This window comes from Podarcis muralis, chromosome 2, assembly GCF_964188315.1.
Source record: "Podarcis muralis chromosome 2, rPodMur119.hap1.1, whole genome shotgun sequence".
Classification (NCBI taxonomy): Eukaryota; Metazoa; Chordata; class Lepidosauria; order Squamata; family Lacertidae; genus Podarcis; species Podarcis muralis.
Window position 1 is genome coordinate 63084478 of NC_135656.1, and position 144179 is coordinate 63228656.

At 44.4% G+C, this 144179-nt stretch overlaps 1 protein-coding gene and 1 non-coding gene across 2 annotated transcripts; one reads left to right on the top strand and one right to left on the bottom strand.

Annotated features, from left to right (window-relative positions):
• Positions 1 to 1986: 1986 nt before the first annotated feature.
• FAT2 (FAT atypical cadherin 2) lies at positions 1987 to 109591 on the bottom strand. Its single transcript, XM_028718313.2, has 24 exons — positions 109353 to 109591; positions 71030 to 74302; positions 70319 to 70633; positions 54012 to 54073; positions 50658 to 50969; positions 49685 to 49895; positions 44839 to 44978; positions 41399 to 41674; positions 40082 to 40292; positions 34252 to 38307; positions 33300 to 33496; positions 31762 to 31915; positions 30682 to 30915; positions 28612 to 29001; positions 28015 to 28229; positions 26560 to 26697; positions 25680 to 25823; positions 25005 to 25202; positions 23334 to 24144; positions 21747 to 21892; positions 14097 to 14538; positions 10036 to 10192; positions 7268 to 7848; positions 1987 to 3896 (listed from the first exon to the last, which is right to left on the bottom strand). The coding sequence occupies exons 2-24, from the start codon at positions 74292 to 74294 to the stop codon at positions 3373 to 3375; spliced, it is 13179 nt and encodes a 4392-aa protein (XP_028574146.2). The 5' UTR covers positions 74295 to 74302; positions 109353 to 109591; the 3' UTR covers positions 1987 to 3372.
• TRNAA-UGC (transfer RNA alanine (anticodon UGC)) lies at positions 46512 to 46582 on the top strand. The gene has a single exon. It is a non-coding gene; the product is annotated as a tRNA-Ala (tRNA).
• Positions 109592 to 144179: the final 34588 nt, after the last annotated feature.

Genomic DNA, 144179 nt, shown 5'->3' on the forward strand with positions numbered 1-144179 from the left:
TGGCAACTGGTTCAATGTCACTTCTAACCCTTCTTTCTTCCCTTGGTTAACTTGAGGAATTTAGGGGATGGGGGTGGGGGGCAAAGAGGAAACCCTGCAGAGATTACAAAGCAGAAACTAGCACAGTCCAATTATTGGTTTAGAATTCTTGTCCCAGAGAGCCTCACAATTTTGGGGGGCACAGAATCCCTGTGGAGACATGACAGGCGCCCCCCACCCCTATTTTCTGGAAACATAAGAAATTTATTTTTGTTCCATCTGGATGAAAAGGTCTCTGCTCCAGGTTTTAAAACAATACAAAATAAAAGATACAAAATCCATAATCGTTGGGTTCTTCTGCTGTTTTTTAGCTGTTTTGTGGTATGTTTGTAAATTGTTTTGGGACACATGTAAAAGCAATTTATAAATATTTACCACTTTTTAATTTTTCGCTCAGAATTCTCATAGGGAAACACCAGCAGAAGCCACTTTCCACATGCTCTCATTTTTCTCTAATGGCAGCAACTTAAATGCCTTGAAAGAACACAATTGCCACATTACCTGGCGATTTCTTTTTCTGGCATCAGGCAACAACAACCCCAGTTGGACCAGTTTTTCCACACATAAGCTCATAGGAGGAGGATAGTTCCTCACTTCACTGTGATTGTCTTTTCCTAATACAAAAGAATGAATAATAAATAATCACCGCAGCAGATAGTTGGTAAGGTAAAGGTAAAGGGACCCCTGACCATTAGGTCCAGTCGTGACTGACTCTGGGGTTGTGGCGCTCATCTCGCTTTATTGGCCAAGGGAGCCGGCGTACAGCTTCCGGGTCATGTGGCCAGCAGGACTAAGCCACTTCTGGCGAACCAGAGCAGCCCACAGAAATGCCGTTTACCTTCCCACTGGAGCGGTACCTATTTATCTACTTGCACTTTGAGGTGCTTTCGAACTGCTAGGTTGGCAGGAGCAGGGACCGAGCAACGGGAGCTCACCCCGTCGTGGGGATTCGAACCGCCGACCTTCTGATCGGCAAGTCCTAGGCTCTGTGGTTTAACCCACAGCGCCACCTGCGTCCCTAGTTGGTAGGGATGCCATAAGAACAACTAGCGGTTGCTACGCTGCAATTACTTGGTTTTTCTACATGAAAAACTCGTTGTGGTTAAGACTTTGTAGTCAGCAAGCTTGCATTAGAGGTTATTTCCATGTTGGGGAAAATATAAATAATGCCTGATAAGAGATGCGGACTTCCTTTTTCTTAAGACAAGAGAAGGTGGGAGAGTTTTTCCTATAGTAAGGTCTGCTGATTGCTTACTGATAGAGAAACATTTGCCACTGCATTGTACCAATCATCAGGTGCCTTTTTAAGCTTTCAAATATCATAATAGAATAATTGGACAATGATGCATGTGCACAAGCAGTATCAATGCATTTAACCAACGTGGAGGCACAGCTACATCTCAATGTACATCTGAGCCCTACTGAATTGGATGGATGGATGCATTAATTAATTAATTAATTAATTAATTGTTGTGAACGAGGATGTGCAGTGAGATTTAGGGGCTATTAGTTGTTATGTCTGACAAACGGCCTGAAATTTGGATGTGAGAAATTCCTGGAGGATAAGCCAAACAATGGCTTTGAGCCATGATGGCTGTCTTCTACCAGCACTGGTAGAAGCAATATGTCTCTGAATACCATCTGCTGGAGATCACATGTGGGGAGAGTGCTTGTGGGCTTCCCATAGGAATCTAGATGGCTAGTGTGAGAACAGGATGCTGGACTAGATGGGCCTTTGGCCGGACCCAGCAGGGCTCCTATCTTCTTACGATTACAGTGGGGTCAAGGCCAGTGTCTTACTACTGAGCTGACTCAGTAGAGCTGAATGCTCCTGCGGTTTGTTTGGTTTGGGTAAAAATTCCATAGCCCTGTCTTTAGTGTGATCTGTGCTGATTGCTTGCTGCTGGACAGTTATCCAGTAACTCAAATTGATCTGCAAATAACACATTTAAAAAAGTCCATTTTATTGCTTTTGATAAACAAATGTCCATAATAAACTCTCACAGAGAAATATTTCATTTAACTAAAGATGCACAGTGCATTAAAGGTACAGGCCAGCCTTGTATTAAATAATCCACTCCACACCCAATTTGGGCTCTCTTTCCCCATGTTTGTCCGTCAGTAGAGTCGCACGCATTCTCACACACATCACCTTGCACAAGTATGTCCATATGTATATCTATTTATATATATATATATATATATATTTAGAGAGAGAGAGAGAGAGAGAGAGAGAGAGAGGAAATATACAGTTACATGCCCATGGTTCATGGCATGTACTAAAGCTGATGCAGATGGAGCCAGCACACTCTGTTTACTCATTTCCTAGGGCAGCAACGCAGTAACACAGGCTCTCATAAATTATGAGAATTGTAGGAAGATAGACTGATCATCGACCACCACCCTTGACTTCCTTGATCTGGTTAATATGGCGCCCTTGTGGAGGACGCCACTTACAGGTAACAGACAAGTCTTGTGGTACAAATATGGCACATTGCCTCTATGCCCTTTCCTAGTCTGCCATCTGCACTCATTACTTTCACTTGACCTCTAGTGCCAGTGACAATTTGTGGCCTAAGATAAGGAGACAATGCTTTCTGGGCAGCAACTCTTTCTCCTATAAAAATATAACTGTTCTCTTTCTTTCTTTTTCTTCCCCAGGCCCTTTTCTTTTGCAGGGCTCGAGGGTGACAGGCCAATGAATGAATGGATGTGACAGTAGAGTCCCCCTCTCTATGAAAGGAGCAAGGGGACACAGAGCTGCAGGGCAGCCCATTCTCACCCGCCTCCTTTTCTCCTCTGGGAGCTTTCTGCCTAATGTAAACCTTTGATGCCAGATCCAAAGGCAGCACTAAGAGATTTCTCACCACCACTCCAATGTTTCCCTTATATTTTACAATAAGCAATCAGTTCAGCCCTAATTACTGCTGCTTTGGCGACTGACAACCACAAGTGCCCATTGTTCTTTGGTTACAATGCATTCTAACGTGTTCTGTGTAGAACGGGTTGGAAGATGGCGTTGAAGTTCTCTGTCCACTTCTGAAGGACTCCCTATTGCTCAGAAGATGCCAGTGTTCTCTTTGGCTCTCGAGATACAATCCAGCTCAAAAAACAAACAAGCTCTATTTGAAATCCAGTCCAAAGCAGAAGTGGTTGTTGACCAGGGCTGTGGCACCAATACTAATTTTCAGTGTAATTATGTGCATGGATGAGGCTGCTTAGAATACCACAGGAAGTCGCATGTTCCGGGAAATGGATACTCCAAAGAAAGTTGCCTCTCCTTCATTGTGCAGATGAAATTGGAAGTCCTCCTCGTTTCAAACACGAGTCCCACTAAAACATCACCTCCTCGCAGCTCCCATAGTCACTCTCCACCATGTCAGAGCCCTCGTAACTGGGAGGCGGTACTGGCTGAGTTCTGATAGTGGACGTAGGCCTCACCTCGCAGTCTGCGTAGGACGGCTGGGCCACACTGAGTCGCATGCTTACTCTCTTGTACCCACTGTCTGGGTGGTAAGGTGGCCCCTCGCTCTCTACGCGCTGAGAAGGGTAGTAGCTAATGGCAGTATATTCATTCTGGCACTGGGAAGCAGGTAGCTCTCCAGGAACAGGAGGTAAGAAGTCTTCCAGATTCTGGTTGCTGTAGCGGGGTGGTATTGGGGCCCGCTTGTTGCTTTGGTCAAGCGGGAAAGGAAAGCCACCATAAAGGCCTGTTGCCTCTGAGTCTACGGAAGGAGGAGGCGGCCTACGGCATGGAGAAGGTGGAAGAGGGCCTTGAATCACTTCATACTGATGGTACTCTTGGAGATCGGCCGGCTGGTATCTTGGAGGCCAGTAGGTTGTTTCTCCTGGGTACACTAGAAGAAAATCAGAAGCATGTTAATACCTCCCAAGGAATGTGTAGGCTTTTCTAGCCATCTCTGCACTTTCTGTCTAGAATCAGTTCATCATAAGAAGTTAGAATGAGCTATTTCCAAGGGAACACAATCTTTCACACTTGATCTTAACCAAAAGGCCCAGAAGCGATTGGGGAACACAATCCTTGAAGGATGAGGAAGAATTTGGATCCTCACACAGTAAACTTCTCCCCTCCTTCTCCTGTTGGTTTATATAGCCATTTGTATGTGTGGTATTGTCAAGGTGCTCAAATTAAATCTTCAAAGTGCTAAATGACTCAGGCTCCAAATATATGAAAGACCATCTCTTTCCCTGCAGGCCCTCTTGGGTGTTAATATTAGCAGTAGGGGTCCTTTTCTTAGTTTGGCCATCCTCAGAGGTTTGTGGGCAACACACTGGGAGAGGGCATTTTCAGACACTAAACTGTGGAATTAGCTCCCAGTTGCACCTGGAGTCTTCACTGTGCAGTTTTTGTCCTATGCACCTCTATACCTTTGACACTTCAGATATATGTTTTTAGACCCACCCCATTCTTTTGATTGTAAGTTGTTTTAACCGATTTGAATATTGTATTTTTAAATTGCTGTATCCCACCCTTATGGCGAATAGTGGGTAAGAAATCTTTAGCAACAGCAGCAGCAGCATTATTCTACTCAGCCCCCTCAAGCATGGATAACCCACATGTTAAACATCTCACTAGACATCAAGGGGATGTAGCCAATGTTAGTTCTAAGAGTAAGGTAAAGGTACCCCTGACTGTTAGGTCCAGTCGCAGACGACTCTGGGGTTGCGCGTTCATCTCACTCTATAGGCCAAGGGTGCTGGCGAGCTTCCGGGTCATGTGGCCAGCATGACTAAGCCGCTTCTGGCGAACTAGAGCAGCGCATGGAAACGCCGTTTACCTTCACGCCAGAACGGTACCTATTTATCTACTTGCACTTTGACGTGCTTTCAAACTGCTAGGTTAGCAGGAGCAGGGACCGAGCAATGGGAGCTCACCCTATCGCGGGGATTCAAACCACCGACCTTCTGATCGGCAAGCCCTAGGCTCTGTGGTTTAGACCGTAGTTCCACCTGCGACCAACTGAAGAGTAGACCAAGTGAAATGAATGGTCTTAAATTAGTTATGACCATTAATTTAAATGAGTGTGCTTCGAGGACTTAACGTAGGCTACAGCCAAATGCTATTCCTTTGTACCCGTCATGTTGTTATAGCACTGAATACTGAACAATTCAGTAACAGTATGCAGTGTGAAGTTTGAGGCACCTCTTGGCAAATATTTTTGCTGTTTGAATCACATTTAGTGGTGGATGGAAGAGTGGTGCAAGCAGGTTATACAGGTGTATTCTAACATCGGACAGTGGGCTCTTGCTAACAATGCCACCCACTCCCCTTGGCTAATTCTTGTCAGTGACATGTAAGCATCATGTTGGGGCTGGGGCTGATGGGAGTTTGAGTCCAACAACATCTAGCGGGCAACCCACGGGGCTGCCTTGGGATCAGCGAGGCCTCTTGTTATGGGGCCAAACTTACCATGGAGAGGCTGTTTCTAGTAGTAGCCCCATGTTGAGTGTATTGGGCAGTTCCATTATTTCTCCATGGAAAACAGGTGGGAAGACTTCCCACCTCTTTTTTACCTAGCCTCTAGTGGTCAGAACATTAATTAACTCCCACATATTAAAAAATTCTGGGATCAAACATGCAAAATTTCTGTTCTGAATGTGACCATTCTTCATTTCTAAGCCTGTGGTCATCTCATCCTCCCTTATCCAAAATGCAATAGTGGTGGACCACGATATTTTCTCCCATTCTGATTGGTTATCTCATTCACCTTCCCTTTAATATGGCACATCCACCCATCACATTACTTTGTTACTGAAATATGTTGTTACTGGCATTTGAGACTCATAGCTGGCCTGTTTGACTGCTATGTGAGAAGTGAAAGCAAGTCAGTTTGATGGACATGATAGCCTCTGACACTGAAACTTGGCTGAAAAATCATGAAATATTTCCATCATGAACTGCATCAGAGCTCAGCTTGCCCACTATTCTGTCTATGTAATTAACTCCTTCTGCACAGTGATAAACTTGGATATATTATTGCCCCTGAATGTTGCATCAGAGTGAGTGTTGAAACTAATCAATAGAAGTTTTTGTGTGGGCTGTGGGTTAGAGTTAACAGAAACCCAGAGGTGTCATAGCAAGAAGCCATTCAATCAAGACTGAAACCTACGTTGAAATTAGCAATTCCCTGCTTAAAGATGATTTCATCTTATTTGCACACAGCTTCTGCTTGCAGGGGAAGGAACTTCAAGCTGATAAATGCCATAATATTTCCCCCCAATAAAAACTGATTGCCAAGCTGCTCTCTTTTTATAGACAGGCAAGTATAATCAAACTTTGCAGGCCCAGACAAAAGCACTGCTGCATTGAAACGGATCGTAGGCAACCCAGTCTTGTTTTTGGTGTGTGAAAATGCCCTTTCTGACAGAACATCAGGATCCACACATTTCAACAGCAGGGCATACAAGGCTGCATGAAGATTGCAGGGATCAAGAGCAAAACAATGGGGCTGGAAGGAGCAAATATTTTGCCTGCATTACTTTTGTCTCCTATCTGAGCTAGTGGCTTCTTGTTGTTTTGCTGACTGCACACTCACTCTTTTCAGATAATACAAAAGCACAGGTCAGACCATTTCCCCATCTAATGGTTGTGTGTGTGGGGTGGCGGCGGCGGTAATCTTGCTTTGGTGTGATAGTCATACAAGTGGTCACCAAATCCTTTTACTCAGAGGGAAATCTGTGCACTGGTGTGAGAGATAAGGAAAACCTACCAATCAACGATTATTATTTTTTAACAATATTTTTAAGTGTTGCATTAATGAAGGATGTGAAGGTAGCCTGGCTAGCTAGCTCACTTCTGGTTCTTTTAAGGGCAACAGTAAGTTCCCGTGCTTTAGGGGTTCAGAGTGGAAAGCTTCTCAAAAATTAAAATCAATTTCTTTTGAAAGACCACAAAATGGCGGGAGAAGCTTCTGACTACTGGCGTAATGGGCACAGCCAAAGTTACACAATACTCACATCAACCCTAGCACAACCAATGATCTATACTGGGGAGGGCAAAGTAGAAAATATGTTCCCCCAGAGACAAAATATTGTGTTTTGAAGGCAAGAAATGGAGATCCCTGTGACAGGATGGCTACTGTGAGACACAGACATCTCACACAATAACAACTGCGAGCACTAACTGCTGGGAAGGAACATCACTTGGAAGCACCCCAACACAGCAGAGGGAAGGGGGGGGGGGAGAGAGAAAGAAGGTCAAACAAACCCATCTTTTCTCCAGCCCAGGTGCTCTTGATGACGGGCTCATTTTCAGGTGAGGGCGTGGCAATTGGGAGATTGGGGGCCACACTGCACACAATGGCGCCCCGCTGTTTCTGAACATGGTTTGTGTTGAAGGTCGCAAACTCCGATGTGACAGCAGGCTTGCCTGGGTCTAGTGCATCGAGATGGTGGTGGTGACCGTCGCTGAGGATGTTTAGTTCAATGGGGGTAAGACCTTGAGTGCCAACCCCGACACTTTTGGATAATTCGCTTTTGGAGAGCAGGTCTGGGTCTTCTTTGGCCACAGGCTTGTGAGCCTTGACTTTGTGGCAGTAGAATTTGCGGATAAGTATAAATGCTGTCACCAGGATGAGGACACCTAACAGCCCAGCAGAAATCACGGCAATTTCTCCAGACCCCAAGATCCAGCTGGATGGACTAATTGTTGGCGTCACAATTTTCTGCGTGCAGAATGCTCCCTGGAAGTCGCCCGTGCAGATGCAGTGAATGGAACCATCAGAATTCACACAGCGCGCAGAGTTCAGACATGGGTTTTCCAGGCATTTCTCTGCAACTTTTTCACATCTGCGGAAGAGATGGTAGAAGGCATCATTAGACAATGTGACATCACACGTATCAGAGACTCTACCTGTGAGATCATCGGGGAGTTACAGTGCCAGAGGAACCAAGAAACTGCATTCCACTCTAGCTAAAAATGGTTGTGTCCATAGTACCATTGAAGAAACAATTAGGTATCTTAACTCATATTGCCTTCAGTGAAAGAATTACAATTAAGTGTAGCTAATTCCAGCCATCGGGATCTAATTCAGAAGAACTGATTCAAAGTGTATAGTTGTCAATATGCAAAAAAACAAACAAAAACAAAAACCAGGGTTAAAAAAACAATGTTCTGTTCAGAATGTTCATTTCATTCCTTTTTAAATGTTGTTGTTTTTCCCCTGTAAATATTGCTGGTGTGCTAACAAAACCATTTCCATTTTAATACTATAAAAGTTCATAATAGTTCAAAATTTGAAGTCATTTCTCTTCAGTGATAATCATTCTATAGGATGACCACACTTTGAAAACACTTTGGTGTATAACCTGTGTATAACATGGTATCAAAGATAAACATAGAACAAATGTTCATAGAAGGCCAGACAGTCTCATGGTAATGGCATGGGAATGCTGGTGAACAGGATGAGAGGCCATAAGCTTTATGAATGCCAGATTTTTGTTGGCCTATGTCATCCTAACAACAGCTCTAAAAGTATCCTTTTGACAGAGAGGCCCAGGGACAGTGCCAAACTTCAGATGGGTCATTGGCACAATCCAGCCAATGTCTCCCCCCCCTTGACCTCCCCGCCTCCAGTCTCCTTTTTGCTGCAGCAATTTGACCACAATTCCCTTCCCCCTGCTCCCACAGCCCCCTCTCCTATTTTTTTTTTTTTACAACCACTTCTCTGTCATCTGGGTTCTGAGAAGGAGCCAAAGGCATCCTTCTTCAGACAAAGAGATTTTAGGTAAAGTCACTGAGAAGGCCTCTGGGGCTAATGTGCATTGCTGTGCTGGAAAGTACTTTTACAACTTTTAAAGCTTAAAAAACCCACTGAGTTTAGAAAAGCCACAGTAGCGAAAGACTGCAGTGGGTGAGGCCTTTTTCTGGCCACCTCACCTACAACACCTGGCCCTGAGGATACCCTTGGACCTTTCTCAGAGCTCCCAAAAAGCAGGTGGATGGAGAGCAGCTAGCTGGATGGGAGTCAAGCTTTACTGCCAAGTGAAGTGATGCCTACACAATGCCATCTGGGCCTGGTGGTGAGTGTTGGTCAGGCTGGTGAGATGCTCTTCCTAGCCCTGAGGCTTTGGCCAGAGCCTGACTTGGGCAATTGTTGGTGCTGTGCCTTGAGCAGAGGCACCAACTTCTCAAGATGATTGAGGGGGCTCGACACGACGTCCTGATGTCACACGTGCGATGTCACGAGGAGCCAGGGGGTAGAGTTGAATGCCCCTTGAACATTGAGGGGCCCCAGCTGCCTCAAAAAAAAAAGGGGGGGTAGGCAAAAATGTCTCAGCCCCTAGGATCTGGTGTGTATAGCCTAGGGAGATCCATAATTGGGTTCCCATAACCCCAAACATCCTGCTCCTCGCCCAAACAACTGTATTTGCTATGTGTGTAAATAATTTCCCCTTTAATTAATTAATAATAGTGACATTGGTGGCAGGTAATAATAATGAAAATACGGTACATTACTCAACACTTATGTAGCCAAAGACCTACAGAATAACCTGATGTGCTTGTACAGCAGCACCATCTAGTGACGATTTGTGCATTTTCCTCACATAGGCAAGATGAGGAGAGTTATTCTCCTTTTTCATGGTTGTCCTCAAACCAAGATTATTATAAATATTAACTGGCCTTTCCTTTTCCTCTAATCACCTGAGTGAATTCAAAGACCCGCCAACACCTTTTTGTTCTGGACCTAACCACGAGATCTCACCTGACTTCATATTTAAGTAAGAGGCTGCCACTGGTTGATAGTGAAACTCTACAGGCAGTTATCATTTCGCAGTGTTTTTTAAAAAATGGAATTAGGGCATCCATTCTGAACGAGCATGTGTGAACCCATCTAGCATCTGAAACGTGTAAACCGACTCCTCTGACAGATGTTGCATTTCAGACGTGGCATGAAAACTATTGGTAGTGCTATGATTCTCTGCTTCTTGTGTCATTCAAGCATGGAGGGGGTAATGCTTAAGGGCCACACCTACCTTTCTCCCCAGTACCACTCTGGGCAATGGCAGGTATAGCCGCCTTTCTCGGAGAGGGCACAAGTCCCCCCATGCAAACAGGGCTTGCCTTCACAAAGGTTATCAGCAACTTCGCAGTGGTCTCCAGAAAACTGGATGGGGCAGATGCAAGAATAACCTAGTGACAGGTGGGGAAAAAATGGAAAAGGTTTGAAAAACAAGTGAAACCAGAATGACATTTTTTCATGTGCGGAATCAGGGAACCAGCCCGGAGGCAAAGGACAAGATAGGGCCTCCCACCCAATTCAATATAAAGAAGCTGGATGACAGTGGAATCCCACACTCTGCTGCCCAGCAATTTGATGACAGTGTTTCCCAGTGCACCTGAGGGTGGTAGAGTAGGTATGAGGGAACAGGACAGCTCTGTGGCACGTATTGCTCAGATCTGCAAAAGGGGAGAATGGCCAGGGGCTCAGGAGGAATATTAGGGCTCTTGCCCTCCAATCTACTGCCTGAGGCAATTGCCTCACTCTGCCTTATAGTACGGCCAGCCCTGTGTGGAATGCACCATTGTTACAGCCATCCATTCCTGGGAAATAACATTTACAGTGCACCGAAACAAATGTGGAGTTGCTGGGGAAATGGGAACCGTTCACTGCTCAAACTACTACAGTAATTAGCACTGCGGCTGCACTACCTCAGCTGCACCGGCGTCATGGGCACCTATTGGACAGCGCATGTGGAATCACGGCCACAAAAGACATTACTCTCCATTGCCATTTTGCTTACTATATTTTTCACCTTCCTGTTTTCTCCCAGCACAGGTGCCCAAGGGAAATGCACCTACAAAATGATCAGATGATGCTCAGATACCAATTCCGGGGCTGTTCTAGCTTATTGTTGGCATTCCAGAACACCCCAACCATGGATACTGCGTTTATGCAGGCACACACTTCGTACGGGCATCTCCCCACCATCACACGGAGACCGTCATGCATGTCCCCAAGCATGCTGTCACTGCGTGCTGCAGAAGCGCATGTAGATCTGTGAGGACATGAACTTATACGCCCTTGTCTCTCTGAAAATTGTTGTCTGACAAGTGCGCCTGAGCTGCTGATCTGACAAGACAAGAATTGTAAGCTTTTTGCTCTGAGCTGAAGGAAAGGAGGACGTGTGCTCTCCGCCTTTTGCTAACTGCTCACCTGTCAGGGCATGCAACTCGACAGCGGGCTTCAGGCAGAAATAACAAAAGGTGCACATGCCTACAGAAGGTGGTTCAAAGTGTTTCTCAGTGCGTGTCTCCCATTACCACACACTGCTATCCAAGTCACCTCCAAGCACCCATCAGTCCCACCACCACCCCAGGATAGGGAAAGGAAAAATCTCTACAAGCCAAGGAGCACCTTTGCTGGGTGCTCTCCTTGCTTATAAAATGTGTGGCTTTGTCCCATGAGCATCAGGACGGAATGCTTTCCACAGATGTGGACACTAGTGACAGAGAGTGTAAAAAGGATTCTGCTTAAAGCTCATTGCACATCATGCTTGTGCACTAGAGCTGGAGTTTATGATTTGTCTTTCCCCCCCAAGTGAAGCTCATGGGTTACCGAATGGAAATAAAACCAGTCAATCAAGTGTATGAATGTAAAGCCCCACTTAGAATGTACGTTTATACTGCTTTAAAGAGTCATAGCTTTCCCCAAAGAACCCTGGGAAGTATGGTTGATAAGGGTGCTGAGAGTTGTTAAAGGTAAAGGGACCCCTGACCATTAGGTTCAGTCATGACCAACTCTGGGGTTGCGGCGCTCATCTCGCTTTACTGGCCGAGGGAGCCGGCGTACAGCTTCTGGGTCATGTGGCCAGCATGACTAAGCCGCTTCTGGCGAACCAGAGCAGCGTACGGAAACACCATTTACCTTTCTGCCGGAGCGGTACCTATTTATCTACTTGCACTTTGACGTGCTTTCGAACTGCTAGGTTGGCAGGAGCAGGGACCGAGCAACGGGAACTCGCCCCATCGTGGGGATTCGAACCACCAACCTTCTGATTGGCAAGTCCTAAGCTCTGTGGTTTAACCCACAGCGCCACCCGAGTTGTTAGGAGACCCCTATTTCCCCCACGGTTACAATTCCTAGAGTTCCCTGGGAAGAGGGGCTGAATGGTAAACTACTCTGAGCTCTGTGAGGGGAATAGTGGTTTCCTAACAACTCTCAGCACCCTTAACAAACCCCCGTTCCCGGTATTCTTTGGTGGAAGCCATGACTGCTTAAAGTGGTATGAGGCTGCTTGAAATGTATAGTACGGATAACTTCTGGGGTCACCATTAAAGCCATTTGTTCAAGGATCAGTGTTCTCATGTGGCCATCAGACTAGAGACAGCTGAAGGCCTAAGCCCCCCTGCTCAGTAGGCACCAGAACCACACACATTTTGATATGTGTGACTTTGCTGGGGGAGAAGGACTGCTTTAAGTATGGTGCCAAACCCCTAAAAAGCCCTCATCTTTTCCTCTTCTAATGTGCTATCTTTCCACGTCTAGCTTCCCAATACACCTCCATTCTAATTGGAAATTATTACTCACTGACTTTGGGCCTGAGTACATGCATGCCTTTGTAATGAATATGCCTCTCTTTGGAGTTCCCAACCCAATTATTTAAGCCCCTTTCCCAGTGCCACTCGCTTGCCTTCCAAAATACTCACAGGCCAAAACAGGTTCCCCTGCTCCTCCCATCCTGCCAGCCTAAACATTCTTGTTATCCAAATCTTCTTTGCTGGCCACAGGCTAAAACCTTCATCCATTCCACACCCTTCCCCCTTTGCAGTAAATGCTGGCAAAGAGAAAATCCCACACTTTTCACATTCTTGTCCCTTGCACTGTTAATTTAAATGTAAAGGGGGAGAGGCTGATGTGTAGGAATTCAGCAGCTGCCATTTGTCTGGCAGCCCTGCAATAAGCTCATTGGGGGACTTGAGGCTAGTCCACCCAACCTCAGCTTAGGGTTGCTATGTGGAGAAAATGCCTTGAGCTCCTTGGAGGAAGGGCAGGATACAAATATTGGGTAGGAAGGGAAGGTACAGAGAAACCAAGTAAACCTCTACTCCTGTCTGACAGTACAAATGGATCTAAAGACCAGACTCCCAAGTGCTTAAGATATTGAAAGAAGGGAGGGGAACTGAAAATTGGAGGAAGAACTTTCTTTCTGCTGCCTTTCCCCCCAGGCATATTTGAATGAAGGCAATGAAGCAGTTTGGTCTTTCAATGATCAAATCATTTGGAATTTCCCAGTTGACCTTATCAACTCAAGAAGTTCCATCTAGTGGGAATACCTGGCAACAGCGGCCAGAGTCACACAAGCCCAGTTCACCTGTTACACTGCCAGTTCCATAAACCATGGCTTAGGAAGCCTGGGTCAAGTCTCTTGCCTCTGCCTTCCTCCTCCCCTTGTGTGCTGGCTTTGACATGAAGATCCTGGCTTGTTTAAACCAGAGTTCCTTGGTACATTCCAAACAGAGAAGTCTGGTTTAATGTTGGTTAGCCAATCAGGATATTAAGCAGATGTTAAGGAAGTGTGGGCAGGCAGTGTTATTTTTCTTAAAAAAGAGGTGATAGAATTCACCACGAACACCTCCCTCATTCTCTTAGAATGGCAATGGTGCCCACCTGAGAGGTACTGGAGCCCACCTGAGAGGTGCTGGGCCTGAGTTTCTGTGAGTTTCTCCTGAAAAAAAGCCCTGTGTGCAGGTTTTAGGCTCATTTCTGGCTTCTTAAGCCATGCTTTATGAAGAGGCAACATGACATCCTAAACAGACCAATGTCTCCAATATTGTTCATATTTTCACAGAAGCCATTTTCCTTAAATGTGACTAATCCCTGCTGTTATTTCTCTAGGCCAGCCTTCCCTAAGCTTTGTGCCCTACGGATGTTTCAGAGTACAACTCTTATCAGCCTCAGCCAGCATGGTCAATGGTCAGGGATGTTGGGAGCTGAAGACCAAAAACATCTGGAGGCTGTCAAGTTGGGGACGCTGCTCTACCCCCCCAAAAAACCTTGTACATTGCCCATTACTGTTATTAACACAGCTCTTACCTCCACCTTGTATCTCAATGCAGAGTCCGTCATTGAGGCACGGGTTGCTCCTACAGGCACCGGTGTGTGGGCAGCATTGCCGAACGCCTGCCTCTTCAACAACACCCCTGGACCTCTTTTCCTTTGGTATGGCCACCAGGTCTCTTCCATCGAGCGTCATGGCATCCAGGCACCCTCTGAACCCATCAGTGACCCTCTGAGCCTGATGGTGCTGCACAAACCCTCCAATGAGCAGATCTCTTCTGGAATGGGAAGGGTTGCAGGCCTCAGGGAGCTGCAGAGAGGCATTTCCCAAGCTGTCAACAAGCAAACGGATGGAATTGCCTTTCACTTCCAGGAAGACAGAGTGCCACTTTCCGTCACCCACAAATTGGCTGGACGAAAGGTTACCGCTGAAACCACTCCGACATCTGTACCCAAGGCGAGGCACTCCATTCGCAAGCTGCAAAACATACCAAAACAGGCAGAGGTGTTTGCTTTTTAAATAGATAGATAGATAGATAGATAGATAGATAGATAGATGATAGATGATAGATAGATAGATAGATAGATAGATAGATAGATAGATAGATGATAGATAGATGATAGATGATAGATAGATAGATAGATAGATAGATAGATAGATAGATAGATAGATAGATATAGATAGATGATAGATAGATAGATAGATAGATAGATAGATAGATAGATAGATAGATAGATAGATGATAGATAGATAGATAGTGTCCATTTTGCTTTCTTGTTCTGTTTTTAGACTCTGGGGCTGCATTCACACTATACCTTTAAGCACATTCTAATCTAAGCACATTTCCCTCCTCAATGAATTCAGGGCATGGCAGTTTTCTAAGGATGTTGGGAATTGTAACTTTGTGAAGGGTTAAGTATAGTGCCCAGAATTCTTTGACTGGGGGTAGGGATGTGCTTCAAATGTGGTTTAAAGGTACAGTGTGTTCAAAGCCTAAGCATCAAACACAATTTTACAGTGGTATTTTATTGTGGGTTCCCGCACCAAAACGATATAGATAAACCAAACAAAATGGAAACGTGAATCCAAAGAAGCTAAGAAAATACAGTACATACATTATAACCCAAACTTGCATTGTCATTAATTAAGACTGATTCTTCCTAGAATTTACAGCCATTCAAAATTCATAGTAATCATGCCTGCCATTTGGGCCTTAAGATGATTCAGAAGTAAAGAAAGAACACTGGCACTCGGGAAGACTTGACTGACGACTTGCCTACCAAATGGCTGTGCAACAACTCTGTTCTCGCCCTCTTGTTAATGCTATAGAAGTTGCTGCCTAAGCTGGAGCTGCTCTTTTGCTGGCGCCAGTAGAGGAGTGTTGGCAGAATCCAAACAGTGGAAGGCAGCTGACAGTTTTGCACTGGGGAGAGTCAGCAGAGAAAACAGAGAGGCAGAGAAAAAAACTGATTGTAATAGTCAGCAGCTTCTCAGCAAGATGGAAGCAGAGACCCGCTGCTCCAGAAGACCTATCTATTCAGCTAAGTTGTTGTGTGCACAGAACAAGGTCTCCCCCTCCATGCCTCCTAAATCTGCTGTGGAAGATTGGTGAATAATAATAATAATAATAATAATAATAATAATAATAATAATTTATTATTTGTACCCCGCCCATCTGGTTGGGTTTCTCCCGCCACTCTGGGCGGCTTCCATAGAAACCAAAAATACACTAAAATATCACACATTGAAAACTTCCCTGAACAGGGCTGCCTTAAGATGTCTTCTGTCAGGTACTTATTTATCGCTTTGACATCTGATGGGAGGGCGTTCCACAGGGAAGGTGCCACTACCGAGAAGGCCCTCTGCCTGGTTCCCTGTAGCTTTGCTTCTCGCAATGAGGGAACCGCCAGAAGGCCCTCGGTGCTGGACCTCAGCGTCCGGGCAGAACGATGGGGGTGGAGACGCTCCTTCAGGTATACTGGGCCGAGGCCGTTTAGGGCTTTAAAGGTCAACACCAGCACTTTGAATTGTGCTCGGAAACGTACAGGGTTTTTGGGGGGTGGGGGTGTCCTGCACCCCCCCCCACTTAGTGCTATGTTGAATTCCACCCTGGACATTATATTTATTTCATTCTTCTGAAACATGCTATTACTATCATCAATATTCTCAGTAACAAATAAATCATAGTGAATAGTAAGATATACATATACCCACACCAAACCTATAGCTCACAGAACACAAGATGAGCCTGCTGAATCAATGCAATGACCCATCTAGTCCAGCTAGGAATCAAAGCAGGGACCTTCTGCACGCAAGGCATGTGTTTGGGCATTGAGTTATGGTTCCTACCCTCTTATTAAGCCCATCCTGTCACTTATGTTTATGGAGGGCTGCAGAAGAGTGCTTGCCAGAATGCCCTTCCCTATGGAATTTATTCTCCGAAAAGGCCTGTCTAAGCCCAGCCTATGTTTCGCAAGTAAAAAATCTGTTGCAATTTCTGCAAATTACATTTTACTGTCTTTTTTGTTTCCTTGTTAGGGAGGGGATTCATACCTGTTTGATTGTTGGCTGTGGCTTTGTGCTATTTAACAGACCTTTATAACATTATTTTAATTTCATATGAACAGCTTTGCTCACAGAATGTGATGTAAATAGCTGTGGAGGAAAGCTGTTGGTTTGCAAGATGTTGGGAGGGTGAAAGGAAGGGCGGGGGGGGGGGAGAGAATCTATTTCAAGGAATGAATGATAGAACAACCGTAAAGATGCAATTTGACCAAAGTTAATCACTTTAAGATGCTGCTGATGTCAGCCAAGCAGACTGCTTCATTCTCCCGTTGAAATCATTAGGATTTAAATGTGCTTAGGACAGATTGTGCACTGAAGTATCAAAATGAGTAAAATAGCTGTGTGGTTTTTTTAAGCTAAACAAATGGGGCAAGGGATTCAAAGGTAATTTTAAAGTAATTTGTTTTCTCTGCTAAGTGCTGTGCTGTAGCAATGGCGAAAGATATATTAAAATTTTGGAATCAGTAAGTTACAAGCTCCTCTTTCTGCATCAAGGTGCATTAAACTCAACCAAGGACCAACAAATAAAAAGAAAACTGTATCTGGAGGGTGAAGTTCTTCCTCTGCTGCCAAGGGAGAAGCAGTGAGCACACCTTTGAATTCCATAAAGATTCTAAAAGTACAGCCAAAAAAGAAAGAAAAGGGAATGATATCAGATTAAAATGTTCCTGCTTCTGGCTAGATGTCTTGAGTGATGAAACTCATCAAGAGAAATATAAGCACATGTTGGTGCTTGACTAACTCTCTTCTTCTTTCACATGGGCTGTTCATCAAGGAGTAAGTCATGTAGGATGACCCTGAAAAAATGCCTGCCATCAATTAAAGCAGGGGTTGGCAACGTGCAGCCCATGGGCTGGATGCGGCCCACAAAGACCGTTTTACTGGCCCCTGAGCTGCCCCTGAACCGAGCCACCCACTCGCTAAACCGGCACAGTGCGGTGCGGGGACTTGCTGAGCGATGCTGGAAACCACGTCTGCGCACATGCAGATACCGGAAATCATGTCTGCGCATGTCCAGACACCAAAAACCACTTCTGTGCAGGTGCGATTTTCAGTGTCTGGGCATGTGCAGAAGTGATTTCCGGTGCCACAGACATGTGCAGATGCAATTTCTGGTGTCATGCTGCGCCAGTCTGGCCCACGGACAATCTCCGTGGGAGTGATCAGGCCCATGGCCAGTAAACCTTGCTGACCCCTGAATTAAAGCTTAGGTCAATGAAGACTTGGGTCATCACCTCTAGGTTAGATTACTGCAATGAGTTATACGTGGGGCTGTCTCTGAAGACAGTCTGATAACTTCAGCTGGTGTAGAATTCAGAGGCCAGGTTGCTCATCCGGGCAAGATGGTTTGAGCATATAATGCCAATCCTGGCCCAACTGCACTGGCTGCAAATTAGTTTCTGGGCCTAATTCAAAGGGCTGGTTTTGTCCTATAAAGCCTTAAACAGCTCAGGACCTCAATACCTCAAGGATCGCCCCTCCTCGTATGAACTGACCTGGATTCTGTCATCATAATCTGAGGCCCTTCTTCATGTGCCTTCTCCATGATAGGTTCAGAGGGTGGCAACATGAGAACAGGCCTTTTCTGCAGTGGCTCCCCATTTGTAGAATTCCCTCCCCAGGGAGGCTCGCCTGGTGCCTTCGTACTTATCTTTAGGCACCAGGTGGAAACATTTTTCTTCTCCCAGGCCTTTGGCTAATTAAACAATCTACGCAGCCTTTTAAACTGAGGAAGGGTATTGTTTTGTTTGTTGTTATATTGTGCATTTTTGTGTTTTTCTACTGTAAACAATCCTGTGATCCTCCTAAAACCACCAAGATACACCAAAACCACTAAAATACATAAAATAAATGTTATCTGTCAAATCTGAACCATTACTAATAAAAACACAAGCTATGGATCACATAAAAACAAAGATAAGAAGTTAATTAAAACTGTGGTGGAACAACTAAACGGAGACCTCAGCTTGGAGGCTGTGCCTGTGATAGCCAGCGCTAGGAAAACCTGTGGAACTGGATTTCCAAAAGTGCTAAGCATCTCTCTAATTCCACCGATTTCCGATTTCCGTATGAAAAGCCAGAGCTAGATCAGGATCGAGAAATTGGGGGGAATCTGTCTGACAATAAGTGACACTGTCTTCCAGCAAAGTGTTTCAGCCAAAAAGATAAAACTATTAGGAGATGTGCGAGAAAAACAGCAACAAGCCGCGCGAGGTGTTTTTATCTCAGACTCATTGTGTAAACAGGCTAGATCATTAAAAGCTAATGAATTATGTGTAGTAATTATTATAAACTGTCATCAGACTACCTGAATAGCTATAATTAGCTGAGCGCTTTGCCTATTCATCTTTATCCAATGGCTCTTGAGTGTTAGAAATGTAGGAGGCAATTCTGGGACTGCCGTCTCCCCTTATGAATCATCAAAGGATATTCAATATTTCTAACCACATGCCCGTTAAGCATGTTCTTTTGCATTGAATGCTGCGTAGGAGACCAGACAGCCATTTTGTTGAGCAGTCATTTCCCCCCCCCCCCCCTGCATGAAGATTAGTCAATGCTGGGTATTTAACAAGCATTCACAGCAATCTGTTTGCTGATGTTGCATCAAGGCAAGCATTCCTCACACCTGCCAGTGTCTTTTTCATTACTTTCCTTATCACAAGAAGTCTGATTTTTTTGGGGAATAGGTTTGTTGTACAACCTCTGCAGATCCACCATAATTGTGTGATCTGAATGTGCAAATTTTGTCTTGAAGATTAGCAGCTAGTCTCAACCTAATTCAGTTTAAGCAATTTTATGAGTGTTGTTTAAGAAAGTGGGTGGTGAAGGTAAAAAGCCCCCACAGACTGCATGGATAATGCCTGTCCTTCACCCCCACAGTGGGGTTAACAGTAGGTTCAGGCTGAACGGGAACACATGGGGTAGGAAGGGGTGAAGTTCCCATTCCCTCCACTGCTCTGTTGATTAAATTAGGTGCCCGATATGTAGACAATCTCCCATGGCTGCTTTAAAGGGGGGAAAGGGCCATAGCTCAGTGGTAGGCCATCTTCTTGCATGCTAGTTCAATCCTCAGCATCTCCAGGTAGGGCTGGGAATATCTTCTGCCTGAAGCATGTTTCCTCCACGTGGAGATCTGTGGCCAATCAGTGTAGACAATACTGAGGTAGATGGACCAATGATCTCACTCAGCGTAAGGTAGCTTTCTATGTTCCTATGTTAACAGGGTGAGCAGATGACAGTCTCCTGCACCACATCAGTTTTGACCCCAAATGTGAGAAGCTTATTCATTCATCCAGATCAACCACATGGGCCATGACACTATATTTCAGCACATCTCCACTTGAAAGACACAGGTATGTATTGAGATAATTGATGGCAGCCCGCTGGAATTGATGACTGCTGTTTCCTGTGTGGCCAGGATGAGAGGAACTGAACCATGAACTCAAATCATGGTGAAATGGAAGCCCTGAGGCTTCCCAAGTTCATAAGTTCATTGAATTGGCAGGTTACCCTGATACTGAAAGCTCTGCATTGATTGCCAGTTCATTACCAAGTTAAGACTGGTATAATCTGTATAAAGCCTGATGTCCCAAAGTTATCACATACAGTGGTACCCCGCAAGACGAACGCCTCGCGAGACGAAAAACTCGCAAAACGAAAGGTTTTTTCGTTTTCGAGTTGCCTCGCAAGACGAATTTCCCTATGGGCTTGCTTCGCAAAACGAAGCTTGCCCCGGGGACAGCGGGTCTTCTCTTTTGAAGCAAGGGGCGGCGGGGAGATCGCTTCTCCCCACCGCCCCTTGCTTCAAAAGAGGTCTGCCCCCGGACCTCTTTTGAAGCAAGGGGCTGCGGGGAGATCGCTTCTCCCGGTGCTCCGAAGCGGGGTGGGGGGGCGGGAACACCTGCCCCAGCCGCCGGGCTTCGTAGCGCTGCTGCGAAGCCGGGCGGGGGGCGGGAACACCTGCCCCAGCCACCCCGCTTCGGAACGCTGCTCCGAAGCGGGGTGGGGGGGCGGGAACACCTGCCCCAGCCGCCGGGCTTCGTAGCGCTGCTGCGAAGCCGGGCGGGGGGCGGGAACACCTGCCCCAGCCACCCCGCTTCGGAACGCTGCTCCGAAGCGGGGTGGGGGGGGCGGGAACACCATCTGTCCCCAGACCTGGTCTGAAGGCGGTTTCCCTAGGAACGCATTAATTGATTTTCAATGCATTCCTATGGGAAACCGTGCATCGCAAGACGAAAAAACCGCAAGACGAAGAGACTTGCGGAACTAATTAATTTCGTCTTGCGAGGCACCACTGTATTTGTTTAGCTTCTACACGAACTAAGGCCTTTAGTACAGTGGCACCAGGATTCTGGTACACTGTTCCTGCTGAAACCAGAGGGGCACCTACAATTTCAGTTATTTCATTGCCTGCTGAAAACAGGCAGTTGTAATTGGAGAATGAATTTGGTTCAGTGTTGACAGTTTTTTCCTGTATATTATGATTTTCTAATTCTATTATGTTTTAATGATTTTATTGTACACCACAATGATGTTACTTTTATAAGTTCAGTTACAGATAGGTAGCCGTGTTGGTCTGCCATAGTCAAAACAAAAAAAATTCCTTCCAGTAGCACCTTAAAGACCAACTAAGTTAGTTCTTGGTATGAGCTTTCGTGTGCATGCACTGGTATCTGAAGAAGTGTGCATGCACACGAAAGCTCATACCAAGAACTAACTTAGTTGGTCTTTAAGGTGCTACTGGAAGGAATTTTTTTTTGTTTTTATAAGTTCAGATATACTTCTTTAAATAAAGATGGAAACTTACTGACTTTTCAAGAAACCACAATGGTTGTTTTTTTTGGCCTCCCCCTACTTTTGTTGTTGTTGCAAAGTGCACCTCGACATATAGAATCAAAGAGTTGGAAGGGACCCTGAGAATCATCCAGTCCAATGCCCCGCAATGCAGGAATATGCAGGTGTCCTTTGCAAGGATCAAAGCTGTGTTATTAGCACCACACTCTAACCAACTGAGCTATATATGTAGGTGCTCCACATTTGAGATGGAGAAGGACATTGTGCCTGCTTCCTTGGGCTGCAGGGTAGTGGTAATGGAGGATGTAATGAATCACAATTCCTACCTGCAGAACGGCACTATTGGTTCCATTGGTAGTGAGCAGGACGGCATGGAGCTGATGGGTTTTCAAGTGGAACTGCATTTGCCAATCCCTTTTACCTTGGTGGTGGTACCATATGTAGCTGTGTCCACTGAACTTCAAAGCTGTACCTGGAAACGAAAGTTTAAAAAAGGCTGTTTTCAGAAACAGGACATCATACTGTACTCCTCCAGTTCTATGCATTCTTTATCCTGAACATGATCTATAGTGATACTTAATAATAATATTTCACATTTATATGACACTTTTGAGTGCGATTTGGACATGCATGACCAGATCCATGCAATAAAGGAAGCCAGTATTGCTACCCCCAGTATTGCAGGTGGGAGGACTCTCTCTCGAGTGTAGCTTGCCTAAGTCTACCTAGCAAGTCATGGCAGAGGTGAGATTTGAACTAGGGACCCCCTGATTCAGAGCTCAGCTTCTTTACCTGCAAGGCTACACCAGCTCTGCTTCCCTAAGCATCAGCATCACACAGGTTTTAATGAACACCCCTTGCAATCCACATCACAAAAGTGCATCAGACAGGGAGTGAAGTCGTCAAAATTTGCATTTCCTACTGGATGACAGTCTCAAAAATTAATTTCCAGATGCCTTCATCTGCCCCTGCTGCCATAAAACACCTCTCTCCCATACTGATCTCTACAGCCACAGCCACTCTCAAACGGTTTGACTTTGGCGCAGTCTTCCATTGCATCTTGAGACAGACAGATGCCATCAAAAGCCTATTGCAAGCACTGTGAAAACCATGAATACTGTGAAAACCACACCTAGTCGAAGCAATACTAGGTGTCGCAGCATGCCAGGTATCTGAGAGGGAGCGGGGAAAGACCAAATTCCCTGGCCCACAGCTGCCGGAGCAACAGTGCAAGGAAATGGGTGTATGGGATAGAAACTGGGGAGAACAAGGCAGGCAGGTAGATTCACAGGGATTTCACAGGAGGGCAGGGGGAAGGATTGGACCCTGTTGTGCTCCCAGTGACTACATAGGAAGCTGACTTATTTGGAGTCAGGTTTATCTAGCTCAGTTGACTGGCAACAGATGTACAGGGTTTTGGATGGGAGGAATTTCCAACCCTATCTAGGGATGCCAGGGATTGAATCTGGGACCACCTGCATGCAAGGCAAAGGCTCTACCACTGAGCTACAGGTTAGTTTGGGGGGTGGAGTAGCTATTTTCTGAGTTTTTGGAAAGACATTATTTTTGGTCTGAGCGACAAAGATGCAAGAAGGATGTGTGTGTGTGTGTGTGTGTGTGTGTGAAGAAACAAAACATGCAGGCAGCGGCGTAGCGTGGGTTGTCAGCACCCGGGGCAAGGCAAGTAATTTGCGCCCCCTAACCCGTGGATTTGCGCCCCCTAACCTGTGGATTTGCGCCCCCTAACCCGTGGATTTGCCCTAACCCCAGATGTTGCGCCCGGTGCGGCCAGCACCCCCTGCACCCCCCACGCTACGCCACTGCATGCAGGGCATTCTACAATGTTCAAAAAGGACACCAACAGAAAACCCTGAAATACTTCAAGGAGGTGATTTATCAGAAGACTTTCTCACCATTGCAAGAACACATCTGTTCCAAACTGTGCCGAGGAGTGAGAACGCTGAGTCGGGCGGTACTGTAAGTGAACACCATGCCCGGGTCAAGCTGCATTGTCTCTCTGCAGGCACGCTGAGTGGTGCAGCCCCCCTCCTGGCATGGGACATGAGTCACCTTCTTCATCTTCAGCCCTACTCGCTGGTCCATCTCTTCAGCTGACTCAGAAATCCGGCTAGCAAGGAAGCTGGGCTGAAAGAGCGGATGATGAGGCTCCCCAATGGCCAGCAGAAGGTCCACTCCATTGGTAGCACCTGAAGGCTGCAAGCTAGCCATGTGTATGTTCTGCCGCCTGGTTTCAAAGAGGCTTCCCAGAAACCTTTGCAGGTTGCGCCAGTGATCGCCTATAAACTCCTCAGGGGTGAGGTGGCGGAAGTGCAGCACCACCGCCTTATCCACAGCTTCCTGGCTGAAGGACCACACGTGGATGTGGACGCTTGTTGTGGCTGCAAAGGTCCCATCACTGACAGTGACATTCAGGGCATAGTGACCATGCGGGAGACTTTCGTCTGCAATTATCTTCCCATCTGTAGCCCCCACAGAGAAGTGTCTCTTTTCCGGCCCTTCCGACTCCAGAGTGTACAGCAGAGTGTCGTGAGGGTCTCGATCGGTGGCATGAATTTTGCCAAGAACTCCACCGCGGAATGCTCTTTCATTAGTACTGATGAAAATCTCTAGAGAGAGGGCTGAAGGTGGATATCTGCTTTGCTGCGTCACCCGGATGTTTACAAATGCAGATGAAGAGAGAGGAGGGATACCACTGTCTGTGACCTGTTGAGGGAAATTCAGCAGATGTTTACAACTTCCCACTAACACTTGTGCTCAGCGTGTTGCTAGCATGCCTCCGTCTCCTACTCGTCTCCTACTCAAGGTAAGAAATGATGTAATATACAGTTAACGACTCACACATGCATAATGAAAGGGTTAATCTGAGTTCAGGTTGCCAGTGGGAGTGGAGTTTAGCAGGCTCCCCGCAGCCTTTTGTTTCCTCTCTCTTTGAGCTTCCTGGAAGAAGGAGCCATGCATCATGGCTCCCTGCAAGTGAACTGAATCTCCCTAAATGGAGATTTTATAACCAGCATCTTTGCTAACCCAACAAAGGAAGGAAGGAAATCAAGTGCTTTTATTTTTAAGTTGTTTGGAACCATTTTTCCATCTTTATTTTACTGCCGGCAGATGGAGACATTTATGTTGTAACTTCTGAAATTCTGTGGGCAAAATATTCACTTACTTGCAAAGCTGAGTGTCTGTAATTTATTCAAGGCTAAGTATTTTGTGGGGAATGTTTGTTTAAAGGTGTGGGTTACCAAAGGGTCTTTCTGTGTGGGTTACTGTTGTAGCAGTGGCACTGGGGAAGAGGCTATTTAACCCAACCAATAGTGTGCTTTTGCAATCAAAATATTCACTTCCACGCTGCTGTTTGCTCTGTAAGGTACTTGTATCTTTCTCTCAACAGCACAAACAGCAGGCTACTTTTGATATGAGAAACGGCCCCTTAGCCAGCATTGCTGCTCTAAAGAAACTGGCAGCTCTCCAGCCCTGTGGCTCCATTTCATTTATAAAAAAATTGCTGGGAGAGCCACTCAGACTCTTCCCATGTAATGTGTGATTTGAGCCTAAGATGGATCTACCTGGACTTGCAGAAGGTATTGTTCTTTTGTTCTTCTGTTCAGGATGGATGATGTCAGCAACACTCCATCCTGATTGATCTGGAATGCCTTTCCATCATTCCCTTCAGTGATCTGGAAAGAATATGGAGGACCGTTCTCTGGGGAGTCTCTGTCACTCATGATGAACTCCAGGACACTACTGCCAACTGGAGAGTTCTCCTGAAACGTTCAGAGAAAAAAGTTAGAGAAAGACCAGTTGTCTAGCTAGTTACAGAATGGCCAAGTTGGCTTACATGTTCAAGGTTCATTTGCAGCTTTGGTCAAAGGCCATCACAAAAACAGGAACAAAAAGTGCTTAGGGTTAAGCATGTGCAAAGCACGTGAGCATAATAAAATGTCCCACTTTGTATACCTCTTTAAATGTTAAGAGATATTTTGGTAATTATGCTATAAAGAATCTTCTGAGCAAATGTGGATACTGCAACACAGTTAATATCTTCAGATCCAGTTAAACTCAAGGGCTATGTAGAAAACTGTGAAAGAATGAAATATTCCTGGAATTTCACCAGATTGGTTTTATTATTACTGTAAATCTTGAGTTGCCTCTTAGCCTATAGGAATCCCTGTGATTAACATGGCAACTCTTAGGATTATCTTTGAAAAAGACTAATTGGGTAAGGCTGATCGATACTTTACCTGAACAGTCACACTGTAATTGAGCTGAAAGAACCTGGGTGGGTTATCATTGACATCAGACACCCGAATGAGTACAGTGGTGTCATTGAAAAAAGGCACCTGTCCATTGTCAGTGGCTCGGACTTTGAGAGAATAGCTGGATATCTAGAAAATATAACGCATGCACCAAGGAGCTTGGTTATTCCAATACACATTAAACAATGATTAAGTAAAGTATCATTTATGGCCTAATATTATAAGTGCCTTCTACTTTACTAAGACTTTCAGCATTGATCAGTTCTAAGTCCATGTCAGTCAGTCAGTAGTAAATTTGGATATGCAGTAAATTAAAATATAAACAAGGAACCGCATAAAGAGGGGAAGGGGAATCAAGAATGATTGTGATTTATTTTTATTTTTGTTCTGTATATTGTAAAAGCCTGTAAATAAAATTTTAAAAATAAAAATAAATTAAGATAACTTTTGTTTAGTCGTTTACATTAACCTTATTTTATAAACAGAGATCACAACTCACAGACGGTGAAGCAAGGGTGAAGGATGTAAATGAGATTAGCTTATACACCAACTTAAGAAATCACAAATATGGGTATTCTAACCACTGAATGCTCCTGCCTTCCCATTTAAACAGCAGCTCTTACTGCACATTCAAAGTAGCCTTCATATTGATTTCTATGCCCAGTTAATGTTAAGCTACCCTTTCTTATTGACTATCACATTTTATTAGTATTATGAACATGTTCGGCAGATGCACACCATTAACTTCCATTGTCATTTTGGAAAAGTTCCCCTTTTGTCTTGTGGATGTGTTGCCAGTAGTTTAATTATTCAGTATTAAACCCTAACACATCTTAGCCTCACTCCCCCTGAATCTGTCACTCACTTCTTCTCTGTCCAGGTGCTTGGCAATATGGATTTGTCCACCTTTGGGATCAATGATGAAATGGCCCAGTGTATTCCCTACCACAATTGAGTATGTGATCTGGTTGTTCATCAACCCATCCTTGTCATCTGCTAGAACCTGTAGAGAGAAAAAGAGCTGAGTTATTACCACCAGCAACCTTTAGCAGGAAAGAAGCATTATCTCTTGGACAACTTGTGAAGGTTTCACTAAAATACAGTGGTGCCCCACAAGACGAATGCCTCGCAAGATGAAAAACTCACTAGACGAAAGGGTTTTCCGTTTTTTGAGTGGTTCCGCAAGACGAATTTCCCTATGGGCTTGCTTCGCAAGACGAAACGTCTTGCGAGTTCTTGCGAGTTTGTTTCCTTTTTCTTAAAGCCGCTAAGCCGTTAATAGCCGCTAAGCCGTTAATAGCTGCTAAGCCGCTAATAGCCGCTAAGCTGCTAAGCCGTTAATAGCCGCTAAGCCGTTAATAGCCACTAAGCCGCTAATAGCCGTGCTTCGCAAGACGAAAAAACCGCAAGACGAAGAGACTCACGGAACGGATTAATTTCGTCTTGCGAGGCACCACTGTAAGCAGAATGGGTGGGTTGGGTTGGCCTGATTGGGGGGGGGGGGAGCATGGATCAAAGCCATGGGGCAGATTGTGTGTGTGTAGCCCTAGGAAATGATAGTCCTGTTTGGAGGTATTGCCATTTCCTCTGTGTAATGCCAAAGCCCATACCAGCCTATTTAAAAGGTGCCAAAGATTGGGCTGATCACTAATATAAACTCAGTGGCCTGATTCTCACACAACCCTAAACTATGCCTTGGCTTTAGCTTTATGTGTGAGCCCTGCTCACTGGCATAACTATGGTTTGTTTACTGCCAGAAAACCTCATTCTGAAACCATGGTTTGGTGTTGGTCTGTAAACCCTGGTTTGTTTTAACTATGGCTTGGCAATGCATGAGCCCAACATTCTTCCTTAACCATGGTTTCTTTGGTCACCCAGAGACTTGACAAGCTGCAAAGTCACAAGGCAAGAGCAGCTGGAAAACAACCCCAACTTTGGAGAAGCAAGCTGTGGCTTGTTTGATAGTCTGAGGAACCACTCATGGTTTGTTAAAGATGTTAGATGCAAACCAGGCCAGTAATGGCTGCTTTTAAATGCTTTCTCTTTATGTACCATGTACCAATATGTACCAATATTGTGCCTGGTCTGATGATGATGAATGGAGATGGCTATCAGCTAATATGCCTAACAGCATCTTTTCACACTGCCTTTTCCCACTTCTCCCATTTATTGCATCCATTATTACACCAGGACAAAGGCCCATCTTCTCGTAATAATCCTGCCCACTGTGTTTTCCTCCACAGAGGCCATCAGAACACTAAACTATAGTGGCAGAGGCTGTGGCCAAAATGCAGTAGTGAAGTCCCATGCTATTTCTTACCATGATCACCATTTCACCAACAGCTGCATCTTCACGGATGTCGGCAATGTATGGGTCTTGGCTGAACATTGGCACGTGGTCATTTATGTCCGTGACGTTGATCACAACCATGGTGATGTCACTGAGAGAAGCAGAGCCCTTTCTTATACCCTCGATAGACAAGTAATATTCATGGCTAACTTCGAAATCCAGGCTTCCATTAACATATAAGATGCCTGCGTATAGACAGGGGCAAGAAATGTTTTGAACACAAGACAACCAACATACTAGCTATACAAACTAAAGGGATGGGTGGCTACCTCACAAGAAAATATAACTATTTCAGATAAAGCAACATTTCCATTCAAAAGTGACCAAAATTTACTGCTGTATTTTTGAGTGAGAACAGAACAACCACTACTTTTTCCTTTCCCCCACCCTATAAAACCATTGCTCTGCATTGTTGATAGATTTGTCGTTGGATCTGTATAGAAAGGGACCAGGGGAATTAACTACAGAGTGTAAGAGAAGCACCTGGGATAGACAGGAGAAGCCAATTTGCAGAAGAACAAAAGTATCATTGGCTTATCTTGCCTGCTGAGTAAATAGCCCACTTACCTGTGCTGGAATGGAGCCTGAATTTCCCATGATCATTTCCATTCATTATTTCATACTTGATCTCGGTGCCCTGAGCACTATCCCTTGTTAATGAAGACAGATTCAGAATCTCTGTGCCAACAGCCACATCTTCCTGTACCACAACCACGTATTCCGTATCCAGGAACACCGGCAGATATTCCTTCAGATCCACTACTGAGACGGTGACAGTAGCAAAGGAGGAGAGGGAGCGTGGAAAACCCCTGTCTGTGGCACACACGGTGAGCTCCAGCGCCATCACCTGTGATTCTTTTAGAGGCTTCTCCAGCCGGATGACACCAGTTGCCTCCTCTATTGAAAAGTGGCCATTAGCTGACTCAGGAAGAGCATAGACAACTTCTGCATTAAGACCTGGGGGGAAGGGTGGACCCACAAGAGACAGAAATATTACAGGAAAGACCATTTCATTTCCATCCTTATTTAATACATGGGAAACAAGCATACCTAGCATCTCATTTCTTGCCTTAATAATCAGAGATCCAGGCTTTAACCTGGAGTAAGTGGCAGTGCTTCCTGAAAATAGCATAAATTATAGGTTTACGTGGACGTTATAGATTGCGTTTTGTTATTATTTGATGAAGAGTGGAAGGTTACTGTGTTTAATTTTGCAAGTGCTTGCAGGTTAGGCGTATTGTCATGGCACAAAATGGGGCAAATCAGATTCTAAGATTCATGTTTCTTTGCAAGAAACAATTATGATCAAAAAGAAGTGGAATCCTTCCAGATGATATCATTTTTTAATAACTTTGGATCACCTGGGGGGTTAAATCTTCCATAATAAATGAGAAAAATGATCTGCAGCAAACTACTCTATAGGCAGCATGGGTGTTTCTGCTGAATAAAGATCAGGTTTTTCCATCTGTTTAGATTAAAAAATATATATATAAAACCATGCCGCAGATTTATAAGCTGATTGGAAACAGCAAATAACTGGTTTTGCAATGGCGTGGATAGGGAGAGCTTCTTCATCTCTGGTAGGAAAGTTTAAAAGTCAGAAAATTTTGGAAAATAGTAATTAACTTCAAAGAGACATACTTGAAATATATTATAATCCGAGAGGCTGAAGGCTTCAGGTATCTAGTTTCTGTTCAGTTTCAATTGCTCTAGTTATGACTAGGATTAATTATGTTAGGCTATATAGAAATGAGTGACTATACAGAATCTGTGAAACAATACCATTGGCATTATAAAGTTACCAGATTGATAGGGTTGCCATATTTCAAAAAGTAATATGTTGATCTTTTATTAGAAACTCACCGGGTTTCCCCTGATACTGTATTTTGCTGATGTCCTGAAAATCAGGACATGTCAGGAATTTTCCTGACATATGACAAGTCTACCAGATTAATGAAAGAGAGCTGTCTCCAACAGCCAATGGTCTGTATTAACTAGATACATAGGCTATTTCAGATCATTTACCTATGATACGACACAGCTACTCTAGATCTGGGAACTGTTTAATATATTACAATCACATATGATACACTTTTATATATTACTGTCATGCATGATACAATTTGGATCATACATTTTGTATTAGCATACAAATTTTTGCTCTTCATTATAATGTGAAAAGAGTCATCCTAAAAATGACACACCCACCCAAAGATTTTCCACTGCAGAAAGAATTTCCCATTAATCTATCTAGGCATAGCTAAACTTGAAACTCAAATTTCAGTAGCATTTGATTTCCACATCATATTTGCACAAATCTGTCAATGGTCCATCAAATAGGTGCTTGCCTATGAGATGTCTTCCTAAATATCCTGAACACTCACTCTCTCTCTCTCTCTCTCTCTCTCTCTCTCTCTCTCTCTCTCTCTTAATCATTAAATTGCTTTGGGATGCTTCATGGGAAGTGGTTCATTAACAAAATAAATAAACACATACATAAATATCTTAACAAGATTACAGAAAACACTCAAGATACTTAAAATTAAGTTACTCATGAATGATATATTTTCTTCATTTGCCAAAAATATTGATCTGTTTGTACTATAAACTTGCAATAAACACCACATTTTGTCTCACCTTCATCAGGGTCCCTTGCGGAGACAACTGCCACGGGAGTCTTTACTGTGGTGTTATCAAAGACAGCTACTGCACAATGACTGGGAAAGAACCTGGGAGCATTGTCGTTTGTATCCTCTAGGTCCACAGTTATGCCCACCTGGCAAAAACGTCCTCCTCCATCTGTTGCCTTGGCAACAAGCTGGTACTTGGGCTTCAGCTCCCGGTCAAGTAATGAAGAAGTGGTCAGCTCCCCTGGCGTGGGAATGATCAGAATGAATAAAGACATAAATACGGGACAAGTTCCATGGGATCCTGGGCTTTTAAATTGATAAAACATGCATGCTTACCCAAATATTAAAAAAAATAAATGGCTCCAGGCTTTGGAACTCATATTTATTAGCCGATAGCCTTCTCTGCTCTGCAGAGTTGCCTGAGTATGCTGTTCTCTCTTGGACTGGTGCAGAGAAATACGGACAGCATGTACCAGTCTCTTTAGAAATAGACCTTACTAGATATTATACTATTGAAAAATCACCTTCTTCAAGAGCTCATACCATGTGGGAATATTCTGAAAATAATATAAATCCAGGCCAGGGATGTCAGAAGGCAACAATTTCCATTCTGATGTGTATTCTTCACAATCAGCGCTGTTTCTATTCTGCTGCAATTCGGTTTTCAACAAATACTACATTATTTATCCCACTGTCTGCTCATTAACAAGATCAGCACAGTTATTTATATAACATCAACTGCCCTTATGTAACTTAAATTCATTGCGGTATAAAGACAACATTAAAAAGTAATTAATTAGGCATGGTTTGTGGGCTTAAAGGCGTTCCAACAAAATTGTGAATGAATACCAATTGTATTTTCTTGACAGGCTATGCCCACGTGTGGTGGATATCCCTGCATTCAAAATGCTGCTCCACAACACATGCTGACTGGGGCTGATGGGAGTTGGAGTCTAAAACATCAGAAGGGAGCCATGTTGGGGAAGGCTAGCACACAGGGACAATATTCTGATCTCTAATGTATGTGCAAAGAGTGGGAATGAGAGTCAGGGATACCCTGGAGGGTTGAGGAAGATGCCCATCTTACCTGTATGGGGGTCTAATCTGAACTCATCAGCACCAGATCCATGGAGACTATAGGTAATTTGGCCATTGCTACCAACATCAACATCTGTGGCTGACACTTTCAAAATAGAAAACCCTTGAGGCACATCTTCTGAAACTCTCTCTTTGTATGGTGTCTGGAATGAAAAGAAAGGATGTTTTCAAGTGAAAAGTCTGACTTCATTCCAAGTGAAATGCCTTGCTGAAGTGGTCCACTCCATTAGCAGATGCCGGGATTCAGAATAGTGATGAAATGCTCATTTCTTGCATTAGCAGAACCTATCTAGTTTAACCCCGATGCCTAAAGGCAAGGCTATGCATCCACAGGCATATGTATTGGCCTGGTTGACTTTGCTATAGCAAATGGTGAAGGTGAGGAAATGCGGACCCAGAGAGAAGAAGACCACTGGAATCCTAATGAAGGATGTTTCAAGCTTTCTAAAAGAAGAATGAGCTGCATATATAGGCTATAAATACAAACAGCCATAGATCAGCCTCTGCCATCCTTACCACATTGTGTGTCCTAGGCAGAGTAAGAAAAGGGAAACAGTTACAAAATTCCAAGGCGCATAGCTGCTCAGGAGTACCTAGCCTACCAGTTGTGGGGTCACTGCAAGAGGGCAGTGCAGCAGGGAGTTACGTGCTGTGCAGACGCAGTGAAAGGAGCACTGGATTGCCTATGTTTGTGCACCCATGCAGTGCCACCCTCCCAAAATGTCACCCTTCCCTCTCTTCCTCCTGGTAAGTGGTACTGGCACTGCTGCTGAAAGGCCAGGTACAGTGGTACCTCGGGTTAAGAACTTAATTCATTCTGGAGGTCCGTTCTTAACCTGAAACTGTTCTTAACCTGAAGCACCACTTTAGCTAATGGGGCCTCCCGCTGCTGCTGTGCCGCTGCCGCACAATTTCTGTTCTCATCCTGAAGCAAAGTTCTTAACCCGAGGTACTATTTCTGGGTTAGTGGAGTCTGTAACCTGAAGCGTCTGTGACCCGAGGTACCACTGTATATGATGGCACACCTCCCCACAGACCACTCCTGCAACTGTTCATTAAATAAGGCCAGTGAATGCTCATTATCTAAAACTCATAAAGGACCTAAATCAGGCATCCCCAAACTCGGCCCTCCAGATGTTTGGGGACTACAATTCCCATAATCCCTCACCATTGGTCCTGTTATGATTGGTCTATCACCATTGGTCTATCTTCTCCACCTTGAACGATATTATATTGCCTCCTCCTTCTCCCCCAATGAGGTACAAGGCAACAGAATCACAACACATGTCATAGTACTTCTAAAACAAGAGGAATGGGATGACTCAACACTGCCAACATGTAATTGCTCAAGGGGTTGTTCCACCTTACAGGGTGGCTTCTCCAGGTCAGCTTTGGTTCCAAATTGGCACACAGCTAGTGGTGTGGGGGTTTCTCTCTCTCTCTCTCTCTCTCTCTCTCTCTCTCTCTGTGTGTGTGTGTGTGTGTATGTGGACGAGGAGACACAACTTTATAGACATACACAATCACCTGCTTGCATTCAGGGCTATTATCATTGACATCAAGGACTGAAATCTCCACTTCTGTTGCTGCTTGAAACTTTCCATCAGATACCATGACTTTGAGCAGATATTTTTCTCTTTCTTCCCTGTTCAGAAGCTTCTTGGAAAAAACCTTCCATTCTCCATCAACTTCAGCAACGCTGAACTGTCCCAAGATATCTCCTTCTGATAAGGCAGAGAAGGCATCATAATTGAAGACAATACAAAGTAAAACAAAAATAAAAAAAACTAAGAGTTTAAGGGGAAGAGGTAAAGAAAGGAGACAAGCACCCTGACATTGCCATCCTATGCATGCATACTCAGAAGTAAGCCCCATTAAGTTGAATGGGACTTACTCCAACAAAGTATAGGATTGTATTCTGTGTCTCTTAAGTCTCATTCCTCTGTGTGGGACGTCAAGAAAATTTGTTTGCCCTAGTTATAATGAACACGCTGCCCCACTGACTGCATCTATGTACTTGACTCTGAACAGAATCAAAACTGCTATATTAAGTCTATGTGGGCAAGATTCAGGTAATGAGCTCGACTACCAGAAGCCCACTTCTGCGATAGGGCTTTCCAGTCGCTGCCTCCCACGCCCTGAGGGAATCCCCCAGAACAGCATGAGGAGGAGAAAGGGGAGCATAATGTGGCTTAGGAAGGAGCCAGGGATTGCTTTGGAGTTCTCTGATTTCAAAGGGTTGTCCTTCCAGGCAATGTCGGCATGTAGTTTTCATGCCTGCACCCCACAGTACCACCTGATTTGAAACATGTTGCATGACGCGGTCCTTAGTTAATAAAGGCTATCATCTGATATTATCAGCTGCAGAGATTTCAGCAAGACTAACTGTAGGATAAGGTGCTTCTCAAAGTCAAGCAAACCTACCAGAAAACATGTTGTATTCTATTTTATCAAAATGTTAGGAGAGATAGGTTCTTACCAGTGATGTAACATGTGACTTGTCTGTTCTGCTCTGAAATATCATTGTCCACAGTTCTAAGTGTGGTGATCATTTGCCCAGGCTCAGCGTTCTCAACCACAGACCCTTTGTAGATTTCAGAGGTGAACTGTGGAGCATTGTCATTTTCATCAGTTATGGTAACCACCACAAGGGCTTGAGAAGAAAGCTGGTGTTTCCTACCATGGTCTGACGCCACAACAAAAAATTGGTAGGTTTCTTGAACCTCACAATCTAGCTCTTTAAGAGTCATGATCCAACCACTTTCACTGTCGATGGTGAAGAGCTCTCTGATGTTGCTTGGTTCTGATCCTAAGCTATAACTGACTTGCCCATCACTTCCAGTATCTTGATCGTTGGCAGTGACCTGAATCACAGTAGTTCCTGGTGGCATGTTCTCCATTACAAAGGCCCTGTAAGGATCAGCCTCAAAAATAGGCTTGTTGTCATTGACATCTTTTACATGGATGTTGATGGACACCAAAGAGACCAAGTCAGTATCCTGGTGTGAGCAGTGAGCCAAAACATCAATCTGGTACCATTTCATCTTCTCATGATCCATTGCCTTCTCAATAGTCAAGGTGCCTGTTCGTTTATCCAAAGCAAATATCCCCTCTTTATTGCTTTCAGCAGTGGTACCTTTCACCAAACTATAGATGACAGGGTCCTCTGCCACAGCACTAACTGATCCTATTTCGGATCCCTCTGGGAGGTCTTCAGATGCTGAGAAGGTGTATAGTGGCTCAGAAAACCTTGGCAAGGACACCTCCTTTGGAACAACTTGAAGATTCACTGGAACAACGGAATTCCAATTGGGAGGTCCTGCATCTTCAGCTTTGACTTTGAAGTTCACTGTCCTGTTTTCTAGCCTGCGGAGACTCTCTTTGACTTGAACAACTCCAGTTGCAGTGTTAATCTCAATCACATCCTCTGCAATAACCTCCTCTACTGAATCAACAGAGTAGGTGACGTCAGCATTCACTCCTTCATCAGCGTCATAAGCTAGTACTTGAATGACTGGTGACCCTCTGCTCACATTGGACTGGATAGACAAGATGTATTCAGAAGCTTTGAACTGTGGCGGGTTGTCATTTTCATCTGTGAGTATGATTTTGACAGTACAGAATGCCACCTTTCCTCCCCCGTCCTTGGCCATGATTTTAATAGCAACAACTCTCTCTGTGGAATTTTCTCTGTCCAACTTCTGCAGTGTTTCAATGCGTCCCTTGTCATCTATTGCAAATTTCTCTTGGCCAAGCTTGTTTATGATGGTGTAATCTACGGTGCCATACAGGCCATCATCTGGGTCAGTGGCTAGCAATTCAATCACTTTGGTTCCAACCTTGGCATTTTCAGCCAATACGGCTTCATATACATCCTGCTGAAATGACGGACTGTATTTATTTACATTTGTGGTATTGATGTATACTGGCACTGTGGTTTTAAACACGCCATCTGATGCAGAGACTCTGAGGTTGTAAAAAGACTCCAGGTCCCTTTTGCAACGATTCAGTGTGGAAATGATTCCGGAAGTGCTGTCAATGGTGAAATGCCTTTTCTCATTCCCTGAAAGGATTAGATATTCCAGTCTATGGGTGTCCCTGCTATCAGGGTCAAAAGCCTGGACTTTTATCACAACATGGCCACAGGGGACCATTTCGCTCACATTGGCTTCATAGTGAAGCTGACTGAACTTGGGTGGGTTGTCATTGATGTCTAACACACTGATCATCACAAGGGCTTCAGTGCTGAGAGGAGGCATTCCATGGTCTGTGGCTCTCACTCTAATGCGAAATTCATGGTTGGCTTCATAATCTAGAACCTGAGTTGTTGTTATTTCACCTGTGCTGGCATCAACATTAAATAACTTTGACGCGTCTGAACGGTCTTCCAAGATCTGATATGAAACCACTTTGTTCCTCCCCGAATCTCTGTCAGTAGCAAGGAGCTGTATGACGGGGGTCTGAGCTGGCAGGCCTTCGGTGACTGACGCAGTATAAACCACCTGAGAGAATTCAGGAGGATTGTCATTGATGTCCTCAACCTCTACTTCTACCATTGCTTCTGAAAAGGCACCCATTGCTGTGTCTGTAGCTCTGACTGTAAAGGCATGTTTTGTGTCAGATTCATAGTCTAGTTGGCTGGTGACCATAAGCACACCGGTCTTGAAGTCAATGTTGAAATGTTTAAGAGCTCCTTCTTCCACAATGTTGTATATTAAACGCAAGCCTTCAGGGCTCCGAGCCTGGATGTGGAGAATAGACGTGTAGAGTGGAATGTTTTCAGGCACTTTCACAGTATAGAAGAGGCTTTGGAAGAGAGGGTTGGATTTGTCCCTCACCATGATCAGAACCTCTTCTTCAGCATACAACGGAGGTTCACCGGCATCTCTGGCAATCACTTTTAGTATGTATTTATTTAAAGTTTGAAAATCAAGAGGTTTCTTGAGTGAGATGTCCCCTAAGTAAGGGTCAATCCGGAAATACTTGTAATCTTCTGCAAAGGAATAAAAAATGACTCCATTATTCCCCAGATCCCAGTCAGTGGCAGAAACCTGAAAGATGACATCACCTGGCTCAGTGCCATCCTGCATAGCTATATAATATGGCACATTTTCAAAATGGGGTGCATTGTCATTAATGTCATCCACATAGATTTTGAGCATTGCTTGAGACACCCTTGGGGGATTTCTAATGTCCTTTACTTCCACTGCAATATCATAAGTGTCTTGAGTTTCACGATCAAATTCTACGCCCTTGGTCTGTAGCACTCCTGAAGACTGGATCACCCTGAACTTCTCTGTGCCATTCATGATGGAGTAGAAGAGGGGTTCATTCAGTTGATTCCCAATGACACCAAGAGCAACCAGAGTTTGGATATCTGTGGTGTTTTCCTTCACTGTTGCTGTATATAAATCTTGATCAAATTTTAAGGTACTGTCTTGTGGTTCAATAAAATGAATCCTAACCATAGCACTAGCTGTATATAAACCATCTCCAGCTCTAACTGTGAGTTCATGATAGCGTTCTAAGGTGGTAGCATTCAGCACAGAGATGAGGCCAGTTGTTGGATGAATGTAGAAAACGTGATCAGGATTCCCTTCTACTATACTGTAGGCTATCTCTGAGTCCGCATCTTCTGCATGTACGGTATAAAGCTCCATCCCGTGATGGACAGGAAGCCCTACAGAAAGTTCATAAATATCTTTTGTAAACACAGGAGGACAATCATTAACATCCTTGATATAAATGGTGACCTCAGTGGGTTTGGAAGCAAATAAATTGGGTTTCCCACTGTCACGCACATGGACACTGAAGTGATGAACTGGGACACGCTCGTAATCAATTTCTGCGCAAGTAGTAAGAGTGCCCATGCTTGGATCAATTTTGAAAAAATCCAGTGCCTCTGGCTGCAAAATTTCATAGACCAACAAGGCATTAGAATCTCGGTCAGCATCTGACGCATGAATCACAAGCGGCGCATTGTTTTCATCCATAATCATACTTCCCAATGGAACGTTCTCATTGATCCGGCCAACAAAGGAAGGCTTAGAAAAGATAGGCACATTGTCATTCTCATCTATTACATAAACAAACACCAGAACATCCATAAATGCTCCGGCCATATTGGTGCCACGGATTTTCAGCTGATAAGATGAAGCCTGCTCAAAATCTAGATTCCTTTGTGTTGAAATAAGGCCAGACTGATAGTTGATGGAAAATAACCCATCTTTATCTCCTTCTTTTACTTCATAGGTAACAGACGAAAGGCTCGTGGCTGAAACAAGGATGACAGGAGAGCCAATAACAGCAGATTCACTGATCTCTATAACATACTCCTCCTCTGAAAACTGTGGAGGTGTGCCATCAGAGGGCTTCATAAAAATGTTCACAGTAGCAGAGTCCTTCAGTTGTGGAAACCCTTGATCTTCTGCCTTTACAGTGAGAACAAATCTCTCTTGCCTGGTCTGATCCAGCTTCTGAGACACTGTAATAATTCCAGACAACTTGTCTATAGCAAAGAAGTCTCCATTGTTCCCTGAAAAAAGAAAGAAAGGCTCACATGAAGAATGAAAAACCACCTTTAAATTGCTGTTGTGTTTATTGGTTTTCGTCACCCATCTGATCACCCACCTAACATGTACCCATTTCATTTATTAGGAGATAATTACTCTTAAAAACACTTGTTGATGGGACCCGCCCCCCAATTATTTTTCCCTGAAACTTGCGCTGTTAAGACAGTACCATATATATATGTGTGTATATATATATATATATATAACAGCATTTCTAACAGTTAAAATGAAAGGCTTAATAGTCAGTTCTGATCTACTTTATTTGGAAGTAAGCCATTGCTTTTTCAGTGGCGCTTATTTCTGGAAAAGGACTGCAGCTTTAGGGACAAATAGCCTTACTCAACAGAGCATAATGGGAAACAATGCCTTCCCTGGCAGGCTACACTTTGTTTAAAGAGATTTAGAAATGTGAAACGGTATTAGCCGCACATCAATTCAAAAAGTTAAACAGACTTTCATGCTACACTTAGGAGCTGCTGGCTTGGAGATGTAAGGCTGTGAAAAGTGATAGGGAGCAAGGTGTGTTTGTGTTGCACTGCAGACCAGAGACCTGAACTCAAAGAAGAAAAATGCTCATAGAAAAAGAATCACAACTCAGATTTGTTCAACACGTTGGCTAAAATGGTGGCCCATTTTTATTTTTAGATGCCGCTTCTGTCCAGAATGAGCAGAGTGATTCTGACCTGCTGAACATTTTATGATGTGTCCACATGGTGGGGGTGACAGGAGAATGAATAAATGAACAAACAAACAAACAAACAAACAATAGTGCTTTGCTGGCTGGCATAGCTGAGCAAACAAGTGCTAAGAAAAATTTCCAAATCATACGAGCCTTTAGATTGGTAAGCAACAATTATTTATGTGCCTTATGATCTCAAGTGATTAAATTATGGCTATAGTAGCTTTTGGAGTATTTTTGATATGACATTTATTGTACTAATGGAATCGATTATTTAAAGTAGCATAGCCTTATGGTTTTAAAATGTTTATACATGGTATATTGAACCGATATGAATTATTGTTTTGTGTGTTTGGCTTTACAGCAATATGTATATACACTGATGAAGGATATATTTGGAAATGGGTGCTTTATGCTAGCTACTCCGCCTTTTTTTTGCTCATTAGCATTTGATGCTGAATACACTATAATTCATATAAACTGAAATTTCAAATCAGCGTTCTTGTCTTTTTTTGGTTTACCAGGCAGAGAGCCAAGGAGCAAGCAAGCAGTGGCACCTACTACTCCTCTTTCTTACATTCCCTGTAGTTTAGGCCTGTAGTTCTTACAATCCCTGTAGTTTAGGCAGGTAAACAAGCAGGTTGCAATGGTGATGAGAAGGAGCAGGTCTTGTTGGTGGGCTTCCACCTGTGGTGTGTGCCCTTGGCAGATGCACAACCTGGGAATGTGGTCAATGAATTTGGAGCCTGTGGTTAGACTTGGGGAACCCAGAGGCCCTGTCCTCAGCACACAAGATGGAAAGTGAAAGGACAGGGGCTGAGGAAGGACATGAGTCCTGCAGAACCAGGTCCATCTAGTCTAGCATCTTGTTCTCACAGAGGTCAACCAGCACATTCATATGCCAATCCACTCCAGTTCATGCAATTGTCTTGCTCCTATTAGTCTTGCATTTATAGCACACTGGGAAAAACCATATTTAGATAGCACATGCCATTACACTCAGTATTCAGGGAAACACTTGCATTCATAGGCAGCTATAAATTGCTCGAGTCCCTTACCTGCCTCAAGGCAGTAGTGGATTTCAGCATTCACTCCTCGGTCTTGATCCAGGGCTCGGACTTGCACAACCTCTGTGCCTATTGGGGCTGCATCCAGAACTTCTGCCTTGTAATGGAGGCTGGAGAACTGGGGAGGGTGGCTGTTGCAGTCCTCTACGTGGATGACAATTCTGGCAAAGTCTCGCTTGACCGGGACTTCCTGGTCTCGCACCTAAGTGGCAGAACAGGTGGACGCGTGAATGTCAGTCTTAGAGAAAAGAAGACATTCATTGCAATGTGACACTTCCCAGCTGCAGAATGCCAAATGGACCTGGGGGAAAGGGACAATATGGACTTTGCATTGCAACCACTCTCATTCATTTGGATGAACCCGTGAGCCACATCTCAATCTCCTGATTCCAACAGCAACAGAAAAAGACTCCTACCCTGCAAGTGCATCAACTCCCAGTTCACTGCTGTTCTATGTGCACCTACGTGGTGGAAGGCAGGGGCAACCACAGACATCTAGTTGGCTGGTGCTGTTGCACCATGTCCCAATTGGAGCTCAACCTCAGGAGCCAATAAGAGCCTTCATTTGGCGGGTGGGCAGGGCTTGGGTGTGGACCAGAGGGAAGCCTTGTTGGAGGTGGATGTAAATAGGAGCCCTGGGCTGTGGCTTCAGTACTCAGTGCCATCATCAACTCCCCCTCCCTCCCTCCTACAGTTTCAGGATGTTCTTTGGTCACTGGTTAAAAAGGTCACAATTGGCCCATGGCTGTGAGGTTATTGCCTTTCCCATAGCAAGAGTGTATGTTTGTATATGCTTATCTATTCCTTACTGTCACATTTTTGGTAAGGAAAGGCATTGGTGGGGATCCATAACTTATGGGGGGACTATCATAAGGGGTATTAGGTGTGGTGCCTCAAGGTCTTCACCCTAGCTTGGGGGATCAGGGCCAATGGCCATAGATTGGCACATACCCCAGGTTGCCATCTCAGTGGCACTTGGCATGGTGGGCCCAAATAGTGTGGCATCTCCTGCATGGTAGCCTCAGCAGTTGGGCAGGGTGGTGGTGGGCTTTTCTTCCCAACAGACAGACAGACCCCATCCCAACCCAATATATTGACTGTAACCAATAAAGTAATGGCCATGCTTAACCCACAATAGTATCTTTGTGTTTCGGTGATTGCACCCTGACACAACACCTAGCTGTGCACGGCAACAAGTACACGTTGAGTGAAATTGAGAAAAACTGCTGTAAGGCACTCCAAGCCCATGGGATAGAGTTGGATATAAATCAAATAAATATACAAGTTGCTTTCCTGTGACTCTCATACCATGACTGTCAGGGTGTGCAGCGACATGGATTGCGAATCAAGTGCTTCCGCCATCATGAGTGTGCCACTGCTTGGGTCCATCTGAAAAAGCTTCATGCTTCTGGGATCCACGCTGCTCTGAAGGGTGTAGATCAGTCCTTTCCCATGGTCCTTGTCTGTTGCACGGACCCAGGCAATTTCTGTCCCGGGAGGCGTGTCTTCTGGAATGTGAGCCTCATATAGATACTCCAAGAACTTGGGGGAATGCTGGTTAATGTCAATCACACGGATATAGGCCTGCAAGAGTGTAGGGAGAACATATGTAAGAGAGAAAGCAGGGTGGGGGCTGGAATGATGAGGTTAATTCTTAGACAAGCACAGCAATTTTGACAGAAAACTCTATTGCGGTTATTTTTTGTAGCTTTCAGCATGCCAGAGTTAGCAGGCTTTGGACGTGTGTTCCCTGCCAAGTGCATAAATGCATATCTAAAACTTGTGTTCCAGAGAGCTTCTATGCGGTTTTTGTCAATGACTTGATGTGAGTCCCGTTCTAGGCTTGAGGTCTTTGGTGGATGACTTCTGCTCTGGATATGCCCTCCGTGCTGGTTTCCCACAGGCATCTGATTGGCCACTGTGAGAACAGGATGCTGGAGGAGATGGGCCATTGGCCTGATCTAGCAGGTTCTTCCTATGTTCTTATGTGGGCTTACATGGCAGTGGGACCAGGTGACATAGGGCCACTGTTTTCATTCCCCACCATGTCCCCGAGTGACGGTACTTCAGGGGCATGGAATTAAAAGTGCAGCGAGAACTGCTTGTGATGCCTGTCTGGAAAAGAACAGGGGGCACAGGGCAGGTGTCAGTGGTGGGCTCTAATAGGGTGCCCAGCTTGAACGAGATGACACTATATCTGAAGTGATGACCTCATGGAGGAAGGACTGCAGCTCAGTGCTAGAGCATCTGCCTCGCACGCAGAATTTCCCAGGTTCAATTCCTGCCATCTCCAGGACTGGGAATGTCCCATCTGAAACCTTGGAGAGCTGTTGCCCATCAGCATAGACAATACTGAGATAGATGGACACCGCATAAGGTAGCTTCTGATGCTCCTAAAATAGGATGAGGCATCCCAGCCAATCATACTGAAGTGTAGGCAAATGAGGCTGAGGATTATGAAGGTGAAGGATAAGGATAAGCAACAGCAAAGGGGACCGGAAAAACTCAGACACCATTAATGTTTGGTGATAATCAGTTTAGCAGCACTGGATGTACATTCTGTTTTGAAACAAGCACTGGAATTAGAAACTTATTTGGTGTAGTTGCACTTCTGCTTATTTCATCCCAGGAAACTAACAGAATAAGGACAGGAATGACATGGTGGGGAAAGTGTACAATATATCAGAAGCAGCCTGGAAACGTATTTGCAAGAGCCTGGAAACGTATTTGTAACAGGAAAAAATAAACCCATCCCTAAGCTCGCTGTCAAATGTTGCAAAGAGAATTTGGCAATCTCTGTCTATTTGATCCAATTGTTTTTCATCGCAAACCGCATCTTGGAAGGAGACGACCTGATGCAATCGCCTGCTTTCTTCAATGAAATCCAACTTGCCATGATTTTGCAAGAGCAGGTTCACCAACATACCCAGCAGTGATTGTCAATGCCAAAGTAAACAGAAGAAAAGTTCCTGGAGGCCGGGATTGCATGTCAGCCAAGGTGTCAGAAGATGACTCTTAGTGGCAGCAGAACAATGTTATAAAGACGTTGAAAATACCATCAATCTACTACTGAGTCACACTGAAACAGCACCCTCAGCATCTGCTTCCCACCATCTCCTAGGTTTTACATAACTTTAGTGGCTATCAGTAAAGCAATTATCAGATTAAATCCCTGCTAAAAACCTTGTTTTCCCAGGCAAACCTCTACATATTCACTCGTTGGCAGGAGTGAAAGGTGAGGCTACCTACCTGTTGGGAGACAAAATGCATGTCTACACTATAAATATCAGGTCACTTTTGAACTCATTAGCTGTCATGGCTACTGGCCAAAGACACCCTGAACAACAGAGATCACAGATCTATAGCAAATAATTCTCAGTACAGTATCTTGACAAAAGTTACAATTCCCAGATTGCTTCAGAGAGACTCTGACAGCTAAACCAGTATCAAAACAGTTTAGAGATGCCTTCGGATTTGGATTGACATGTGCAAAGGAAAGAGGTGGATTGGTGGAACCATTTTTGGTCCTCACCTTTCTCCTGGACGATAATAGGCCTTACAAATGCTGCCAGTTATGTGCAATAGGCAATTGCATTAGATGCAGAATTATTCTGACTGCTCAGACCCTGGGACATAGAAATCTGCCTTACCCTGAGTCAGACAATTGGTCCAGCTAACTCAGTATTGGCTACATAGACCACCAGCAGCTCTCTGGGATTTCAGGCAGCGTTCTCTCCCAGGCCTACCTGGAGTTGCCAGGGATTGGTAATGAACTTGCCAATCTAACGAACTTAGGAAGCCTCAGGGCTTCCGCTTCACCATGATTCAGATTCAGGATTCAGTTCCTCTCATCCTGGCCACACAAGGAAGAATACTCATCAATCTCAAATGCCTGCCATAATTATCTCAATACATATCTTCATGTGGAGATGTGCTGAAATACAGTGTCATGGATGATGTGGTTGATCTGGATGAATGAATAAGCCCTTTGTTGTTTTGGGTCAAAACTGATGTAGTGCAGGAGACTGTCATCAGCTTACTCTTTTAACATAGGAAGCTACCTTATGCTGAGTGACACCATTGGCCCATCTAGCTCAGTACTGTCTAAATTGACAGGCAGCAGCTCTCCAGGGCTTCAGGCAGCCCTACCTGGAAATGTCAGCGATTGAACCTGGGAGCTTCTGCATGCAAAGCAGGTGCTCTAAGCTGCTGCCCTCTCCCATGTGGCTTAGTACAGCTCAACACAGCAGCACAATGACCAGGTAAGAGGAAAGGGAACGCAATCTCCTCTCTGACAGACTGCATGTTTGCTCATTTACATTAAGCAGTGGTTAGGCTTAGCTTTGCATGCAAACTGGGCCCCTGAGTCTCCAAGTACTGTACCACAGTTGGCCAGCATCTGCAGAGGAAGGAATTTAAGAAAAAGTGACACCTTTGGTAAATGTTCTTATCTTTATTTTTTGCTGTGCATTGAGAAGAATTTGAGCATTGAGTTTGGGGTGTTTCCCCCAAGTGAGCTTGCATGAAAGACGATGCCATTTTGCTAACCTACACAGGCCAAATTGGGAGCTCCTTATAGCACCTTATCCCCCAGTCTTATGCAAATTCAGCTGAATCATGAATTTTTAGCATTTTGGCAAAGTAATTTTTTGAGAGAACTCTATCTGTGTATGTTCTTATCCTAAGTTCTTATAGAAACTCTCCCTGAGAATACAGAAGGGTTTGGACAGGGCTTTGTGGATGCTCACCTGTGTCTTGATGATGCTCGATCCATCGGTGACCTGCACTGTGAGGTTGTAGTTTGATCTTTTCTTTGCATCAAGGGTTCTCGCAATAACAATGCTGCCAGTGCTCTTCTCGATGTCAAAATCCATGTCATCATCACCACCTTAGAGGAAAGAGATAACTTAAGTAGATATGGTAGGATTTTTGACGGAGGAGGCCAGGTGTCTGAATAACAGCATCTCCCCGGGTAGGCAGGGGTCCAAGAGGAAAAAAAGTATCCTTGCAGCTGGTAGCATTTACAACAAATAAAATATATCCAGAGGCAGGTAGCAGAATAGCAAAAAGGTGGGTGGAAAACCTCTGTGAAAGGCTTCTATTGTCCTCATTGCATCTTTGTTTATTTTCCTTCAGTTTTGCATAGGCTTGAGTGCGCAATAATGCCTAGTTTGCTGTTGAAATGCTATACAAGGTGAAGGGAGCTGAAATTAACCAGTGGGACACAGAAGGGCATGTTCTGTTGAAAAGAAGGAATATTGGGAGAAATTGGCAGGGGAGAGGACATTTGCTGGCTTTGCTTCAAGGTGTGATGCTTAAACCACTTCCCCTCTCTCTGTTGAGACTTGCTCCGATTCACGGAAACATCTGTAAGATTTGCAGTGGAGCAAGCCACCCCAAAAGAAGATGTTTTGGAAGCCACTGCAGAGTTCTTATACATTTCCCCACCATTAGTTACAATTGGATAAGGACTTAAATAATGCACATTTAGCATCTGAAGACTGAAATAAGACAGAAAAACCCGCAGCTTTATTCTCCAATAGTCCATAAAGCTAAAGAGCAGGCTGCATAGATGATGAAAGGTAGTCAGAAGCCAGTGATTCTGGCATGAGCTTGAGCAACCTGTGGCCTACCAAATGAAATGCAGCTCACCACCAACAATAGTGACCAGGCAGAGGCTGCAAAATTGCGAGGTTACCTGGCAGGCCACAATACCCATTTGGTGGGCTGCTTTCAGCTTGGAGTGTCCCAAGTTGTGTAAGGCTGACTATGATAATCTATGGGTTATTCTCCAAGCAAGGTTTCTTAGAGCTCTTTGTGTGACTATACACTGAGTTAGAGAATGTATCCTGCTTCTACACTAGGCATCATCTTGTGGAATAGTGATGCTGTGTTCCCTGACATCTGCATGACATCATGAGCGAAACACCCTCCCATTTTTTCTCCTTTCTCTGCCTCACCCCATCCCCAGAGCTTAGAAAATATACCGTAACTTTTCTGCACAATTGGCTAGCTGCACAATCTCCCCACCACTATTTCACAGCTTTCCCTGTCACATAAGGCCTGTATAGACTGCTCTATTTTGTCCACCATAGTCCACCTCTTTTCTCTGGGAATCAACTCTGTCATGTTAATCCTTCCATTTCCAAATAGCATTTCCTCTACAGCTATTTCTCCCCCCATCCCCCCCCAAAATTGCAGGCATATGTTGAGGTGGGAGGGGGATCATGATCAGAATGGGAGTGATAGTCCATACTACAGTCCTGACAAATATCCCTTTCAACCAAGATGATCAAGGGTCTGCAAACCAAGCCTTATGAGGAATGGTTGAGGGAGTTGGGGATGTTTAGCCTGGAAAAGAGGAGACTGAGAGCAGATATGATAGCCACCTTCAAGTAGTTACAAAAGTTGCATTGGGGAAGGGCCATAGCTCAGTGGTAGAGCATCTGCTTTGCATGCAGAAGGCCCTAGGTTCAATCCCTGGCATCTCCAGGTAGGGCTTGGAGAGATCCCCTGCCTGAAACCCCAGAGAGGTGCTGCGAGTCAGTATAGGCAATGCTGAGCTAGCTGGACCAATAGGGAAACTTCCTATGGTCCTATTTGTGTTCCAGAGATCTGAAAGTAGAGTTCTTTGAAGCAAAACAGAAGCAACTGGGAGGCTTTGATGGAGGGTCACCATGGATCTATTGTGTCATGGATAGAGCGCAGCCTTGATGCAGGAGAGATGGGAACTACTGTGGTGCCTCGGGTTACATATGCTTCAGGTTACATACGCTTCAGGTTACAGACTCCGCTAACCCAGAAATAGTGCTTCAGGTTAAGAACTTCGCTTCAGGATGAGAACAGAAATTGTGCTCCGGTGGCACGGCAGCAGTGGGAGGCCCCATTAGCTAAAGTGGTGCTTCGGGTTAAGAACAGTTTCCATTTAAGAACGGACATCTGGAACGAATTAAGTACTTAACACGAGGTACCACTGTATGGCTTTAAGAAGCTGTAGTTTCTGCGATAACAGAAACCGTTTCACAGATAACAAGGGGAAACTAAGATGCTATTGTATGAGTTCCTGAAATGGTGGAGCAAAACTATATGGAGTAGGTAAATGTAGTTCTGCTCATACAGGCCACCTGACTTGACACGTGAACACTCCTGGCTTGGGTGGCACTGGAGAAAGTAGTAAGCCCCCAAGTTTAAAAAACTAAATTTCAAATAAAATGAGGCAAGTAGAGAATATGTCAGAGGCGGTGAGGCACTGGTGGTCATCAGCGATCTCATGGGTAATAAGCAGTTAGGGCCTGTTACATTCACAAAAGCCTATCCCACAATAGCAGTTCCAACAGCCATTAATGGGGGACCTGGGAAAGAATCTTTGATCTGAGTACTCAGAAAAATATGTCCCTAAGGGAAAATGTGTTTGGCTCTCCTGAAGTAATTTAGGAAGAGCCAGGAATGAAAATGAGAGTGGATCAGAGGCACCAAGATTTTAAAGAAACAGTGCCTTTACAGAAAAAGGAGCAACGGGGAAAAGGGATGGGGCCAGACAACGTCTGGAAGAAAATGAACATGTAGAACTATTTGAGCAGACAGGTGCGGACATTGTCTGACTTGCATTATAAATCACTTGAGCAGACAAGTGGAAGGGAAGGGCGTTATAGCACCAAGAGAAAATTTTGGCTTTGGAACTCAAGGGCAGCTCTATGTGTGAACTCGCAATGTCCTCTGCTGTGACACTAGGGAAAGTCCACACTTTCTGGGGAAGCCTAGTCACCCGGGGATAGCTCAGTTGAGAGCGCATGAGACACAGGGTCATGGGTTTGAGTCCCACGCTGGGCAAAAAAATCCAGCACTGCAAGGGGTTGGACTAGATGAATCTTGTGGTCCCTTCCAGTTCTACGATTCTATAATGCTAATTGGACAGTTGCAGAAACAGACCATGGCTGGGGAACTAAAGGTCCTCCAGATGTTGCTGGTTCCCCATCCCTACAGAGGAGCCCCATATACCACTTTTTCCACTGCCTAAAGCAGAAGGCTGCATTCTGTTTCCTTCTCACAGAACTGTTGTGTAGATAAAAAGAGAGAGCTACATATCATGTATGCCATCCCAACCTGAGCTTCTTGGGGAATGGAGGGGTGTAAAACACAATTTCTAAAATAGAAAAGGGAACTCCGCCAACGCTAGCTTGAGTATGCCAGCCAAACAAGGTAATGATTCAGGGCAAAGGATTACCCAGACTCACTGCGTGAAGGAGGTCCCATATTGTAAACAGTGTCTGATTTAGGAGAATAGATAAATACTGAGATTAAATTCCAAAGAAAATACCTGCAAGGGGACACAATGCGGGCAGACTGTCCCACACAAAGGTAAACTTTCCTCAAGCATTGTGAATTCTGTACTGTGTTGATTCTTGTCCTGCCTTCATTGTATTTGTACTCTATTATCCATGCCCAACTGCACCAGGCACAGAAGCATTCCTTGGAGGTGCCCTGAGAAGGACAATTCTTGCAGGTCTGCAAGCTATCTGCCTTCGGGAATGGCTTCACTCAACAGAGGCAAAACAAAAACAAACAAACAAAAAGCCCCAAAGCCCCAAACTAAACCTTAAGTCTGCAATGTACTGCCAGGAAATAGGAATTACGCACTCACAGATCAGTACAGCTGAAAGATACATCAACGATCAGTCAGATGTGCAGGATACAAATGAAATGATCTTGGCACCTAAGAATTACTTCAAAAATCTATGCATTCCTGAAATTCTACCATTAAATGTGCATAAAAACCTACATGAGCCTGGGGAACATCTTACAGATGTTGCAATATACTATGAAAAAGGTAAACCCCCTTCAGAACCATGAGTTCTTGAAGATGGAAGTAAGACCACAGTGGACACCCACTCATGTCCCAATTATTAATCCCAGTGAGGTCCATATCTCCAACAACAACAAAAATGCATTGATCATTACACTGGAATATCTAACTAGAATGGGTCTCTCTTAACTCTTGCAAAAATATACAGATGAGATTTGTATCTTTAGACATCCTTCTACATAATGAAAGCATAGGGCATCACCTACTAATGGGGGAAAGTAGAGAAGAATAGGAATAAAACATAATAGATTTTTATCAAGGGAATTGCTGAGCATTCATAGCAGCTCCCTACCAACTTAACATTTAAAGACTTTCAAAACCCCTTGTGGTCTCTCTCTCTCTCTCTCTCCTGTTGGTTTGTTTTTATTGCTGTGGGGAATAGTTATGATTACCACATATTTCCTGTGAGCTGCAAAGATGTGTTTTTGCTCGTTTGCAACACAAGAATTTTCATTTAAGGTTGGGAGAGTGCCAGAAATGCCATTTTGCAAAGTGCGATGGGTAGGTAACGCAAGACCTGCACAATGCTTTTTGTGGGACAACTGCTTGAGTCAGCCTCCATGCTGCTCCTTGCCAGCGCCAAGGCCTTGACTCTAATGTGCCTGCCATCTAAAATAAACAGCCTTTGTTCGCTCGGGGCATGTGCGTGCCAAATATCTGGGGAACCGAGGCAGCGTTTTGTCAGCCCAGAGTCACCCTCAGAGCTCATTTCCCAGCCGCATGCCACTCACCTGTGATATTAAACCAGAGCTGGCCGAGCCCAGCCTCCACGCTGATCACTCCCACCATGTGGTTCACTGGGTCTGTTTCCATGACAGCAAAGTTGAAATGAGGCTCATCAAAAGTCAGAGGCTCTGAGGACGGGAGGGGCTTAGGGATCCAGTTGACATGCAGCCTCACGCTGGAAGAGAGTGGGGGGCTCCCACCATCAGTAGCCTTGACCTGCCAAGAGAGACACCAGCTTACATGCAGTGGAAACCAAAGTTGCTCTTGCCAATGTTCCGAGTGAACCTAATAGGATAGGACATCAGCCTTTCATGGTTCTCTTGCCAGAAGCACCACAAAGTGGGCAGCCTGCAGTTACCTTTGCCTTCCTTCAGCTGGTAGGTAAAGTGTACACCTGGATGGCATCCATTTGCTTGCCCCTGTTAACTTAGCAGGGTTCATGCAATACAAGAGTTTGATAGGATTTCTTTGGCAAATGTAAAGCTGCTGACTCTGGTCTGACTCTGTAGCCTGCAGAGCTTGTTGCTCAACATACAGAGGAAAATAAGGAGACCCCTGCTGGACCTGACCATCTAGTCAAGTGTCCTGCTGCCCACAGTGGTCAGCCAAGATGCCTCCAGGAAGTTCACAAGGAGGGATTGAAAATAGCAACCCTGTCTTGCTACTCCTCCCCAGTAACTGGCGTCCAATGATGACCCACCAAACTGCTCTTGGACTACCCATGCAAACTGAAGAAGGTGATGGAGTATTTTGTCTTCTGCAACATACGTGTTGCTGTTGTTTCATGGCAGGTTTGGGCTAAATAGGTTTCACATGTTCTTGATGTAATTATGTTGCCCTGAGATCTATGGATGAAGGGCAATATACCAATGAGACAACAACAACCTGAATACCCTCTTTGATTACAAGGCTCTTAAATACTCAAGCAAAAAACTACTGTCTGCCTCCATCCTCCTTAACTTCCTATATCTCACTCACCGTCAATATGTTGTACTCCTGGACAGGAAAAGCCTTTTTGGAGAAGACCATGCCTGTCACTGGGTGGATGCTGAAGACTCCGTCACTGTTTTCTTCAAGGCTGTAAGTGACTTGGCAGTTCAGTCCCTCATCCCGATCTGTGGCAATCATCCTGTAGACTGCCAAAGGAGTCTCAGATCCTGTTTTCTGTGGTAGATTAACCATGAAGAACTTCTCGGAAAATGTGGGAGGATTATCATTGACATCTGTGATGTGGATTACAACTCTACTGGTGGATTTCAGAGTTGGATCCCCATTGTCTGAAACAGAGACCTATAAGGAAAAGCCAACAGAGTATCAGATCTGAAGCCTCGAGAAAACAGTTAATGCTCATGAAACCCAGATGTTTCCCTGCTATGGCAGAGGAGAAGATCCAAGGTCCTCCAGATGTTGCAGGATGCCTGTAAGCATAACCAATGCTCTGGGATGATGAGAGTTGTAGTCCAGCAACATTTGGAGGATCTCCTAATATCTGACAAAGTCTTCTGGGAGTGGTTGAAGTGTTACAATGTGTGGTTTGCCTACATTGAGGGTTAAGGGTTTTATCCAATGCTGCTGTCACATTCAGGCAACAGACTTCTGCTTGCTCAATGGAACCTGCCCCTGCTTCCCCTCAGGCCCCCTGTGTACCCTCAAAATCTGCTCCAGAGCATTGGGGAACCCTTTTGGAGCATGAAAGGACCAGAGAGGAATGGGAAGTCCTGCTGCATGAGGAGGAGACCCATCATGCAAGGTTGGATACAACCTTACAGAAGCTGCCTTATATTGAGTCAGACCATTGGTTCATCTAACTCGGTGCTGTCTATACTGACTGGGAGTGGTTCAACCCAGTTTCAGAAAGTGGAGATGCGAGGACTTTCTGCATGCACAACACTGAACTGCAACCCAAACAGTTCGGTGTGCATGTGTTAGGTGGAGAGATATTAGTGAATAAAAAACTAGAGACCACTCATGAAGGTGTCATTTCAGAGATGCTGTCCAATACAAAGCATTCTCTTTTGCATTGACTCTTGCCAATAATGAATCTTTGAGCAAGCTGAATATAGCTCATTTGAAAGAGCTGCTGTTTGTAGAAGCAAGCCTGCAAAATGGAGCAGATTCTCTCAGGCAGCAGCCAGGAGCTAGTAAGTTTAAACTAAGAATGCCAACTGGCCAGATGGGAAAAGGGTGGTGGTGATGGGGAACAGTCTGTCTGAATTCCCCCTGCTTTCTTTGGAGTTATTTGGTAGAAAGGCAAATAGAAAGAAAGGATGAGGGGCATCTTATGTTGTGTGCTGGGATCTATCCAACCTCTGCTCCAGACCCAACAAAAACTGCTAAAGGACTCCAAGCCTGTACTTGCTTCTGAAAGTGCTTCTGTACTCCACCTTCTGACAGAGACAACTCTTCAAAAGTTGGCAATCTGAATATGTGCTACATTTATTGAAATGTATTGTTCCTACCAGCACCTATGAATTTTGGTATGAGCTATTTTCTCAGAAGGGACGCGGGTGGCGCTGTGGGTAAAAGCCTCAGCGCCTAGGGCTTGCCGATCGAAAGGTCGGCGGTTCAAATCCCCACGGCGGGGTGAGCTCCCGTCTTTCGGTCCCAGCGCCTGCCAACCTAGCAGTTCGAAAGCACCCCCGGGTGCAAGTAGATAAATAGGGACCGCTTACTAGCGGGAAGGTAAACAGCGTTTCCGTGTGCGGCTCTGGCTCGCCAGAGCAGCGATGTCACGCTGGCCATGTGACCCGGAAGTGTCTCCGGACAGCGCTGGCCCCCGGCCTCTAGAGTGAGATGGGCGCACAACCCTAGAGTCTGTCAAGACTGGCCCGTACGGGCAGGGGTACCTTTACCTTTACCTTTGATTTTCTCAGAATGTGTTTGAGTGCAGCACAGTGGTTAGAGGAATGGCCATAGCTTGGTGGTACAGCATCTGCATCTGAAGAGCCACTGTCAGTCAGCATGGACAAAACTGCATTACATGACCCAGTGATCTGACTTTGTTTTTAAGGCAGCTTTTTATGTTTCTTTTGGAGGATGGGCTAAAACCCAGTGGTACACCTTGCATGCAGAAGGTCACAGGTTCAATCCTCATCATCTTCAGGTTATAGCCAGGAGACACCCCTGACTGAAAATATAGTCCTTACACTAAAACCAGCCTTCTCCAAACCAGGGCTCTCTAGGAATTTTGGACTACAACTTCTATTATCCTTAACCACACTTGGCCATACTGGCTGAGACTAAGGATGGGTGAAAATGTCTGTGTTTTTTCCCTCTGTTTCTCATTTTCCCAACCTTAAGAGCAGTTCCCAGACATCCACATCAGTCTGTGATATTATTTTTTCTTAAAGTCAACGAAGATTCAGCATTCTAGTGTGCATTTCTCTTAATATACACATTTTCACATAATTTTGTTGAATAAATACATTTTTTTGCAAAGCTAAAGAAATATATTTCACTAATACATGCATTTTTATGTACACTTTACCCTAATTTGTGCATTTTTGTACCATTACTTTTCCGGAGCAGAGTGTGAATTTTGAAGGGTGCCTGTGTTTCAGTTTGCTCATTGTTTTGGAAAGTGTAGATTGGATAAATTTCACTTTATATGCAAGTGGAGTCAAATTCCTCCCTTCTCCCTGTCTGAGACTGATGTAGTCTAGAACAGGCATGTCCAAAGTCTGTTTCAGGGGCCTAATGCAGCCCGACCGATCAGTTTAATCCAGCAGTTTCTTTCCCGGAGTAAAATCCTAAAAAAACCCTCAACAACTTCAATCCTAAGCAAAACCTCAACAACTTCAACCCTAAAAAAACAACTTGAATCCTAAAAAAAAGGCCAACTTTGGTCAGCCTTTTGGTCGACCCTCAAGGCCCTTCACTTCATCAAATCTGGCCCGCTTTGAAAAAAGTTTGGACACCACTGGTGTAGAACATCTCCTATGAAAGCCTCAGAACCTGCCACCTACTACCTCTTAGTTCGGAGACTGCATTTCAGTACCATGTAGTAATGAAATCCCCTAAGTGTCCATTTTGTCAAAAGGGGCAGGAAACCACTTGCCCCCCTTTACTCTGCAAGGGCTTAGAAGCAAGATTCCTGTTGCAGCCTTTCAGTTAAGAAGCTAAGCCAGGAGGTATTAGTGAGGCTGGCACTGGGGGCAAACCCACAAAAATGCAGAACAAGCAATTATCTTCCTGAGCAATTTGGAACTGATGGAATGAGTCCTCCTCTTTGGTGTGCTCTGACTTGCAAGGAAATGTTCTTTGAGGACTTAAAAAAACAACACACACCACTTTCAAGTAAATAAAAGTAATTACAACTTCGTCATCACTCACCTCTAAGATATGCTCAGCCCTGTATTCACGATCGAGCTGCCGAGATGTGGTATAAATCAGGCCTGCCATGGAGAGAAAAAGACCACGATCAGTTCCAAGAGCCCATGTGCTGTTGTGCCTCGCTCACCTGCCATGCCAACGCGACCCGATTCTAAAGGTGGTGCTGCCCTGAAGCAAATCTATGCCACAAGCAAAAGAAGCTGATAGTTTTTTGAAAAAAACACTTCCTGCCTCCCAACCATGGAAGTTTTCCATACTTCTTATATTAACCAAAATGATTTATTTCATTCCCTGGCACTTCCAACAAGTTTTCCCATTCATCTCACCGAATAATGCAATATTTGAGGCCCTCCACCTCTGGAGATGCCATATCAGGCTTCAGAGTCGAAGGATAATACTAATACTAATACTAATACTACTAATTATAATTAATTTATTATTTGTTTATTTATTAATTATTATTTCTACCTCGCCCCAGGGCCGTCTTAAGCATATCCGGTACCGTGGTGCAAAGCTCCCTCTGGTGCCCCCATTTCCCAATTTTTTAGGGAGGACAGCACTGCCAGCAGGGCTGGAGGAGGCGGGCAGTGGCTGGAGGGTGGCTCCTCCGGTGGGGAAGAAGCGGAGGCTGGACGTGCCGCTTCCCGGCTCAGCTGGACGCTTCATGCCGTGGCGGCCACTGCAGATGGAGGCTCCAGGCACGGCCCTGCTTCAGCGCGGCATGGCTGAGGCGGGCAAGGGCGGCGAGCTGATGCCGGGAGGTGCCACATCCAGCCTCTGCCTCTGCCCTGGCACCCTCCAGAACTTGGCGCCCCGGCGCCCCGCGCCACTAGCCTCTATGGGTAAGGTGCCCTTGCCCTGCCCATCTGGCTGGGTTTCTGGAGGACTGAGAGAGCTCTCAGTGGGGCACAGGAACTTAAGGAGCTAAGTCAGTTCTCTCATTCATCTAGCTCAGGGTGCTGGTATTTGGAGGCATACAGCCTTTGAGGTAGAACATAGCCATGAGCTTCCCTGGTGAGAACATTCCACAGTCAGGGGGCTACCACAGAAAAGGTCTATCCTCTGGTTGCCGCCACATGTGGTGGAGGGGGCAACAGCCTCCTCTAGCGGTGATACTACCACCTACACCCTTAATTAAGGATTAATAATAATAATTTTAAAAATCGTAAGCCAGCATTTTGAACTATGCTTCCTTCTTTCTTGTTACACTTGTACCTCCTCAGTCCTAGGGTCCCTACATTGAAAACAATGCCAACAAGGCTAGGGCAGGTGTTGTTGAATGCACATTCTGAGACGACTATATTGCAAAAACATCAGCTCCATTTTGAAGGCTGTAGATTTCAATCTTTCCTGATGTATGCATGTATGGTTAGCAGCATATCTTGTTATCTTCAGCTGCAAGAAGCTCTGGGAAATGTCATGGTTGTTGTTCAGCTTTCGCAAATGAAGTAACATTACATGGAAAAAACCCAGTCCATGCTGTATTTTAGAGGAAGCTGACATGAGCAAGCTAACAGATAGGAGATAAGATCCAAGGGTGCCAGAAAGACAGGTCAACATGCCTACTAGTAGGGATGGGTGAGTCCGCCAACTTCCGATTTTCTCAGTTTCCTCTTTGTCCAACTCTTACTCTCTACAAAAGTTTGTGGGTTTTTAAAAATTCTCGTGACCATTCAGCATTTTAGAACAAATTTCTAATGAACACATTTTTGTAGCACAAAATTTCACCTTCTATACTTCATTTTCAGATGTTATTTTCATTAATGCATGCCTTTTAATGCATACTTGATTTGGCTGAAGAACAGCATTGCAGAATTCAGAGAAACAAGCATTTCAAGGGAAATTTCACGTATTGTTTCAGAAAGCGCAAATTAAGCAGGATTGCCTATAAATGCAAAGGTAATCCAATTTCTACCTCATCCTTACTTACTGGTAACTGATCAGCTAAAAAGGTAGGATTGACAGGATTTAAACTTTATTATCCTTTGAGATTACTATAATTTCCTTAGCATCAGCGGCATTATCCTTCCCTCAGACTTCCAGGACTGATCTGCCCTAAGGATATAACAGCATCCTAATTATGGGAGTTGCAGTCCAACAGCCTGTGGAGGACCACAAGTTCCCCATCCATGTCCTAGAGCAAGTACGTAATTTTACTAGAAAACCAGACAACGTCTGTTTATCTTTGCTCCCTCTATATACTTCTGTTCTCTCTAGTTTGGTCACTGGCATCATGCCTCTGAATCACCTTAAGGCAAGAGGTTAACTCTAGACCCATTGTTCACTGATCCAATCTCTCGCTTCATTTACCTGCTATGGGGAAATATTCCTCTAAAGGTGAAGAGACAAGTTGTAAACAATCTGTTGCCACAATCCGTTATTTCGATGGCAGCCTCTGCTAATCTGCTGTCATTTATAGCTGGTGGGGGGTGGGGGAACAATGTTGCAGAGGCAGGAAACAGGAATTAAAGTGAGGAGGGATTTCTTTTTATCTCAGGATGCATGATCTAAACAGTGTCAGCCCTCCTACATATCAGAGTGAATTGCACCATATCAGATGGCACCATGAAAATGGGGAGGGGGTGGGATGAAGGCAGGAATCAGTGCCTGAACGATGCCGCAACACACTGTAAAGTATTGGACCTACCAAAGGGGATGCCATTTGGGTTCCACTTCAGTCAACAACATGCAGTATGCTGGCACTGGACCCAAGTCTTGAGGATAAAATATTGCACTTTAACCCAACAGACCAGTCTTCAAATCCAATTTTACCCATGATGACATATTGTTACTCCACTACACAAATACAGGTATTAGAAGTGCAGGAGGCCTGCCCTCCCCAACCCCCTCCTAGTAACCTAAATGGAGCTCTCTAAACACTCTAATACTCACCTAAAGAACCTAGGATGAGCCCTGCTTGATAAGACCAAAGGCCCATCTAGTTTAAATGACTACTGAATACATTTTTGTTTAGGAAGGCTTTCCCTGAGGCGTAACCCAGCCATTGATGGAATATTAATTTTATTGCCAATTAAATTGTTTTGTAGGGCTTGTATGGATGGTTTTATTGTTCTTAGAGCTTGTGTTTCCGCGCTTTATTCTCTTCTGATCTTGGATACCACTTTGATGGCTTTATGCTGTGAAGTGGTCCATGATCTTGTATAATAATGATCATAGACTCCAGTGTCCTGTTCTCACAATGGTCAATCCATGAGAAGCAGGACTTAAGTGCAACAGAACTTGCTTGTGATTCCCAGTGACAACTGCTATTTGTCAGGGACTGGGCAGAGGAGGAATGGTGGAGACCGCCTCCCCATCCTGACCCTCCCAGGGAGGAGGAAGAGGAAGACAGCACAGATTTACAACAGTGGTTTCTGGGAAGTCACAGCTCAGAGGCAGATGAGGGTAGGGAATTGGGAAATAATGGGAGAGGAGGAGGAGGGGGAGAAAGTGGAGCAACAGCTGATGGACACGGTGTCATTGGAAAGCCTCCCAGACCCTCCATCTCTCAGAACCTGGAGAGCCTTAAAAGTAGGAGAGCAACGAGCTCAAAGACAGAGGGCACATAGCAGCACCCATAGAAGTGACAAAAGTGAAATGGGAGACATGGGGGGTGGAGATTCACTCGGGACATCACCATTATCCAAGAGGCTGGGTTCTATAGCCTCTCTCTGTAAATATTGAATAAGAAAGGACGGTAAGAAGCCTTCCCTTGTCTTTATACTTTCCTGGGCAACCAGCCAGGAGCTGCTGACAGCATCCTGACACTATTCAGTGGGAATCTGCCTCCAACGCTAGAGGGAGCACATAGCCAACATGGCTCCTAGCCCTTTGGTCCATAGATTCCAGTTCATCATAACTTCTATACAGGCCTGGCCTATGCAGCCTGTGACCCACCAAACTGAGCACAGTCCACTAGTCATGTATCGTATAGCCTACAAGAGGCTTTATATCTTGTTATGACTGTTTCTCTGGGACTACAAAAGGCATGGGATTGACTAGCGACAGCAATACAAGACATGTGAGTTGGGTTTTGGTTTGGCAGGTTGCAAGTTGCGCTGAGCAGCTATAGGCAGAAGACGATTCCATGGGAAAACAGGACGTGCTATCCAGCTCCAGGGATTGTGATGTAAGTATTTGGAACAGGGCTTCAGTTAGCAGTCATTACTTGTTCATTACTTTCTCCCTCTGAGGGATTATGGATATTTGGCTTATAAACTATGTTTAAAACCAAAGAACACAATGTGTTACAACAAGACGAATTTAATGGACTCTGCATAGAGCCCACGTCTGGGCTGTTTGTTTATTTCATCCTTACATCTAAGCATGAGCAGAAGATCCCAAGGGCAACAACGAAACTATAAAGGAATGTTTGCATTCCTCTTCGCGGCCATGAAGAAAGCTTCGGGCAAAGCACTTAAGCATGTGGTCTCTGAAGTGCAGCCCAAAGGTCTTTGCAAAATTGGGTCCTACATATGGAGCCAGGATGACTCATGCAGAGCAGAGAATGAACACACCGTGCGGAGGTGCTTGTTGACAGCTGCCCCTTACAGATGTTCTAAGTGTACAGCGTGAGCACACACAGGTGAGGAGGAGGCTGGCATCCTGGCAACAACTCCACCTCTTCCTACACGTATTCAGTCCACACACTCAAGGCCAAATTAGATGTGATGCTATTAATGTCCTCCCATACCAGTGTTCTGGTCCTCAGTGAGCTTTTGTCCTCATTGCTACAGCAGCCTGTCTTCTCTCACTCTAGGCCCAACTGAGGAACTCAAGGAAATGGTGGGAGCACCTACTGCTGTTCCTCCTTCTCTTCACCCCAACTTCTTCACTAGGCTGGGCAGGATGGGCAGGCAGTGAGGAACCTGCTGGGGTGTCCCAGCATGCAACAGTGAGCCACTTCACTGAGCTGTGGGCCTTACAACTGTTTGAGGGAGCCAACCCCCTGATGCCAGCCATGTCCCCACCTCCTGGCCAGGCATCTTCTTCCATATTACCCTCCCCACCATCTAAAACCAACAGCTGAGGCTTTTCCTTTTTCTCTGTTATAAGTGAAGCAGGTAACAACTGGAGAGAAGGCCCTTTCAGGCTTGGCACCCCATATATTGCATGTCCTCACCTGGCACAAAGGCTCCAAATCTGGTTTGTACTCTACGGTTTCTTGCATTTTGATATTTTTAATCCTGGAAACTAACCTGAAACCAACTTCAGCGAAGGGAGGTTTATAAATATTCTAAACAAATCAACTGACTGTGTGACTCAAGGTCCATAACATAATGGGCTTCCCCACCCATGAACCATATCAATTGAGGCTGCTAATTATGGCAAGAAAACCCACAGCATTTGACTCACATGGCACACTCATGGCTTCCCCAGTGGGGGAAGGGGAGCTCACCACAAGGATCCTGGTTTTGATAGCAAAACTAAAGGCAAATTCTCCATTAAGAGGAGAATGGGCAGGTAGAGACAGATTTGTGTGGTAATACAAAAAGTGACTCACTGCGGTTTTGGTGCTCTGCAGAAGCTGAGTGTTCCTCCTATATTTTATGACCTCATTTACTTGTGAGTAAGCTTTAAAATAAACTAACAGAGCAATAAGAAATTGCCACTTTCCCCTCATTCACATTTGGAAAAACAAAACAAAACATCACAACACCGATTGAAAGGTTTGTCATCCCAATTCCCGTGGCAATAGTTTAAGGAATTGCAACAAGACCTTTAACTATTTGCTGTCTCTCAGTGTATCATGCACAGCTTGAGCTCCTTGTAAGAAAGGTGGGATAGAAATGTAATAATAAATAAAAGTAAAAAAGGAAGCTTCACAGGACAGGGAGACAGCACAAGGGGCAGGAATCCTAAAACTGGTATCGTATGAGCTGTGATGAAGAATAATGCAGTAGATGACACAAAAGCAAAGAACTAATAATTTTTACTCTGCTGGACTGCTGGTATGAGATATTAAAAATATATAAAAATGAAGAAAATTTGTTACTTCCTGAAATGTAGCACCTTTATTCTTATTAACCTATTTTTTATTTTTATTCTGTGCTGGAGTAATACAAAGAACAGGCTGAAACAAACAAACAAATAAAAAAACCTAAACAGAGAAAATGTATAGTGAAGGAGCCAAGTGTGAAGGCCGATGCACAATTTTTTTAAAAATCAACATCCCAAAATTATTGTTTTGCTGGAAGACAACTGGAGAGAACCCAAAGCATCCTGGAACTTTTGAATAATAAGAATAGAACTGGGAGAATCTGCAACTAATCCTTATTACATGGAGCCCCTTTGGGGCATTTGCAAGGGAGAATTGGCAGGTACTTATTCCTCCCACCACCAAACTCTTCTTTGCAAATGTCTCCCGCCATTTTTTTACGTAGCCACAATTAATTCCGGTTTAAGAGCCTGGAGAAGCATTTGCAGGGGAGAATCATTAGGTGGGAGAAGACAGAGGACCTACATCCTCTTCCTGATGCTCCCATAAAGCACAATGGCCACATGGTAAATCATGAGTAATATGTCTGCCTTCCCACCCCCTGCTCCCTGCTTTGGGGTTTATTTCCCCAATTTCTCTCATCCTGCTTTTAATTGTTTTGCTCCCTGACAAGGCAGTTGTACTTTTAGAGGGCGATCTTGTTTGGCTGCCCTGTGATTCCAGTCCATGCCACACACCCCACTGATTTCCTTACAAGGTCTGTTAAACACCCTGTAATGAGATATGAGAGCAATTGTGGTTAATGGTTAATTGCACTAATTCCAAAATAGAGCTGTGATGCTTTTGCTCCTGCACACAAATATGAGATGTGTTGACATGGATCCATGTTCACAGCACTTTTAGGAAGATGCAGTGACATGGGGCTGGCATTAAGGAGAAACTAATTAGAGTGAATGCGCTTTCTTATTTAACTGCCACTCATTTTCCTATAAAAAGCAAAGGGTTAGAAATACAGGCAGGGTGCAGCATCTAAAGCTTTTGTTCCCCCAGAGATATACACTTTTATTGTTTGCCACTTTAGACAGAAAAAAATAAATTCTTTTTCGCTTTTAATAAGCATGCTGTTCTTCTTCGCTACACTTCACATTTTTAGGTGTACACCTAAGATGTTTTAAATGAATACCTACAAATCTAAAGTGTCAATGTGACTAAAATATTTGGAAAACTGATGTCCAGAGCATAAACATTACTGTTTTATTTAGCTGGGCTTGGTGGTGGTGGTGGATTTAATGGAGGCGTCCCTCTATTTGGTTCTCTCGGCTGACCTGGTCTCCTGCCAGTCCCTGCAGTGCTGAGTGACCTTTGCCTTTTGCCCCCACTGAATGGGCAGGTTGGCAGGAGGCCCACAGGTAGTTTCTATTAGAATTCCTGCTCTGTGATTGCAGTCATGGGATTTTTGTCTATCACATGATGGTGTATGTTTTGATTCCACAAAGTGGCAAGTGACGGAGACAGGATGTTTGTGTTACTGTGGTCCGTGAAGTGCACCACTATTGTCCTTTGTCCTTTCTCTTTGCTGTCTGATGCTAGAGAGAGAGGGAGCCATGTTGCAGTGCTCCGTGTGTGTTTATATGTAAATAAAGTAGATTAGCCAAATTGTTGTGGTATGCTGTGGTCTGTTATGCAAGCTGTGAAGACTCTGTGGATCCCTAAGTGTGCCGATGTCTGTTGGCATCGGTCACTGTGATGTTCAGGCTGAAGAAAGCTTTTGTAGCTCCCGAACAATCGACCAGGAGGGAGAGAACATGCCAGTCGGGCATGTGTCTCTGCCAGGGTCCTACCTGAGTGTAGGACGAGCTCCTGACAGTTTCCCTGCCAGCAGAATCCAGTGGAAAGCCCTGGGGAAGAGGTGGAGCTGAACCAACCCAGGAGCCACTGGACCTCACACTCTGGAGCTGGGGCAGGGATCAGCTCCAATCATCCAGCTTGCCACCTCTCACTGCGATGTGTGACCAAGCTGTGAAGGTGACTCTACTGTTTCTCAAAGCCACAAGGATGAGGGGTGAAGAATGCAGCCCTACTTACTGTAAATAAACAAGCCTTTGGGAGGGTTTAGGAGTTAGAAGGCAGGCTTGACCCTCAAAATGTATTCATGAAGCAATATTCAACACATTTTCAAGCATCTGTGTACAGTGGTACCTCGGGTTACATATGCTTCAGGTTACATACGCTTCAGGTTACAGACTCCACTAACCCAGAAATATTACCTCAGGTTAAGAACTTTGCTTCAGGATGAGAACAGAAATCATGCAGCGGCGGCGCAGCAGCAGCAGCAGCAGCAGGAGGCCCCATTAGCTAAAGTGGTGCTTCAGGTTAAGAACAGTTTCAGGTTGAGAACAGATCTCCAGAACGAATTAAGTTCTTAACCCAAGTACCACTGTACAACCATGAGTTAAAGACATTTTTGAAAGGCCGAGAGTCCTCAAATCCCTCATCCATCGATGCTGCTAACACTGCATTGGCATAATGAAACATATGTGCCCTCTGCTGAAAAGCACCAAGAGGGAAATGACTAGAGCACTAGGTCTCTTAGAAACGCCGGGGCAATCCTTCCTATTAGGCTGTTGCCCTAGTTAATCGGTAACCTGAATGGCTTCATTACTAAACTCCTGAAAAGCCCAGCACCAAAGTGTTTATGTTGATCAATCAATTTGGATTACAAATGGACTGACGCCTGACTGTAGCTCTGAAGTGTAGCCAAACTCACTGCAGAATTGGATTCAGGTAGTCCTGTGTCTGTGTGCTCTACATAATTCAAAGGCCTCTCAAAAGCAGTGTTTTCCAGGCACAGAAAAAGGGTCCAGTAGTGTTTTGCTGATTTATAAGAAACTTAGAATCCTTCCTTGCTAAGCTTTCCCTGCCCACTTCCCAAATCCTGGAATTAAAAACGTAAAGGTAAAGGGACCCCTGACCATTAGCTGACAGTAAATCTTAAGTTTGATCCGGGAGGTGGAAAGGGATAAAACAGGTGAGCAGGACTTGCTTAAACCAGGTTGAGTAAATTATGGAGTCCATCCTTTCCCTGGCCGAATTAAAGTCGCTGATGTAAGGAACCCGAGAGATGACTGTGGTACAAACTCTTGGTTGTCATAGCTTCCTCTATGGAATTACAGGTGCTGCCATTTTGTAAAGGTGGTGGGTATTCTTTAAAATAATGTTTATTGTTTGAATTCTTGTTTGGTTTTTCTTATTTTGAGTGGGATTGGAAAGGAAATGCTGCATGCGCAGCAGATAAATGTCACAAATAAATACATTCTGTTTCGGTGCTTCTGAGCATTTTTGGAAATTCTGTGATTCTGTTGCATTTTAAAAGAACAAAATCGCCACATCGATATGTCACCTTTCCTCCATGTCCCCCCAGTTTTATCCTGCAATAATCCTGTGACACAAGTTATACTGAGAGACTGTGGCTGACACAGGTCACCCATTAAGCTTTATGTCTCACTGGAGATTTGAACCCAGGGCTCCCAGGTCCTCACTCAGCACTGTATTACAGTGGTGCAAATGGGCCCTGAAAGTACTTCTGTGTGTGCTGAATTGTCCTTTAGAATCTGCTCAGGCCTCAGAAAATGGTACATATTCTCCCATTGTGTGATGGGGAATGAGTGACTACACTTCATGGCAAAGCAACTGACCTGCATATGCTAGCAGATTTTGCCATGGTGTTTGTGCCTCATGGTTCATTTCTAAACCACGGGGGCAAAGCCTCTGGGTTTCTTTACTCCTGGTTTGGGGTTTGCTACCTATATGGCTGAGCTCACATGTAGAGAATTGGGAATGTATCGTTTCTGCCTGCAGTTATGGAATGCCTGGCTTCTGTTTTTCGTCAAGCGAAGAGAAAGAACATCCAGTCATGTCAGAACAGAAGCAGAAATATTAACACAGCACAGTTGGCCAAGCATAAAAAACCCTCCAATTTTTCTTGGCAAAGGGGGAGCTGAGGACAAAGTCCTGGTCCAACCTTATTAGAACTTAAGGATTTAAAAGAATGCAAGCCAAGTTACTGGGCATGTCTGTGTGTGTTGTGGGAGGGGGGGTCCCAACTAAATGAGGTTTAAGTGGTTTGCCTAAAATTTGCTGCTTTAGCAACAATTTGCATTCCTTTTCCTTTGAACTCCTAGGGACTGAGAGTGTGAGAACATAATTCTCCCCACCTATCCAGATCCTGTAAATTCCTACAAATTGCAGCATTTGGTTTAGGGCCCAGATTTTTCAGGATCCAGGTTGTGTGTTTGAAGAGGATGACCAACATGGTTTCAAAAAGAGCATTGCTCCTGACTCGGGTTACTCATCACCTGACACGTTGAACCTATGCAATTTCATAAGCTGTGTTTGACATCTTTCAACATCTTCAGAGAAGCCCAGACCAGTGCAGATATCAGGGGCTAGTATCTTATTGCTTTCGGTTTGCAAGAAGCAGGTGTCCATAGCAAACACTTATAATATAAATGCATATATGAAGTTAGTGGCTAACTGCTGCAAATTGCATCATGTCTTCTGCTACACATTTTATTACATACTGGGGATTGTGGGGTGGTGGAAATATTAAACCAGCTTTTCACTTTGCTGAATATGTGTGTAACTGGGATGTTACTTCTCTATCAGGGGTAGACAACCTAAGGCCCGTGGACCAGATGCGGCCCAATTGCCTGCTCAATCTGGCCCACGGATGGTCTGGGAAGCAGCGTGTTTTTACATGAGTAGAATGTGTCCTTTTATTTAAAATGCATCTCTGGGTTATTCATGGGACATAGGAATTCATTCATTTCCCCCCCCCCCCAAAAAAAAAATATAGTCAGGCCCACCACATGGTCTGAGGGATGGTGGACTGGCCCATGGCTGAAAAAGGTTGCTCTTAACCATAACCGATTTAACTTTGAAACAGTCAAGCCTGCATGTAGGTTGACTGTAAACAGTGCAGACTGGTACTAAAAGAACTTAACTGTGTGGAAGCAGTCCCCCGCCCGCCCCCTGGGGCATTTCAGAACATCTACTTGTCCATACACAGAAGCAGAAAGGGAGATAATCTGAGTCAGGAGTGGGCTTTTCTACATGTACCTCTTGGGTTCATTTTCTATCATTCCTAATTCCAAGAGTCAAATCCAGGAATGTAAGACTTGATAATAAAAGGCAGCAGATTATGTTTTGGAACAGCCCGAGCATGCAGAGGCTTGCTGCAGGAGGAAAGGTTAGAAATCCAAGTTCTCCAGTTACTACAAAAGCCTTCGATCCAGTATCATCCACTATTCTTCTCGCTGAATGCATCCGTTTCTTTAGAGATCTTCTCATCCAAGCATTAACTGCCGTTTGCCAGTATCGCATAACAGGAGTCTCAATCAGCAATGCAGGGCCTGCTTTTAATGCTCTTTATTCTCTCTCTCTTTCTCTGTTTGTGTAAACATATCCTTTGCATTATGAGCAAACTCATCTCCAAGTGTGGAGCCTCATGTAGCTCTTATGTAGCTAAACTGGCATTATCTGGTGCGCAAGAAGGATGCGTATGTTGACAACAGGTTTAGAGATCCCCAAGATTTGTAGAAGAAGATTAATTCTTCAATTAATTAAAATAATAATAGAAAGAAACCCTCTAAGAAAGAGGGAGCCCAAACAGCTCAATGTGGGTGGCAGCTGCATCCACACATTTTATTGCAGAATCAATGGAGACTGCGCACTTGGTTTTTTCTACAAAGTCCACCTACCATATAGATCTACTTTGTATTCCTTTGCCCTAAAAAGTGGTTCTTGAGAAAAGGGTTTCATTCCAAAAATAAAAGCTCATTGCAGATTTGATTCTGTATCATCTTGTAGTGTGTCCATCTGAATACCGATGCAAGCGGTCCCAGCAATGTGGGGTTGTACCAACACCTGCCCAGTGATGTTGTGGGAATACATATCACGGTCACCAATTCCTTCTTTGTACACCTGGGGGATGTGCAGAGAAGAAAAGGTATAGCTAACCTAATCATGGGGATGGTATCAAGGAACCACACTCACTCTTGTGGACAGCAGCATCTAGAATTAATCCAGATTGAAAGCAGCATGTTGAGGCAGAACATCAATGATTCTGGATTGAGAAAAACTAAATTTTTGTGCTTCAAATGGGTTAGTGTAGACACAAGCTGAGCATGCTCAGTAGCCATGGAATGCTGGCAGGGGTTGTGGTGGTAAAACAACAACAACAACAACAACAACAACAACAACAACAACATCTTGGAAAAGGTACTGCAACACATCTCTATTTTCTTTCACTCTCTCCCTCCATCTTTCCCTCTCTTAAAAAGGAAAAGAATAAACCGAGGGTAGAGCAATGGGCGTAACCTACCAAATCAGGAATGAAACCTAGCTTAAAGATGAATGATATAACAAGCTACTCTTCACAATTAGCCCTGACAAGGCCTGCGGCGGGAAAATGAGCAATATGTGGTTGGAGGAAAAGACAAGACGAGCCAGTTTATGGCTAATCCATAAGGTGTAGATTAATAGATCTTGGTTAAAGCGATGCCTGATGCAAAGAAGAATTCTGAGCAATTTCACCAACCAAATGACGGCATAATACACAAAAGCTGAGCTACCCTTTGAATCAGGAAGCGCCCAAAGAAAAAAATGTGACCTTGAAAGGATGCTGCTGCGCTGGCTGGTCCTGGTTGTCATTCCAAGTCAAGCATGTCTTCCAGAAGAGAGAGTTCAAGAAAATAAGGTGAAGGGGCTTGCTCTCTCACTTGTACAAAGAGATGCATTGGGGCTTGGACAAAGAGAGCATTGGAGACTTCTCCGAGTAACCCAACATTGTGGAAGACAGCTTGGGGTTAGTTGATGGTGAAAGAAAGGCATTCTGTACATGCCCAGGAACCTAAAACAGCCATTTTATTGTTATCTAAGAATCACACAGATTTGACAGCAGAAGCTCTTTCGTAAAGAGTTGAAGTGTTACTAACATTTTATAAGGTTTACCAAAAGAAACATTATAACTGTGTAGCAGACCCATTTAATTAACACTGCATTTTTATACCAAATCTTTTGTTTTCAATTTCTTTAAGCAGGAGAACCCTGGTCTTATTCCTGGATATGTGAGTTTTAGGCCCGCAAACTGCCATAGACTGTGATCCTAAGACGTGTGGGTAGATGGAGCTTTCTTGCTACTTTGTACAGCTCAAAATCCAACCTGTTGCTGGGTTTCAGAAGCAGCTGGCCTTCTTGGCTGCTTGAGCTGCAGCAAGAAAAGCTTCAAAGAAAATTCCAGCTGAATGCCTGGTTCCCAAGCACATGTGCAAATGGCTTCTTTGGACTGTAAAATCTCCCCAGTGAGAAAGCATTTGGCAAAAGCTCAGCTGGGCCATCAGCTCAGGTAGGGATATAAATCCATTGCCAGCGGCAGGTAGTTTGAAGTGTCACAAAGGAGCTGCAAACTGCTGCCGGGCGGCGCATTCTCGGTGCAGGATTCCAGCCAGTTCTGGCTCATCTCCCAAAAATCTATCCAACTTCCTTAGCTGACATTGCCCTTTGCACATGCATCTCATTCCCTTATGCCTTCCTCACTTTAACAAATCCCTCGCATATGTAACTAGGGTCATCATTCCTCTCTTCTAGCACCTTAACTATCTAGGACAGAACTAAAGAGAGAACAACAACAACAAAATACTGAAACTTTTACATTTCATGTGGCTGGGGTGGCTCCCAACCGAACACCAATAACAATAATAAAAAAGCAACAACATCAAATATTTAAAACTTCCCTAAACAGGGCTGCCTTCAGATGTTTTCTGAAAATCAGATAGTTGTTTATTTCCTCGAGATCTGAAGGAACAGCATGTTTAGTTCTGGTCATCTCATCTCAACAGAGTATTGCAGAGCTGGGAAGGTGTAGAAAAGGGCAACCAAAGTGACCAGGGGGCTGGAACAACTCCCCTATCAGAAAAAAATTACAGTGTTTGGGGAATTACAGCTTAGGGGGAAAAGATGAGTAATACGCAATAGAAGTGTATAAAGCACAACAGAGATGTGTAAAGCCATGTGTGGTGCATAAAAAATAGATGGGGATATATTTTTCTGCCTCCCCCATAACCCAGAGTCATCTAATGAAAGTGAATGTTGAGAGATTCAGGACAGTCAAAAGGAAGTGCTTTTTCACACAGCACAAAGTTAAACTACAGAATTTGTTACCACAAGATGCTGCAATGGCCGCCATTATGGGCAGCTTTAAAAGGGGATTGGCCGATTCATGGGGAGTGAGTATACAAATGGCTACTAGTCACGATGACTGTATTATTTCCAGAAGCAGAGGAAGTGTGCCTCTAATTACTAGCAAGAGAGTGTGGATGCACTCATGTTCAACTTGTGGGCTGCCCATAGGCATCTGGTTGGCAACTGACAGATACTGATGGGCACTTGATCTGATCCACAGGACACTCTTTGTGTAGGAGGTTCTGGGGTGTGCCATCACTTCACATAAAACCTTCTGGCTAAGTGAAAAAGATTGACTTTTATTCTGTTATATGCCGTGCTTCTCAGGACTGCTCATTTTACAGTTAATGGAAACGGTTGTTGAATTAATTAATTCTTATGGATTTAACAGATTTATTGTATCCTTGCTCTGGTTTGGATATGATTTTGATCTTTACTTGTTTTGTTTTTTGATATATTATTCTTGGCTACATTGATTGATCATTCTGATATGTTGTGGTCCCTTGGGAAGGAGAAGCAGGTTTTAAGCAACAGACGAAAAGAAATCAAAAGACAAAGCAGTTTAGAAGCAGTCAATGAAATGAAACTGAAAAGATACCAGGCATGCCAGCTACTGGCACTAGTTGTGGCAAAGGTTGTGCCAGAGTCTGCATGCTCCTATTTAAATGCTGTAAATCACAAACTACAAAGCCAGTTTTGCTGCCTGAAGACAACATGGTGCATCAACAATTCTCTCCTACTGTCAGCCACAAACTCAAAACTAGGGAACTATTCCAGTACACTTCACCCATATCCCTAATATACACATACAGCAGCCCAATTGGGAACTCATCACCTCCACATCGTGCAGTGAATGAAGCCAACGTCTCTAGCATTGCGTCACTTACAGCAGGAGTGCTTTGTTTAAAGACTGGCCCAACACCAGACCCAGAAGACTACTTTTCAGAGGCAGTTTACATTAAACACTGGTAGGATTTGAACAATCTGGATGGATCTGTTCCCTAAGCTAGAGATGACACAGACATAATGGAGGCGAAAGGCTGAGTTGATACCTCCTCTGCTAACACTGACAAAACAAGGGAAGTGATAGACACAGCTCAGATTTATAGAAATGGTAAAGCAAGGGGAATTTAGCTAGTGTTGATAGCAGTTTGCATTGAATACGAATGCTGAAGCCTGAGCTTCTAAAAGGCCATTTCTTGTCAGTGTGACTGCTCTTGATGCACAAACTGACTCCCAGTTCACACAATAACAATGGTGGTTTTGGGTTGTTGTTTTTTTAATTCAAGACAGTAACTGAACAGCCTGGGACTCACTTTAATTTATTTATTTTTATTTTTGCTGTTTTAATCTGTTGATTAACACTGTGTTTCAGTTGTTGTAACCTATCCTGCGACCTTAGGGAGAAAGGGCAGGTAATAAATTACAACAACATCAGCAACATCTGGAAAGCCACAGGCTTCCCTTGCATGGCGTGAATGAATTCTGAATAGCCTAAGACCTATACAGTGGTGCCTCGCAAGATGAAATTAATCCGTAACACGAGTCTCTTCGTCCTGCGGTTTTTTCGTCTTGCGAAGCACGGCTCTTAGCGGCTTAGCGGCTATTAGCAGCTTAGTGGCTATTAGCGGCTTAGCGGCTTTAAGAAAAAGGAAACAAACTCGCAAGAACTCGCAAGACGTTTCGTCTTGCAAAGCAAGCCCATAGGGAAATTCGTCTTGCAGAACGACTCAAAAAATGGAAAACCCTTTCGTCTAGCGAGTTTTTTGTCTTGCGAGGCATTCGTCTTGCGGGGCACCACTGTATTCAGACAGTAGTAGCCTATTCATTGCGTTGAAAAAGCAATGATCTATATTTTTATGTTTTCTCATTCATCTATTCCAAGTGAGGAAGCCAAGCAAGAAACATTTGTTCCCTCTAGACATCTGAACATTTTGTTTGTGGTGACCAGCAGTGGGGGGTGTCTTTGACACAATTGTAAGTATTTTCTAATAAGCAGATACCATACTGAGATCGAGTCTTTGTAAATGGTGGGCTTTACCAGACTTTACTCCTTATAAAATAAACCTCATACACATTAGGAAGGATTAAAAAACAAATACAGAATCTGCATGTGTTTATTCCTTACCTGTGACAGGATTAATGGCGAAAAATCTATTATGGTTTTCATTTATGATGTGGAAGGTCAGCTTCCCTTGGGAGCCAGAATCTGGGTCAGTAGCTTCAACCTGAAGGATGGAGGTGTTGGCTGGGGAATTTTCCATGACAGAGGCATAAAAGATTGGTCTCGACATCTGAGGCGGATTGTCATTTACGTCAGCGACTTCAATGTAAATATCAACCACAGAAGACAGAGGGACTGATCCTCTATCAACAGCTAGCACCGTCAACCAATAATGACTGTTGGATTCTCTGTCTAGTGGACCTGTGGTAAAGATTGTACCTAAGAGAAATAAAAAAGGGGGGATATATGGATTCCACAATTAGAAATATATATATGTGTATATAAGAATCCCTTTCAAAAATTAAAGTAAGTGGATTTCTTACTCCGAAGCCCTTTAAAGATAAAGTAGCCCATGCTTCCTCAACCTTGGCCCTCCAGATGTTTTGACACTACATTTCCCATCATCCCTGACCACTGGTCCTGCTAGCTAGGGATCATGGGAGTTGTAGGCCAAAAACATCTGGAGGGCCGAGGTTGAGGAAGTCTTATAAACACAGATAATACTAGCAATTTTTTTTTTAAAAAAATGCTGGCACATGAAAATTTCAGGCCAAACAACCCATGCCATTTAAGCCATTTTTTCTATCTTGTTTAGTGTCCTATTATTATTATTACCTGTGTCCTTTTCAATATCGAAGACAGCCAAGCCTGTTCCCTCTCTGATGAAATACTGGATTTCTCCATCTTTCCCTTTATCGCCGTCGTTCGCTATCACTGTCATCACTGATGTCCCTTCTGGTCTGTTTTCCTTCACTGACCCTTCATACACAAAAGAGGCAAAGCGAGGCGGGTGCAAGTTTTCATTGACGTCCAGAACATCAATCTCAATATGGCAGAGGGAAGAAAGAGACAGGGGTGTCCCAGCATCACTGATTCTGACAGTTAGATTGTAAGAGTCCCTCTTCTCATAGTCCAGCTCTTTTTCCAAGACCAGTGCCCCTGTAAACTCATTCAGGTGAAACATATCCTCGTCATCTCTGAAGAGGCTATATTTCAGCTCTCCCCCAGATGCAATATCTGGATCAAAGGCTTCTAGGAACAGCAATGTTGTCCCAAGGGGCAGGTCCTCAGGAACCTTCACCTTATTCAAGGCTGGGATGCAGCGTGGAGAATTGTCGTTTACATCTTCCAAAGAAATAACCAGATCAGCCACTGCAAAGAGCTGCTGGCCTGTTAGTGGCTGGTCTCTGGCTTCAACTTTCAATATGTAATGAGGACACGATTCTCTGTCAAGGGGAACAGTCACTGCTACTTCACCAGTGATGCTATTGATGTCAAATTTATCAGAAGGTGCCAAAAAAGAATATTTCACTCTCCCATTGTCATTTGTATCCGCATCATGGGCTTTCACCACGGTGATGGTTGTGCCTATTTCTACATCCTCTGGTATAGTAACCAAGTATGTATGTTGCGAAAATTTAGGCGCGTTATCATTTGTATCCAGAATGTTTACTGCTAGCAACTTCCAGGAAGACTTCTGAGGAATGCCAAGGTCGTACACTGTAATGTTAAGTACGTAGAAACTTGTTCTTTCATGGTCCAAAGGAGAGGAGACCAGGAGAAGACCCGTTTCTGTGTCAATGTAAAAGCGGCCATCCTCATTCCCAGAAGATATTACATAGACCATCTTTCCATTAAAGCCGGTATCACTGTCTACAGCTCTCAGCTGTGCAATGGTTGAGTTGACTGGGATTGTCTCCATTATATCAATAGATCTTGGGAAGGCATCATCGAACTGTGGTGCATGATGGTTTATAAGATGCTCATTCAAGGAGGAATCTTCATCTGGTTTTTGCTCTGGAGACTGGGATTCAATAGAATGGATCATGCTCTTAGTTAGTTCCTTAAGGACCCCAGTATCCTCACACTGAAAGTCTACTTGGGTATCCTGGTAGACCACAGTGATATTTACATAGGTTGGGAAAGCAGAGTTTTCTCCGTCTGTGGCTGTGATTTTTAAAGAGTAGGACGTCACTAGTTTATCATGGAGATCTCTTAGAGGAGCTCTAAGAGAAATCACCCCAGACACAGGATCCAGTTCAAAAAGCTGCCTCTCATTGCCAGACATGATTTCATATTTGATGGGCTGAAGCTCATCATTATCAATGGCTGACACTGTGATCACAGAGTGGCCAACAGGTAAGTCCCATGGAATACTTGCATTGCAGTTAATCTTCTCAAATGCTGGTGCATTATCATTCATGTTATTCATTCTGAGGGAAACGAAAACCTCGGTCTGAAGACGAAAAGGAGACCCCGAATCTGATGCCCAGACACGCAAATGGTACAACCTCTGCATTAGCTCATAATCCATTAACTTGGAGATGGAGATGACACCTGAAAATGGGTCAATGGCAAATGGAACAGCTCTCTGGTTGGCTATGGTATATGTGATGAAACCGTTCTCCCCAGAGTCACTATCTGTAGCCTTCACAGACAGGATGCTGGTGCCCAGAGGCAGATTTTCATCAAAGCTTCCATGGTACGATGGTTGGTTGAAGCTTGGAGCATGGTTGTTGCAATCAATAATACCAACCATGACAGTGGCAAAGACCTCACTGTAACTTGTTGTAACTTTGAGTTCAAAGTGGGACTGTTCCTGGAAATCTATTAGTTTGTCTGTAGTTATCAGGCCAGTCTGAGGGTTGATTTTAAAGCTTGTGCTACCAGAAGTGGGTTTCAGAATGTATTTTAGATTTGGGAGAACTGGACTAATCTGAACCATTGCAACATGACTGCCAGGAGGTGCAAATTCACTGAGCTGGACATGATACAGATCTTTTTCAAATCTCGCAGAGGTGTATTTGGAAGGTGGTATTTGAATAACTACAATCTGAGAAAGAAGAGGTGGCTTGTTTTTGTCTTTAGCCCGTAGGCTGAGATTAAAACCATGTGGGTTATCGTTCCAATTGATCTCTCTGGCTGACACTATCATGAACTCATTACTTCCCACATAGGATCTAATGGATTTGAAGTGCCTCCTTGGATCTCCAGCCACAATGTCAACTGAATCTACCCCAGCTCCTGATCCATCTACTTCCACACTCAACGTAGCATAAAGGAGATCCCCAGGAGAATCGGATGGCCTCACCACCACTGAAGTTATAATGGGGGGTTTCTTAATAGATGGCTCCACCTGGATTGTAAGACTGGCCACGTTTCCAAAGCCACTTCCTTCAGAGATCTTCTTCATTCTGTCCACAGCCAGAACCTTTAACTGGTGCTTCCCCCTGTGGGTGGAGTTCAGTTTCACAGCAGTCATAATTACCCCACTGGTGGGGTGAATGGAAAATAGTGGTGACCTTGTACTAAAGGCATAATAGAACTCTGCATTCTGACCAACATCAGCATCTGTGGCACTGACTGCACCAATGGAGGTTTTCAGGGGTGTATCTTCTTGGATGGTGACTTTATAAGAGGGTGGTGAGAACAGAGGCTTCAGGTCATTTCTGTCAAGGATGTGGATCAGTACTTTGGCCCAAGCCTCATAGGCAAATGTTTTCTCCAAGGCTTGGATTATTAACACGTACTTGTCTTTGAACTCCCTGTTCGGCCGCTCGGTATTACCACTTTTAGTCCTGATCCTCAAAAAGCAGAAATCTCCCACAATATGCTCTTCTGTTTTAAACAGGCCACTCGTGTCCCCAGAAGCAATCTTGTATCTGATGTCCCATGCTGGGTCCGTGATGTAAATGCCCATTTTGACATAGCTCTCCACATAGGTTTTGGGAGGGGAATTTTCATAGACTGTCGTGTTATAAAGGGGATAAGTAAAGTGCAACAGGGAAGCATTGCCTTTTTCTGAATTCCCTTCACAAGCCAGAAAAGACGTCAGGCACAGTGCAACAGTCACGGCGAGCCTCCTTGTTTCGATTTCCATTGCAGGCCCTAAAGGAAGGAAAACAAGAACAGTGAGGAGGCGGAATTGCCAAAGGGAAAACAAGGTACAGAAAAAAATAATACAGAGCTTAAGCTAAATGCAGTGGTGACCAGCAGGATGTGGTTGGGCTATGCTGTTTAGCTGACTTCCTGCTAGTTACTGAGAAGGAGACAGGCAAGGCAGCAGGGAGGTCAGTGTGGTGTGGGTGCAGTGGCGGAAGCATCAGATTGGCTTTCCCCCTGCACTGCACCAACCACCTCACTGCCTCACCCATCCTCACTCCCTTACATTTCACTACTCCTATACCCTGGTCACATTTCTGTCTCTCCTGTGTCAGAACCTAGCTTTTTATTATTATTATTATTTAATCATTTTTTTGATACAAACAACAGCTGCAAAAGACACATACAACAAAAACCATAATAACAATAACAACACAATTTGACAATTCAGATTTGAATACACTGATATGACTACACCTTTTAAAACAATATTTTCCCACCTTTCTCTCTCCTCCCCCTACTTCCCACCACTATCCGCCTTATCACTTAAATACCCTATTTTTCGCTCTATAAGACGCACCAGACCACAAGACGCACCTAGTTTTTGGAGGAGGAAACGAGAAAAAAAATATTCTGAATCTCAGAAGCCAGAACAGCCAGAGGGATCGCTGCGCAGCGAAAGCAGCAATCCCTCTTGCTGTTCTGGCTTCTGGGATAGCTGTGCAGCCTGCATTCGCTCCATAAGACGCACACACATTTCCCCTTACTTTTTAGGAGGGAAAAGGTGAGTCTTATAGAGCAAAAAATACGGTATTTGTTCCAAATTTCTTCATATTTATCCATTCTTATTTTGCAATGACATGCAATTCGTTCGTATGTAGCTAATCTGTCCATATTATCAATCCATGTGCTCAATGGAATCTTTTTGGGGCTCTTTCAATTCATCAAAACAAGTTTTTTTTTTTGCTTCTAATATAGCACAGTACATCCATTTTTTGGACCCCTTTAAATCTCCAATGTTTCCAAAATATAATTTAGAATTAAATTAAATTCCCCTAAATAACTTTTTTTTTTAATTAATTACTCTTGCTATAAATATCCTCACCTTGCACCAAAATGATCTTATCATCGGGCAGTTAATCATCATATGTACTAAGTTCGCATTTTTACTCCCACATCTCCAGCAGTTGTCTGCATCTGGTGTCAGAACCTAGCTGCCCTCTTTCCCTCCTTAACACATGACATGCTTTATGGCTGGTCTCTTCAGTTACACATCATTTTGTTAGTGATATTACGGATTTCACAGAGGAAAGGGCTTAAGGCTAATCATAATACTGAAAATATTTTTGCAAAAAGACAGGTGAATGCTTTTTAAAATTTGCATTCAGGGATGAAAAGAGAGAATATTTACATACATTTTGGGTTAATTATAGGTGCCTATATTTACCCTGGATATCCCGGGAGATCTCTATCAGGTGCTGTTCCTTCCTGTTTTAAATTAAAAATCAATGATCAAGTACCTGCCAGATGTTTGGCACTATCCTGCCTTAAACAAGGCAGACTTGTTCGTCCAGACACTTTTTCAAGATCCAACGTCCAAAAATAGTTTGCTTTCCACTTTAAGTCAAACGTACGGTGCACATAGCCATAGCCTCAGTTTGTAACTGTGCTGGTTATGTGTGTGTGTGAGTCTCACTTGTGAAGATACTTTATTAAACTAGATGCAGCGGTACCTGGGTTGTTGAACTTAATCCATTCTGTGGGCACACTGGCAGAATGACCGGATTGTCTTTGCTTATGCACCTCCATAGCCCCAGCCTCACCCTGTCTCATCCCAATCTTCTAACTACTTAGGCTGCTACTGGATATAGAATTCACATATTTTGCCAACCAAAATGTCACAAAATTGCATGCAGTTCTACAAAACTCTTTTATCAGACTAGATGGTAACAAAGCAGTAGCAACAAAAGGGGGGCACACACACACACAGTGTATCTCATAGTGAAGTCATTTGTCTCCATTTTGTAAGAGGCCAAAGATGAGGTCAGGAAGGAGGCAACAGTCAAGTAAATGAGGTCTATTTGGTTGCCATTCAGGTTGTACTAGAGAGCAGAAACACACAATGGCTGTTCCCTTATCTAGGCAAATACCCAAATGAGTCGCGATCCAGGTCTGTCCTCCATCCTTAGACAAAACACACAGGTTCCTTTGTAGGTTGGCAATAGGTAAACAGAAGAAACAAAGGAAGACATAGATTTTAAGTGGAGTGCTATATTCCCCCCCCAAAAAAAAACCCAATCGAAGCCAGATTGAGTAGCTTTACCTAACAGTTGAAGGGAATATAGATGCTTGAGATGTCACGTATTGGCCATCAAACTGACAGTCTCCCTTGGGAGGTTGTGGACTCTCCTTCCTTGGAGGTTCTTAAGCAGAGGTTGGATGGCCATCTGTCATGGATGCTTTAGCTGAGATTCCTGCTTTGCAGGAGGTTGGACTAGATGACCCTTGGAGGTCCCTTCCAACTCTACAATTCTATGATTCTATGAAATTTATTTGATAGAAACCAATGGTCATCAGAAAAATACGAACAGCAAAGAAGTACGTTTTAGAATACATGGCATCCTAGCGTGTAGGACTCCTTGATATACAATGATATACATGATATACAATGACATTTTGTCTGATGCTTCAGGCTGCTTAGGGAAACATAGAAGCTTTATATGTAATGTATCTACAGAGGTACCTTGGGTTAAGTATTTAATTCATTCTGGAGGTCCGTACTTAACCTGAAACTGTTCTTAACATGAAGCACCACTTTAGCTAATGGGGTCTCCTGCTGCCGCCGCGCCACTGGACCACGATTTCTGTTCTCACCCTGAAGCAAAGATCTTAACCTGAAGCACTATTTCTGGGTTAGCGGAGTCTGTAACCTGAAGCGTATGTAACCTGAGGTACCACTGTATTTCTATCAACAAATAGCAGATTTGCACCCTATACTGTTATAAAGGAAATTCTCTAAAGAATTCCTTTGGGAATTCTACCCCTGGGAGAATAATACATGAATACATTGCAAGGAGCATAATGAAATATTTTTTTCCCACCTCTCCTTGGATGCAGATAAAGAGGCATTCTGGCATATGTCCCATCCAAATATGCTGTGGGCATAATTTGAAATCTCAAAGCTGTAAATGCCTCCCTCAGCATGTCAACCAATCGCTCAAAAAAAAAAAAAAAAAAAAAGGAATATGGAAGACCATAATCTGTTTTCTCAGAATGATAAAATGGTGAGAACTGCATAGTTTGGAGATGACATCTAGCTAACAGAACCTCCCACACTTTAACTTAATTTATAATGCACTGTTTTTCAACTATAGGAGTAGCAAACGTGGGGGCATTAACAAGCAGTCCATATTGGATTATAAGGGTTTTCACACTTGTACAGCTCTATTAGGGACGCGGGAGGTACTGTGGTCTAAACCACTGAGCCTAGGGCTTGCCGATCGGAAGGTCAGCGGTTTGAATCCCCGTGATGGGGTGAGCTCCTGTTGCTCGGTCCCAGTTCCTGCCAACCTAGCACTTTGAAAGCATGTCAAAGTGCGAGTAGATAAATAGGAACTGCTCTGGCGGGAAGGTAAACGGCGTTTCCGTGCGCTGCTCTGGTTCGCCAGAAGCGGCTTAGTCATGCTGGCCACATAACCCGGAAGCTGGATGCTGGCTCCCTTGGCCAATAAAGCCAGATGAGCACCACAACCCCAGAGTCGTCCTCGACTGGACCTAATGGTCAGGGGTCCCTTTATTAGAAATTTGCTCCAAATGACATGTTTTTGGGGCGACAGTGTCTGGCATATTCTGCTGTTTCAACCAATACAGAAGCAAAGCAGTATGATCTGTGGCCTGTCAGCTACTGAAAGAAGGGTTCACTTCCCCTCAAAGATGCTTGCCAACCCATATGCTGAGCAAACAATTTGAGAGACACAAGTGCTCTTAGAGAAAAATGACAGGTTTGGGCTTTGAGAACAAAAGGACGGACACACACACACACACACACACACACACACACACACACACTGCTTATTCTCAGCCAGAGAGCCATGATTTTAACAGTGCGGTTCATGTCACAACTTCAACAGGGTTGAAGAGTCAGGGAGCATGCAGGAACTTGTTTCTCTTTCTCTTGGTTCCTCATCTGCTGATCCTAGAAAGAAGCCATGCAAATGCTGGTGCCCTCAAGTCCTGTGAAGCAGGAAGGATTTCATGTCTCATACAGTAAACGAAATGAGCAGAGGCTTCATAAGATATCAAAAGGGACGGGTCCTGCTGTGGAAGTTTAGGTAGTCAAAATTGGCATCAGGGCTTCTGGTCTTTCACAGGTGGTCTCCTTGACCAGCAGTGGCCAGCTGGTGACAGCATGAATGCAGACACTGATGTGATTGGTGGGTATTCACTGATTTTGCAGTTCTATATTGTTGTGATCGATTCATTGTATTTACTGTAATGTTGTTCAATGCTTTTGGTGGGGCTTGGGCCAAAAAGCAGTATATCAACCAATCTGTTTGTTACAGCCAATGACTACTGTTCAAAAAGCAGTAACATAAACAAACCATACCACAACACAACATGCCCTAACATTTCACAAGTCACGTGAACCAGCTTGTCATGTGCCAAGGCTCTAGACCATGGGTGTCCAAACTTTTTTCAAAGAGGGCCAGATCTGATGAAGTGAACATGTGTGAGGGCCGACCAAAGTTGTTGAGCTTTTAATCCACAGGGGGTGGATTAAATCGACTGGTGGGCCAGATTAGGCCCCTGAAACAAACTTTGGACATGCCTGCTCTAGACCATCTGTGAGCAAGTAAGTTCTCTGAAGGCAGTTGGGGCTGTGCCCACACCATACAGATAAGGCATATTTAAAGCACACCCCCACCTATAATCCTGGGAACTGTGGTTTGTGAAGGGTGCTATGAATTATAGCTCTGTGAGGGGTAACTACAGTTCCCAGGATTCTTTGGGAGGAGGAAAGGAATGCGTTTTAAATGTATGGGGTGAATGCAACACCTTTTGGGATAAAAAATAAAGGTGCCAATCAAGCAAATCTTGATAAAAGTGGGTGCCTTGAACCTCACTCAGTGCAGCTGTTTTAACAATGGTGTGACTTTTTCTTGGCCATCAGTAATCAGGCTACTGAATTTTGCACTAGATGGAGCTTCCAAATCAGACACGCATGGAGCGCATTACAGCAAACCAGCACTGACGCATGGAGAACATCAGAAGAGCCTGCTGAGTCAGACCAATGGCCCATCTAGTCCAGCATGCTGCTCTCACAGTGGCCAACCAGATGCCTTTGGGAATCCCGCAAGTGGGGCTTCAGCATAATGGCACTCTGCCCACCTGTGATTCCCGGCAACTGGTATTCAGAGGTATTGTACCACTGATGGTGGAGGTGGAACATAGCCATTATGGCTGTTGAAAAGAAGCAACATAGACTACACCTCCCAAGGACAGCATGATGGGGAGATCAACAAAGGAACAGAGGAAAGTTCTTTATACTGAGCCACATTATTGGTCCATCGAGCTCCACATTTACACTGACTGCTGGCAGCAGCTCTCCAGGATTTTAGACGGGGGACAGTCCCAGCCCTACCTGGTGATGTCAGAGATTAATCAACTGGGGACTTTCTGCATGCAAAACTGTTACTCTGATGCAGGTGGCGCTGTGGTCTAAACCACTGAGCCTCTTGGGCTTGCTGATCAGAAGGTCAGTGGTTCAAATCCCTGTGATGGGGTGAGCTCCCGTTGCTCTGTCCCAGCTCCTGCCAACCTAGCAGTTTGAAAGCATGCCAGTGCAAGTAGATAAATAGGTACACACTGTGGCGGGAAGGTAAATGGCATTTCCGTGTGCTCTGGCTTACATTCCGTGTGCTCTGCCATTGTGCCAGAAGCGGTTTAGTCATGCTGGCCACATGACCCAGAAAGCTGTCTGTGCACAAACGTCGACTCCCTCGGCCTGAAAGTGAGATGGGCGCCGCAACCCCATAGTTGCCTTTGACTGGACTTAACCATCCAGGGGCCCTTTACCTTTCCCTTTTTTTTCTGCCCTGAACCATGGCCCGAACTAAAAAATGTTTGGGGTCATTTCCTACTGACAGATGTACACTACAATCACTACAGAACACTCCGCCTAATACTATCCTTGCTTTATTGAAGCTCAAACCTTGAAGCACGGAATGGACGATTTCACCTGCACAACAACATGAAGGGCTTCATCTTCCACAAAATCCTCTCCCTACCATATCCACAAAGGTCAAATAACACTTTGCTTTTATTGGACCCCAATGTATTTTTCAACTACTGCCAACTATCAAGCTTAATGCAGTTGCATCAAGCCCAACTACAGTGGTACCTCGGGTTACAAACACCCCAGGTTACAGACACTTTGGGTTACAGACTCCACTAACTTGGAAGTAGTACCTTGGGTTAAGAGCTTTTCCTCAGGATGAGAACAGAAATCGTGCAGTGGCGCAGCGGCTGGAGGCCCCATTTGCTAAAGTGGTACGTCAGGTTAAGAACAGTTCCAGGTTAAGAACGGACCTCCAGAACGAATTAAGTTCAAACCAGAGGTACCACTTTATTGACAATTGAGTGGGTCCCACAAGCCCAAACCCAAAGACAACTGATAAGGTAGACAGTAGTCCATGAAAGCTTATACCATAATACATTTGTTAGTCTTTAGGGTGCTACAAGGCTTTACAATAGTTTATGCTGGCATACATTCCTTGTCCTGCTCCCAGCTTAATGGAGGAGAACATATATAGCTCAAAACAAAAGATCTGAAGCTGCAGTGCCTGCAGTTTGAATAGTAGAAGGGAATTATGGGCTGGGCTGGGGGAATGCCATATAAGCTATGGTGTACTGCAGACATCAGGTGCAATTAATTAATTTTGGGTTCTATAACACACCTTTAAGGTGGGGAAGGGATGCTCAAGGTGTGGTCTGTCTGGTACTTTGCCTCAGAAGCAGCAGCAGATGCCTACAAGGCATCCTGGTGTTTATGAGGGAAACAAATGCACAGAAGTGCCTTGTGCTTTCATCTCTGAGGACTTCAAAAAAATTTCTCACTTTGGGACAATGGGTGCCAAAACTTTCTCTAGGAAGTACTCAGATCCGTCATTATGAGCTGTTAGCAAGGCATTGTGGGTAGGCCACAATCTCCTTCCCTAACTTAATACTGAGAGTGTGGAGGTGGTCTGGCAAGGATGCAGAGGGCTCTTTTCATGCTCCACATGCTACTTTGTGTGTGCAGGCCATGCAGAAAAAGCATCAATCCATAAGGTACATCCACTACATTGTATTTTGGGAAGACTGCCTGAAGTCGTAAGTGAGTGAAAGTTTAGAGCAGGAAACGTAAAATGGATTCACAAGGGTCTGGTAATGTGAAAATGAATAGATAGTTCATGGCTGGAATCTAGCATATAGCGTAATGACAGCTTCTGCTCAGCTGTGTACTATAAAATGAACAGAAAGCAATGCAGTCTTTGATCACATCAGTGTTAAAGTAGGGAAAATGAGTCTTCTTTTACGAAAGCAAGAGATGTACAACTGGCAAACTGTGGCCTGGATCCAGCTCCCAAAACAGTTGATTCCTGGCAGGTCTACCAAATTTTAATCAAGGTGTGGTGAAACGATTGCCTACAGATTAACTCCTAAGAAAAACAACTATTTAAGTGGTAAGAGGAAAGAGCCCACAGGGAGTGTGCCTCTCTCTCTCTCTCTCTCTCTCTCTCTCTCTCTCTCTCTGAGTTCCTTATCTAATGCCCTAGCAATATGTGCACAACTATGCATGTCGGAAACTCCTAGAATGATCAGGAACTCAATGCATACAATCCCACTCCACCAAACATACATACATACACGCGTGGAAACAGCTTGAAATACTGTTCATTAAAAACAGTGCTACATGATCATTCGGATTGTCCATTTTTGTTCAACTCCGATTCCTCCTTTAAAGAGACGGTGACTATTTGGGAGATGAAGTGGAGCAGTTTTGTTACACTGGCACTGAGGTTATACAATATGTATCCTAGCAAGAACTACAAATGCTTAAACTGAAAGGTGTTTTGATTTCATCTCGACTTCTGCAGGATTTGTGTGGTATCCTGCGCTGAGTTCTCTGTGGGTCCTCAGAAGAAAATATAGGCAGGGGCGAGCCTCACAGCTGAAGGAAGGAAGAGGGATTGACTAATATTTGTGTACCCTTTATGTTGCAAGCCCACCTGCCCCAATGAACTGTAATTCCCAGAGCCCCAGCTCTGTCTCTTTTATTTTTAAAATTAAATTTCTAGTATTTGTATAACCTTAGTAAAGGTAAAGAGTAAAGGGACCCCTGACCATTAGGTCCAGTCGTGACCGACTCTGGGGTTGCGGCGCTCATCTCGCTTCATTGGCCGAGGGAGCCAGCGTACAGCTTCCGGGTCATGTGGCCAGCATGACTAAGCCGCTTCTGGCGAACCAGAGCAGTGCACGGAAACGCCGTTTACCTTCCCGCCAGAGCGGTACCTATTTATCTACTTGCACTTTGACGTGCTTTCAAACTGCTAGGTTGGCAGGAGCAGGGACCGAGGAATGGGAGCTCACCCCGTCACGGGGATTCGAACCGCTGACCTTCTGATCGGCAAGTCCTAGGCTCTGTAGTTTAACCCACAGCGCCACCCGCGTCCCTTGTATAACCTTAGATATGAGGTAAAATGTACCAGCCCTATTCTCATCCTTTGTGTTTGTGTGCTCCCCCTATCATTCTTTTATTTTGCCCCCAATACTACCGCAAAGCATTCCTGTGGACACCCAGGTATCCTACCTTGTTTCACAAACCCAGGCAACATTAGGGTTGCCATATTTCAAGGAGTAAAATTCCGGACTTTGAGCTTTTCTTTTTTTAAAAAGGAATTACCCAGAAAAAGGCATTTCCTGCTTCTGTCAGTAAAATCCCGGACATTTTGCCGATTTCCTGAAATTCCCTCAGATGCTATTTTCGCCGCTTTAATCCCCGGCAATGTAGACATGGGCATCCACCCACGATGATGAGCTTCAATTCAAGAATTTTCAGAGCAGGATTCTGGGATCTATCAGAAGCCCCATATTGGCCCCACCTTCCAGACTTTGTGAAGGTTGTCTGAAGACCTTTGCAACTCAAGCAGGCAGGAAAGAAGGAGGCTCGGAGGCTGCCAAAACAAAGGAACCGGTTTGCAAAGGTTTGCTAGTCATCTGCAGATGCTGGGGCCAGGAAAGGTGCTGATCTTTGATACAGCAACTGGTGAGAAAAAGCAGAGCAACAGAGGTGTGCCCAAGACAGAAGCGGGGAGCCTCAGGCAGGTGTGCCTGCTATACTGTGTTATGACTGGCTGGACGGAGAGAGGGGTGGTTTTGCTTTGTGGCCATACTAGAACCAGCGTTACTAATCTCCCCACTTTGTCCTTGCTGTTTGCTCTGGTGGTTTGGGAATCCTCCTTGTAATAATACATTTGTAAGAAGAAGAAGAAGAAGACACACCAGCTACACAGGTGGTTCCGTGGTAGGTAAACACCAAGAGATCTCTGCCAAATGACTCATGATCCTCACTAAAGGTTTCAGGTTCTTAAATATAAGTACACTTCCCAAGCACCTCATTATGTTTTTAATTAATTCAGCATTTTAACTGAGCAGCCATCTTGGTGAGCTTAAATTAAAACCCCATTTGATTCTACATTTACAAGTCTGGCTACGACATATTCAAATGAAGAGGCTGGCACAAGGGTGAGGTTCTGGAGAAGAATTTCTTTGAAATGTGGGAAATATTACTGGCGACCAATAATTATATATTGTGCTCAGGGACTAATTCATCCATCTGGAGTTTAATGAATGCACACACACACACACACAATTTCCTTTCTTGATAATGTAAAAATATGTTGGCCTTTGATTCTTTGAGCAGCAGCAATGAGGACACTGGCAATGCTCTCTATTTGGGTGTCTTCTATTAAAAACGAAAACAAAATGGCTGTAGAACCTGTCCCAAAACAATACAGTGGTACCTCGCAAGACGAATGCCTCGCAAGACAAAAAACTCGCTAGACGAAAGGGTTTTTTGTTTTTTGAGCTGCTTCACAAGACGGTTTTCCCTATGGGCTTGCTTCGCAAGACGGAAACGTCTTGCAAGTTTGTTTCCTTTTCCTTAACACCGTTAATACAGTTGCGACTTGACTTCGAGGAGCAACTCATAGAACGCGGTGTGGTAGCCTTTTTTGAGGTTTTTAAAGACTTTGGTGATTTTTGAAGCTTTTCCAAAACTTTCCCGACACCGTGCTTCGCAAGACGAAAAAAATCGCAAGACGACAAAACTCGCGGAACGAATTAATTTCGTCTTGCGAGGCACCACTGTATTTGATTTTACGAGTGTAAAATTATACCAATTCAAAATACAAATCCATATTTAGAGATTTCTCTGAATCTCCTGACTCCCCCCCCCCATGGCTCCTATTGTCAATCTTTTCTACTGCATATTATTTCATAATCCATAGTTTATATCTCTCCATATTGTCCATGATATTTGCTACATTACAAGTGTTATTGGAATCCTGCTAATGTTTTCATTTGCTTGCAGTGGTCTTCTAGATAAATTATAATTTTTTTGTCTTCTTGGTTCCTGAGTTTTTCAGTCAATTTTGCCATTTTGGCGTACTCCAACAGCTTGATTTGCCATTCCTCTCTGGTAGGGACTTTATCTTCTTTCCATCTCAAATCAAACACTATGGATGCTACAAAACAAAATACTTTCGTGTCAAATGTCAGAATAAGGAGTTGTGTCTTTACTCTTGGGGCGAAAGCTGTACCACTGTGAAGGAAGGAAGGAGCTGCACACTTTAGGCGCTGCCAAACCGCACATTTATGGAAAACCGCATTTCTATGGAATCCTTACCAATTCAACAGACAAGGGTTTCCTCTCAATTCAGATGTATTTTTGCTGAATGATTGATGCTGCCTTTAATGTTGTGTCAGGGAGTTTGGGAATTGTTTATGTACACCATCATGGAATCCATATTTGCATCATGGTGCAAGCCCATAGGGAAAATCGTCTTGTGAAGCAGCTCAAAAAACCCTTTCGTCTAGCGAGTTTTTTGTCTTGCGAGGCATTCGTCTTGCGAGGTACCACTGTAAAAATTATTTCCAGAGAGAGAGAGGGAGAGAGAGAGAGAGAGAGAGAGAGAGAGAGGAGGAGGAAATGAGGATGGAAAAATTGTTTGATTTTGGTTAGAACAATTTTACTGTTCTACTTGCTTCCATCATTGTAACTGTTTTGCTTGTTGTTATAAGTGTATGACTATATTGTTGTGTAACCGTTCCTTGGACCTTATGGTGAAGGATGGGTAGGAAATCTTGTAGGAAAATAAATACTGGACGTGACTACACAGTCTGGATAACCCCCACCATAAATTCCCCTTGACCTCTCTCCCGACTCCCTCAGCCTCGCTTCCATTTTTGCATATGCTCCGTAATCTCTGTCCCAGTTGCCTTTCTGATCTTTGCACTTTTACAGCCCCAATAAAACTGACCCTTTCTTGACTTATCTGTGGAGCTGGAAGAGTTATTTCCCTCCCCCCCCCCCCGTCTTCATTATTCCCTGTAACCTTTAGAGAGAGGGTAGGCATGTTGCTGCATGTGGGTCTTGTGTGGCAACAACATAGGCAGCCTTTGTCCAGGTGATTGGGAAAAGTGGGGGAGGAAAAGGAATCCCTGCCATCTCATGCAAGGAAGCGAGCCAGCATTGCCCAGAAATTTGCTACTGTGCTCACCACCTGGCTCCCTGATAGCATTACCTGGAAGCTGCCTCAATAAACGGGTGAATAGGAGAAAACAAGAGGGAATACTCCACTAGACCAAAGAACAGGGATGGGCAAGCCTGTCAATTTCAGTTTCTTCCCCTTTCTTATTTTTCCAAACTTACGATCAGTTCTCTGTTTTTCCACACTAGTTTGTAAACTTTTTTTAAAAAGTCATCAAGAGATTTAATATAATTTTGCATTTAATGCCATTTTCTCCTAATATTTCCACTTTTATAGGCCATTTTGCCTAATGTACACCTTTTTGCAAAGCAGTTTCCCCAATATAATGCATCTTTGTATGCTATTTTCACTCATAGATGTGCTTATATGCACACTTTACCATAGTTTATGCATTTTTGCAGACATTAATTGGCTGGAAAACTGCACTGCAAAATTCAAAGAAGTGCAAGTTTTGAAAGATGGCTGTGTTTCGCTTTGCTTATTGTTTCAGAAGGTGAAAATTAAGTACAGTGGTGCCCCGCAAGACGAATGCCTCGCAAGACGAAAAACTCGCTAGATGAAAGGGTTTTCCGTTTTTTGAGTCGTTCCGCAAGACGAATTTCCCTATGGGCAAAGTTTGTTTGTTTCCTTTTTCTTAAAGCCGCTAAGCCGTTAATAGCCGCTAAGCCGCTAAGCCGTTAATAGCCGCTAAGCCGCTAATAGCCGCTAATGGGCTTGCTTCGCAAGACGAAAAAACCGCAAGACGAAGAGACTCGCGGAATGGATTAATTTCGTCTTGCGAGGCACCACTGTAGGTTTGCCTTTAAATCGGAACTGAGTCAAACTTCTTCTCCCATCCTTACCAAAGAACATGTACATATATGAATCTGTATAACTAAGTTAATAGAAATAGAGAGCTGGGTGGCACCCAACCCCGAATTATAAATCCAGAGTCAGAATATCCGCAGCAGACATCTCTGCATGAGAGGGATCCCACCCTATGCAGACAAGGTAATTGGTTCCCTTATTCTCTTATCATCAGGAAATTTCTTCCAATGGCTAGTCAAAGTGTACAACTCAGTGTGTACATCAGTGTTCGCTTTGGATGTGCGTACCCATGAACATGTAAAGTGTGTTTAGGAGACTAATGGGCAAAGCATATATGATACGAATATGCATAAAAGGACTAGGACTGACTACAGTTCCTTGTTACATGTATATATGCTTGCAGACATGGGTTTGTGGACACATTATACAGGAGGAACTGGATGCGGGTGGCCCTGTGGTCTCTTGGGCTTGCCGATCAGAAGGTTAGCGGTTCAAATCCCCGAAACCAAGTGAGCTCCCATTGCTCTGTCCCAGTTTCTGCCAACCTAGCCATTCGAAAGCATGCCAGTGCAAGTAGATAAATAGGTTCCACTGCAGTGAGAAGGTCAATGGTGTTTCCATGTGTTTTAGCATTCGTCACAGTGTCCTGTTGTGCCAGAAGTGGTTTAGTCATGCTGGCCACATGACCCAGAAAGCTGTCTGCAGACAAATTCCAGCTCCCTTAGCCTGAAAGTGAGATGAATGCTGCAACCCAATTGTTGTCTTTGACTGGACTTAACTGTCCAGGGGTCATTTAGCTTTTTCTTTACCTTTTACAGGAGGAACTCCTCTCCTTGTCTGGCCCCTTTGAATTTGTTTGCAGACTTTGATGAAAACCTGAATAACAAGGAACTGATTTCACACCTTGATCTCAGTAATCTGGATTATTGGTATTCCAAGACCTGGCAAATCAGCCTTCTTGAAAAAATCTCACATAAAATTTGCCCAGAGGTCAAAGTCCTCAAGTTCACTGCTTTGCCATTTGGTCTAATTTGATTTTATATTTCCAGTTACAGATGGGTAGCCGTGTTGGTCTGCCATAGTCAAAACAAAAAAAATTCCTTCCAGTAGCACCTTAAAGACCAACTAAGTTAGTTCTTGGTATGAGCTTTCGTGTGCATGCACACTTCTTCAGATACACAGAAGAAGTGTGTATCTGAAGAAGTGTGCATGCACACGAAAGCTCATACCAAGAACTAACTTAGTTGGTCTTTAAGGTGCTACTGGAAGGAATTTTTTTTGTTTTGATTTTATATGTGAGTACAGTGGCTCAGGTGTGTCAGGTACCACATGTCTATGTGACTGTCTTAATTTAATATTCAATATTATTCAATTCAATAATATTCAATTCAATGTTATTTTTATTTTCGTTTCTGAATTTTTAAATTATTATTTGGACTATGGAACCCTTTATCATTATAGGACACACATCCTTTTCTTCTTGGTATGTTTTATTATTGACTCAATTATTTACATAGCTGTATTCACACCCTTTTTTATTGGTAACAGTTTATCCTTAAAAAACCTAATTTTTCTTTCATTCCTTCTTTTTCTGTAACTTTTTTATTGTTATTAGAATTCATTTAGAAATATCTGGATAAAAATACAGAAGATATCTTTCCCTGCCCTGGTGTTTAGCAGATTCACCTTTTAAGAAAATCCCAACTTTTAGGTTAACAGAGGACTGCAAGGAAGAAGACTGAAGCAGAAAGAAAGCCAGCTCTTAAACTGAATCCTGTGGCAAAGGGGAGACAACAGCCTGTCAAGAAGAAAAATAGGGTTTATTCTGTTAATTGTGGTCAAGGCCAAGGTTACTCAGATGCCCCAGGCATAGACATTATGGTGCAGAATTGGGCTTGCTGGGAATCTCAACAAGTTTCTAGTTCCTGTGGTTATTGAGGTCTTTCTTATGTCAGGGAAGTACCTAGTAAAGGCTCTGAAACTTGAAGATGTGTTGGGCAAAACTGCCGGTGGTCAAGGGATCAGTTAGGGATTTAATTTCCTTTGGTGAATACGTTTGATGATAATTTTTTGGGCGCAGAAAAAGTCTGACCTCTGATAAAGTGCTTATCAGATACTCAGGTAAATAGCAGGCAGCCTGAGAAAATTCCATTTTATACTATGATTGTTGTCCTATCTCAGTTTGAATAGGGGCAACAGGGGCCGTTTTGAGTGTGATTCCCTTGTCCCTGGGTCAAGAAAATTGGGAGTTCACTGAAGCCAGTTTCTGGCTCATACAGAGAATGCTCAAATTAGTATCAGTTTTGTACTGGATTCCATTCTCCCAGGGATCATCCTTCTAACAGAGTACAGTGGTGCCTCGCAAGACGAAATTAATTCGTTCCGCAAGTCTCTTCGTCTTGCGAGTTTTTCGTCTTGCGATGCACGGTTTCCCATAGGAATGCATTGAAAATCAATTAATGCGTTCCTAGGGAAACCGCCTTCAGACCAGGTCCGGGGACAGTCTGTCCCCCGACCTCTTCTGAAGGCTGGGGGGGGGGACAAGGGCTTTTCTTCCCACCCCCAGCATTTTAAAAAACCCCGGGACAGCGGAGGACGTCTCCGCTGTCCGGGGCGATCTTAAAATGCTGACGAGCGGCATTTTAAAATCGCCCGGGACAGCGGAGGACTTCTCCGCTGTCCGGGGCGATTTAAAAGCCCCTGGGAAGGCAGGCAGGGGGGACAAAGACTTTCGCCCCCGCCAGTCTTCAGAAGAGGTCCTGGACCTCTTCTGAAGGCTGGCGGGGGGCGAAAGTCTTTGCTCCCCCCCGCCTGCCTTCAAAAGCCATCCGTGACAGCGGAGAAACGCGCTGCGTTTCTCCGCTCTCCCGGGAAGGCAGGCAGGGGGGAGCAAAGACTTTTGCCCCCCGCTGGCCTTCAGAAGAGGTCCTGGACCTCTTCTGAAGGCTGGCGGGGGGCGAAAGTCTTTGCTCCCCCCACCTGCCTTCAAAAGCTGTCCGGCCCAGGCTTCGCGGACCTCTCCGCAAGCAGCGGCAGCGCTGCCGCTGCTTGCGGACAGGTGCCAGCATGCCGAAGCCTGCGCGCGCTGAGATCAGCACGCCCAGGCTTACCGCCCTGCCTCCCGGCATCGGGGCATCGTCCCGATGCTGGGTGGCGGAGGAGGCGTTCCCCCCCCACCGCCCGGGATCGGGGCATCGTCCCGATGGCGGGTGGCGGGGGGAGGCGTTCCCGCCCCGCCGCCCGGCATCGGGGCATCGTCCCGATGGCGGGCGGCGGCGGAGGCGTCCCCCCCCCTGCCGCCCGGCATCGGGGCATCGTCCCGATGGCGGGCGGCGGCGGCGTTCCCCCCCCCCCCCGCCGCCCGGGATCGGGGCATCGTCCCGATGGCGAGCGGTGGGGGGAGGCATTCCCGCCCCCCGCCGCCTGGGATCGGGGCATCGTCCCGATGGCGGGCGGCGGGGGGAGGCGTTCCCCCCCCGCCCGGGATCGGGGCATCGTTCCGAAGCCCTGCGGCGGCAGGAGGAGGTGTCCCCGCCCCGCCGCCAGGCTTCGGAGGAGGTCCAAGGACAGCGGGGAAGACGCGCTGCGCTTCCCCGCTGTCCCGGAGATTTCCCTATGGGCTGTCGTCTTGCGAAGCAAGCCCATAGGGAAATTCGTTTTGCGAAGCGCCTCCAAAACGGAAAACCCTTTCGTCTAGCGGGTTTTCCGTCTTGCGAGGCGTTCGTCTTGCGAGGTACCACTGTATGTGGGTTTCTAATATCAGTGTCTTTCCATGCTATCTCCATCCAGATCAAGGGATAGAGCAGAAAGGAAAATCACAAGCATGGACAATAGGAGCTTTCTCTCAAAAGGCTAAAAAAGAAGGCAGACGTGGGGGCGGGGGGCAGGATGTGTTTCATTTATAGTGAGGCTGGGAAAGTAAGGATTAAAATGACTCTCTCTGTATGTTGTGGTCCTGATGAAAATAGGGAGACTTGCCTACTATTATAATTTTTAAAACCTGACATGCTTCCCAATGGTATGTTTAGCATCACATGTTGTTTGGCCATTTGAATGTAGAGCAGGTGTAGACAACATGGTGCCTTAAGATGTTGTTGGACTACAACTCCCATCATCCATTGCATTTGGCCATGCTAGCAAGGACTAATGGGAGTTGTAGTCCAACAACATCTGGAAGCCACTCCAATGGCTGCTCCTGGTAATGTATGCAGTGTTTGGTATCAACTACAAAAGTCTATGCTGACCTGCACAGCTTCCCAACCTCTCTGATGCATGTGAAGTAACTATCTTTCTACACCATATTTTTTTATTTGCAGGGGGTGAGAAGTCTTGTGTGCCATTTTGCATTTTGTGTCACTTCTCTCCCTACTTAATTTTCTTTGGAAAATGCCACGACAAACCAGTTTCACTTCTTGATTTTTCATGGTTAATTCTAAATCAGCATGCCAAAGCAAAGTGTGTTTTTGTTGACCAAGTGTATTTGTGAATGCTTATCCAGGATTGAATTTACACTGGATTTGGCAGGGTATGCTGGGGTGGGGGGTGGATGAGCTTTTGGGGGGAAATAGACTCAACTGGATGGAGCAACACAGGCAAAATGTACAGTTAACTGCTTTCCTAACAGCCTTTGAATTGCAAGTTCACTTAAAACACACACAAAAAAAACCAACCCCCAAACCCAAAAATTTTGCTTTTTAGAGCACTGAAATATTTTCCTAATTGCCAAACAGCCTGCAGCAACATGATATGGGTAACCATCTAAAAACTGGAGTGTTGAGCATTTTTGTTTGAAATTTCTTATTTGGAATGGCCCCTGGCTATTCCACCCGTATTTGCAACACATTTCTTATGGTTGGTAAATATAGGGTAAATATAAGTGCAAATATACACTTTACATTTAATGAGTGTACCATCTGTGTACCTGTGCACACAACATTTGTGCTGCCCAAATCAGCAAGGATACACTCTTTTGCACAAGCACTTGCACATGTGTGGAGACAGTATGAACTTGTGTTCAGTGAAACATGTGAACAAGCCGTATATGATTTGAATAAAGGGCTAAGGCTGCAATCCCTCAAACCACCAAAGTAGGGTTGTTGGGGGAGTAAAGCGGGGAGAGGTTCCATTGCACTCACAGAAGTTTGGCCAAGCAGTTTTCCTCTAAAAGCTTTCTCCACTGCTACTGAAAAGATTGGGAAGGGGCCTTACACTGATGGCACTGGCATGCATTAAGGGGCCTTACACTGATGGCACTGGCATGCATTGGGATTCCAAGAGCAGAGAAGCACCAGGCAACTTTTCTTTAAAATGCTCTATGATGTGAATCAAAAGGGACACGGGTGGCACTGTGGTCTAAACCACTGAGCCTCTTGGGCTTGCTGATCCGAAGGTCAGCAGTTGAAATCCCCGTGACAGGGTGAGCTCCCGTTGCTCGGTCCCAGCTCCTGCCAACCTAACAGTTCAAAAGCACACCAAAAAGTGCAAGTAGATAAATAGGTACCATTCCGGCAGGAAGGTAAACAGTGTTTCCGTGCACTGCTCTGGTTTTGGTGTTCTGTTGCGCCAGAAGTGGCTTAGTCATGCTGGCCACATGACCCAGAAAAACTGTCGGCGGACAAACGTCGGCTCCCTCAGCATGTAAAGCGAGATGAGCGCCACAACCCCAGAGTCATCTGCAACTGGACTTAACTGTCAGGGGTCCTTTACCTTTATGATGTGAATCAGGGCAGTTTCCCCCAAACGTCTTTACGATTCAGTAAATCTCTCCCCACCCTGCACCCAACCCAACCTACAATCAGATACTCTAGCTCTCTTATGAATATCATGGGCCTGGCTTTGCTTCAGGGTGGAGGGTACAATACCCCACCCTTCAATTATAGGCATTTTGATATGAGTATTGTAAACATTGTGACGGTTCTTTGTGAGAAGTAGGAGTCCTATAAAGTAAACAAAGAGGTTTGTGCTGTCATCAGAAAAACTGTGCCCCAGGGCAATAAAGACAGATAAATGGATAAATTAGCAGATTAGATAGCAGAAATGTCATCACTCTGCTTTCGCATGCCTGCGTGGATGTTTTGGTTAGTTCCGATCCTTGGTTTAATAACCTAAGATATGAACAAGCCTTGTGATTCTGCATGCAGCCACTTCACTCCTCTCTTTGTGTGGGTGAGCAACAAGCCAGGAAACCTTCAATAGCAGGGGTGGGAAATCTCAGGTCCGTGGGCCAAATGCAGTCCTCCAGGCCTGCCTTGAAGCTGTCATGAAGCTGAGGCTCCAAAACTTTGGCCACCTCATGAGAAGAGAAGACTCCCTGGAAAAGACCCTTATGTTGGGAAAGATGGAGGGCACAAGGAGAAGGGGACGACAGGACGAGATGGTTGGACAGTGTTCACAAAGCTACCAGCATGAGTTTGACCAAACTGCGGGAGGCAGTGGAAGACAGGAGTGCCTGGCGTGTGCTGGTCCATGGGGTCACGAAGAGTCGGACACAACTAAATGACTAAACAACAGCAGGCCTGTCTTTCTGGCCCTCAGGCTCTGCTCCATACTATCTTCAAGTGCTTTTGCCTGGAATTAGTATGTCCTTTTGCTGGTCTGGATGGAGAAATTTGTGTGGGTGTTTGTTTCAACACTTTGCATAGCTAGAATGCAGCCTACTGTACAAAGATAAGAGCCACACCTCCTGTCCTCCCCCCCCACTTTTGCCTCTGGTTCTGCCCACCACTGGAAGGTTGACCATATAACCCTCAGGCTAAAAACTGTTGCCCACCTTAAACTACAGTTTCCCATTTCACCCAAACCAGGAAGCAATAGTATGGCTTTGGGATGAGACAGGTTTGAAGTTGACTTCAGATCTCCTGGCTTCTTCGAAAGCTGCTAACCATGGTTTCTGAGTTTAGATGAAAGAAGAGACTACAGTTAACCAAACCCTTTCTGATTAGTTTGACAGCTCACACAAAGGGAAGAGTGGCATGGCTCCGTGGGAGCATGAAACTCATTCATTAAGCCAATATATGATTATCAAAACATGGCTAGTGACTCTTACATGAGTTTCTCTGGAGTAGCACATCACTCCTTGGCTCAGGTCTAGCAGCGTTCATTTCCAAGTAGTATTTTAAAAAACCAACGCAATGGCAGCCGCAATTTGTGGTGGTCTGTTTTCAAGCTGCTTCAGTGGTATACATTTCAACAGCAAGATGATCAGCTCTTGGATGGAAGCACCAGTTTACCCAAATGTCTCTTCTGCCTATTTTGTTGCTGGAGTTTACAGAAGGTTGGCGGTTCGAATCCCCACGACAGGGTGAGCTCCCGTTGCTCTGTCCCAGCTTCTGCCAACCTAGCAGTTCAAAAGCACACCAGTGCAAGTAGATAAATACAGTGGTACCTCAGGTTACAGATGCTTCAGGTTACAGACACTTCAGGTTACAGACTCCGCTAACCCAGAAATAGTACCTCGGGTTAAGAACTTTGCTTCAGGATGAGAACAGAAATCGTGCAACTGCAGCACGGCGGCAGCGGGAGGACCCTATTAGCTAAAGTGGAACCTCAGGTTAAGAACAGTTTCAGGTTAAGAACAGACCTCCAGAACGAATTAAGTTCTTAACCCGCGGTACCACTGTAGGTACCACTGCGGTGGGAAGGTCAATGGTGTTTCCATGCACTCTGGCACTCGTCACAGTGTCCTGTTGTGCCAGAAGCGGTTTAGTCATGCTGGCTACATGATTTGGAAAGCTGTCTGTGGACAAATGCTGGCTCCCTCACCTTTGACTGGACTTAACCATCCAGGGGTCGTTTACCTTTTTAGCTTACTGCAATGTCTAAATTGAGCCTCAGGTGTTACAGGGGGGTTGAAGGACTGCTCTGTCAATTTAAGGACTAAGAACTAGGCTGCATTTTTATACCTCACAAAGCTATGATTCCCAGCACCCTTAGCAAACTACAATTCCCAGGATTCTTTGGAGGAAGTTATGGTCTGCATGCAGCCCTATAAAAGGAGAGACCAGCAGGGGCCTTGAAGTTGCCCATCTTCAACAGTTAGCACCTGCTTATCAAGAGCATCCAAAAATTGGTCTCTGTAAATTCATCTTCACACCTTCACTTTCTCTCTCCAGTGGCATTTTGAGACCAGATATAACTCATGCCAGCACTGATAATGGAGACATCTGTCGCTCTTCACCTTTTCCTCTCCTTCTCATTCCAAATGTGGAAATGGCAAAGTACATTTTTGCTTTCCAGGCACACAAACAGGATCATACAAGTCCAACTGATTGGGAAGGAAAATAATCAGAGGTAATATATCATCTGATCATTACTTATTACTTGACATAAACAAGCTTGACAGTTATTTATGCTGCTAATAGTCAAAGCACCACTAATACTTTATAATAATATAGTAGTAAAATACACTGTGAGTCAGGGAGTCTCTGAACTCTCTGCACATTTTAGGGAAAGAGGCCTTGCTGCTTTCTTTTGAATTAAGCTAATCCAGGAGTGGGGTGGGGGCTTCCAAATGGACTCCAACTCCCATCATCCCTGACCATTAACCATCCTAGCAGGGCTTGATGGGAGCTGGAGTTCAAGAAATCTGGAGGGCCACAGAATTCCTCAGCCCTGAGCTAATCAGTCATTACAATTACCTTAATCATCACCCCACCTGACAATAGGGAAACTGAGGCACCAAATAGTAAAGTGACCAGTGAAAACACAGAATTAAGTTTGAGAATCTAAATGACAGATCCCCCCATTTTTTTTGCACAACGTATGAGCAGTACAACTGCTGTTCACTGTTAGTTTGGATTTCATGAGATGTACTTTGGAATTCACGGTTGTGAATTTCCAACTGGAAAAACCCCAAAACACCTGGGAACACATGAAGCTGCCTTTTCCCAGGGCAGAATGCTTGTCCATCTCGCCCAGTATTATCTTCTCTGTCTTTTCAGGGTCTCAGGCCAATGTTCTCCCTATCAGCTACCTCTTAATCCTTTTGGCTGGAGAGGCCAGGGGGACATTCTGCAGGCACTGCATGTGCTTACCATTAGGCTAGGCCTGCCCCCGTCCACTGAGTTTTCTTCAGGTTCTATCTGCACTCTAGACCACTTTAAACATGGATTCCCTCAAAGAATCCTGGGAGCCAATGTTTGTCTTAAGGGTGCTGAGAATTGTTTTAGGTGACCCCTATCAGAGCTATAATTCCTGGAGTGGTTTAACAAGCAATTGCTCTTCCTGGGGAACTCTGGGAAATATAGCTCTCTGAAGGGAATTAAAAACACACATCACAAGCGGCATAAAAGCGATGTACAGAGGATTAAAAGCCTGGGAAAGTAAATAAAGGACATTTCCTGGTGCCAAAATGACATCAAAGTTGGCACCAGGCGAGCCTCCCTGGGAAGAGTATTACATGGCTGAGGTGCCACCGCAGATGGCAGAGGAACAACACTAAAACTAACATTTTTGTCAACAGACCCCTCCTGTTCTGTGTGACACTGAATGTTTATTAAAAAGGAGTTGAACTTGACTTGGTAGCCTTAATAAAACTAAAAGTCATGGGCCAGTAAAATTTAAGCACTTTTATTTACTACTTATTTCCATTAAAGTGTCAATCACATTCTCAAATCTTAACTCTGGCTTGATAGTGTGCCATATTAATTTCTCGTTCTCTTTATTCCTTTGACTTGTTTCTTCTCTGTGCTCCACTCAGTTTCCTCAGAGTACAGTGGTACCTCAGGTTACAGACGCTTCAGGTTACGCGTTTTCAGGTTATAGACATGCCGAAACCTGGAAATACTGGAACAGGTTACTTCTGGGTTTCGGCACTCACGCATGCACAGAAACACTAAATCTCGCTTTGCGCATGCGCAGAAGTGCCGCATCACATCACACGCATGCACAGATGCGGCGCTGTGGGTTGTGAACACTGCAGGTTGGGAACGTGCCTCCCGCATGGAACACATTCGCAAACCGAGGTTCCACTGTAGTAGCCTGGGCTATTTTGCAGGTCTCCTCTCCCTTCTCTCAGTTGGTCTCTTAATCTAACCCCCTTGTGTAGCAATAGGCACAAAGATAAAATGAGAATAATTTTCTGACTTCAAACATTTCGGCCCTGACCTAATTCATCATATAAATTGGTGGCTGAAAAGCAACTGTATTCAACTGATTCACCCTTTTAGCGCAAGGATTACTGCTAGCACAACCAACCAACCAACCTTCCTTCCTTACCAATCAGCCTACCACATTTATATCCCACCTTTCCTCCAAAGGAGCTCAAGATGGCATATGCGGTCCTGTTCCTCCCTATGTTATCTTCACAACCAACCTGTTTGGTAGGTTAGGCTGAAAGACAGTGACTGGCGGGAGGTCACCCAGTAAGTTCCATGGCCAAGTAGGGATTTGAACCCAGCTCTTCCAGGTCCTAGTCCAACACTCTAAGCACTACACCACACTGGCTCTTTCCCTCCTCCTGTGCATGCCCCACACCTTCCCCACATGACTGGGGGGGGATCCCTAGAATAAATTTAGGGGGATGTATCGTGCAAGTAGATAAATAGGTACCGCTCCGGCGGGAAGGTAAACGGCGTTTCCATGCGCTGCTCTGGTTCGCCAGAAGTGGCTTAGTCATGCTGGCCACATGACCCAGAAGTTGTACGCCGGCTCCCTCGGCCAATAAAGCGAGATGAGTGCCGCAACCCCAGAGTCGGCCACGACTGGACCTAATGGTCAGGGGTCCCTTTACCTTTACCTAGTTTGGACAGCACACTAAACTATGGTTAATCTACACATGACCATGGCAGAGAAGAAAGTGGAAAACTCAAGGCTCACTGAAGCTCATGTTTGTCACAATAAACAAGTGTGATGTCTTAATAAGGCCTATTTAAAGACAGAATAGCAGTTAAATCAACTATTGGTCTTATCACTTGTTAGCAACCCAAGTGATAGCCATGTTCGTCTGTTGTAGCACAGCCATCAAAGTCTTAGATCTGTTAGTCCACATCTCTTAGTAGTTTTATCTCTTCTTAGCCAATTCAATGTCCCTGAGAGACTGTGAAAAAAGTTTCATATCTGATTGCAGTCCTCTCTCTCCCTGATCTTATATTAATAAGAATGGTTGATTCCTCTTCTAATTTCTCTGCCCAGTTTTCCTTGGTTGAAGGACACAAAAATCAGGTATTATGGCATTGAAACAACTGCCATTTCAGACTCTGCAGTAGCATTGCAAGAAATCTTAGGATACAAATAAAACTGGGATGGATTGCTGTGAAAATATTTGCAAAGACTGAAAAGCACCTTGAAAAGATAGGGGTTTTTCTTAAGTTATTACAGTATATTGTACAACACTATGGTAACTTCTGGTTTAAAGGTGATATATAAATGATTTTAATAAATCAGTAAATTTGTTTGAAGACAATGGTGTTAGAATGATAAAGGAGGACAGAATGCAAAGAAAGGGGCATGTCATGTGCATCTCATATGTGCACTTGCCCCAAATTTTAAAACAGGCCTACAGAATCTCTTCTCTTAATCGGAGTATTTCTGGTGATCTGCTCCTATGAACTCTCCACACACAAATCTCTAGTCACACAAACTGCCATCAAGATCCTCCATTAATTATCCGTTTCCCTCCTTTGCAGGCAGAAATATTCCTGGGCTACTCTGGAGGAAAGCGTAAGAATCACTTTACCTTCTCTAAAAAATTTCTTCACCTACTTTCAGCCTTGGGATCCAAATACACATGTTGTTTTTTACCTCACAGTTTGTGGAGCTAGGTGAAGCCAACAATCTTCTTTTTCTGTTTGCGGTCAGCTTTAAGACTCTTGTCACTGCCTGTCCTGCTTCTTCCAGACTCTTCATACTGTTGAGTTTATATATGCAAAGAGGTGAAAAGGGATGAGGTAATGAACTCAGCTGTAATGCATAGGAATGCTTCCAAGGGGCTATTAAAGCCACAAAGAGATTGATGCCTACAGTAGGGATGGGGAACCTGTGCCCCCCCCCAATGGTGCTGGACTACAACTCCCATCATACCTGACCATTGTTACCATGGGATATCAAGTCCAGCAAAGAGGAAGGGGCAGAATCCTCAGCTCGGGCTGGGGCTAACCATGTACAAGCAAGGACAGAATTCCATGTGTTCAACAAATGTGTAACAAGGGGCACTTCAACAGGGGCAAGTTATCTTTCTTCTGCACAAAAAGCAAAAAATATTCCTTCCATCTGCATAATTAGTCACTGTCTAGCCAGTCACCTTGCTGGGACGTGGGTGGCGCTGTGGGTTAAACCACAGAGCCTAGGACTTGCCGATCAGAAGGTCAGCAGTTCGAATCCCCGTGACTGGGTGAGCTCCCGTTGCTCGGTCCCTGCTCCTGTCAACCTAGCAGTTCGAAAGCACCTCAAAGTGCAAGTAGATAAATAGGTACCACTCTGGCGGGAAGGTAAACGGCATTTCCATGCGCTGCTCTGGTTCGCCAGAAGTAGCTTAGTCATCCTGGCCACATGACATGGAAGCTGTACGCCAGCTCCCTCGGCCAATAAAATGAGATGAGCACTGCAACCCCAGAGTCGGTCACGACTGGACCTAATGGTCATGGGTCCCTTTACCTTTACCTTTTAGCCAGTCACCTTAAGAATGCCATCATTCTATTAAATGTAAAAGAAAGCTTGTAAGATAATACCAAGCCTCTGGGGTGGCAGTTTTGACTAGAATTCCCTAGGGTATTACCCTCTTATATGTTGCTGTAGAGTAGCCACTAAATATTCTGAATAGACATGTGTTCATCATTGCACTGATCCTCAACAAACCATGACCCACTAAGCCAACCATAACCAGCCATAGATGGGGGCCCACTAATTCTTCTTTTAAGAGACAAAAAACATGTCCTCCCTGCCTCCTGCCAACACTGGTCGATTTTCAATACTAGCTAAAAACTTTTTCAGTCAGGCTTTTAATGATGTGGGTTTTTGACACATTAGGCCACTGATTTTTGTAGTAAGGAGGAGTAGAGGTTATATGGATTAATGTTTCAGTTGACTTGAATGTATTTACAGTGGTACCTCGGGTTACATACGCTTCAGGTTACAGACTCCTCTAACCCAGAAATAGTGCTTCAGGTTAAGAACTTTGCTTCAGGATGAGAAAAGAAATCATGCTCCGGTGGCGCAGCAGCAGGAGGAGGCCCCATTAGCTAAAGTGGTGCTTCAGATTAAGAACAGTTTCAGGTTAAGTACGGACCTCTGGAACGAATTAAGTACCCGGTACTTAACCCAAGGTACCACTGTATTGGATTTGTTGTTCTGTTAGTTTGATTTTATATTACATGCACCCCACCCTGAGATCACTAGTTTGATGAAGCGCAGATTGAAAACTAATTAAATAAATAGTTCTATCTCTTATCGCTATTTATTTAGAGTGGAAGGCTTTGAAAGATCACAGCCAGGCCAGATACTGAGACTGTTTCCTTTGAAGAGGCATGCAGTATGGACCATGACTTCAGTCTAACAAGCGCACACTTTTAATTCTTCAGTATCTTCTATCTGTTCAGAGTCACTTTAGTAAAGTAGCTGGAATCCAGAGATAAAATCCCAGTAACACTTACTGAACAAACTGAACAAAAGAGTGTATAACTTGAAGAGAAAAAAACAGAGGGGATTTGTCTTTTAGGAGCTAAACATATAGAAGAAAACCTCCTTCAGAGCTACATAGCCAGTCAGGGCAAGTGTTACCTCACCAGAGATCATGCCATGTTCAGTGGTTGCTAAGCAGCATCCCCACCCCCACCCCCCCTTGGTTAGCTGATGTAATGCTAACAGAATTAACCCTTACATTACAAACTGAATGAATGATTATTACTGTTGCATTTCCAACACTAATTCCTGGACTGTTTACACTGAGAGAAAACTGAAACACACACACACACACACACACACACACACACACACACACGTCTCCTGCACTAGCAAAACTTGGGTTTACGATCCCACCCACCCAAGATTACTCTGATGACCTCTTAGCCTTTCTATTGAGAGCTGCAATACAATCCCAGTTGCTTTTATAACATATGGCAAATGTTTATTCAATACATAAATTGTTCAGACTGCAACAGGAATCCACCCCACACTCATGGGAAACTGTGTTCATGATTGCAGGGGTCAGCAAACTTTTTCAGCAGGGGGCCTCCCTCAGACCTTGTGGGGGGCCGGACTATATCTTTTTTTTGGGGGGGGGGTGTGAATGAATTCCTATGCCCCACAAATAACCCAGAGATGCATTTTAAATAAAAGGACACATTCTACTCATGTAAAAACATGCTCATTCCCGGACCATCTGCAGGCCGGATTTAGAAGGCGATTGGGCCCGATCTGGCCCCTGGGCCTTAGTTTGCCTACCCATGCTTCAGAGCAGTGTTTCCCAACCGGTGTTCCGCGGCACACAAGTGTGCCGCGAGGTGTTGCCGGGTGTGCCGCGAGGTGTTGCCTGGAGGGAGGCGGGCGAGTCCAAAAAAGGTTGGGAAACACTGCTCTAACACACGCCAGCCGGGGTCTGCCTCCGCGTTGCATCAGCTTCCTCGCTCTCGGCGCTCTGCTTGCCAGCCTGGTGGCCTCTGCCCCGCCCCGAGACTGGAAGGGAGGGGCGGGGCTTCCACTGCGGCTGCGTCTCTGGCTCTTTCGACTCATTCCTCCTCCGAGTGGGCTTGAAAGAGCGGCCGATGGATGAATCGGCCGGCGACCCTGAAGCCTTGTGCAAAGTAGAGGAGGCGGAGAAGCGACGGCAGGGAGCTTAGGCGCCGCATCCGGCTCATTGCGGGAAGTCAAGATGGCGGCGGGTAAGTGTGGGAAGCAGCTTTTTCCCTCCGCCGCCCCCCTCTCACCGGGAATAAAGGGGGCCCCGCTGGGGGGTGACGTTGTAGAACGCAGAGTTCTTATTTTGGGAAGGTTTGAGGGGTCGGACTAAGCGGGTTGGGGGCTGGTCTGGGCTTCCGCTCCCTCCCCTCCCCACGGAGTGTACCTGCGGTGCAAGGAGGCACTCTGAGCCACTGCTCTGGGAAAGGAAGGAGGGCGAGGCGGCCTGGCCAAGTGCAGGGGAGACCCATAGTGGGGAGCAGGGGGAGGAGGAGGCACCGAGGAATGGAGGCGGGGGAGACTCCCTCGCTTTGCAGAAACTGCAAAAAACGAGGCAGGAATTGGGTTTGTTTTTGTAGCTCAGGACGTGCTTCGCTTCTGGTGTGCCTAAGGCGGCCGCCCCAATTATCCCCTAGCCCGTCTTTCCAGGTGCTGCCCCCCCTCCACAAAGGGCCATAGAACTGTAGAGTTGGCAGGGGTCCCAAGGGTCATCTAGTCTTAAGTTTCTCTTTCAAAAAGGAAACGTGGGTTAAAGCGGCGACGCCGCCCCCCACTCACTTTCCTGCTCTGGCTTCCCTAACAGTTTTCCGAGTTGCGTCACTGGATCCAGCCCCCTTTTCCACAGGTGACACGGGGCTGGAGGGAGGGAAAGAGGGCTTTACGTCGCGCACAAAGGCAGCCTCCTAGAAGCGCTCTGGGCCGGCGCCGTTTCGTAGCCCTTTCTCTTCTTCCCCAACCCTTGTCGTTGGAGGAGTCCCTCAGTCCCTCGCTTTGCTGCCTCCTCCCCCACCCCACCCCCAAAGCTTGGAGGTTCCCCGGCAAGGGGGAGGGGAAAAAATTGAAACTTACACTTCCGTGCGTCCCTCCCGGCGTGACGCTGCGCGCTGACGTCACGGGGCTGTAATGGTGGTGTGCCTCGATATTTTTTTCATCAAACAAGTGTGCCTTTGCCCAAAAAAGGTTGGGAAACACTGCTTCAGAGTAATCAAATGAAACTTTGTTGCATAGCATGACAAAAGTCTGTAATTACAGTATATTGGGACAAGTTTGTTGTTGCAACAATTGCTTTCTCAAAATGTACCTGAAATGAAAACATTAGTAGGATATATTTGAAACAGTTGACAGCAACTGTCCCAATCTTGCTGTGAATCTCCACACCAACACCAATGACTGCCAGGAATGTGTGGCAAGACCGGTATGAGATTATGCAGCCTGACTGATCTCCACAGTAGGCAGCAGCATTCAAATGTTATAGCCCCAATGTCAAATCTCAGCATACAAAAATCGTCTTGGCTTCCCATTCTTATGGCAGTGACAAGTTAGTCTGGTTTATACCTAATGCTAAGCTATGATTTGCTTTGGCAAAGTGTGGCTTGTTGGAATGTCCATACCCAACACAGCAGTCTAGCCATGGTTTCTTTGGCCACACCACTCAAAATACTCACCAGCCTGATTTGTGGTTACAAGGTTAAAAGCTGGACAGCAAATACAGCATTGGAGAAACAAGCTGCAGCCTTTTTGCTAGTCTGTGGACTTGGTTTGCACATAACACTAAGCCAAACCATGCTTTAAAACTGAACATGCAAACATGCACAGCTCCCAGAGAAAAGATTGCAGGCACTTTGCTTCTCCCCAGTTATGTTGTTTTTGCACTGTGCTGAGCTAAACCATGGTTTGGCTTAGCATGTCTTCCAACCCTGGGCTTGTGGTCTTCAGACAAACCACAATTTGAAACCAAGGTTGTTCCTATGGGGCTGAGGCTGAAAGCCCAGTAGCTTGCCTCATACCACCAAGCCCAAATAGCCTTCCACCTGAGATCCATAGCAGGGATGGGAAACCTGAGATTCTCCATATGTTGTTGCTCCTATCATGCTTGACCATTAGCCATGCTGGCTTCAGAAGTTGGAGCCCAACAACATCTGCAAGGCCACAGCGTCCCCATCCCTACTCAATAACATTACTTCTGTTTAGCTTTTCAACAGTTTCCACCATCTTGCTTAAAAGTGTCCAACTGTCTTAGATCTTGATGTTTGGTCAACTCCTTCTTCCAAGTAACAGCTTCTCTGCTCCACTAAGCTTTCACTTCTACTCCACCTCTTAAGAAAAACTGCAAGAGAATTTGGGAGACCTGCCTGTTCAGCAAAACTGGGCTTCTTTCTAATAGCACACAGTGGCACCCGCTTTTCAAGAGATACCTGCCCCTTTTTAATTCTATTACGTCCGTGCATCAGTGAAGGCTAAAATGTGCTGACTGCCATGTGGAAATGTGAACATCCCATGTGCATGCACTCTCACACAAGCATGCATTTCAGGATGTACAGGCACGCAAACGAAAAGCCCTGTCTGTAGCCAGCCACTGGCAGCGACGATCCTGTGTGGTTTGCACTGGAGCCAACAGCCGCTTACAACAGAGCATAATGCAAAATGCATTTGTTGCCTGCAGCAGATGTTGGATTCCAGGTGTATGCAAACTTATTCCTTGTTTTCTCCCTCTGTTTACTTGGCCTACACATCCGAAATGCTTCTTCAGATATATCTTATCAGGACAAAACTATCATTCTGTGGAACATGTTTGGCACAATGAGAGATGCACCACCTTTTCTATGGAATAGCTCCAAGCACGCATAAGCCATTTTGCACTCACCGCGCGCAAGCGCATTACGGAGTTGACACGAACACTTTGTGATCCAGAGGATGGTACAATAAGTTCTGCAGGCTCAAGGAGAAACTGGGTGTGTGTTCTTGGACAACCCTCCCTCTCCCCACCAATGTATTTTTGTGTCGTGAACCACCCTGAGATCTGCGGATGGAGGGTGGTGTGCAAATTTAAGAAACAACTAAAAATAATAAGAACAATGCAACATTGCAAATCACCATTGCAAAGTGGAGGGAGCTTGAGGGTCTACGGTTCAACGTAAACAAAGGTAAGAAACCACCCTCAAATCCTTACAGATACGCTCAGACCATCAGCACACCTGAAGTCCCTACATCTTACACCAGGCAAAGGGAACCTTTTTGGATTTGGTGGCCACATTCGCTTCTGGTCATCCTCACAAGGGCCACAGACCAGTGGTGGCTGCGACCAGAGGCAAAAGCTGACAAAGCAACAAATGCACGTTTTACCTGTACAGTAAGTTAGTTTCTGCACACACTCATATACCCTCCTCTATCCTCCATCCTGACAAGCAAGGCGCATTATCAGAGCTCAAGGGTAGACTGCAGCCAAGCAAAACACGGGGGGATGGGGAGCAGAAGCCAAGGAGGGGGTGGCCTGGGGACAGTTCCAAGGGTCAGGCAGAGATGCCTGGAGGGCTGCATTTGGGCCCTAGGCCTAAGGTTCCCCTCCCCGTCTTACACAAACTAGAAGAATGTATACAGTGGTACCTCAGGTTAAGAACTTAATTCGTTCTGGAGGTCCGTTCTTAACTTGAAACTGTTCTTAACCTGAGGTACCACTTTAGCTAATGGGGCTTCCCGCTGCCGCCATGCAATTTCTGTTCTCATCCTGAAGCAAAGTTCTTAACCCAAGGTATTATAGCTGGGTTAGCGGAGACTGTAACCTGAAGCGTCTGTAACCCAAGGTATCACTGTACAAAGGCAAAATTAAATGAAAAGATGGTTCATGAAGCTCTTCCCAAACTACTCCTAATTCCAGCACACTTATCCAGTGCCCCTAAGTGAGAGTAGACCAATTATGGCACCCATTAAGCGTTGGCAAGGCTGCAGAAGCAAGCCAAATGACTTCAGCATGACTAAAGGGAAAGGGTGGCACTGGGTTGTTGGTTTTCTTTAGCAAAGTAAGAAAATAGCATGGCTCACAGTCTTGAGCTCTCTGGGGATGTATTGATTATCCGTAGCATTAGGATTTACCTCATACATCCGACTATTTTTGGGACAGAGTCCTCTCAGGACCACTTCCTAGATTACGTGGCAGCAGCACATATGTGCACAAGGGGGAGTAGAAATCAATCTGAGTTCTTCAGCACATGTGCTTGCCTGCACTGTACATGAATATGTCACATGCGGAATTCCCTTACCCACAGAAATGAATGCGCTTTGGTACACTTAACCAACTCTTTGTTAAATTCCAAGCTACATTTTATACATGTGCAAAGTGGCGCATACCACCTCTGTCACATCACACAGCCCTTTGCAACACAGAGAGCTGAGAGCAGGATAAAAACAGTACTAGACTATGCTTGATCAGAGTTTTGCAGCCAAGTTTCACAAGGGACTGAGCAGTGCGGTGCAGCAGTTAGAGAGTTAGGCTGAGACATAGGAAAAGTCCGTTTCAAATCCCTGCTTAGCTATGAGACTTACAGGAGAGCTTTGGGGCAAGTCTCTCATTCTGCCCAAATGATAACATGAGCTACCACAAGATTTGCTGTTCTGAACTCCTTGGGGATAGTGTGGATGAGATTGATAGTTATGCAATGTTTATCATACTCTTATGGAGCTGTGATGTACTAAAACAGGGGAGAAATGGATGTTACAAAATAAGCAATCCCCAACCTAAACCAACTGTTGTTATTCAGAATCTATGTATATATTTTTCTGCACATTGCATAAATTCATTATATTGTCACTTTCTTCCTCATATCAAGAATTTATGTATGTAATAATAGGAACATAGAAACGTGAAATTGCTTATACTGAGTCATACCATTGGCCCACCTAGCTCAAGACTGTCCGCATGGACTGGCAGCAGTTTCCCAGGGTTTCTGACTAGAATCTGTCCCACCTGGAGATGACTTGTGTGCATGTTTCGGATGGAGGCATTGCTGGGTAGAGAAAGCATTGGTCACACTACATCTAGCCCAATTGCAATGCATTTCAGGCTCAAGTGGAAATCGAGTCTAATTTATTGTATGAGCTTCAATTTGTCTGTGAATAGTGGAAAAACAAAGAAAAGTCTCACAACCTCATTGGCTGTCTCACTCACCTCCACCCAGTTAAACCAGAATGCTTTGGTCTAATCCAGTTTTCCTCCATTTAAATTAACAGGGTTACTAAACTGTCTCTAATCCAGATATTCTAGATAGGCTAGGCTGCACCTCCTCAGTACCACATTGTCCAAAAAGCAGATGCTATTGAGCAACTGATCTTTGTCCTTATGGCCTCTTGCTGTTCACCTAGTCGACTTTTAATTCCCCAAGGAGGCTAATTATCTGATAACTTCTGCTCCTATGTTACCTTTGCGTGTTACCTTTGTTCTGTCAATGCTGGTCTCCATCTCTCTCTCCCCTAATCTCTTTCATTCACTCTCTGTGGGTGCTGAGAGGAACAGCATCTACACCATGGCTGACTTCAGTTTACTTTAGAGATTGATATCTAGGGCAGTCAGCCATACGAAGGCAGACAAAGAATCGGGTTATCTGCTGACACATATGCACGTTCACTGACAACATGCACCCCCCTGCGAGAAAAGAGAGCAAACTGCAAGGACTTGGCATCGCTGAAACATCTGTTCAGCACTTCCACAACTAGAGATCTGTCAAGGAGAGCAGCACTGAGATTGAAGGAGGCAGGAAGGTGTTAGGGACTACCTTTAGCGTAATCTTCAGAGCAGAGAAAGACACGTGTGGCAGCAAAATCTCTTTTGGGCGCAATTGTTCTGACACAACTTCATTTTAAGTTGCAAGTTCCAATGAAACATTCCCAACAAAGGCACAATATTGATGAAAAGGTTAGCTAAGATAGCTGCCATATGCAAACATACAGAGGCCCATAAAACCCCACTTGCATACTATCTGCGTGATTCAATCACCACATCCACCTTTCCCCCATATAATCATTCAATTCGTAACTAGTCATAACAAATATCCCATTGTAAATTGTTGCAGAATTGGACATCAAAGAGAAATACTCATCTGGGCAGTTACTCCTAGGCTTCCTGTTCAAGCCAGAATCACATGGGCAAGCAAAAGTAAACGGTTTAAACATTCTCATTAATCTGGGTGATGGATCCAACCCTAAAACCATTTAGACCCTTGATTTTAGACCTTGGACCGCATGACTTTCAACAAGCCTTTTAAGTGGAGATCTTTCCCAGTCTGCATTTGTCCTGGAATTGCTTCTAATGCTTTAAAAGCATTTTTATTGTTTTATCGCATGTTGGATTCCACCCTGCGCACCTTTGGGAGGATGGGAAGGAATATAAATGTAATAATAAATACATATTTCTGGGTTAAACTGGAATCAACGAGAGGAACCAAGAGATAAAGTAAAATTTTGATTTGTAAACTAGTCTTGCTGATAATGATACATGGCACTATACATTCCAAGGGTTCAAAGCACATCACATTTATTATCTCGGTAATCCTTAGAAAGACCTTGAAAGGTAGGCCAGTCCTCTAATACCCATATAAAAGATGGGAGGCAGAGAAAATAAGCAGCTTGCCTGATCCTGTGGGATTTCATGGCCCACTCCTCATACTCTTGCCATCCAATTCAAAGCACATTTTCTTGGAGAGAAAGCTCCTTGACTACAAAGGTGCTTACTCCCAAATATGAATCAGATTATAGCCTTAACCACTGCATCACCCCAACAGCTCTCTCTTACATTTTCTCCTTTCCCTCTCTCATAGGAAATTGCCTTACATGAAGTTAGACCATTATTCCATCTAGCAGTTACTCTCGCCAGAGGTTCAGGCAGGGGTCTTTCCTAGTTTCCTACCTGGAGGCATCAAGGATTGAACCTTGGCTCTTTCTCATGAAACACATGTGCTCTGCCCCAGAACTATGGCCCTTCCCTCTCAGGCAGTGATGGCCAAACTCAGCCCTCCAGCTGTTTTGGGACTACGATTCCCATCATCCCTAACCATTGGTCCTGGTAGCTGGGGATGATAGAAGTTGTAGTCCACAATCCTGTTTTTTCTAATAAAATAATGCATCCCCTCTGCACAAAAAAAACAGGCTTGTTTCGAAATGACACAAAGAAGGACCTAGCTGCACTTTCAGCAAGCAATGTGCACACACTCAAATAACGAAAAAGGTGCTACTTGCCAGGCAAAACTAGGGAAATCCTCCGTCAAACAAGTGCTACTGTCTCGAGAGGGTTAATCCAACATGGGTTTTTAAAAATAAGAAAAAGAAATGTGTACATGTCTCCGCTATCAAAGTTGGTGCTATACAGCACATTTACCAAAAAGAGAGAGACCTAAATCAGATTTGTTCAAATAGAAGAAGAATATAAAGGAAATGCTTTAGGAAATTTGGAACACGTGCACAGGAAAGTTCACAACACCATCTTAAAAACCAACAACTTGTTGCCTGTTTTCTGGCTGGTTGAAATGAATAAACTGCAGCGAGAAAGGAGGAAAGGGGGAGTCAACGCCTGCCCCGACGAGTCTCCAAAGCTCGGAAGAGCAAAACTGAAACGTGCACCACCAGTTTGTACTGCTCCTCGGCTGCTCACACTCGAACAGAAAGTTTCGCCGCAATCATGCCCAGCTCCCAACCAAAAAAGCCTTGGCTCTGGGTTCAACGCGCCTCTTGCGCAAGGCAAGGTCCAGGATGTCCTCCGCAAAGGTGGGTGGTACCCCGTGCAATAATAGAAATAAATATGGTAACGCTCCCAAGCGGAGCTGCCCGCGACTCGCCTTTACCTGGTTGTTGCAGGAGGCGATGTCCTCCTGCAAGCGTTTATCGGCGCTCTCTTTGTCCAGCTGGGACCTCCTCTGTGAAGGCGCAGTGCGCGGCCGGCTGCGGAGGGCGCATGGCGAGCGCTGCTCCGGCTGCCGCTTGCAAGAAGTTGGGCTCAGCAGAAGTTCCAGGCAGAGCGGCGCGCCCGCAGCCAAGCAGCAGGAAAGACAGTTGCCAGGCAGGAGCTGGGGCGGCGGGCCGGCGCGCCTCTCTTCCGACCCCTCCTCCGGCGGCAGGGGGAGGAGGAACCGAGCGCGCCAAGCAGGTGGCCAGGCCTCCGCGCCCGCCCCGGTGTGCTCACATCCCAAAGGAAGGAAGGAGAGAGGAGAAGGAGGAGGTCTAGCAAAAGGAGGGGTGCGCGAGGGTGCAACGGAGGGAGCAGATATATTGCAACCTGGAGAAGTGTGTGTGTGTGTGTGTGTGTGTGTGAGAGAGAGAGAGAGAGAGAGAGATCCAGTGGGGACAGGGGACAGTCCTCAGATCCCCAGTTTTCCCGGCTGTTGTTGTTCTTAAGTTTCTAGCGTTTGCAGAGTTCGAGATACAGTATGAGGCAAAATGTACAGGTACAATTCTTGTTTTTCTCAGAAACTAGCCTGCTCTTCCCTTTCAGTTGTTATATCCCCCCACCAAGACGTCCCCAAATTCCTGCAGATGCACATGAAAGGGATACTTTCTTTCCACACTGTTTCCTAATCAAATGCCCCCCCCCCCCCGTATTTTGTCATACACGGGTCATACATAAAACGTTCGTTCAGTGTCACTGGTGGGATTCACCAGATTTAGTCTTATGAACCAGTCCATCTGATGCAAAGAGCACAGGATCTTATGCTACATGGCCATTTGGTCCTATTGTTTAAAATCTCTCCCTCTGTACATCCACATTTCATGGGAGAACATCCCTTGAGTTCTAGATGGGGTTGCACTGTCTCACAACCTCATTGGCTGTCTCACTCACCTCCACCCAGTTAAACCAGAATGCTTTGGTCTAATCCAGTTTTCCTCCATTTAAATTAACAGGGTTACTAAACTGTCTCTAATCCAGATATTCTAGATAGGCTAGGCTGCACCTCCTCAGTACCACATTGTCCAAAAAGCAGATGCTATTGAGCAACTGATCTTTGTCCTTATGGCCTCTTGCTGTTCACCTAGTCGACTTTTAATTCCCCAAGGAGGCTAATTATCTGATAACTTCTGCTCCTATGTTACCTTTGCGTGTTACCTTTGTTCTGTCAATGCTGGTCTCCATCTCTCTCTCCCCTAATCTCTTTCATTCACTCTCTGTGGGTGCTGAGAGGAACAGCATCTACACCATGGCTGACTTCAGTTTACTTTAGAGATTGATATCTAGGGCAGTCAGCCATACGAAGGCAGACAAAGAATCGGGTTATCTGCTGACACATATGCACGTTCACTGACAACATGCACCCCCCTGCGAGAAAAGAGAGCAAACTGCAAGGACTTGGCATCGCTGAAACATCTGTTCAGCACTTCCACAACTAGAGATCTGTCAAGGAGAGCAGCACTGAGATTGAAGGAGGCAGGAAGGTGTTAGGGACTACCTTTAGCGTAATCTTCAGAGCAGAGAAAGACACGTGTGGCAGCAAAATCTCTTTTGGGCGCAATTGTTCTGACACAACTTCATTTTAAGTTGCAAGTTCCAATGAAACATTCCCAACAAAGGCACAATATTGATGAAAAGGTTAGCTAAGATAGCTGCCATATGCAAACATACAGAGGCCCATAAAACCCCACTTGCATACTATCTGCGTGATTCAATCACCACATCCACCTTTCCCCCATATAATCATTCAATTCGTAACTAGTCATAACAAATATCCCATTGTAAATTGTTGCAGAATTGGACATCAAAGAGAAATACTCATCTGGGCAGTTACTCCTAGGCTTCCTGTTCAAGCCAGAATCACATGGGCAAGCAAAAGTAAACGGTTTAAACATTCTCATTAATCTGGGTGATGGATCCAACCCTAAAACCATTTAGACCCTTGATTTTAGACCTTGGACCGCATGACTTTCAACAAGCCTTTTAAGTGGAGATCTTTCCCAGTCTGCATTTGTCCTGGAATTGCTTCTAATGCTTTAAAAGCATTTTTATTGTTTTATCGCATGTTGGATTCCACCCTGCGCACCTTTGGGAGGATGGGAAGGAATATAAATGTAATAATAAATACATATTTCTGGGTTAAACTGGAATCAACGAGAGGAACCAAGAGATAAAGTAAAATTTTGATTTGTAAACTAGTCTTGCTGATAATGATACATGGCACTATACATTCCAAGGGTTCAAAGCACATCACATTTATTATCTCGGTAATCCTTAGAAAGACCTTGAAAGGTAGGCCAGTCCTCTAATACCCATATAAAAGATGGGAGGCAGAGAAAATAAGCAGCTTGCCTGATCCTGTGGGATTTCATGGCCCACTCCTCATACTCTTGCCATCCAATTCAAAGCACATTTTCTTGGAGAGAAAGCTCCTTGACTACAAAGGTGCTTACTCCCAAATATGAATCAGATTATAGCCTTAACCACTGCATCACCCCAACAGCTCTCTCTTACATTTTCTCCTTTCCCTCTCTCATAGGAAATTGCCTTACATGAAGTTAGACCATTATTCCATCTAGCAGTTACTCTCGCCAGAGGTTCAGGCAGGGGTCTTTCCTAGTTTCCTACCTGGAGGCATCAAGGATTGAACCTTGGCTCTTTCTCATGAAACACATGTGCTCTGCCCCAGAACTATGGCCCTTCCCTCTCAGGCAGTGATGGCCAAACTCAGCCCTCCAGCTGTTTTGGGACTACGATTCCCATCATCCCTAACCATTGGTCCTGGTAGCTGGGGATGATAGAAGTTGTAGTCCACAATCCTGTTTTTTCTAATAAAATAATGCATCCCCTCTGCACAAAAAAAACAGGCTTGTTTCGAAATGACACAAAGAAGGACCTAGCTGCACTTTCAGCAAGCAATGTGCACACACTCAAATAACGAAAAAGGTGCTACTTGCCAGGCAAAACTAGGGAAATCCTCCGTCAAACAAGTGCTACTGTCTCGAGAGGGTTAATCCAACATGGGTTTTTAAAAATAAGAAAAAGAAATGTGTACATGTCTCCGCTATCAAAGTTGGTGCTATACAGCACATTTACCAAAAAGAGAGAGACCTAAATCAGATTTGTTCAAATAGAAGAAGAATATAAAGGAAATGCTTTAGGAAATTTGGAACACGTGCACAGGAAAGTTCACAACACCATCTTAAAAACCAACAACTTGTTGCCTGTTTTCTGGCTGGTTGAAATGAATAAACTGCAGCGAGAAAGGAGGAAAGGGGGAGTCAACGCCTGCCCCGACGAGTCTCCAAAGCTCGGAAGAGCAAAACTGAAACGTGCACCACCAGTTTGTACTGCTCCTCGGCTGCTCACACTCGAACAGAAAGTTTCGCCGCAATCATGCCCAGCTCCCAACCAAAAAAGCCTTGGCTCTGGGTTCAACGCGCCTCTTGCGCAAGGCAAGGTCCAGGATGTCCTCCGCAAAGGTGGGTGGTACCCCGTGCAATAATAGAAATAAATATGGTAACGCTCCCAAGCGGAGCTGCCCGCGACTCGCCTTTACCTGGTTGTTGCAGGAGGCGATGTCCTCCTGCAAGCGTTTATCGGCGCTCTCTTTGTCCAGCTGGGACCTCCTCTGTGAAGGCGCAGTGCGCGGCCGGCTGCGGAGGGCGCATGGCGAGCGCTGCTCCGGCTGCCGCTTGCAAGAAGTTGGGCTCAGCAGAAGTTCCAGGCAGAGCGGCGCGCCCGCAGCCAAGCAGCAGGAAAGACAGTTGCCAGGCAGGAGCTGGGGCGGCGGGCCGGCGCGCCTCTCTTCCGACCCCTCCTCCGGCGGCAGGGGGAGGAGGAACCGAGCGCGCCAAGCAGGTGGCCAGGCCTCCGCGCCCGCCCCGGTGTGCTCACATCCCAAAGGAAGGAAGGAGAGAGGAGAAGGAGGAGGTCTAGCAAAAGGAGGGGTGCGCGAGGGTGCAACGGAGGGAGCAGATATATTGCAACCTGGAGAAGTGTGTGTGTGTGTGTGTGTGTGTGTGAGAGAGAGAGAGAGAGAGAGAGATCCAGTGGGGACAGGGGACAGTCCTCAGATCCCCAGTTTTCCCGGCTGTTGTTGTTCTTAAGTTTCTAGCGTTTGCAGAGTTCGAGATACAGTATGAGGCAAAATGTACAGGTACAATTCTTGTTTTTCTCAGAAACTAGCCTGCTCTTCCCTTTCAGTTGTTATATCCCCCCACCAAGACGTCCCCAAATTCCTGCAGATGCACATGAAAGGGATACTTTCTTTCCACACTGTTTCCTAATCAAATGCCCCCCCCCCCCGTATTTTGTCATACACGGGTCATACATAAAACGTTCGTTCAGTGTCACTGGTGGGATTCACCAGATTTAGTCTTATGAACCAGTCCATCTGATGCAAAGAGCACAGGATCTTATGCTACATGGCCATTTGGTCCTATTGTTTAAAATCTCTCCCTCTGTACATCCACATTTCATGGGAGAACATCCCTTGAGTTCTAGATGGGGTTGCACTGCTTCCCTTGAAGGAGCAGGTTCATAGCTTGGGGTTGCTCCTTGATCCATCATTGCCACTGGAGGTTAGGGTGGCCTGAAGAAGAAGAAGAAGAGGAGGAGGAGGAGGAGTTTGGATTTGGTATCCCACTTTATCACTACCCGAAGGAGTCTCAAAGTGGCTAACATTCTCCTTTCCCTTCCTCCCCCACAACAAACACTCTGTGAGGTGAGTTGGGCTGAGAAACTTCAAAGAAATGTGACTGGCCCAAGGTCACCCAGAAGCTGCATGTGGAGGAGCAGAGACGCGAACCCGGTTCCCCAGATTATGAGTCTACCGCTCTTAACTACTACACCACACTGGCTCTCTGGGGTGTGTGTGTGGCCTGGAGCAGCTTTGTATCATGTCCCTGCTGTGCCGTTTCCCAGGCAGAGACATCTTAAGCCACAGTGAGCCACACATTACTTACCTCAAGACTGGATTATCGCAATGTGTTGTATGTGACTCAGCCCTTATAGTTGCAGCTGGTGCAAAATGCAGTGGCTAGCATGCCCTTTGCTAAAGGAATTGCACTGGCTCCTAAGCTAAGTCCTTGTGACCTCATCAGGTTCTGAACAACTTAGGACCAGACTATCTGGACTGGAGGGGAAACAATGCCAATACAGGTGTGAACTGGGAAAGATCTCAGCTTAAAAGGCTTGCTGAAGGAGGAAGCTCTTCCTCAGGTATCAGCAAGGCAGTGCCTGTCTAATATTCATGGGGAGGGACAGAGGTGGACTTTGATCTTTCAAATGTCAGCAGCATCCTCTATGAGGCAAAATAAATATGCCACCCCATGCCTCTCGCCTTCCATGCTGCTCAATTCCCTACGCCATAGTTGCAGTGCCCTGTGGCACCCCCTAGGCTTGGTGCCCAGTCACGCCACCCTAAATTTGCCTGGGGGTGGAATTACAAAGGGTAGGTGTCACAGCACTAATTCCTACATTGTGCAGAATTGATCTCCTGTTAAGGTGGTCTTTGCAGGGGGCCCACACCTGCAGAGGGCAGGGATTGATTGGGTGTATAAGATGTGAGAAGATCTTTTAGGTACCATTGGTCCCAAGCTGTACAGGGCTTTTATACACTCTCCTCCTGTCCTTATCCCAATAAAGGTTAACCAAAGCAGATTCAGTCCTATAAGCAGGCCTAAACCTGTTATTGTTATTACTGTTGTTTGCCTAGCAGCCTCTGTCAGCATTCCTCACCGGGCAGCTGTGGGGTGTGTGGATTTTCACCTTCAGGGTTTCCAATCCTCCCCGGATTTTTATTTTCTTATTATTTTATGTTCTGCAAGGGTCAGGGTTCTGCTGATCCTGATCATACCTCTGTTTTATGCCTGAATGGTGCTGTAAGAGTATGAAATAGGCAAGAAGGATAGATAATTAGCTAGCTAGCTAAAGGTAAAGATAAAGGTACCCCTGCCCATATGGGCCAGTCTTGACAGACTCTGGGGTTGTGCGCCCATCTCACTCAAGAGGCCGGGGGCCAGCGCTGTCTGGAGACACTTCTGGGTCACGTGGCCAGCATGACATCGCTGCTCTGGCGAGCCAGAGCCGCACACGGAAACGCCGTTTACCTTCCCGCTGCTAAGCGGTCCCTATTTATCTACTTGCACCCGGGGGTGCTTTCGAACTACTAGGTTGGCAGGCGCTGGGACTGAGCAGCGGGAGTGCACCCCGCCGCGGGGATTCGAACCGCCGACCTTTCGATCGGCAAGCCCTAGGCGCTGAGGCTTTTACCCACAGCGCCACCCGCGTCCCCAGCTAGCTAGCTAGATAAGTAGATAGATGATAGACAGGGTTTCCTTTGGACCTCGTTTATCTTTGCACATGTGTGCAAAGAGATGAAGGAAGAAAAATGAATGGCTTCAGAGATGGGAAGAAGACAGAAGTCCCTACCAGAGAAGAATGGCAAATGATGTTGTTGGACTATGCCGAAATGGCAAAACTGACCAGGAGGCTCAGGAACAAGGAAGACCAAAACTTTAATAAGGAATGGGAAAAAAATATAATTGACCTTGAAGACCACTGTAAGCAGCTGAAAACATTAGCAGGACTGCATTAACACTTGTAACGTAATGAGAAATATGGACACAATGGAGTTATAATTTGGCAGCGGCGGCGGCGGGGGGGGGGGTATTTTTAAAAAGATGCAGTAGAAAAGGTTTAACAACAGAACCCATGGATGGGAAGGTGCGAAGTCCAGAGATTCGGGGGAATCTTGTAGCTTTGGATGTGTTATGGTATGATTATAAACTTAAATATGTAAAATCAAATATTATTATTATTTAAATGAATGGCATAGATGTTATATGTATCTTTAAGGAATGTTGCAATTTAAATGCAAAACCTCACAAGTCAAGGCACAAATATGACAGGCGTTATATAGAAGGTTCAGTAAAGGGCATTTTATATTAGAAGCGGAGCCAAACTAACAACCAGCCCTTTTCATTTTGCAATTCTTTCCATTGCAGGAAAAGAGTCTGAAGAGAGTCATATGCGAACAGTTGTTTCTAACCTATGGGGCTTCCCTCAGCAGGCCATGTGCTGTGCCCAGGGCAACAGAAAAGGAGGAAGTGAGTGGGTAGATCTGCATGCTTGGGCAGAGTCTCCAGAGGCCTCTGGGTGCCAGCATGCATGGATGATGTGTCAGCAAACCTTGCTAGCACTTAGAAGCTTCTGAGAGGGTTGCATGGTGCAGAGAAATTTTCTCTGCCACATCTGTGGTTCTCACTGCAGACTCCTTTTGTAGGGGAAGATGAAAGACCTGAAGGATTCCTGGCAAACTGAACCATATCAGTTGCAAGCACCTCCCCAACATTGCGGTCAGTCCCACAGAAACCCCATGACCAAATTTGCCACTGTGCTAGGATTTAGCTGTACTAGAAAGAGCTTTCCCTGCACGTCAAGATACAGAAGTTGCCCTCTGCCCTGCAATATTTTCCATTTGGACGCCCGTCACCTGCATTCTGGCTGAGGTCATCAACTCTGTGTGACTTGGATGGCGATGGGAGAATGTCATATTGGCTGTCTCCTGTCGTCGGTGCCTTCCTCCACCTTCGCTTTCCCTTCCAACTCTCATTCAGTTTCAATAAGAGGAGTGAAAAATTCACACAAACAAGAAACGTGCATTTTACAGGGAGCAGAAATGTTTAACCCAATGAATTAATATAATAAATGAATTCAAGAGTGGAAAGGAGCAAAGCTACTTGAGCTCATTCTCCTGACCAAATGGAGGCAGCTGACCAAAAGCATCAGGGCTATTAGCTGTGATGGCTATGTTCTGCCTCCACCGTCAGAGGCAGGGGGTCTCTGAATGCTACTCAGAAGTGGGGAGAGGGCTGTTGCACTCAGGTCCTGCCTTGTGGGCACCCTTAGACATCTGGTTGGTCACTGTGGGAACAGAATGCTGGATTTAGATGTGCCTTTAGCCTGATTCAACAGAACTCTTCTTCTCTCCACCAACCCACCTTTATTTATTTATTGTTCAGGTTTACATTTATACACCACCTTTCCTCCATGGAGCTTAAGGTGCCATACACAGTCGTCGTCCCCCCCCCCCCCCGCCTTCCCTGTTTTATCCTCATAATAGCCTTGTGAAGTAGGTTAGGCTGAGAGAACATGACCAGTCGAAGGTCACCCACTTCATGGCTGAATGGGGATCTGAACCTTGGTCTCCCTGATCTTAGCCCAACACTCTAACCACCATATTGTACTTGAACGAGTCTGCCCCTGTGGTTTGATGGAGGTAGAAACTGTCTCCCATGCCTTGTTATGCTGCCGTTTCTATGGGGATATGCGCTCGGTATTTATTACCCCAGCTATGCAAAAATCTCCAAATGTGTCCAAACTTCAATGTCTAAAATCCCTGGTAGAGGACAAGGGTCCTAAGATCCCGTTAAAGGTAGCCAAATTCTGTGCAATTGCCATAAAACGTAAAGAACAAGCTGTGCTATCATAATGATTAAGGCCTTAAATGATAATTTTAGGTTATATGTTAGTGACTAAGTTTTAATTTATATATTTTTTAACTGTTGTTATATCTGTATTGTCCCTGTTATACCTAATTGCAAATTCAAATGTATCCCTATGACTTCCTTGATATTGTATGTAGGGTGGACTGAAATAATAAAATTCATAATAAATAAAATTCATTCATATTGTACTTGCTCTCTGGCTCTTCTGTGCCAATCAAATAAAATCCAGTTGTTGTGGGCTGTTCAGCTTTGGAACAGGCAACCTCTGGTGATGGTGGGCTCTCCTTTGATGGAAAAGAGAAGGCTAGACAGCCATCTGTCAGGGATACCGTAATTACATCTTACATTGTAGACCCTGGACTGAGCAAGGGGTTGGATCAGATGACTTCAAAGCTACTTTCCAACTCTAAAATTTGATGGCGCTGAGAAAGCAATAACAAGTTTTGAGGCCTACCACCTTTGATTGCTTTCATAGTTGGGCTGGTTTTAAGAGGAAATTGTTCCATCCATGTGTGGGAGTCGGTTTGATTAGCAGCAACTGACTGCAAATGGCAGGTGCTTAATTAGAAAAACATCTGCTCAGCTGTTGGCACAATTCATATTTAATTAATATTAATATTAGCAGAAAATAGAATTTGAGAATGAAGACACAGAAAGGAAGTTAGGAGAGTGACTAAGTGACAAGCATTGCATTCCTGCTCCCTGCTTTATATAGAAAATCCCAGGCCCAAAACTGTAGAGTGTAGAACAAAAGATAACAAGATATAAACTATGTAGATATAACTGTATAAAAACAAGAATCTTATAGCATCATAAAGGCTATAAAATTGATTGCTGCATGAACAATTCACTTCATCAGATGCACCTCTATTCAATAAAATCTGCATAATCCATGTACATATGAGACAAGCAGCAGATCCACACCATACATTTAAAGTACAGTGGTACCTTGGTTCTCAAACACCTTGGAACCCAAACACTGCAAACCCGGAAGTAAGTGTTCTGGTTTGTGAACTTTTCTGGAAGCCAAACATGCTCCGTTTTCAGTGTTCCGCTTTCGTTTTTAGTACCACACTTCTATTTTGAGTGTTACACTTCCAATTTGAGTGTTATGCTTCCGTTTTGAGTGTTATGCCGAGGTCTGTCTGTTTTTGCTATTTATTTCGCATTTTTGTTTTTGTGGCTCTTTTTCTTTTTGTGACTGTGTGGAACCCAGTTCAGCTACTGATGGATTGATTGATTGTGTGGCTGCCGTACATTGTTTATTGCTTTCATTTTATGGATCAATGGTCACAGTTAAATTCATGTTAAATTGCTGTTTTAGGGGTTGTTTTTAAAAGTCTGGAATGGATTAATCCATTTTGCTTTACTTTCTATGGAAAAGCACACTTTGGTTTTGGAACGCTTGGGTTTTGGAATGGACTTCTGGAACAGATTAAGTTTGAGAACCAAGTTTGAGAACTGTACACCTACTGCACATATAGAGCACGTGACTTCTCCCAAAGAATCCTGGGACCTGTAGTTTGTTAAGGGTGCTGTGTATTGTAGCTATGGAAAGGGAAGCTACCATTCCCAGGAATCCCTGAGGGAAGCTGTGTGCTTTAAATGTGTGTTGGGTATGCCTTAAATGTATGGTATGGGTCTGTCCAAGGACATGCATGTGTGAATGCATGCCCACAAAGCAGAAACTCAATGGTATGCACAGGCAACAAAAGTAGATCCTCATAGCTTCATTACAAAGGGGGCATATACACAGAATGCATGCAGGTGATTTCTACATTGGAAGTATATCATGTGTGAAGTGATTCTGATCATTGATCTTCATTCACCAGCATAACTTTCCCTCCAGCATTCTAGAGAGTCCAGTATAAAGAAATGTAAGTGTTGCTTCCTAGTCCCACAATGCAGTGCATGCAATGACTTTGTGCGGAAAAGGATGAAGTCATCCGTATACGAGGCCATCTGGAGCCACGATGACTTCAGGAACTCGGCGAAACAGAAGGCTTCATGCAAGTTGGGATTGCCAACGTCATGCTGAGGGGGAATGTCATCACTCCTTGAAACAGATGGGACCCTGATGGGAGAAGAAAGATGCTCTGACAAAGTCTGGTAGAGCAAAGACCTTGGTGGGGATGCAGTCATGCATGCAATGAAGTTGCTGGCACCAGCAGCAAGGTGACACACAGTCTCTCTTATCTCTGAGAGTAAGATGCGACAGGGTGATGGACCATGACCGCTGCTCTCCCAGAGTGGGGTAGATGGGATACAACCCAACTGTAGATGTCACCATCAGATGACTTGGCTACGGGTTATGCATCTTACTTGACTAGATCTCACTCGTAAGCCATTAGCTCACCTTCAGCCAATCAGCCTCCGTCTGTTCCAGAAACTCTTATGTCATCTCCATCTTTTGGCACTGGGAGCTGTGTTCCATCCCTGCAGCCCTATTTGGGATGCGCCAGCCAGAGAATCAAAAGAGAAGGAAGCAGGAAAAGATAAAAGTTCCACAAATGTCCTTGTGTCAGCACGCTGAGGCTCCAGGAATGAGATCATTCTCACCTATATGCTTCAGAGGATAATGAAATCTGCATGACGGCTCAAGACAAGAGTAGCAGAAATTACTTTTGGGGCCCAATTACAGCATTATCTGATGTTTCTCCAGTAGGAGAACACTTCAATCTCCCAGGACATTCTATACAAGATCTCAAAGTAGCTGTTTTACTACAAAGGAATTTCAGAAATAGACTGGAAAGAGAAGCTGCTGAATTGCAAATCATTACCAAACTTAAAACCATGGAGACACCTGGACTGAATAAAGACATTGGATTCTTATCTCACTATACATGACAAAGCCATTTTTAACCTTCTCACCCCTTGCTTTTTCCTGTAAGACCTACTGCAGTCGTTAATAGTCGTCAACAGGCTCATCACAGCTATCTGCCAATCACCCATTCCCACCCCCCTCTGAGTAATACCCCTCCCCACCTTCTCACTATATAGAAGGATCTGGCAACTTCTGTTTCAGTGTATCTGAAGAAGTGTGCATGCACACGAAAGCTCATACCAAGAACTAACTTAGTTGGTCTTTAAGGTGCTACTGCAAGGAATTTTTTTTGTTTTAGCATTATCTGAGTTGGTGAATAATTCCATTGTTTCATCTATGTTTTATTGATTGATTGTTCTTAGACCTCACCCTTCCTCCTGATGGAGTTCAGGGTGGGTAACAACAATGTTAGAAGGCACATAAATATTTTATAAAAGATGCTGCTGATGCTGATAGTAATCTAATATAGTCTCTAGGTGATTTACAAACAAGATCCAAATACAGAATTAAAAACATAACAAGAACCACCTCAATAGTAACAGTAAAACAACAACAACAACCCAGTACAGAAAGTGATGTCAGCTGGATCACTGCTGCTTACCAGGAGATGAAGGGAAGCAGGTGAGGTCACGGTGAGGTTGGCATGGTGCAAACACACAGACTGAGCCAATCTGGCATTTCTGCTAGTACGTTTTCACTGCGCCAACTTCCTCACCACCTCCTCCTCTGCCTCGCAGTGACACAATCAACTAGTGGTCAGGTGAGAGATCAGCTGCCACTGGCTGTGTATGCCCACCACACATTTGAAGCGCACAGTTTTCTCCAGAGAACCCTGGGAGCCACAGTTTCTTAAGGGTGCTGAGAATTGTAGCTCTGTGAGGTGTAAACTACCGTGCTGAGGATTCATTGAGGGAAGCAATGTGCTTTAAATGTGTATTAAATGTATGGTGTCACTGCAGCCTTTGGCTCTCTGTTAGCAGTTGCCTAGTGCATCATCAGCCAGTCAAACTACCTGAACTGTTTCCACCCTCTCTGGTTGTTCTAAGAACGGCGACTTTCAGAACTTGTGCCAAACATGTTTTTTCCCTCTTCCCATCCTCCTCCCCCTTTTCTGTTGTACCTTTTAGATTATAAACCTGAGGACAGGGTGTGGCTTGAGTGTCGTTGCCCCCCCCCCCATTCATGAACTTTTCGTGAGCCTTTTGGGCTGAAGAACTTGTGCAAATGCTTAAAACCAAGCTATTGATTGGAAGGGGTTTTTTTTGGGGGGGGGGGAGTGATGTGCATAAGAACTAATTCTGCTCCATCATTATTAAAAGGAATATCATCTACCCTTAGAAGAGGCGCGCCAAATAACATTAAAGCAAACATGAGGTGGTTGGTCAGGAAACGAGCAGAATTAAATGTGTGTAGGGGACGCGGGTGGCGCTGTGGGTTAAAGCCTCAGCGCCTAGGACTTGCCGATCGAAAGGTCGGCGGTTCGAATCCCCGCGGCGGGGTGCGCTCCCGTCATTCGGTCCCAGCGCCTGCCAACCTAGCAGTTCGAAAGCACCTTCGGGTGCAAGTAGATAAATAGGGACCGCTTACCAGCGGGAAGGTAAACAGCGTTCCGTGTGCTGCGCTGGCTCGTCAGATGCAGCTTGTCACGCTGGCCACGTGACCCGGAAGTGTCTGCGGACAGCGCTGGCTCCCGGCCTCTTAAGTGAGATGGGCGCACAACCCCAGAGTCTGTCAAGACTGGCCAGTACGGGCAGGGGTACCTTTACCTTTACCTTTAGAGGAGAAATATATAAAATATGAGAAAGGAGGGGAATGTTTCAAAATAATTGGGAATGGGCAGGGGGAAAGGCGAGGGTTAAAACTGGCACAAAGAGGAGAGGCAGGCTGGGACTTCACCTGTGCAGCACAGACAAGCAGAGCAAAGGGTTGGTGTGCAGTGCATGTTCCTGCCTGTCGTCCTGCATAAACCTGATGCCTTGGGTTATTTGATGCTGGCAGCTTACCCCAGAGAGAGGCTGGAGTTTAGCGAAGTCATGGTGGCTCCCACTGCATAATAATTATCCATCTGAGATGGGTTATGAAGCAGTGACAACTATAAGAGCACTTTTGTTTGTTTGTTTTAAATTAGCAGACATCAAAAATATATGTGACAATGAAATGCCAAAGGAACTTGAACTTTTCTCCTGCCGGTGTCTAGAAAAGAACCTCGCAGCAGATGCAAGCAAATGTTAAGCACCAAGCGTCATAACCAGATATATATTTCAAACTTTATAAGGAGGTAAATTGTCTGCACAACTGGACACATGTTTATTCAGAAGTGAGCCCTGCTTTGTTTACCAGGGCTCTCTCCCTTACATGCAGTTGATGGGACTAACTTTTTGAGTAGATCTGCATAATATTCCTCTAATGCAATATCGATGATCTTTTTCAAAAAGTGATGGATGCCAAGCAACTGTGTGAATTGCATTAATGCTGTAATTTAATTTGGAACAGCGAGCCACAGAAAAAAAAAAAAGTAAGAAAGAAATCTTGACATTGGGCAAGATGTGTCATTTTAAAATGAAAAAAAAAAATGTAGTCTTTGTATGTTCCTAGATCTTTAACTTAATAGAGATATGATGCTTTCAAGCATATCTCTGAAATCATGAAGCTTTCATTTTCTTAAAGACAAAACCTGTGAATCTCAAAGGCTGGTTTCTGCTTGAGCCATTCTATTACTATGTGAGTGCTGATGTCATGTAGAAGGTAAAGTGTTGGGATTAGACTGGGGTGACCCAGGTTCAAACACCTGTTTGGCCACAAAGCTGACCAGGTAGCCTTGGGCTCGTCCCTGTCTCTCAGCTTAGCTTCCCTCACAGGGTTATTGTGAGAATAAAAGGAAGACCCATTTATGAGCTCACTTGAAAAAGGACTGGATAAAAATTTCATCACCATCACTGTGCACTTCATCTTACCTCCTGCAGCACAAAAACCTACCTACAGCATTAGCATGTTTACAGATGGTGCTTTTGCATCACCTACAAACATCCTACTATAAAAGGATCTATTGTTAAATGAATGTAATGTACCACATATCATTACCATAGTTTCACTGAATGTGTGGCATATGAGATTATAAAATAAAGAATTAATTGTTTACAGGGCTCTTTGCCATATTTCTTTAGCTCAACTGAACTACCTTCCGCTCTCCTGAAGCCAAAACAGTGGAAGGCATTCCCTGCTCTCCCCAACCCCCAATTTTGCCATTTCTGTTCTAGGAAATGGTGGCAAAACAGACCTGCCTAAGGCTCAATTGCTTCTGCTCTCTTGTCCACAGTCTTGATGAGCAGCTAGAATCTCAGGGTTCCTTTGGAAATATGGAAATAGCGGGCATAAATGAAACATCGTATCATGGGATGAGGGGGTGCTTTTTCATGGGATAAACATCCCAAATAGAGTCATCCTAATTTCATTTCCTCTAGTGTTGTGGGCGTTTGGCTCCTATTGTTGAACCGCATGGTACCGTCATTCTAACCTTTAACCGTCTACCTGTGAGTCATCCTCTTTCACTGTGAATGCATTTTCACACAGCTTTTGAGAGACAGAGAGGTAGATCTTTGAATTGCTCTGTCTAACATGCCTCGTTTATGTAATGTAAGTGTGCAATGTATTCATATATACCAAATAGCACTGTAAGCATATAATAGTGTGTACTAAGAATGCATATGCATAGAAAACAAATTACCCTAATGATAACCCCAGGGATGCATAGATACTGAACCATGGGAAATCCAGCAATTGGGGATATCTAATCCTCACAAAGCGGCATATATTTTGTTTACAGCAACTGTAACAGGCAGGTTCTCTGGGCGTGTGCAGGCATGGCGGTGCATCCTCACTATTGTCTCGCTGCATTCCCTTTGCGCTGGCTGATGGAGTGGCCAAGACGTTTCTCAACAGTGCTGAACAATGTGCACAGATTCTTGCAAAACTGCCCAAAGGGCAAAGCGGTTCTTCTTTGCTGAACTCAGCAGTAAAACCAAAGCTTGTGCATTTGTTTGGGAGTGCAGGTGACTTCATTGAATGCCACAGAGGCCTCTTCTGCAGAAAGAAAGAAAGAAAGAAAGAAAGAAAGAAAGAAAGAAAGAAAGAAAGAAAGAAAGAGAAAGATGAGAAAAAGTATGCTTTCAGTGACTGGCTCCTAATCCTTTTCAGAACTACAGATGTTGTTGTTGTTGTTGTTGATGATGATGATAGTATGTTCCCTACTACCTAGGTAACCATTGGGAAAGACAGAGAATGAAAGACAGAGAATGCCCCCATCCCATCCCCGCTTAGGCATTTGAGTGACATGCTATTGCCTTAGCACAAACTTTGGATACCCAAGACTAAAATATATATGTAGCCTGACAGGTAAAGTACATGTTAAAAGATCAACACTTTCCTTCAAAATTCACAGTAGTGATGAACTGGAAAGCTGACTGGGTATTTGAAGGAAAACATGACTACTTATCATGGACTTGCCCTTCTCAGCGTACACTATACCAACCTTTGCCAACCTGGTGCCCTCCAGATGTTTTAGATTACAACTCCCATCAGCCCCAGTCATTGTTTCATCCTCCCTGCCCTCTTTCCTCTTCCTCTTCTTCTTTCCATTGTAGTAGCCCAAGGTGGCTCGCATCAAAAATAAAAAACATTCAACCTAAAAAATAATAACAGAACAAAATGAAAACAAAACAGGCACAGCTGCTAAAAAGTATCAGTTAATGCAAAACAAGTAGAGAAAATAAATTCAGGCACCAGCAAGGCCATGTTGGCATCTGGTCTGCCTCAGGAGACAACAAAAGTGTGTGTATTTGGGAGTGAGGTCAAGCTGTTGGAAGGTTACAGAGCCTACTGTGGCTGTAGAGGCCAAAGGCATGTCAGAATAGACCTTGTCTATCTAAACATGGCCCTGGATGTTTCTTTAACTGAAGGCTGCAGTATAACTCTAGGGAAAAACCCAAAACCTCAGGAATAAAAGAGTCTTCAAGTGACAATGAAAAACCATCAAGGTGGGATCCAGTTAGTTCTCCTGGGACAGGGCATTTCACAAGCGAAGATTCTGACATGTTTCCACCCACCAGCCCATGTGATTGCTTGGACAGGGTTTTGTTAGAGGAAACAGTCCTTTTAGTAACTTGACGCAAAGCCCTTAGGGCTTTCCAGTACAGCCATGTCATCCTCACAATACTCTAAACAGATTACTGAGCTACCTTCAGGGATCGGAAGAGCAAAAGGACTGACTCACTGGTGGCTGCTTCAGCATGCCATATAGTCCCAGTTTATCCCGCTTCTTCCTTCTAAGTCTATCTGTCAATAAAGTGCACAAGAACAGGGGAGGAGAGCATGATGAAGTACTGTGTTTTACCCAGGTATTAAGGGTTCACATTAAAAAAGAGGACATAGTTGTTGAAAATGTATTGCCATAGCTCCTGGCCATCAGCTGGATTAACAAATTAGCGTTTGTCAATCCTGCTTTAGTGGATGACGAATGTGCCAAAATTTAGGTCTGCTTTCCTTTCTAAACAACATTCCCCCTCAGTCTCCCTCTTTCACATTAGCTTATGATGAAGATACAGAACAACCAGTGCACTGCAGATAAGCATTAGCGGCTGTATATGGAAGTGTATGACTACAGTGTCTTTGGGTGTGGCCAGGGTGGGCCCTACTGTTAGGCAGAGGGAGGTGGCTGCCTCAGGTGTACAGAACAGTTTGGGCCATAAGGCCCCTCTTGCAGCTCCTAAACTAGCCTCCTTCCCTTAGGTGCAGTGAAGGAGGACAGCCTGTTGCTGGTGTTAAAATACGATCGATCTATCAGTCTTGTCAGCTTCTGTACATGGAATTGGAGGGGTAGGGGTATATCACCATCTTGACTTCTGCCTCAGGCAAGAAAATGTTTTGAGCCAGCGCTGGGTGTGGCTTCTTCCTGGGAAAGGTATCAAAAGATCTGGCTGCAGATCTTTTGAATGTGAAAGGCCTCATCTGAGATGCAGGCAATGGCAGTACATGGAAGTAGGGAAAATAAATAAACACTGGCTTTAAGAAGAGATGCTGTATTTATTTATTTATTTATTAAATTTATTTATATTGAAAAGAAGGTCAAAGTGATATACAAAACAGAAACAAATACAATAGTACAGCATGTTAATAATCAGAGAAAAAACCAATTAAAGAAACATTTCACGATTCTGAAATTAATAGTGGCAAAGTCAGGCTTATCATTTTGAATCAAGTCCCTTTTATAGTTGGAAGTGAATCCATTTTTTATGTGCTAAGGCACCATTTCATCACACTTTTCCAGATTTAGATAGAGCTGCATGCTAAAAATGATAGCTCAGCCTCCCTCAAAGGAATACCAATCTAGATATTAGGAAGATACAAAGAAATGTGGGTAAGAGAGGTGTGGTCTGCAAAATCCATAAATCAGAGGGCTCCACATTAGGCGCCTGAGTGACAAAAAGAAAATATCAGATTTGGGTTTGTTTTTTTAATGTCAGTTTGGATTCTCACAAATCCTCTTTAATTGCTCCATTTAATTCATTAAAGGATTACAACTAAGGCTGGGGGGGGGGACTAAATAATAAGGGTGGCTCTGGCTTTTTGGCAACTCTTGTAGCACTCTTCCAAACAATCAGTCAAACACAATAGAATTTTTGAGGAAATTGTATTTGACCCTTCCATTCATTTGATGAAATAGGCTCTTGCTCACATATCTCCATGCTTCAGTAAACTTGTTATTCGTGTATAGAAAGGTTATACCACTCCAAAGAATCCCCAGGGAAGCCAACAATATACTATAAATGACAAGAAAGCAATATGAAAATGGTATTTTTGACAAGATTCTGTAAAATATAATAATCAAGGGATTTGTCAGTTCATAGTCAATAAGGGCTAAACCAGCAAAGACACGCTAAAGCAGCTTTCTCTGACTTTCTGCTATCCAGATGTTTTGGATGTCAACTCCTTGGGCCAGAGAACCTCAAGTTGCCAAAAGCTGTACAAAAAAGGTGGGTGTTTCACCAAAACTGAACAAGTCTGGCAGAGCTGTTTGGGGCTGGAGTATCACTCTGCAGAGAACCTCAACATGTGGTGGTCACTTGCCCCTCACTTAAAAAGATGAAACATATCACCAAAATGAAGAGAACAAAAATTTACAATAAAATAAAAGTTCATGTGCTAATTGATTTGTTTTCAAGGTCTTGCTGTTGGTGTACAATGCGCTGAACAGCTTTGAATAAGGATACCTAAAAGATATTCTCATCCCTTATATCCCCAAACAATCGCTGCACCCTGTGGGAGAGGGCTTTCTGTACATACAATCTAATCAGGGGGTCCATTCCATACAATGTTGGACTTGGGCCTTTAGTCTTGTGGTGCTTACCCATCAGAACCTCCTTTAGTTGTCATAAGATTGCTATGATAGCTCAGTCAGTAGAGCATGAGACTCAATTCCAGGGTCATGGGTTCGAGCCCCACGTTGGGCAAAAGATTCCTGCATTGCAGGGGTTTGGACTAGATGAGACCCGCGTGGTCCATAACAACTCTAGAATTACATAATTCTATGTATCAGTCTGGTGCCTTTTCTTTTAGCCTGTTGAAGACATTTCTTTTCCAACAAGTGCAGATTTTTATCCCATTTGGCATTTGAAATTGTTTTTACATATGCAATGGTTTTTAACTGTTTTTGTTCACATAATTATTTTATTTTTTGCATATCTGCAATTGTTGCTTCTGTTTTTCTTGTCCTGTAAAATCACTCAGAGATGCTTCTTAAATATGTTGTTAAATATGTTTCCGAATAGAACTTGAGATCTTAATCATAAAGAGCTGTTGAGTCATTTGCTTTCGGCTGCATGAGCAGCTGTAGCTCAGAATTGGAAGAATACTTCAGAATGTAAGTATAGACCAGCGGTACCCAGAAGTTTGGCAATGTGCTTTCTTAGAGAAATTAACACAAAAATTAAGAGGCAGTGGAAGACAGACGTGCCTGGTGTGCTCTGGTCCATGGGGTCATGAAGAGTCGGACACAACTAAACGACTAAACAACAACAAGAGTACCGGGGGTGGGGAGGCAAAACATAAATGACTTATTCAAGAAGAAGTGTTTATTGACTATGCACTATGTACTGCAGATGATGGACCTTTAGAATTTTTTCTCCCTTCATCTCGAAACCTGGTATGGAAAATCTAAAGCATAAATAAAATTTTAAGATTTTCAGTAAGTATAGTCATTGAGCAATCTTAAGCCTGTTATATTAATACTCACTCTTTGCATCTGTTTTGCTTTGCTTTCTCTTTGCTTTGTATTTTCAAAAAAGTTCAATCAAGAAATATTTTTTAAAATAAGAAGTGATTCATAAAAAGCAGAGAGAGAGAGAGGGAGTGAATGATATGAAAATTTAGAAACAATTACTGTAATTTAAGTAGAAATACAATACACCTCACCATAATAAAGAGGATTGTGACTAGATCATGGCTAGGCAAGCTAAGGCCCGGGGGCCGGATCTGGCCCAATCACATTCTAAATCCAGCCCGCAGACGGTCCAGGAATCAGCGTGTTTTTACATGAGTAGAATGTGTCCTTTTATTTAAAATGCATCTCTGGGTTATCTGTGGGGCCTGCCTGGTGTTTTTACATGAGTAGAATGTGTGCTTTTATTTAAAATGCATCTCTGGGTTATTTGTGGAGCATAGGAATTTGTTCATTTCCCCAAAAAAATATAGTCTGGCCCCCCACAAGGTTTGAGGGGCTGTGGACCGGCCCTCTGCTGAAAAAGTTTGCTGACCCCTGGACTAGGTAGACCTTGTTTCTGCTAGGTCAGCTGATGCTAATGGTTGATGGGCAACTTCCAGGCCCCTGCTGCTGTTCCTTCTTGTGGTTCCGTATCTTTAAATCAGACTTGGACAGGATAACCCTTCAAACAGGAATGGCCAGCATGATGGGGCAGTGCCACCTTCCGAACATTCGACGTAGCTGCCACAAACCTTGATGGGACTGGGTAGCGTAATGGCAGGGTCAATGGCCTGATCTTGCTGCTGCCATGCAATCACACAAGCCAGATACTTGGCAGTGACACTGGTGTCAGGAGGGCATCTCTGAAGTCCCGCATTGGCCACTCCTGCCTTCAGATAAAGGACACCTTCCAATAGAGAGCTTTCCTTTGTAAAGTAGGCCACCCTACCTTGGTATATAGAATGTGCGGTATCCCACTGATCTAAATCTCTAGGACCATGTACTGGGCCAGACTATGGTCTCTTAACTGGGGTGGAGAACCTCTAGTCCTGTGGGCCAATCTTGGTCTGTCAAAGTTGCCTTGCAGTGATGGGGAGAGATAAAGATCTGAACCCTCTAGGCTAAAAAAGTTTCCACATTTGTGGTCTATAATATAGCCTAGCATTATCTGCTCTGACTGGTACTCTCCAGCAGGGAGAAGTCTTTTCCATCACCTTCTGCCTGATCCTTTTAAGTGGAGAGGCTAGAGATTGAGCCTGGGACCTTCGGCATGAGAATCATGTGCCCAACCACTAAGCCAGAGTCTCTCCATAGTCCCGTCTCAGTACTCACTGACTGCAACATTCTTTCATATATCCATTCCAGACAGGCTTTACCATCCTCTACCCAGAAGTGAGTCCCACTCCCTAAGCCTATACTGGACCTTGTCCCTAGTAGAGTCATATTCCACAGTCTTAATAGTTTGTGGAATTAACATGCTTTGGCTACTTAATTCTTCTTCTTTATCCAACGGCCTCTGGAATGTACATTTGTTTGGAATATGCCAGCTGGTTGCATTTTGCAGCAATAACAGCACATATTCCAATGGCGAGCTTTCCATGTCAGCAAACCTCTTCAACTTTCCAATATAAATTTTTTTCTTACATAGCACAAAATGTCTTTTGCGCTATAAGAGCCTTACATTATCAGTTTGCTGAAATGCCAGGAAATTTAGAGGAGAAACAAGAAAAAAAGAGGGACACTGTTACATCTGGAGGTGTTTCCCTTCTGTAGAGAGTTTGATTTTGGTAAGAAAACTTGGCAAGGAAGTATGCGCCTGCAAAGAACTCTCCCACAAAGGGTGCTTCCGGGGTGTGGGGGCTAATTGTGCAATGCGTGCTCCTCATGCACATAAGTGTTGTGCGGAATCCACACAATGTCGTCATTGTGGGATGTAATCCATTGGTACAGTCAAATGCAATATTCCTTATTTCCCTAGAGTGGGCACAAGCAGGGGGACATCTAGTCAGTGTAACTTCCTGTTCCACTGATCTGGAGCTTTCTCCCCCTGCATGTGACCTGGGAGATGGGCGTGGCTCTGGCTGACTCCATAAAAGAGCAGAGTCAGGAAGTTATTTTCTCTTTCTTGATCTCTTGCTTGCTGCTCGTACTGCAACACTGCTCTCCTGCAGCCATTTTGTTCTCTTAATGTGATTTTGTTGTTCAATCTCCATATGTGATGAGCTCACTGTTTGTTTGTGTAACTACTAAGAGAAGCCTGCCTTTCAGGGATCAAATCGTGAACTGAAATGTGAGTTAAACTTTTTGTTACTTTACTTTAAGAGGCATTAAAGGGGACACCAGGAAATAATCTTAACTAAGAGATTCAAATGAATCTGCAAACTAGCTTCCAGTTGTATTGAAGGGAATCTGCTCTGCTACATCACCTACTAGTGTGAGTGAAGGAAGGATAATACTTATTCAATATATCCTTTCCTACTACAGTGGACTCTCGGGTTACGTTACCTTCGGGTAACGTAATCTTCAGGCTGTGAATGTGGCAAACCCGGAAGTTGGTTTGCCGCTTGCGCGTGCACAGAAATGCTCTGTGCACTTCGCGCATGTGCAGAAGTACACTGCGGCACTGCGTGTGTGTGCAGAAGCAGTCCTCCAGTTACAAAATTTTCAGGATATGGTCGGGCCTCCGGAATGGATCCCGTTCTTAACCAGAGGTACCACTGTATCTTTAACATTCCCACTGTCATCATCAAAATGGAAGCCCATCCTATTTTTAAAGTTTAATCTGGATTTCCTGATTCCGTACTAAGGAAAATGTGGTAAGTGAAAATACATTTGCAGTTTACTGCTGGTATGGAAGCTCATTAGCACGTTTTCCTGTCAAATCTGTAATGATGTTTCAGTGGGTGGCCTCTAACACAGCACCACTCCTTCCGTTTGCTCCTCACTTGAATACATTGTGGCCATTTTGTTTCCAGCAGCCAAACAATACAATCTAGCCTAGTAGTTCTGCCCTATACTATTACCAATCATCAAGCTATATCAACCAAAGCAAAACACCCTTTTGTCTGTTTATTTTATTTATTCCATGGGAGTCTTGCTTTCTTTGTAGCGATTAAATGTAAAGCAGCAGCAAGAGTTTACTTAACCATCTCTTTGTCTTGCCCAGAGGTGATGAAATGCAGTTTAAAAGACAACAGGGCTGAAGCCAAATCAGAGGAAAAGCGATCTTACGCCCTTCTGCAAGCGGAAGACTTAAAGGAACATCTGGTTAAAGGATGCTGAGATCTGGCATTTTGTGCCTTCCAAAGTAAGGACCTTGGAAGGAGCCGCTCTTTTGCTAACCAACAGTTGCATTAATGTTCAGGGGCTTTATTATCAAACCTCTTTGCTTGTGTAACAAATGCATCTTCCTTTTTAATTTGTCAAGATATCATTAGACCCATTAATTTCAGTGGGTCTACTCTGAGTAAAATACCACCCTGTGCGGTACTTCCTTTAGAGAGAGATCACTGTTTCCCAGCACAATCTGCAATGTGTTGTATTTTGGAAAATCAGGGCCATTCTTTCACAAGAAAACATGTTAATTGTTGTTGTGACACCAAAGGATGTTGTAGGTGGTGGTGTCCTTGGCTAGGGTGCAAGCAAACCTTTGGGAATAAGGGTTTACTAATCTGTAAACTCACTGCAGCTTCCACACACAACACTATGTAAGCCACACCAATTAGCTAATTGTTGGTGCTTGCAAAGTGCTGTTCATGTGGCTTTGCAAACTGTGCCAATCTCAGGGATACCTACAAAGCCCCTTTCAACTCAGCTGCTTCACACTTGATGTCATATATCTGAGGCAGGTGGCCAGAAAATGCACACAAGTTAAATGGGGATGGGGGTGGGAAATTATGCCAGTGGGCCAGAGTTTCTTTAATTTCTAATGAAATGGAACTTTGAGTGTTACCAATAGCACTACAGACAATATCAAGTACTCTTCTTTCTTCTTCTTTGGCAATCTCTCGTAGCTGAGTAAGATTGTCTTCCATGAACATAGTCTTAACAGTGAGTCCTAAGTGACTGTGGAGGCCAATTCTAGATCCACACCTCCTTCCACAGTGGGGACATAGGTTTCCAGGTGGGAGCTGATCATGGTGAGGGTTTGCCAAACGTGCCTTACTCTTAGCTTGTTTTTCCTTTGATTTTGAGCATCTTCAAAGTCCACGAAACCTTTGGTAAATGCTGTTCTCCAATTGGAGCACTTGCAAGCCAGTGTTTCCCAATTGCCAGTGCTTATACTGCAATTTTTAGATTTGCTTTGAGTCTTCAAACCTTTTTTGTTGACCACCAGCATTACGCTTTCCATTTTTTAGTTTGGAATAGAGTAGTGGCTATAACTGCACAATGCACTTTTGATATAAAATACTGCCAAACGATATGAATTGCTGCTGCATTTTAACTCTCAGATATTGTCACCCTGGTTTATCTGAGGGAAGATTCTACAGCTTCTTATCAGTTGATCATCATTCCACCCTTCTTAGTGCTTTTCTCCTGGCACTTTCCTAACCATAAAATACCTGCTTCTTCCTGAAAGTGGATTTGTTGCGACAGAGAGCCCACTCCGTAGACAAGCCCAGCTATTTTCTCAGCTTCTCCTTAACTCTACTTGTCAAGGCCACATCCTTTGTGTGGCAACATTACTAGCCTTGCTGAGCCACGTCCCTACATGCGGGTTCAGGTTCAGTGAATCCTTTTGGATCACAGACCTTCCAATATTTCCCCAATGCCCAGTAGCATTTATTTGAAATGAATCATGCAGGAGTGGCTCAACAGTTTGATACGATCAGGATGGGAATGGGGTGGGGGGAACCGCAGCTTAAGTTATCAGATGCAGAGCAAGAATTTATGCTGGGTAGGAAAACCCCGCTTGTCATAACTGTGGGGCATGAGTGTCTGGGAAAGAACTTCTCCGAGACTCAGGGCACAGGTGTGGGTGTCAAGGTCCCTGCCAGAGCACCTGGGCATTGATTTGTGTTCAATATATGAGCTTATCGTCTTGATTATCGTGTTTTTTTTGTCAATTGCTGTTTCCTTGGAATAGCTCTGAGAGTCACAGCTGCCAATGCAGTTTACTGAGAACACCCTGTGTCCCTGTTCACATTGCCTGCAGGTGGTGACTGATGGGAATAAACAACAGCAGTGGCACTGCCCTACTCCCACTCTTGGCTACTTTAAGTCTCTTCCACACTAGCTCCGTTTTCTGGGATTACCCTTTCTTCACTCAAAAGTTACGGAGAATTCCATATGACTTGTTGGCAAATCATTATACGTATGTCAGTTGTCCTGTATGTTTGATTTGTGGCTTTGTTGTTGTTGTTGTTGTTGTTGTTGCTGCTGCTGCTATAAAGCAAAATTGCCTGGTGCCTAGCACTAGGTAAAGGTAAAGGGACCTCTGACTATTAGGTCCAGTCATGGCTGACTCTGGGGTTGCGGTGCTCATTTCGCTTTATTGGCTGAGGGAGCCGGTGTACAGCTTCTGGGTCATGTGGCCAGCATGACTAAGCCACTTCTGGTGAACCAGAGCAGCGCACGGAAACGCCGTTTACCTTCCTGCCGGAGCAGTATCTATTTATCTACTTGTACTTAATGTGCTTTCGAACTGCTAGGTTGGCAAGAGCAGGGACCGAGCAACGGGAGCTCACCCCATCACGGGGATTTGAACCGCTGAACTTCTGATCGGCAAGTCCTAGGCTCTGTGGTTTAACCCACAGCACCACGCTACTGAGGCCTTTAAAGGCTATTGAGTCTTCCATCAAAAGTTTTCCATTTACAGGCTGAGTCAGTTTTCTTGCTTCCTGTTCAGTATAGCTGCAGGGATTCCTTATGGGCAGAGCAATCTAAACCTCCAATCTGCTGTTCTGGAAAGAGTTTGGATGAAACAGAGGTGCCCCCCCCTCTCCAGTTCTGCTTAGCTGTGCTCCATCACTCTGGAATGTCCATGCGTGCCTAAAATGCAGGCAGAAGCTACTGTTGGCAAGATCTCTATGGGCAGTAGCTGGTGTGTACCTCCAAAATGGGGCATTTGAGGAGCAAAGAAGAGGAGGAGATGGGCTGTCCAATGACCTGCTGGATCCTAAGCTGGTCCAGCTACCAATGGGCCCAATTTGGGCCTCTCTGCTGCACCTGTTTGGATCTGGGGCAGCAAAGATCCAGAGCTTTTCCTGTCCCCAGTTTCTGCTTTGGCTGGCATAAGGAATGGTTCTCCTCCAGATGCAGTGATGTCTCCACAATTAAGTTCTTCTGCTGTTGCTTAGCAGGAGTTTCGACTTCTCTGCTCATCAGCTTCTGTTCCCCAGAGCTTTGCTATTTTGCTATAAAAAGAAAACAAGAACAAATAACGAAAGGTAACCCCAAATGTAAAGCAAGAAAAAATAATAGCAATGAAAGGAAACCACTACTTTAGGTCTCTCCCGCTTTGGGAATAACAAGCTGAATGGATAAGGGGAAGTTTAGGGACAATACATCACTAATCCTCCAGCCATGCTGAACAGGAAGCCATAAATGAGTTATTGTCATACCAGAAAAGGGTTACTATAACACTACAATCCACACACCTGTGTGATGCTTTTATCCATTGGGGGTGTTCCCATACAGGAGAAGCTGGAATCAGCTTCTGGACCAAGGGAGTCAATTTTGTGCAAAATGTAATGTTTGTTAAGGGGAAGGGGGGGGGGGATCCATTTTAAAATATGGGACTCAAATGTAGGAAAATGGGAGCTTTCAGATAACACTGAAATGGATTGTCCAGAATAAGTAAATGGGTTAAATGCATGCTGTTTCCATCAGATTCTTTTCATAATCAAGTGCTAAAATGTTTACATTTGAACAAAAATGAAAAGTAACTTCTGCATTTTAGTAATATAGAAACAACATATTTCTGCCACATAAAGTTGCCATATTTTTTCTTCTCTCAGCCTGAATCCCTTTGGGCACATTTGGAATTCCTTTTCTCCAATAATGGGCATCCGTCCTTTCTCTTTTCTTTTCTTTTCTATAATTTTTATTAAATTTCTTTTCTCATAACAAATATCCAGTAACATTGCTAAACATACATTTTCCAATTTCCCCCCTTCCCTGTTGACTTCCCTCAACTACCATTTCTGGTTTGTTACATCAGATGATACATTCTGCTGTTTGTATACTATATTACATTATCACATTGTCATACTTCTTGTTCTCAGTTGTAAAATTGTAAACGTTTATTTAAATCCGGCCAACGAGACCATTTCTTTTTGTTGTTTCTGCAAATATATTGTAAAAGGTTCCCATTCTTTTTCAGAGTCCCTATTGTCCTTTTCATGTAGTTTGTCCGTTAATTTTGCAAGCTCTGCATAATTCATCAACTTTTCCTGCCATTGTGCTTTCAATTGTACTTCTTCAGTTTTCCAATTTTGAGCTATTAAGATTCTTGCTGCTGTTGTAGCATACATAAATAATGTCCGTTTTGCTTTCGACAATTGTTGTCTTAAAACACCTAATGAAAAAGCTTCTGGTTTTTTAATGAATGTCATTTTAAACATTTTTTTAATGTTTCCTTTTTAATCCTTCCTTTTCTGTCCGGATTCTGTTGGGCACACCCCAATGACTGTGCCATATAGATGCATGCACATTACAAGCCACAATTCCCATTCAATGTTCTAATTCAGGTGTCAGCTGCTCTGCATCTTCATGCACAAATTGACTCTGGTGGAATCTCTTCAGGCTTTGCACTCCCCCCATTTCAAGGAACAGGCCAAGAGAATAGCATTCTCTTCTACCTGTGCAATTGTGGCTGGATGGCATGCCTAGTACCATGTCACAGTATGCTACAGTAGTTGTACGCTCACTTGCACAATCTCCTGTCTGGCATTGTGATTACGGCAGACCCCTCTTGAAGTAAACCGAGATGAAGGCCTCAGAATGAAATAGCTGGTGCTATTAGTGCTTTGCAGAAAGGAAGAGCTGGGCATGTTGCTACAGTTCCCTCCCTTTGCCACATGCAAAACTGACACTCATGTACAAGACAGGCAGCAGAAACCTCAAAACAAACCAGGACTCGTTGGGGAGGTGAGATAGAAACAGGGAAACATGAATGGTGTGTGTGTGTGTGTGTGTGTGTGTGTGTGTGTGTGAGAGAGAGAGAGAGAGAGAGAGAGAATCTCCTGCTAGGTCCACAACTTAATACCAACAGGTTGGCCCTGTCACCATTACCTGGTTTTTGTAACCCTTTCTACTCATAAGAACATACTCACGTAAACTGTGCATAAAAAAGGTACGTCAAGGTGTGTTAGTGGTTCAGGGGCCTTAAGGAGATGCTCTCAGATCATGATTTAATAGCCTTGGGAATTTATCCAGTATCAATTGCCTTCTGTGGATTATGCCACCCAGCGTGCAGCTTCGACTGGCTTCCCTCTCAAACTCCTCCTACCCTAAAGCCTTTTCTCCAAAACAGACCCCAGTTTCACCTTTTGTGTGTGTAGAACGGATGAAGGATTGCATCCTGCAGAATCAAGTATGAACTTGCAGGGGAGGACAGAAAGAGAGATAAGGGCCGATAAAATATGTAAAAAGGGAAGTTGTTCGGCAGTTCCTAAAGTTCAAGCAGGAAAGGTGATCCAATGCAGAGTGTGATGCTTTTGCTAGCAATGCTAGATTCTTTTGGGCATCCCCATCTGAATTAATGCTGTGTGCTGAAGGCAGGGGCGCTCAGCTGGTCTTATTACAGATGGAAAATAATATTGCTTCAATAAAATGTGCCTCTTCTGGTAGTCAAATTGCACATTAGCACAATTAGACCTTCACTGGGATAATGTTAAATATTTTGCGATGAATGATAACCTTTTCTTTTAATATGAGTCTGTTATTTGTTCCTCCAGTCTTAGGTAATGTAGTGCTTAAATAACATGCAATTACTCCAGGGAACCTTTTTAGGAACAATGAAAGTACTGCTGGATATTTAGTGATCATGTGTCTTCTTCACCGCATCTAGAGATCTTTGGAATTTCCTAAATACTGAACCGTCCAAAACTCTGTCCCCAAATTAAAACCACAAATTTTTGGGAGGCTGTTTTACATCTTATTCCAGGCAAGGAAAACACACTGGTACGAGTCTAGAGAAATCTGTGTTCCTTTGTTTTCAATGGCACTGAAGTGTGACTAACTTTTTTTGGACTGATGCCACCTCAGGACAGTGCATAATTTACACACTGTGTTGTTTGAGACGGTATGTACTGGTTGTGCAACTCCTGACTTGTTCCAGAAATGCGGTTTTGTCTGTGAGAAAGTCACAGAGAAACTGGATCCATTGCCTTGGTCTGCCTTAGCTGATCTGCCCATTATACAGAATGTGGTGGTGAACTGAGATATTAAAATTCTGGACTGCACCATTTCATTCTGCTCTCTCTGTGTGTTTGGAATTCCCTAGATGCAGTAAAAGGGCTTACCAGGGAGAAAGGTTTTTTGTGTCCTAGTTTATTACACTCAGTGAGCTTTAAATATGAAGGAGGTTTCCACAAATTCAGCCTCAGTGGAATTCTGAGACAGTGCAGAATTCTACCAACTCTTCTCTGTAGAACAGGACTCACATCTGTACTTTGAATATTGGGGGAAGGCTAGAGAAAAGCATGGGAGAAAGGAATGCCTATGCCTATGTTGTGTCCTCAACATCTCTTTCTTATGGGGTGTTTCTGTGTCTCCCCGGTAGCCATTCATCCATCCCAATTCCAACGTGTTTCCTCATCACTTTCCAAACCACAAAAGCCCTTTGTTGTTTTTTAAAGTGGATTTGTTGTACTAGGACAACAGAAAGCTTTAATCCACTTTAATTGTGCAAACCTTAAGTCTGAATACCTCCCAGAAAATACTGACACTTTGGAGACGCCCTCCCTTGCTTTTGCTATACTACCTTGTATAGTGTACACTACCCTGATCGGGGGAAAGATAAACAAGGTTTATACTAACTTGTTGGAGAGAAATTGGAATCAGTTTGCATTTAAAGGTGAACCTACCTAATTTGCTCTTTCCAAAACGATGTGAACCGAAACACTGCCATTCTTCAAAATTTGCACTTCTCTGAATTTTGCAATGATGTTCTCTGGCCAATTATTGTGTGTACTAGTGAAAATGACAACTTTGCAAACTGAGGTAGCAATATGGAGAAGTGAATTTAAGGTTAGGAAAGGGAGAAATGGAGAGAAACTGAAACTGATATATGCACCCGTCCTTAACTACGTTGACATTTCATCCCCCCCCCCTTTGCTAAATTTTTCTCATTAGCTTTTAGGGAAAGCTGTGGGCTTTGTCACGTGAGATGGGGTGCTGTTGTCATTTTTCCCCGTTGCCATTTATGTCATGTACATTTGCTAAATATGAAAAGCAATGAAATGCTAATTTAACAAAAAGAAAAGGAAAAAGAAAGGGTTGCGGGGGTCGGGACAATGCAGTGCGTGTTATTCCTTCAGCTCTCTGTTTAGGTTGCTGTAATGTTGGCATTGAGTGTGTGCCTTTGTCAGGAATGTGCCTGCCAGCTTGGCCAGCTTCATTCTGTATTGGGGAGACAGGATCTCTACAACTTTGCTAGTGCATGTCAGTGTGTTGTAGGAGTGGAATGCCGTATCACAGCCTTCACCAACCTGGTGCTGTCCAGATTATTAGGGCTACAGCTCCCACCAGCCCTGGTCGGTGCTGACTGGGGCTGATGGGAGTTGTGGTCCAAAACATCTGGAGGGCATCGGGATGGCAAATGCTTTTGTCCATGATTTATTGTCACAGAGCCAGTCAGAAAAACACGCAGTTAAAAGGTGGAGTTGACTCTTTATGAGCAAAACACGGTATTCACAGACTTGGCTAAGTTTCAGGCATAATGAGCCCAGCCCTGTAGGTCCTACTCCCTGAATTCAGTTGCTGAGACTAAAAGCCCCCCCCCCCGCCAGTTGTCTGTGCCTTCTCCTCCTCTTTGGGGCTACTTGCAAGCAACCTGAGACTGCGCCTGCATGCAGCCTGTCTTTGCTACTCCCATTTCATGCCTCTTCTGGTTCTTGGAGTCGGAAGGGAGGAGTGCTTGTCACAGCAGGAGGGGGAGACACTCATGACTCTTCACCAGCCTGACTCATCTCTGCCTCTTGGCCTCCCTCGTCCCGCTATCCTGCTCCAGCTTCTGCCTCTGGTTCTGGGCTTCTCTCTGACACAGACTCTCCTGGCTCACTTAGCCCTGTTACCCCTTCAGCTTCCAACACCTCCTCTGTTCGGTCTTCTCCAAGCCTTCTCCCCTTGGTGGTTCCTCACCCCATCTGGGTCCTCCCACCATTGCTGAGTGTCCAACCAGTCCTATGAAATCTAAGTGCATAATGTGTGTATTCTGTATGGGAAAAGAAGCCTTTATTTATTTATTTATTTATTTTATAATATTTATTAAAGATTTTAAGCATTTATAATCATCAAATACACATAAAACCATCACCAAAGTACCATAAGGGGAAAAAAAACCATAAGAAAGTAGAAAGATTAAAACACCATCCAGAGAAGAAAAAAAAGAAAAAGAAAATAGAACAACAAAATCAATTGGTTAATAACCATACTTTCATCAAATTTTGGACTTCCTCACATCTCTCGTTCCTGCGTTCCCAATTATGAAGTTTTAAACAGCAAATTATCACCTTGTCTCAAATCTTATTTTGTACTTTCCCAATATTATGTCTCTACCTTTAAATATTTTTATCAACAACATAAGTTCTTACGTTAAACACAATATTAATCCAACGTTTATCTTTTTTCTCACATTTCACATATTCTCAAAGTCCTTTCAAACAGCTTGCTGGTGCCAAGTTATTTTCAGTCCTGCATCCTGCTTAGCACTCATTCAGTTTGCAATATTTTTGTAGATAGTCCTTATATTTCTTCCAATCCTCCTCCACAACTTCTTCTCCCAGGTCTCGGATTCTGCCAGTCATTTCTGCCAGTTCCATATAGTCTATCAGTTGCGTCTACCATTCTTCCAGCGTGGGCAAATCTTGGGTTTTCCAATATTTAGCAATGAGTATCCTTGCTGCTGTTGTTGCATACATAAAGAATGTTTGGTCCTTCTTTAACACCCTCTGGCCAACAATGCCCAAAAGGAAGGCCTCTGGTTTCTTAGGGAAGGTATACTTAAATACCTTTTTCAACTCATTATAAATCATTTCCCAGAAGGCCTTAACCCTAGGGCAAGTCACCAGAGGTGGAAGAACGTTCCTTCGATTTCTTTACACTTCCAACATTTATTGTCAGGCATATGATATATTTTTGCAAGCTTGACTGGGGTCATGTACCACCTATATATCATTTTCATAATATTTTCTTTTAGAGCATTACATGCCGTAAACTTCATACCGGTGGTCCATAACTTTTCCCAGTCAGCAAACATAATGTTATACCCAATATCCTGTGCCCATTTTATCATAGCTGATTTAACCATTTCATCTTGTGTATTCCATTTTAACAGCAAGTTATACATTCTTGAAAGTACCTTAGTATTAGGTTCTAACAGTTCTGTTTCTAATTTCGATTTTTCCACCTGGAATCCTATCTTTTTATCCAATTTAAAGACCTCTTTTATCTGAGCATAATGTAACCAATCCCGCACTTTATCTTTTAGTTTCTCCAAACTCTGCAATCTCCAAGTATCTCCATCCTTTTCTAATATTTCCCAATATTTCGGCCATTTGGCCTCCATATTGAGTCTTTTCCGGGCCTTAGCTTCCATTGGTGACAACCACCTTGGGGTCTTATTTTCTAATGTCTTTATATTTCATCCAGACACTAAATACTGCTTTCCTGACAATATGGTTCTTGAAAGCCTTATGAACTTTAACCTTGTCGTACCACAAATATGCATGCCATCCGTAAGCGTTGTTAAATCCTTCCAAATCCAAAACATCAGTATTTTCAAGAAGCAGCCAATCTTTCATCCAGCAGAAAGCTGCTGATTCATAGTACAGCCTTAAGTCTGGCAGGGCAAACCCCCCTCTTTCTTTAGCATCGGTTAAAATTTTAAACTTGATTCTGGGCTTTTTGCCCTGCCAGACAAATTTAGAAATATCTCTCTGCCACTTCCTGAAACACTCCACCTTGTCCACAATCTGTAGAGTCTGAAACAAAAACAGCATTTTTGGCAATACATTCATCTTTATAGCAGCCATTCGACCCAACAAGGAAAGTTTCAATTTTGACCAACTTTCTAGATCCTTTTTGATTTCTGACCAACATTTTTCATAGTTGTCCTTGAATAAGTTCAAGTTCTTAGCTGTCATGTTTACCCCTAGGTATCTCACTTTTTTAACCACATTTAGATCTGTCTCTTTCTGAAACCTTTCTGATTCCGAAGGTGTCAATTTTTTTTCCAGTACCTTAGTTTTCTGCTTATTTAATTTAAATCCTGCCACCCGACCAAACTCATGAATCAATTCTAGAACCCTTTTCGTACTAGATTCTGGCTCCTGTAATGTCAAAACTAGGTCATCTGCAAAAGCTTTTAATTTGTACTGTTTGGCTCCGACCTGTATTCCTTCAACCAACCGATCCCCTCTAATCATATTCAAGAGCACCTCCAGGACCGAAATAAATAATAAAGGGGAGATAGGGCAACCTTGTCGTGTTCCTTTTTCAATTTTAAACTCTTCTGTCACCACATTGTTAACTATCAATTTAGCCTTTTGCTCTGAGTAGATTGCTTCTATGCCATTTTCAAACCCCCGTCCCACTCCCATCCCTTCAAGGTTTTTCCTCATAAACTTCCATGAAATATTGTCAAAGGCCTTCTCCGCATCTATGAAAATTAGCACTGCTTTTGTATTAATATTTGTTTGCAAAAGTTCCAAAATGTCAATAATATTCCTTGTGTTGGCAAACAAATGTCTACCTGGGAGAAAACCTGTCTGATCCTTGTGGATCACTTCATTTAAAACCTTTTTAAATCTATTTGCTAAAATATCTGCAAAAATTTTGTAATCCACATTTAGGGGGAGATGGGGCGGTAGTTCTTAAGTTGTGTCTTCTCTGTTTCTAATTTGGGTATCAACGTGATGAAGGCTTCTTTCCACGATTCCGGTGCTTTCTTCCCCTCCATGATCTCGTTGCAAACCTCCATTAATGGATGTATCAAGTAGTCTTTCAATATCTTATAATATTTGGAGGTAAGCCCATCTCGCCCTGGAGATTTGCCCAATTGCATGTTCTGAATGGCATCTTCAATCTCTTGTTGTGTTATTTTATAGTTCAGAATTGTCTTATTTTTTTGAGACAATTTTGGTAATCCATTTCTTCTCAAAAATTGATCTATCTCAGTCTCATTTTGCGGCCCTTGAGTATATAGTTGTTTGAAGTATCTCTGGAAACACTTTCTAATTTCCACAGGATTCTGAATATTTTTCCCTTCAATCTCTAAGTTGGTAACCGTATTCAATTTTTGTCTCTTTTTCAACTGCCATGCTAGCAGTTTTCCACATTTATTTGCCGATTCAAATGATCTTTGTTTCATTAACTTAATTTTCCATTCCACTTCCTGATTTATCAATTTGGAGTATTGTGCTTGATAGAGTTTAATTTCTCTCAAAATCTCCTGTGACTTCGGTTTCGATCTTAACTTCTTCTCACATTCTTTAATTTTTCCCAAAATCTTGTCTTTTTTCTCATTCTGTGCTCTTTTCTTTATAGTGTTCTGTTGTATCAGTAACCCCCTCATTACTGCTTTACTTGTGTCCCAGATTACTCTTTTTTCCACCATAGTGTTCAAATTTATGTCAAAATAGTCCTTCAAAACTTTTTGGGCCTTTTTAATAATCTCCTGATCTCTAAACAAATTGTCATTCATCTTCCATCTAAAGGAGCCGGTTGGAATTAGTCTCATATCCATCTTTACTGCATTATGGTCGGAGCAGGGAAAAGAAGCCTTTAACTGAAAGGTAATATTGAGATGGGAAGGTGCCAGAATACACAGTGGAGCTTGTGTGAGTTGTCTAATGCCACAGTATGAACTTCTTCCTGTTCAAGTTGTGTGTTTTGTCTGATTCCCATCCCCACCCCTGGCTGGAAAGTGATAAAGCTCTGTGAGAGGCAGCCAAACAGCCTCATACGCGTCCT

Bases quoted from the DNA above. Each gene is read 5' to 3' on its own strand.
- FAT2 (XM_028718313.2), bottom strand. From the start codon at position 74,294: ATGGAAATCGAAACAAGGAGGCTCGCCGTGACTGTTGCACTGTGCCTG. The intron at 21,893-23,333 runs GTGAGAAAGTCT...TTTCGTTTCCAG, and splicing joins ACAGATGTGTTCTTGCAATG to GTACAGCTTTGAAGTTCAGT. The intron at 14,539-21,746 runs GTAGGAATTGTG...TATGTTTTGCAG, and splicing joins CCAATAGTGCCGTTCTGCAG to CTTGCGAATGGAGTGCCTCG.